Source organism: Patiria miniata, unplaced genomic scaffold (assembly GCF_015706575.1).
Source record: "Patiria miniata isolate m_02_andy unplaced genomic scaffold, ASM1570657v1 HiC_scaffold_25, whole genome shotgun sequence".
Taxonomy (NCBI): domain Eukaryota; kingdom Metazoa; phylum Echinodermata; class Asteroidea; order Valvatida; family Asterinidae; genus Patiria; species Patiria miniata.
The window spans coordinates 8677187-8805643 of record NW_024037064.1 but is presented as its reverse complement, the minus strand read 5'-3'; the positions used below and the strand labels follow the sequence as shown (position 1 = coordinate 8805643).

Below are 128457 nucleotides of genomic sequence, written 5' to 3'. Positions count from 1 at the left end.
ATCGGTTGTGGTTTGCCACGGCGAATTTTCTGAAGCCCTTCTTACGGCCATCGTTCGCTAGCCTCGCGTTGCTGTCATTTTGTCTGGACGAGAAAATAGAGCAGCGACGCGTGACACGGCAACTGACTGGGGCTCTCATTATCGCGGGCGGAGGCGGGATGTTACAGTTGGGGGGGGGGGGATACAGAAAGGTAGACAGGTGGGGTTTTTTTCTCTGGACACCCGGCCTCCGTAAAATCTAAAAGTGAAAGGGGGCGGGGGTTGGACACCATCTTCCTATGTGGGCGCTGTTCAAGCAAAACCGACATCATGGTTAATGTCACACATTACGTGGCACAGTTCGCTTATTTTCAAAAATGAACAATCATACTGCGCAAGCGCAGAGGTTATCCAATCAATGACCTTAATAGGGGCTAGCTGTCCCCCATATTTTATGGGGACGGGGACCAGTCCTATAGACCGGCAACGCGTTGAACGTTCCTCGACTTGTCTGTCATACAGTGGGTGCGTTCGAGTAGGTTACACGTGTACATAAAACTTACACGGGAGCGTTCGATTAGCCATCACGTACGAGATACTCGTGGCTGCCCGGGTGTAACCGGACGGGTTCGTGGCTAGCTACAATCCCGGCCAAAATGGTTGGGACACTTGGAAATAACCTTAGCCTTCCACGGTCACCATTCCCCCGCTCCCCCGGTCAATGTTGTTCTCTCCAGCTGATGGAGCACACCCCGCGCAATGAGAGACAACATTGACAGGGGGCCGGGGGCCCAGTGAGATTTGGCCAGGATTGTAGATTGAAGATGGCGGGAATTAGAACATGAAATGAGTGCAATGGAGAGATTTCGACAGATAACATTCCCACTCATTATACAACGGTGTGCAATGGAATAGACCTAGTTTTGACAATTCAGAAAATATATTCCGATTCCACTGAGATGTTATTTATCTGGTTGCCGTGATAATAACCGTGAATTTTTAACATCCTGTCATTCTGTAACTTTTAATACCCTTTTTTATATGTTCATCAAAAAAAAAACGCTTTAAAATTGTATTACTTTTTGTCGATCGAAAATTTTAGTGTTACATGACTTGTCGAACAATGTAACTAATAGCTGCTTAAAGAACTTTGAGCTGGTAGACACCAATTAAAAAAAGTAATATCACCATTGTGAAGATCCCAGAAAGAGTATATGCCTATTACGACCATCTCATAGGGCATCTTTTGCTACTATGATTCAGTAACATTGTATGCAAAAGGTTCACTCGTGTATATGCAAAACAAAGTCATTGCCCCCTCGAAGATGGCTGCTACGCGAAAGGGCTAGACCTAAAAAAAAAATTTAAAAAAATGCCGTTGTTGAAAGGAAAATATTTAGCAGCTTTGTAAATTACGTGTATTGTTGGGCTCCTTTGTTGTCGCATTATGATTAATGCAGATCATGCATTAGGCATCGTTAGCCTCGGCCATTTATACGCGAAAGGAAAAGCCAAAATGACAACGTGTCAATAAAATATTACTGAAGTCATCCGTCTCCCGCTCAAATGAGGCAGTACAGGCATTGTACTATTTAGAGATAAATTAGTTACTGCAAGTCCAAAGGAACCCGTAATTTTGATGAAATTCTAAGAAAGGTATATGCGCAACTATAGAACATTAACGTATTTCATCTAAATGATTAATTGCCTACAGAATTATTGGCTGGTTATTGCGTAGGCCTAATATGCAGCCTCCAACGATGTGGCTTTTATTGTCATGAATGCCAGAGCATGCTTTTTGTGTTTGAAGTACCAGCTAAGTTGAATAGAAAGCGGCTTTGTTAATGGACAGGTTTTACCTCGAATATGTTAATCCTTTATTAAAAAATTCTATAAAATTTAGTGCATAACCGTCGATCGTACGGATTCTATACAAGAATATGCATTTCAAGACCTTCGCTCGTACCCCCGCCCTGCAAACAGGACGCTGGGATACTCTGATGATTTCACGCTCTGATTGGTTGGATTTTGCGTGACCAGTGACCTGCGCGTCATCAAGGTCATGACTCTGCAAGGTTTTGAAACGGCCGTTAAGACTGATTCATTACTCTGTTATTCCAGTTTAGAGATGTTTTTTTTTCTCGTTGAAAAGCGTAATAATGTAGGAAATTCTGTAAAACTTATTTGTGTTGTAAATTTACAATTGCCGTCACTCGCTCAGGCTCCGTTTCGAATCACGAACGGTCGGATTGCATCATGCGACGCCCAAAATTGTGTCCATATGGCCCGCAATGAAACAGAAATCACATCCGGTATGGAATGTGCGCATTTCTATTGGAAGTTTTCGGATAGCATTTGCGCACATTGTCTAACTGCGGTCTTGAACAGCTGCAGCCAGATGCTTTATACATAGGTCATAGGCCACTTCCTTCACAAGATTCTGTGAAGCTCATCAGAGTATCCCAGCGTCCTGTTTGCAGGGCGGGGGTACGAGCGAATTCAAGACCTGAATCCTTCTCAAACATACGTCACTAGGGCGCACTGATCATCACAGCAAAGTTCGCACCAAATTGTGGATTTTCCCACTTCCGGTTTTCATGTAGCTAATGTGCCTGAGGGATAATGAACAATTCGGACATTTTAGGGGATCGGACAAATACAATGAAGACAATTTCTGTCTGGTCAGATTGATATCAAGTCGCCCCCTGGCCGATTTAGTTAAGATTTATGTTATTTATTTACCTGTGCATTAACAAGTTCCACTAATAACTTTTTCCAACCTGCAAACAATACGAACTTTAAAACTTCACCAAGCTAGCGAGGTATTCTGTAGATATAGGCAATTGACAGTGGATATAGATCTGAGACATGTATTATGCGGAGGAAACCTGAAATGGTATCCTGGGAAAACCTGCAGTATCGTACATGCAGGCAGAGCTAATTACCTCGTCTATACCAGTTCCCAGGGTAGGCCGTAAATAGCATCAATTACCAAGGTAACGTCGCCATGTCGGCTCGTTTGAGTGAACAAAAAACAAAAAAAAAGGATGGGGAAAAGTGAGTGCGTTTAGTTTGTATAATGTATGAGGCGTTCATCGCATTTTACCTTTTAGGCCGACCATGTGTTTTAGTTTTTGGGTTTTTTTTGGGGGGGGGGGGGGTGCGCTGTTTTTGTTTTGTATTGTTTTTGACCCACTATCCGTACCGCATGGTTTTGTATATTATCAGCCGGAGCGCTGTGGTCCAATTGTTACTGCTTGTGTTGTTGGGTAAGACAGTTTCAGTTGTGCATGTAATTGTCTCTCTCCACCCATTGCGGAGCATAAAATGGGTACCTGTCTTTTGCAGGTAGAGACCAGAATTTGCTGAACTCCAGCTGCTGCAAAAACTGGTCTCGTGGCCTGATGAACAGGGGTAGGCTAATAATTGTGCAGCGCATTGAAGCGTTTGGTATAAATTGCCAATAAGCATGCACCGCATTATTGTCAGGTGTTTTACGCTTACTTAGGTTACCTTGGTAACGGGTAAATATTGTTAGACTTGGCCCTGGTTATTGCTATTATCTTAAGAACAAGTAAAATGAATGGCAAATGCCAACTCCAGATCGAAGGTCAACACAAGCATCTCCCATTATGGATAATTACTTTGCGGGTTGATTGCTCATCGGCGCTGTACAGTTGTGAAGACAACGTGCTGTTCATAACAATCATAAGTTAAACATGAAAATAAAATCAAACAAAACATGACGATTTTGACTATATCGGGGTTCCCTCAGCCCACCTGAAATATTTTATCAGGTCTTTAATGCACAATAACAACGGTATTTCATAGACTATATCATTATACAGATCGGACGTAATTTTTTTTTCCAAATATTTTATCAAACTTGTAATGTTTTGTTTCTGGCAATTTATGTGTTGGTTTTTTTTATGCGGAGTCTATTATGCTGATTAAGCTTTATTAAAAGCAGAAAGTATGAGAGCACAATTGCCATGTCGGTATAATAATAATAATAATAATAATAATAAGTAATAATAATAATAATAATAATAATAATAATAATTCAGTATTTCGTCACCGACACCACGAAGTAACACCCATCTACATACCAGTAAAAACTAGCAATCGGAGAAAACGGCAACTAAAGTTGAACGCCTTCTAAAACAACACTTGGCGTCAAAACGACAGAGTATTTTCAGTCGGGTTTCTCGTTGTGGACACTTGATGAATTGAATTTATAAAATCTGCTGTTTTTCACCCGTTTGTGTATTAAATAAACAAGAAATAAGAGATGAGTGTTAGTTCGTGAAACCGAAAAAGCTGCGAAACTGTACATTTTCGTTTTCATGAAGTTACACTCTTCAATGTATTCAACACGAGGAAAGTGCAACTTCAGGTGAGCACGCGCGCGCTCATACAACTTATTATACAAGAGGAGTGTTACTTCGTGAAAACGGTTTTGCTCACTTATGAGCAGAGTGCGCGCCGTGCATTGCAATGGTAAATGGAACTTGAGTGTTACTTCGTGAAAACGAAAATTGTCACTTTTGCGCAAAAGTTGCCATGGATACTTAGCGTAATTACTAAAGTAAAGCTCTTGAAGCTTTGAACTTTGTGTAATGGTAGGCCCTTGATGAATAATGTTTAAAAATCCAAAAAACTAGGAATCGAAAAAAATATGGTTTTACACGGTAGAGTGTTACTCCGTACCGTGGTGTCGGTGACGATTTATAACGCATGGAATCCATTCAAAGGCGCCGGTCTATAGATGATATACCTATTAAAAATTGAAGACCAGGCTTTTTTATGGTCTGGGCGGTGGATGTCGCGTGTTGTCCTCATCGGGTGAAAAATCCATCGATGTCACAAGAAGTCGGATCGGTACACAAAGATAATTTTACTATAAATAGCAACCCAACAAATGAGTATGCATCGACCGGTCACCATGGTTATAGCGTCTATAGTAACGTGCCCGTGCAGCAGCTGCTGCACCACGTTTGTTTGTTAATGCCTTGTTGGTCTTAAAGTTAGGTGGGTTTGGTGTGCTGACAAGTCACATTATTGAAGTAATGTCTGTCAGTTTTATCCGATGGAATTCACTTGAGTTTTACGCTTGTTTCCTATATGTAGGCTACAGTTATACGACTGGATTTAAACGAGACAGTGGAAATACTGGCAACAAAAAAGGTAAGCACAAGTGTTTTTCCCCCCGCACAACCACCAATTTCCTCATTAACACTAAAACGAGCGAGGGGGAATCTGCCCCTGTATATTTTCTCTGTTACCGTCGCAACACATTTTGTTGATCTTGCCGGGCCTTCAGGAGTTTTTCCGCAGATGTCTTGCCGTCATTTTGATACCAATGTTATGAAAACGGGACATACACCATTCTCGCGAAAGGTTTTATTTTTCCGAGCCAGGAATAGCCAAAAATATTATGATCGGTTCCCAAACCCCAAAAATTATATTTCATATTTGTAAATATATGTAGCACCAAAATAATAATGATTGGAAAGCCAATTTCATAAGCCATACTTCTAGATGAAAAAAAATATTGAAATTGCTCAATCCGTTCAAAAAATATCACCATTTAAACACAATGACCCTAAAACTGCTTCCGTCCAAAAATGCGATTTCAAGAATCGTCGTCACAATTGTCTTTAAACATCACAATTAGGCGATAAAACCTCAGTTGAAAAAATTAAACATATTCAAAAAAGCCCTTTTGAAGTCTTTACAAAAACGGTGGATTTTATAAATCATATTGTTTGTCTTTTTTCAACAACTACTAGGATTTTATTCAAGTTACCTACATTTAAAAGATAATGATATTCATCAAGAAATATTATTGTTGAAGATCTCGAGGGAAAAGTTAAAGGCATGAAAGTAAACATAGACCTGAACAGGATAATGCCTAAACACCAAGCAACATTTGAGGGGCTCTTCCAAGATCTTGAGAAAGACTTGTGATGATTAAAGAACAAAGACTATCCCGTAATATTTAAAATTATAGTACATGTACATGTTCCTCGGTATTGGAAGTTGACAAACTAGTTCCCTCGGCTTCGCCTCGGGAACTAGTTTGTCAACTTCCAATACCTCGGGGAGCGAATATCGACTGTCCACCCTCAAACCATGTTATATTTTTATACTATCCGCCCATGGGGAATGGGAAATACTATTGGGATAGGATAGGATCATGCTTGTTCCATGACGCGGTATTTGCGGGCAAAATGCATGCTGGTGTGCGCGTTCAGCGTTGCGCGTAGCGCGTATTGTTCCAAAGAGCCAGCGCTACAGCGTTGGGTTCAAACATTTTCGTGAAGAGGTGGTTTTGAAGAGAGAAATACATTTTTCACCAATTTTGTATTGAAATAAAAGTTCCAATATATCAAATGACAAGGATATCTGTATGTCAGACAGTTATATAAAACAAATATTGAGTGGCTTCGCCTCGTGAAATGGAAAAGTCCAAATTTTACCTTGCGATAATATTCCTCCCATTCCACGCTGATCCACTCAATATTTGTATATTAGCTTGCAGTAGTCACCAATGCATTTTTGGTTGTGAACATGCAATAATAATAATTGAACAAACGGCATTGGCTGTCTGATATAAATGACAAATTCCTGGGAAACACAGTGTGGCGCTCATGATACGGGAATCCCAATATGGCGAAAGACACAATTGATATGTGTACATGCAACCTCGTCTCCATGGTGTCGAGCAGTACGCGCCCATCACTACCTGCTCTCTCACCCTGGTATTGGATCATTTGCATGTGCAAGATTTTTGAACACGTATGCAAATGAGGAATAGTCTGGTGCCTGCATGTGCGTTACATTAGCGCTTGTTTTTGTATGCGGTGTCTGGGGTAAAAACAGAGTCAATTCGTCGCAGCGCGAGCATGGCGTGAGTTACGAAAACACGATTTATTTCATTAAACATTTACGATCTTATCGAAACAACATGCAGTATCACATTTCATATTAATATGAGCCAACTGGGAAAGGAAACGAGTATTTTCGAGAAGGCGTGGACGAATGATCGCGAAAACACGTACTGCACGTTTTGATTAACAGCACCAAGTACACGATAAAAATCCATTTCTAGCCAATTGCGGCATCGAATCAGGATACAGGAAGAAAGTTTCCTATCCAGGGCTTACTATTGGAAACGCGGTTGGAAATAAAGGAAGCACTGGGGACGAGGTTGGTGTACATGTCAATTTTTGCACTCAAAAATTTTGCACGTATGCGCATGGGCATTGCGGCAAAAAGCGAGGCCCGCTTTTTTGTGTGACCTTTTAAAAGAAAAAAGCTGCAAATTCTAGAGAAATTGAGAGAAAGTGACCTGATTGTTTGTAAGCCTTCGGTTCTTGCCGCCAGGCCCATTTAGCGCCTGCGGGGTAATAAACACAATCATAACTCGTTCACCAATGGATAAAGTACTTTGTGATTAGATTGCTCATATCCAACTACTTTAGTGAGCTGTCATTAACCCTTTGGTCACCGTAAATATATAAATGTAAATATATATATTTAAGTATAGCTATTACTCACTGTATATTATAAGTTATCCTGCGAGCGAGAGTGAACTAACAGGGAATAATGTGCACTAGTTCCGTGTTTCACAAACCACGAGGCCGAAGGTCGAGTGGTATGCATATATGGGTATATGCATAGATCCAGAATAAACAGACTTTTTATTCTATATCTATGGGTATGTGGGACACAGACGCACTACATTTTCCGTGTTCCACGAGCGCGAGCGTGAATTTATCTTCAAGCAAACCGTCACCGACACCACGAAGTAACACCCATCTACATACCAGTAAAATCTAGAAATCGGAGAAAACGGCAACTTAAGTTTAACGCCTTCTAAAACAACACTTTGCGTCAAAACGACTGAATATTTTCAGTTGGGTTTCTCGTTGTGGACACTTGATGAATTGAATTGATTAAATCTGCTGTTTTTCACCCGTTTGTGTATTAAATAAACAAGAAATAAGAGAAAAAAGATGAGTGTTAGTTCGTGAAACCGAAAAGGCTGCGAAACTGTAAATTTTCGTTTTCACGAAGTAACACTGAATGTATTCAACACGAGAAAAGTGCAACTTCAAGTCAGCGCGCGCGCGCTCATACAACTTGTTACAAGAAGAGTGTTATTCGTGAAAACGTTTTTGCTCACTTATGAGCAGAGTGCGCGCCATGCATTGCAATGGTAAATGGAACTTGAGTGTTACTTCGTGAAAACGAAAAATTGTCATTTTTGCGCAAAAGTTGCCATGGATACTTAGCGTAATTATTAAAGTAAAGCTCTTGAAGCTTTGAAACTTCGTGCAATGGTAGGCCTAGGCCTTGATGAATAATGTTTAAAAATCCAAAAAACTGAAAATCGAAAAAAATATGGTTTAACACGGTAGAGTGTTACTTCGTGGTGTCGGTGACGAAACTTGACGCGCAGTAAAATTGGACCATCGCTTTACACGAACCTTTTAGCGCTTTAGCGCATGCAGCTGGAATGTCGCTCGCATCTTGGAATAGCGCAATACGCAGGGTGTGATATGGACCGTGCCATACAGCCTCATATCACACTGTTGTTGCCATGGAGCTACCAATCAGGATTGAGGATTCAAGTTTGCTCGAAGATAATGTTTTTTATCCATACATTGTACTGACACGGTAAGCAGAATTCGTTCTCTACTTGAATTGTTTTCGTTTTGCCGAAAGAACGCTTACCTTTTTTTGTGATCCGTGGACATTCAAAGCGGTGTCTGTGTTTGAAATTCCGTAACTTGAAAAGTACCGTACATGAGTGATTTGAATGATTCTTGTACTAAAATAAAGCTTATAAATTGGGCTTTCATATCCTACAAAGTGCTACATGCTTAACTTCACTAAAATGGTCCAGACATGTGGGTTTTGTTTTCTTTGACTCACCCTGTATTGTTAATAAAGCTAATTCACTTCTAGTTCTGGAGAAAAGAGGAAAATGTAACATTTCCGGTATCAAACCCAGCATCCAAAATAGTTGCGGACCATAGCCATCGGAATAACTTAGCAAGCCAGAAAGGTGTTTCGATCTACGCTTGGAATCTAAACTATACAAAGTAATTTCAAATCGCATATATTGTATTTTAATTCAATTAAATGATATGTTTCATTCATGCGCATTAATGTAAATGTAAATGACTTGACTAAAGCGTAGAAGACAACAATAACGGCGGGGATTTATTGTCGTTTAATCGCATTTTCCGTCCATTCCTTGCAGCAGCTTTGATTTTACGGAGGCCAAGTGTCCGGAGAAAAAAAACCTGTGTACATTTTCAGAATATTTCGCTCATGACCCCCCCCCCCCCCCCCTGCGAAAATTCCTGGATCCGCGCTGGTGTCGGCTATTTATTCTAATTTACTAATAATGACTCCCCCCCCCCCCCCGGCTGAGAGATGGTGTAAAAGTAACCCGGCCCTTTTAGGGTTAGACGAATGATAATTACATAATGATTTACAAACTTTAAAATGTTTTCCCCGCAATAATCCCCTCCCAAACTTACATAACCAGTCCATTCAATTTTAACGGATAAAAGGATGTCTTGCGTCAAGAATCACTATAGCCGTATACTGATATGAATTAGAAAAGTGTTTTTAAGCTTGTTAAAGAACTGAACGAATTTTTAAAAGAATTGTTCTTTTAAGTCTCCATTTGTTCTTAAAGCTAAAACGTGTTTTATGGGGGTCATTAGGCAGTGGTGGGTTATGGGGATGGTTGGGATGATTAACCATAATCTTCCGTCTGGTAAATCTGGGTAGAAAATCCCAATGTTAACTAAGATTCGTGAAATAATCATGTTATACAATCTCTAGTCACTGCTTCCGGTCTTTGGTTCTATTCATTACTTGTCCTCCTCTAACCCCCTTAAAATATCCAGGATCCGCCATGCAGGGTGGTTTTTATACATCATAAAAACTGTATGTGTCAGAAAATATGACGTGAGAATTTGCCTATAAGTAGGCCGAAGTATAGGCCTATAGGTTCAACCATTCGGACTCATGCATTTTTTTCTCAAAAATATTGGGTTCATTTAACAAAAATTGTTGAGTTGTTTCGCAATCCTATTGCGTTATTTCTCAATAAGTATTGCGTTATTTCTCAATAAGAATTGCGTTATTTCGCAATACATTTATTGCATTATTTTGCAATACTATTGCGTTATTTCGCAATACTATTGCGTTATTTCGCAATACTATTGCATTATTTCGCAATACTATTGCATTATTTCGCAATACTATTGCGAAATAATGCGTTATTTCGCCATAGTTTTGCGGTATTTCGCAATACAAATATTTTTTCGCTTTTAAAATCTGGCACGAACTGGCTTCCGTAACATTCCTCCCCTTTTAAAATATTGTCCTCTGCGAGCAATGAATAACAAGCATCCAGGTACTCTCTTCATAATTAACATGAGATTTAGAATCGCAATTAACTTTAATTACATTAGCCCCACTTATTACCCGTTGACATCTTTAAGATTATTTTAAATTACTTTGTGGTCCACAGAGACACCCTGTCTCCATTTGTGTGGTCTCACTGGGCTTGGTCGTAGACCTGTAAAACCACATCCTAGATTCCTAGTATTTACTGTCCTTGGTTTAATTCACTTACAGTTACACACACTCCATTATGTTCCATTCCTGTATTTAATGAGCCCCTCTCCCCCTAAGTCCTCGCTTTCCAACTTCCAACACCGCTACTATAGGAGACACATCATTCTATACCTCCATATAACCAAGACTCTAGGACTGGTACACAACCTCCTATGACCCAAATATCATCGTCATCCTGGCTAGAACTTTCTTCATTTCGTCCATCTCTTCATTGTAAGTCAGGTATAAACTGCCTGGTACCCCCTGCAAGTTTTCGTCGGTTGCCTGTCCGATGTCCTCTTCTAGCATCCGTATCTCCACTTTTCCTGCGTCCTTCCAGCCACCTTCTTCAAACTTTTCCAGCTTATAGCCACCTTCGCCCCATCACTCTTCCTGCGTCTGGCTGAAGTGTATCCTGCGTCCTCTGAACTGTGAGTGTTCCTGCTTCACACACCAGTGCACTAGTTCACACAGTCGGATCATGTCTATGGTCTCTGGCCACGTGTCGTAACCATGGGCACGGGATCGAGTGAGTGTCCTGTGTGTATTTTACCCCAAACTGAACTTGAGTAGGGCCAGTCACCTTTCACTATGTTTTATGCGAACTGTTCTTTGACCACTGGTACGTATACATGTTTCATTCATTCCACCTGTCCATCCTACCCCACAACACACAGCGACCGTGACCCCCCCCCCCCCCCTCCGACTGCACTCTCTGGTTCCCTGCCGCTTCCAACCTCAACAGTACCCCCTGCCCAACCACCCCTTCTTCCTGATCCACCCGACTTACCCCTCCCACTGATTCCTCTCCGTCCTTCCCCCAATACTCCATCCCACCGCTGCCACCAATTGTAACACAAGTATTTGTTTCATAGGAGTTTGTTGTGTACCAGTCCTAGAGTCTTTGTTACAGGAGAGATGTACAATGTACATGTATAAAAATGATATGTCTCCTAGTAGCGCGTACACTGTAGCCGGAGCGGACAAAATCATTAAGTTGAAGACGAAGAAGAAACTTTCACTGAAGGAATAAAACTCGTGACAAGGATTATAGGGTCAGGTGTGTTTATTGAGAGCACCGACTAAAATCGCTTGACAGAGAGAGAGAGACAGTGAAAGTGGAAAAGATGAAAAGGGAAAGTGAGGATTGAGGGGGAGAGGGGCTGATTGAATACAGGAATGGAACATAATGGATTGTGTGTAACTGTAAGTGAATTAAACCAAGGACGGTAAATACTAAGAATTTAGGATGTGGTTTTACAGGTCTACGACCGAGCCCAGTGTGACCACACAAATGGAGACAGGGTGTCTCTGTGGACCACAAAGCAATTTGAAATAATCTTAAAGATGTCAACGGGTAATAAGTGGGGATAATGTAATTAAAGTTAATTGCGATTCTAAATCTGGGCTTACAATATCTCCGGTTATCCAACAACAATATCAAACTAGAGGTTGTAGGAACAACCACACGATGTTGGGCCATGGATTACCGCAAACTTTGCCACACACATCAACTCAAAATATGCATGTTTAAATCCATGTTTGACTTTTTCAACATGCCGCCAGAGGGCCCTTTAACATTTGATGACGTCACCTGTAAATTATTTTTTTCAGTACTGCCTAGGCAGACACTCACATAGTTGAAAGCAAGTTCGCATCTTCTGCCAATTTCAATTAATAAGGCATTTCCGGTTTTGACCGGAAGGAAGGGTCACGTGATTTTGCACTTAATACCAAAACTGAAGACCCTGCAGTATTGTATCGATTGCCGTAAAAAACAAAATCAAATCTGTAGTAGTTGATTTTATATTGATTTTCAAAGATTAAATCTAGAAAACTTTGATTGCTTGAAATATGATACTTGATGACGTCATTGTGACGTCATTACCAGAAAGATCAAGAGCTATTTTAATTGTGCCATATGTAGCCAAATCTTGATTATATCTATCACCGTTGATTTTTTAGCAATTTTTGAAGGTTTAAAGGTCTTTTTATTGTAACTTCGGATCCGATGGCGTAATCAATTTTTTTTCGCGCACACGTCTTGTCTGCATTAAGGTCATCATCAGTCCGAGCTCCAGACCCCCCAAAATGAGTTAACCCTACGCAATTTCCTCCCCACAATATTTTTACATTTTTTAATGCAGTAAGACCTGCTGATTCAGAATCTGGACGGTGGATTAAAATTTGACCCGGCGAAAACGCATTTTTAGGTCAAAATCCAATATGGCCGCCATTTCCTCCAAAAACATCAAAAGTGTGATTTTTAAAATAAATTCATCAACAATCGACCAATTGAACCCAAATTTGGCTCAGAATGTGACTCGCGGTAGATAATCATGTGTACAAAATTTTACATCAGGGTTATCTTAGAATTTTAGCAAAATCCAATATGGCGGCCATTTTGGCCTCCCCCCCCCCTTAAAAAAGCGAGCAAAAAGAACACTTGCGGTTATAGTCCAAGACCCAGGGGTCCTTTACGTTTTCGGGAATGACCAAGTGTTTGGTGGGTATGTTGGGAAACACCTTGGATACACCATGGGGAATTCGAATTGGCTTGTCTTATGGTCACCTGGTGGTGGACCTGGTTACCAGGAGCAGATATGTGACGTCACACAAGGAGATACAAAATATGGCCAATGTGCATTACTGAGAAGATTACGTGCCATGTTTGAGATTTAATTCCATTTCAAAGGAGTTCATGTCAATATGAGCATTTAGAATAGATGTCCCAGTAATTTGAATAGGATAGGTCTATTTGACCCCAAAGACCATTTGATCATCATGCTACATGTAGTTTAGGTTTGTGTTGCCTAGCAACCACATCCTCCTTAGCAACGTCCATTTGGTGCCTGTTTAACTTACTAAAAACGAATCTACAATGGGAGTGACAAAGTATTTGGGGTTATTTCTAAAAAAAGTTTCACCTTGGGGTATTCGAATTGGCTAGTCTTACAGTAGTCTGGTGGTGGACCTGGATACCAGGGGCAGATATGCGACCCACGCAAGAATTAGATGAAAATTACGGCTGATGCACAACATTAAGAACGCGAGCTATGTTAAAGATTACTTACTTTTAAATGAATTCAGATCAACGGATTAACATTAAGAAGCAATGTGTAATTTGGATAATTTGGATAGAATATAAGACCCCAAGGATCATTTAATCATATTAGTTTAAATGTTTGTTGCCTAGCAATCGCATCCTCCTTAGCAACAAACCTTTGGAGCCTGATTAACTTACTGAAAATGAATCTACAACGGAAATGACCAAGTAATTGTTGGTATTTCTTGTCCCAAAAGGTAACCTATTGAAATGGGTATGTCTTACGGTTTACCCGGTGGTGGACCTTGATGCCAGAAGTAATTACGTGACGTCACACAAGCAAATGAAAAATATGGCTTAGGCCAAAAAAAAAAAGTCTCCGGTTTCTGGTATGCGCGCGCGTCGCCGTAGCCATGCGCGTCGGCAAAATGAAAAAGTTTTTTTTTCAATGAAAGATGATGTCTCGAAACCGCCAAACTCACTGGTTTGACTGAAATCCTGCTGCTGTACAATTTTAACGTGTTTTTAGATGGGGTTATGATCAAGAATAAGCTTTATGTGGCCTCTCTGGACTCCCATATATTTGCACTTAGTTTAGTCGGGCACCATTTGCAGTCATCAGCCGATATTTGAAGCAAAAAAGTCAGGTAAAAAAAAAAAAAGCCGCGTCGCCGCACCACTTTTTGGGCAAGCCCCATACCAGAAACCGGAGACTTTTTTTTTTGGCCTTATGCGCAGCATTGAGAAAACTGCCCATGTTCAAGAATTATTTCCTTATAGTCCACATAAATAAAAGAACCCCCAAAGAGGAGATCTCTGGGTAATTTCAATAAGGTAGCCTATTTCCAGGACTATGTGATCATAATAATAATGATGTCCGTTGCCTAACAACAAGCTTCATTCCAAACAACAACCTGATTAACTTACTAACAATTAATCTACAACAGAAATCACTGAGTGTAAGTGGATTTTTGGAAAGTTTACACCTTAGGGTATTCGAATTGGCTTTTCGTATGGTTAACTGGATATTTTTCCTTGGCAAATTTGGGGTTTTTTTTTCAGACTTTTAATATTTAAATATTACATTTATCCTTATGAAAATATTCATAAACGTAATGTAACGTTCATGATTATTCGTTTTTTAAATGTGCCAAAAGTGTGACCACAATTGCGGTCAAATTGTATGTTGCACCTGGGGTCATCATACAAATTGAGACCGCAAACGTCACAATTGGAGTCGGAGGCTGGATGTTGGAACTGTTGATTGAGCAACTCCAGACGGAGTAGGTCCAAATGCAATAGCAGAAACGAGCGAGATACCTTCCATCGACAACTTCCCTTCGACAAATAACTCTTTCAATCCGGTTCCACACATGAGCTTTCCAACAACTCAAGCAATTCATGAGATGGAAGCCACCAAGCTGCAATACAGGGTGGGTCTAAAAGAATTGACAGAATTCAAAAAAATATTTTAAAAATATTTTGCCCCATTTTAATTTAAAAAAAATAGAGATAAAGTACATCTTATCAACTTTTAACTGTGAAAAACTTCACGTAATTGCATACTCTATTACCACGTTGTACCTATTTCAATAAAAAGATCACAAAAGTAGGCTGTCCCCCAAATGATCATTTACCGTTCTAGGAACTGATGAATACCCGTTGAGTATTTGAAACATGGACATTTCCCTTTCACACCTCCATGCATGAACGAGGACTTGTAAAGGAAAACATACACAATTCGACTTCAATATTTCGGGGGGAAAAGTTTCCTTGTTCCTCATATTCGAAACTCACATGACGGTAAAAATAAGGTTTGCCTATATGAATGCTTGGTTTTTAATCTTTAATTCTCAATAAGCTCAACAGCTTCCAATGGCATTCCTGGGCGTTAAATTTAACAATTACTGAAAAGTAAACTGGCGAAAACGATTTACGTTAGAATCTGCTGGTAGTCGATTATCATAATGGTTCGTGTGCCCATGATGTCAAAATATTATCAGTTTTGCATTCGCTTCTCGAATGTACGCAGTTGAAGCGACAATATTCTAGTCATAATCCGAAAAATTATTAACCGACATAATTAGTTTCCAAATACCTGCACAACAATTAAACAATCAAACATTTAAACAATTATAATGAGACCAAAACAAAGTATGTGAAGTTATTACATTTTGCATGCTGTCATTCTAAAAAAAAATAATGGGATAAGGATATAAAAGAAAGCATTCAAATAAAAAAAAATCGTTTTGTAATGCCAAGGTGGTCCCACACCAAAGTTTGGATTTTCGTTCATTTCCGCTACATAATTAAAGAGCTACTGATCTCACATGTCAAAAACTTCTCGTAGGTAATGAAATATTCGCGTTTGGTTGGGTCTACGGTGCTCGCTATTTAGTCGTGAAAATTGGAAAACATTAACAGTTATAGAAAAGGCAAGGAAATCCACATCATGTAAAGGTTGTTTTGAATAGGCTGCTTTGGATGAAACGACGGAATAACGATAATTAATTACAGTTTCTTTTGAAAAGTTAACAAATAGTAAGTCCAACAATATCAATATACCAAACAACTGTTTCCCACAAAATTTTGTTAAATGTCATTGCCATATTTTAGTCCTGGAAAATTGTCGAAAACTCATAGAACTTGGTGTTCAGATGTTTGTACAAACCTCCTTGTAGAAGAAATTGCAACTGCAGCTTAATTAATGATGACTCCATAAGATGCAAAAATGCCAGTGTGTATTACACTTGAGAGTTTTTCTAATGTTTCTGGTTTTCCAGATTTTTGATAGCTGTTCCTTAGGATTCCTGATTCCTATTTATGCCTAAGTGTTTTTGCAGTATCACACAATGATTTCAAACGTAAACTTGAACTTCTTACAATTTGCGAGACCTGCGAGGAAAAAGTCGATATAACTATTTTATTCAAGTTGGTTCAACCATAATATAAGCAAGGCCCAACAGCCAACAACCGCCAATGGATATTGTTATTTATGCACTCTTCGTTATTCCATCCCAACATAATTCAAAGATCACAATATTTGAAACAATGCATCGATCCTTCGTTGATTTACCCGATCATAGATCGGGTAAATCATAAATAAATCGTCTCGGAGGCCGAGTTAAACTCTCTCTTATATATAAAGATGGTGTACGGGGAGAATTATGTAAGACTGGGGTGAACAAAGTGAACAAAGATCCTTCTGCTGCTAAAAACTCTTCGGCTTTTAAATTTAAGTCACGACTTTCCCAAAATGTTGATGCTTTATATCTATACAGAGTGACACCGCATAATAAAGAAAGTCTGTATAAAGCGCGCACCTGATAAGAAAAATAGAAAAAAGAAAAGAAATAAGGTTACCATTCACGTAGATCACCATTCACGTAGATCACCATGATGTTAAAACTTGGCCAGGGGTCCCAACCCATTGTGATACAGAATGATGTTACAAAGCAAACCCACTCCAGTTAGTAGAAATAAGATTACTGGATACATCACTTGGGCAAAAAATAATGGACGGAATAAGTAAAAAAAAACCGAAAAAAAACCCCACTATATGCAGAGATTAAAAAAAATTAAGATAACTGTACATTTTGTATAAATGTCAATCACCAAGGAAGAAAAACATGGCCAGGGTTTCCCTTATTGGTGGGTAATCCATTGTGATAAAAGGATGTTAAAAAAACCTTATTGGCAGTGCTAAAATTATATTGAAACTATTACTGAATACATCACCGTGAAAAAAAAATGGCCAGGGTTTTCCTATGGGTGGCTAACCCATATATGTACCAAAAGGAAAAAAAAGACACGCATAGGTTACAAAAGTAGGAATGAGATCATTGTAGAAATCTCCATAAAAAATAGGCCAGGGGTTCTCCTGTCATGCCTATCCTTAACCCATTGATATACACAAAAGCAAAACTACTGCAGGCAAGATGAACAAATAGAAATGATTAAACATTAAATAAGGTTCCCCCTTTGGTGGTGGAGCCAATGTTCAGAATTTAAGACGAGCATTAATAGCGTTCTAACTAAGTAAAAACCTAAATAACAAACAAGAAAATTAAACAGCCGCTGCAGGAGTCTATCTAGTCCCACCCTGTCTTAGTGAGAATTATCATTGATATACAACTCTATTTTAGCACTGAACCAGATTTTCATTCTGAAATATAAATCAGCTTTATTTGCAAAAAGAATGTGCAAAAATACTAACACGATTTATAACCATATCGACCCCCACACGAAAACATTGGATTGTTTGAGCAATGAAAGTAAATAAATAGAATGGCAACAAAAATACATCTCATTTCTCATATTATTTGATAAAAATTACTTTAAGTAAGATTTGAGGCTTTGCATGGTGAAGATACTAAATAATGAAAGGTTTGCGGAAACACCATGTGCGAATAATTTCTCAACTAAGAGAATGGTTCTGAAAGAACCAGAGGTATAAACTCGACGTTCCGGTCAGTATGCTCTGACCGTCTTCAGGAGAGTGCCTAAACTCTAAGAAAGTGAATATTTAAGTAGCAAAAGGTGAAATCAATGGAGTGTGAAGTTGCATCCTGTGAGGATGCCAAGTAGACAGGATCCTAGAGCAAGCTTAGTGCTCACTGAAGTGGAACAGTAGGGTGGCAGTGTCAGTAGAGGGAGGACCTAGGGTATAGGAGACCCATCAGTCTAAGGTAGTAGCTGAGGACCTAGGGTATAGGAGACCCATCAGTCTGGTGAAGTGGGAGCCAGATGTCGTTGAGGTGAAACCCGATGTCTTGCGGAACTGTGTTGTGCTTGCGGATCTCGATGGCTTCCCGTATGCGTCTTGGATGCCAGAACTGGATCGGTGCGATGAGTTCGGCCGCATCCCAATCAACTTTGTGGTCGTTGATGTGGGAATGTTTGACAATGGCCGATTTGTCAAAATCCCCTCGCCGTCCATGTGCTCTGTGTTCCTTGAGCCTAGTGGGAAGGTTCCGACCGGTTTCGCCGATGTAGACTTTGCCGCATTCGCATGGATTGCGGTAGACTCCCGGCTTGGAAGAGGAGTCCTGCTTGTCCTTGTGAGTATGGAGGCTGCCTTGGAGCTTGTTGCCAGATGAGTGGTACACCTTGACGCCGGCTTGTCGGAGGATGCGTTGCAGATGATGAGAAGCTGGACCTATGTAAGGAAGAGTGACTGAGGGAGATACAGTGGGAGGACCTTGGGTAAAGGGGACCCGTTGGTCAGGTTTGCTGATCTTGATGCGGTTGGGTTTGTAGCCGTTCCATTGTAGTGACGTCTGGATGTGCTTGAGTTCACGCTTGAGGTTGTCTTGGTCGCAGACCTCGAAGGCTCTCTGTACTAGGGTGCGGTTGACCGATGACTTGATGCTGGGGTGATGGAACGACCGCTGGTGGAGATAGCGGTCGGTATGGGTGGGTTTCCTGTAGACGCTGTGTCCCAGGGTGCCATCCGGATTCCTGGAGATCTTGACGTCCAGGAAAGGAATGGTGACGTGCTGTTCTTGTTCCATGGTGAAGCTGATGCTGGTGTGTTGCTTGTTGAGGTACTGGAGGAAGTCTTGGAGTGTGTCCGGGCCATGGGGCCACACTACGAAGGTGTCATCAACGTAGCGTAGCCACAGGCTCGGCCGAAGATCCGCTGTGAGTAGGGAGGAAGACTCGAACTCCTCCATGAAGATGTCGGCTAGGACCGGGGATAAAGGAGATCCCATGGAGGTCCCAGCCGTTTGCTCGTAGAACTTGCCTTGCCACTGAAAACAACTGGAAGAAATACATGTTAGTAACAGATCATGAATTTGGTCGGGGGACAGGTCTGTGCGTTCAGCAAGAGTGGTATCATGTTCAAGTCTTTCCTTAGCTAGTTTGCAGGCCTCGCCTGTGGGAACATTGGTGAAGAGTGAGACGACGTCAAAACTGACAAGCAAGTCAGTGGGTTTGACAGTGAGGTTTCTGGTGATGCTGACAAACTGGGGAGAGTTGGACACATGGTGTGGTGTCTGACCCACCAAGGGTCTGAGGATTTTGGCTAAGTGTTGGGCTGAGTGGTAAGTGGGGGAACCTCGAGAGGCAACTATGGGGCGCAGAGGGATCTCAGGTTTGTGAATCTTTGGTTGACCAAAGAACCTGGGACAGATCGAACTGGAGGGTCTGAGTCGTCTGTAGAGGGGGGTGGATACTGCATCTGCTCGATGCAAGAGGAGAAGTTGGCTGGCAACTCGCTTCTCGATGGCGGTGATGGGGTTCTTGGGGAGTGGGCGGTATGAACCAGAAGAAAGTATGTCTTTTACCTTGTTGCTGTAGTCCTCCCTGTCCATGACGACGGTGGCGTTGCCCTTGTCCGCTGCGAGGATGTGGATGGAGTTGTCTCGGCGAAGGTCACTGACAGCGAACCGCTCTGTTTTGGTCAGATTAGGTTTAGCTGGGCGAGCCTTGCGGAGGACTTCATTCATCTTGATACGGACGTCGTTGGCTGCTGTCTTGGTGAGGTGTCTGAGGGCTGGCTCCGTCGACTGGATGATGCTCTCGATGGGTACGGACTTTGGAGGAACAGCAAAGTTCATGCCAAGGGACAGAACTTTCGTTTCTGTACTGTTCAGCTGGCGGTTGCTGAGGTTGACTACAGTGTGCTTGGTGAAGGTGTCTTGACTACGGAGATGAGGTGGATGGCGCCAGGATATAGGAGATCCAGATGGCAGGTTACGCGGGCGAGAAGACTGACGCCAGGATATAGGAGATCCAGTTGGCGGGCTATGTAGGCGAGATGGATGACGCCAGGATATAGGAGATCCAGTTGGCGGACTACGGTTACGGTGGAAAGGAGTCGGAGTATTCCGTTCCTTGCGTTCCAGGCGGTAGAATTTCCTAAGTTGTTTCTGACGAGTGGTGGAGAACACAAACTGGCTAGAAGAAGTAGTGAGAGAACAAATCCTGTCGAAGTGGACTGGTTCCAAGGTGGAGCGGAGATCCTCTTCCGTGTCGGTGATCTGCTGGTCGAGGATGGCGAGTTGTAGTCTGGTGAAGGAGATGCGCTCTCGGATGAGTGCGGAACTGGCTCTCCGGAGGATGTCTTCCGACCGGTTATTGCGTATGGGATCGCGGATACGCAGACCGGCAGGAGTTATCTTAGAGTCGCGGCATCGCTTGAGGAAGGTTAAGTTGTTGATGAGTTTAGAACGCCGAATTGACGTCCGTTCATACAACCTAACCTGGTTGGTTACCAGCTCCCCGTAGAGCGAAGATAAGAGCGAAGATAAAATTACTTTGTATGAAAATATTTCAAGGCTGGCTGGCAACTACATTTCCTTTTTTTCAATTTCCCCCATTTCCCCCATTTTTTGGAAAATAACACTCACCCAAATGGTTGTCACTCCAGTGTTTATATGTAGGCCCTAACAACTCAACTCAATCTAGGCCTACTACTAAACGAACGTATAGCATTGATAAAAATAATGAAAACTAGGCTTATTAGAGTTCAATGAAGATTACTTGAGATTGCAAAAGTAATCTGCTCGGTAGGGGAAGAGACACGTACGGCGCGCACGCCGCGCTGACTATAGCAACGAGGTTGGCCGCATGCATTCACAGAGTCTGGTACCCAAAATAACTTTGTGAGAGGGGTACCGGACCATTTTATTCCTTATCGTTTACGTTGGATTTTCACTACGATTTTGTCCTGAAAAAAAAAAACACTTTCGCCGGGTTAATTTTTCTTCCACCGTCCCGATTCTTAATAAGACACAAATCGTATACAAACAAGAAATTAAGGGGAGGAGATGGTGTAGGGTCAAACTTTTTTAAAGCGATTTGGCATTCTGGAGCCTGGACTACATGTACATTCATTTCGAAGCGAATACCGCAAACTTCGCCACAGACATCAAGTGAAAATGCGTTTTGACGTTTTTTAACCTGCCGCTAGAGGGCGCTCCAACTCTTCATGTCTGACAGCAAGTTCATATCTCTTCCCACTTTTAAATTATTAAGCACTTCCGGTTTCGACCGGAAGGAAGGGTCACGTGATTTTACGCGCACAAGATAATATGAAGAGCATTTATTATAATGTCAATTCCCGCAAAATTCAAGTTCCGGTCTCTAAAGGTTGATTTTATATTGAATTTCAAAGATTAAATTTATTAATTTCTGAAGTGACGTCACATGACCCATGATGACGTCATGATGACGTAATTGCACAAAAACACATTTTCAGTGGGTTGTGCATTCATGTATTGACAATTGAAGTTCATATATGTTTTCATTTTGACAAACAGTTCTGGAAACGAATTTGCTGAGGAGAACTTAAACAAAACAAAAATAGTAAATACTTACAATAACAATAGGATTTGGGCTCAAGGCCCAACACCTAAATAGTAAATTCTTACAATAACAATAGGTTTTGGGCTCAATGCCCAACACCTATCAATCAATGGGGTTTTATTTTAACACTGAACAGTTGATAGTGAAACAATGGCCAGGGTCATGGCGCTCAATAATCTACCAATCTGTTCCCAACAATTCTTTTTATGTTAATTTTCAGTTGAGCTTAATGCTCATGTAAAGCTCGTATTTGTAGAACCACACATACTCACAAAAGAGATTTTTTCACATGGATTTATATATTCACATTTGTTAATTACAAACAGGACAAATTAGTTCAAGGGCGGATCCAATTTGCGAAGGTGGGGTGTCATCAGCAAACCATATCTGAAATGTAGACAGGTGGTTTTTATTTGTCCGGACGTATACACGTGGCCTCGTAAAATCAATAGGTGGGGTTGGGGAAGGGTCCTACCATATTTTCGATGGGGGTGCATATTAGGCGTAGCCGGGAGGGTATTTCCCCCCAAATATTTTGTAAAGACTGCCTTTTTCTATCCAAATGCCCTTTTTTTTTAAACCGGGATTACCCCCCCCCCCAAATAGTTTTGAAAGAGTGCCTGTTTTTAAGAAGTGCCCTTTGTTTTGGAACAAGTGCCCTTTTTGAAAAAGAAAGTGGTGCCCTTTTGTTTTTACATCTGCCGTTTTGGGTATTTTTTTACTGAATTCCGCACACTACGCCCTGAAAAGCTAGACACATGGTACCAGCCCCACCCCCACCCCCCTTTTTGATTTTTTACAGAGGCGAAGTGTCCGGAGAAAAAAACATGTGTACATTTCAACGAGGATGTGCAAGTGTCCTTTTCCAAAATTTTACCCACCCCCCAATAAAAATGACCGTGCTACGCCGCGCCATGAGGTGCTTTCCAAATCTGACGTTTTTAACACTATCCTCTAACCACGCTGAATGTGTGCGTATTCTGTGCTCAGACAGACATAATTACCAGTATCATTGTTTTGGGTGTCAGAGCAGGGGAGGGGCGGGGTGCATGTGTTAACAAAATTCTATGAACAAAACTTTTGGACTAAGCGAGGGGGGGGGGGGGGGGGTGCTTACCCCCAGATCCGCGCCTGCAATAAAATCGAACAACACAGGCATCTTTCCTCGCATGGATAACTACTTTGTGGTAAACACCATGAAAATCCCCCGGACAATTTAAGTGGCCTTGTTTCAGTTCACTTACCTGATATCTCAAGTATATATTCAACAGAAACTTTAGTGGAGTGTTGTGCTTGTTTACTTTTTTTCAGTTACGATGACACAAACAAGGAAGCGGCGATAATGACAAGGTAGGCACAATTCATTCTGAAGTTCGTTATCAACTTTAACAACCTCTTATATCCTCACCAAAGTTTCAAGTGCAGTTAGAAACTGAGAAACTTGAAGAGCACTGTTTATTCATCATCCTGCTTATTTCTTTGTTTTATATTACTGATAATACAATAAACCTGTTATGACATGGTAATTTGTAAAGTCCCAACGACCTAGGTTAAAGGTGTTCGTAGAGTAAGCTATACAGAGTGGCCGCCCAACGTCCCTCGCCCCAGGCCAGTCACGAGACTAAATACCAATACATGGGGATTTCTGTTAAAGCGTTTATCCCCCCCCCCCCCGGCTGTAAGCCAGAGGGGGATATTGCGACAGCGTATTCTTTCAGTTTGTAAGTACACAGTACAATTAACGGCTGAAGATGAACACATTGACGCCAGACACATTCCCGATGCCACAACACTATTGCTTGATGGGGATTTCGAACGACGTTTTTCGCAAAGTACATTTCGTGATAATGTATTTTTAAGTCTGCTTTTGTGGTGTTATTTCATTGTTAATCTTTTATTTTGCTACCTGTTAGCTTGCCAAGAATCCATGTGCTTCCAGCATGTCCAAGCTTACATCTTGAAAAGGTAAGTGACAGTAAACTTTAATCCATTTGAAGATAACATTCAAAATGGCTTTCTCAAAACAGTTGTTCCATTTATGTAATTGTATTAAGTCTTCTTAGAAATGGCTTTTGAAGTGCATCCGACAACTTCGACAAGACTCACGACAGTCTAATTTTCCAAACGGAAATAAGAGAAATTTCCAGCCAAACTTTCCCCAATTCCCAACGAAAAAAAAATGTTGGCTGTCTCACATTATTAGATTTGCTAAATTATAAATGAGCCGGGTCTATATTTTAAAAAGTTCTAATTAACAGTTGCCATTTGCAATGTCAAACTGAAATCCCAATTTTTTTTAGAGTCCATGTGAGCGTCTTCATACAAAATAAGAATGTGTACACGTGCATCGTGTATGTATGTACTAGTAGATGTAGACGTACGTGTACCATCCGTGGCGTGTACCCACAACCACTGAGATCCCTGAAAAAAAATCCACATACAGGGTGTCCCCGCGAGCGCGAGTGGAACATGTAGCAGAATTATGTAGTGCGTCTGCATAGATGCCGTGCTACACATGGAATAATGAAGTGCGTCTGTGTCCCACATACCACGAGGCCAAATTTAAGGCCGAGTGGCTGTCTCCCTAGACTTGACTCAAGTCGGAATTGCTTTAAGTCGGTATCTTAAAAAAAAAGTAGCGAAAATCACTTAGTTTACGCCTTTCCAGATGCCCGACAAGGTACACTTCAGCGTGCGTTCCACTTCAGTGCCGTATAACAATGCGCACACAATAATTTGTGCAGCACGCGTATTACACGTATTTGCATGTATTGCAGAGCATGTGCATACATGCGGTGCAAAAGTTAGCAATTGCAGGGCTATCAGCTTGTTCCCATACGAACTTGTTCCCGCTACCGCCCTCCGCGCGCGCCGCGACACAAATCACTAGTTGCACTATACCGTTAGCCTCAACGACCCTTGCGTGTGCTTTGTGTGCATGTACGTACGCCCCACACACTTCCGCAAACAGCCGTACGTACAGCAAGTCGAGGCGGAAGATAGCCTTGACGCAACCGTGGTGAATTCTTATGTGTTTCTTTATAGTTTCGACCGAAATCGGCCGAAAATTTCTGATGCGCATTTATAACACGATATCCAATCAAAGCCCGTAAACTTTGAACCGCGATATACATATTAATGACCCGCAAATTACTGTATACACAACGTACATGTATGTTCACTCTAAGTCAAACCATGGTGTCCAGGTATTTCAATCCCATTTTAAACCATTATTCCAGTTTTATTACAAACAAATGAAATATGCCGCTATATGAGTGAACGATTGTTCAAAATGATTTTATTTCAAATGTATTGCGAATTGGACAGTTCAAGACCGTGAGTCCGCCGACGTTTTGTCGGTGTGCAACAGCGTACATTATCACGCCGCTACCTGCCCGTGCTATTCTGACAGCGAATGTAGGGAACAGGTCAACTCGGACCCAGGTCAAATCGTACCCATTTAATCGAATGCAGGATAACTCGTATCTATAAGCACCCGTATGAAATAAGTGCAAGAAACGAGCTATTGACTTTGGGATGAAATATACGAAACTGTCAGGTACATGGTTAAAAAAAAACTCTCCCTGAATTCGTACCATGTGCAACATACATCTCATACGTACGACACATGTATTTTAACGCGTACGTATGAATCGTATGTCGTACCTACGACATACGTACGACATGTAAGTCGTAGATGTAAATCGCACGAGATACAAGTCGTTCTCACAAGATATGTTGTATGTACGACATAATCGACAAACAAGTCGAACATACGAGTTACAATTCATATTTTGTACACACGAGATTTAGTCGCAGTTATATATATGACTTTGTCGTATGCGGCATATATCGTACCCTGTCGACTCGACTTATGCACGACATATATGTCGTACCGGCACCAGTCGACATTATGTCATATGTTTGATATGTCATACCCTCAGGCTGTCGACATATATGTCGTACCCTGTCGACATATATGTCGTACCCTGTCGATGATATTAGTCGTACCCTGTCGAAATATGTCGTACCCTGTCGATATATTAGTCATACATACGACATATAACTTATAAGTTGTTCATACAAGTTAAAATCAGTCTTACAGAATAAGTTTGCTGAAGGAGAGATATTTTTTTCCCATATCCCCTTGACAGCTTAGAAGAAATACCCCCCCCCCCCCCAAAAAAAGTCAGCGGTAGATATATACTCAATAGTGTGAGCGTTTTTTTGGCCGCTGAACGTGAAAGCGCAGCGTGTCTCACTGCATGGCGCCAGCCGGGCCGGTGCCTACAGTGGACGGCCCCAACGTGGCCTCTGTGCATGGTGACATCGTTTTTGCCGGTGTGCGGTTTTGTACCGTTTGCCGTTTTTTTGAAGGTCTAATTTTTCATCCTTTTCATTTCATTTTCGACCCAAACTATGTGTAACTTTATAAATATTATTCTACTATTATTTAAGATTTTAAGGGGGTGTTTACAATAATTATTGTAACCACAGGCCGTCTGGTTTATAAACCTTTGGTCGTATTATGCAATTTAATAAATATTCATATTTTTGTCAGCCGTTATCCAATGAGAGAAGACTATTTACCATAGCGCGTACTAATTATCATATTCATCATACACGGTTGCGTCAAGGCTATCGTCTGCGGCCTCGACTTACTGTACGGCTGTTTGCGGAAGTGAGTGTGGGGCGTACGTACATAAAGCACACGCAAGGGTCGTTGGGGCTAACGGTATAGTACAACATTGTGATGCTTCGCGCGCGGTGTGCGGTAGCGGGAACAAGCTCATATGGGAACAAGCTGATAGCCTTGGTCAAGGCTAGTCATGAAGTAAATAGAAACGACTTTTGTACCATCTTTAAACCAATATCGGCCTTATGTGCAGTTTTCAGTAGCTTTCATGACATCTGTACATTACTGTAATACCAACATTTGCCTCGCCGGAAAAAATTACATAAGCGTAGCTAGCTTAGTAACTACGGGCCATGAAGAGAAATAATGTACACGTACATGTACAGGTCAATGTGCACATGCTGGGTGTACCTATGTGTGTAAATAATATGCAAATTAGGATTTTTTCCTGGACATGCTATCTTCAAACAAATTAAGATTGTTGCTTACATCATAAACTAGTATGTGAAAAAACACGAAATTTGAAGCATATTTATTTTCGTACTCTAAGGTCAAGGTAATTTTGCTACGCATTGTCTCTGCGCTTTATGCTACGATATTGGTTTTATTTTATGAAATGGAGGTCATTCAAAGAGCTTTAATGTACATCATGTACAACTTGGTTTTGCAGGTGCTATAGTTTTAGAGATACAAGTATTTAAAATTCATGCTAATTAGTCAAAAGTTCGTTGACCCGTATCTCAAAAACTAAAGAGCAAAACAAATCAGTTCTTGGGGCTTCTCACGTAGGCCATTGGTGCCATAGAGATACCGTTGGTGCCACAGCGATACCCCTTGATTCCACGAAATACCCCTAGGTGTCATATATCCCTTGATGCCACAGAGATGCCAATTGATGCCACAGAGATACCCCTTAATTGGTGTCACAGAGATTCCCCTTGATACCACTGTACATGTGTTTGTTACTCTGTTAATTTACTTGGGCTCGTGAGAAATTTCACAAGAAGATTTCACTGCATCCTACTTTTGCCAAGAACAAACTTACCAAAGAAAGTTTAGTAATAAATTATATCCAATTTCAGGGCAAGCTGAAAAACATGTATATGCTGGAAGTACATTTTCATAATTTTACCTTTTACACAGCATTGCAGATGATATGCGTATTACTTCAATAACATGTAAGCTGTGGGCAGTTTTTTTTATTTAAAGTTTCACAGTCACAACCCTTAAATTCAAACTTTGAAAACTATTCTTGTTGAAAGATGGCACATTTTCATTATAAAAGACACTTTGAACAGACAAATGTGCTTTTTGTGGCAAACGTTGTCACAATGGGGCTTCGTTGTGTTTAAAGACTGCACCATCCCCTTTGTAATAACCCAAACTTAAAGAGGTTGTGGAATGCTCGAAGACATTTCCGTCATTTTTCGGGTATATGTAGCCTAAGGTGTGATGAAATAAAAACCACTATTGTTTCTGTCATGAAATGAGTACAAAGGGTACTTTTGAGAGCTGTTTTTCAGGTCCAGTTTCGACCCGAACGTGCAACTGTGTAAAAGTCGTCGTTGCGGGCAGCAAACAAAACACAGTAAATCGTGACGTAATAAACAGGACTCCCGATGCACAGTAGCATACACGAGAATTTGATAGTTAATTGTAGTAAAATCACAATTTTATCACAGTACCACTGCAGTTTTACTGTAGTAATTGAGAAATTTTCGGCCGAAACACCATGATTTTACTGCAGTAATTACTATAGTTAAATCAAGGTAAAAATGAAGTAGACCTAGGTGAAACTGTGGTTGAATTATATTCATATGATAGTCTTACTGCAGTGTAACTACAATTTAACTGCAGTGTTAACTTCAGTACATCTATGGTGGATTTTTACGAGTGAAACATATCATTTAATTGAATTAAAATACAATGTACGCATGTATGTGATATGAAATTACTCTAATAGTTCAGATTTCCAGCGTTAATCGAAACACCTTTCCGGCTTGCTAAGTTATGACCGTCGAGGCTTGAGATTCTGGAAGCTAAGTTCAGTGGACCACTTGGCCGGGTGATTCTGGAACAAGATGTTAAGAAATATATGAAGTATAGAAACAAGAAATAAATAATCACTCCTTACAACTTGGATGTTTTGTGCATAGGCTTTACAAATTCAACATGTAACTCAGATGAGCCTTACGAGGTTTGCATGGTGGACATGATCAATGAATTAGAAGGTTGCGGTAACACCATGTGAATGATATCTCTTGTGAGTTGTGTGGTTCTGAATTGAACCAGTTGGTTTAACTTGACGTTTCAAACAGTATGCGTTTTCGTCATTATGAGACTACTAGCTGTAATGTAGTGAGCTTGTCACTAGCACATGGATAATAGTTGTTGCTTCGATGCTTGCTTGGCTTATTGTGCTACATTGTTCTAGGGTGCAATCTGATCCAAGTTGGGGCCTTATTCATTATTCATTTAGTAAGTTGGGGTTCATGCATTCCAATGTGGATGAGGTAATGTCTGGGTTTGGGTGTGTGGGTTCAGAGCACGTGGTGCCTATGCATAGCTATCGTGCATGGATACTACACTGACCTTTAGTCAGCACCAGCAGCAGCAGCAGCATCAGTAGCATCACCACCACCAGCATCAGCGCATCGTCATCATCAGCTACAAGAACACACAGATATACTTTTATTATTCTGAGTGGTACATACATCCTCTCAGGAATAGTACACTCAGTAAGGGGAGAATATTTTTGCGGAAACAAGACCAAGGCTAGTCACAGATATAATTTGCATAATTATTGCTAGCTGTCTGTCCCGATAGGTAGGACAATAGAGGGACCAGGAACCAGTCTATTCTCGTGATCGAGCTTGTGGCATAGCGTCACCTGCCGTTTCAATTAATAATATCTATTCTTTCTTATTTGTCTCACGAGGGCGCTGTATAAAAAAAGTCAACAGGCTTTTTGGTTCGAGTGTGAAATTTTCATTCAGTTGATCATTGAATGTGTGTGTGTGTGTGTGTGGGTAGGCATTACATTCATTGTGTGGACTTCCGAACAAAAGAGGTCCACATAAACCAGGTAGAGGAGACGTTGTGTGGACTTGGGCAAGTCCACACAGTGTTTCCCCATTTCTGGAAAACAGGTTTAGAGGCATTCTTGGGTTAGGTTTATCCGTGGCAGAATGAAGAGAAACACTAAAGGGAATCAAAGAAAAAAATATTGGGTTGAAAGAGTTTTCACAGTTTGAGAAAAATGAGTTTTTTCACTGTTTTTGTTTTAACTACACGAAAGCAATGGAATGTCCACACTTGGTATGTAACGTAAACATGCGTGTTTTCGATTTCGAAAGTGAAGTTTCAAAATGCTCTTATTTTAACCAGAATTAATTTCCTTGGCTGAAATTCGGACTTAATATCCCTTTTCTAAAACTCTTCCATTTGCGACAAATCAACCCACCTTGGAAATTCCTAGTTTTTGAGTAAGATCCATATATCTATTTCGTAATCGAAAACCTTGTGGAGACCTATTCATCAATAGAAATTGCCCTGTGGAGACCTTAACAATGTTTTGTTTCCTTTTGTGTGCATGTTTCCACAAGGATACAAATTTGAGCTCACACAATTTACTACACGAGAACAACGAAATGTCTCCACAAGAATACAAATTCGAGTACATGTGCGTGCGTGCGTGCGTGTACAAACACTGCCTTGTGGGGTACCGGAACAATGGGAGGTACCCCACAAGGAATGCCCACCGACTTGCGATAATAGTTGTTGCTTCGATGCTTGCTTGGTTTATTGTGTCTCAGTACATCTCAGTACATCACATGAGGTTCTATGTTTATCAAGGGCTACACTGTTCTAGGGTGCAATCTGATCTAAGTTGGGGCCTTTTTCATTATTCATTTAGTAAGTTGGGTTCATGCATTCCAATGTGGATGAGGTAATGTCTGGGTCTTGGTGTATGGGTTCAGAGCACGTGGTGCCTATGCATAGCTATCGTGCATGGATACTACACTGACCTTTAGTCAGCACCAGCAGCAGCAGCAGCATCAGTAGCATCACCACCACCAGCATCAGCGCATCGTCATCATCAGCTACAAGAACACACAGATATACTTTTATTATACTGAGTGGTACATACATCCTGTCAGGAATAGTACACCCAGTAAGGGGAGAATATTTTGGCGGAAACAAGACCAAGGCTAGTCACAGATATAATTTGCATAATTATTGCTAGCTGCCTGTCCCGATAGGTAGGACAATAGAGGGACCAGGAACCAGTCTATTCTCGTGATCGAGCTTGTGGCATAGCGTCACCTGCCGTTTCAATTAATAATATCTATTCTTTCTTATTTGTCTCACGAGGGCGCTGTATAAAAAAGTCAACAGGCTTTTTGGTTCGAGTGTGAAATTTTCATTCAGTTGATCATTGAATGTGTGTGTGTGTGGGTAGGCATTACATTCATTGTGTGGACTTCCGAACAAAAGAGGTCCACATAAACCAGGTAGAGGAGACGTTGTGTGGACTTTGGCAAGTCCACACAGTGTTTCCCCATTTCTGGAAAACGGGTTTAGAGGCAATTTGGGGTAAGGTTTATGTGTGGTAGAATAAAAAGAAACACTAAAGGGAATCATAGAAAAAATATTGGGTTGAAAGACTTTTTTTCACAGTTTGAGAAAAGAGAGTTTTTTTCACTGTTTTTGTTGTTAACTTCACGACAGCAATGGAATGTCCACACTTGGTATGTAGCATAAACATGCTTTTTTTCGATTTTGAAAGTGAAGTTTCAAAATGCTCTTATTTTAACCAGAATTAATTTCCATGGGTGAAATTCGGACTTAATATCCCTTTTCAAAAACTCTTCCATTGCGACAAATCAACCCACCTTGGAAATTCCTAGTTTTTTTTTAGTAAGATCCATATATCTATTTCGTGATCAAAAACCTTGTGAAGACCTATTTTCATCTATAGAAATTGCCCTGTGGAGACCTTTACAATGTTTTGTTCCTTATTGTGTGCGTGTTTTCACAAGGATACAAATGTGAGATCATACACTTTACTATACGAGAACAAAGAAATGTCTCCACAAGAATACAAATTCAAGTACATGTGCGTGCGTGTACAAATACTGCCTTGTTGGGTACCGGAACAATGGGAGGTACCCCACAAGGAATGCCCACCGACTTGCGATAATAGTTGTTGCTTCGATGCTTGCTTGGTCTATTGTGTCTAAGTACATCTCAATACATCACATGAGGTTCTATGCTTATCAAGGGCCACACTGTTCTAGGGTGCAATCTGATCTAAGTTGGGGCCTTTTTCATTATTCATTTAGTAAGTTGGGGTTTATGCATTCCAATGTGGATGAGGTAATGTCTGGGTTTTGGTGTGTAAGTTCAGAACACCTGGTGCCTATGTATATTATGCAGGGATACTACACTGACCTTTAGTCAGCACCAGCAGCAGCATCATCAGTAGCATCACCACCACCAGCATCAGCGCATCGTCATCATCAGCTACAAGAACACACAGATATACTTTTATTATACTGAGTGGTACATACATCCTGTCAGGAATAGTACACCCAGTAAGGGGAGAATATTTTGGCGGAAACAAGACCAAGGCTAGTCACAGATATAATTTGCATAATTATTGCTAGCTGCCTGTCCCGATAGGTAGGACAATAGAGGGACCAGGAACCAGTCTATTCTCGTGATCGAGCTTGTGGCATAGCGTCACCTGCCGTTTCAATTAATAATATCTATTCTTTCTTATTTGTCTCAAGAGGGCGCTGTATAAAAAAGTCAACAGGCTTTTTGGTTCGAGTGTGAAATTTTCACTCAGTTGATCATTGAATGTGTGTGTGTGTGGGGGTAGACATTACATTAATTGTGTGGACTTCCGAACAAAAAAGGTCCACATAAACCAGGTAGAGGAGACGTTGTGTGGACTTTGGCAAGTCCACACAGTGTTATCCCATTTCTGGAAAACAGGTTTAGAGGCATTTTGGGGTAAGGTTTATCCGTGGCAGAATGAAGTAAAACACTAAAGGGAATCATAGAAAACAAATGTGGGGTTGAAAGAGTTTTCACAGTTTGAGAAAAATGAGGTTTTTTTTCACTGTTTTTTGTTAACTACACGAAAGCAATGGAATGTCCACACTTTTAGGTAACGTAAACATGCGTGTTTTCGATTTTGAAAGTGAAGTTTCAAAATGCTCTTGTTTTAACCAGAATTAATTTCCATGGCTGAAATTCGGACTTAATATTCCTTTTCTAAAACTCTTCCATTTGCGACAAATCAACCCACCTTGGAAATTCGTAGTTTTTGAGTAAAATCCATATATCTATTTCGTGATCGAAAACTTTGTGGAGACCTATTCATCTATAGAAATTGCCTCATGGATTAATTTCATAGGAAGTAATAATTTAACTATACATACGTGCATTCTGTGGTGCATTCTGTGGAACATTCTGTGGAACAGGATCCACTGGAACTGCCATCTGGAAAAATTGAAAGTAAATACTTGAAACATGACACAAAATACAAATCGGAATTACTCATTTTCAATCTGTGATAATGCCGAGTTACATATTAAGAGCAAGCTCACTGTCAAACTGTACAGCCAACTATTAAACGTCAATTAAATTCCACCTCAATGTTTTCCTCTCTTTGGTGTATTCTATGAACAGTTTTACTGTCCTTAAAGGAATGTATCAAATGTGTCTATGTTTTTAAAATTTCGATATATATATGTTCAGTATGTCTCAAAAAGTGTCCCTCTGACTGTTTTTAAAATAACTACAAAAACACGATGTCAATTGTGAAAGTTTTGGTTGTGCAGATACTCCTAGGCCTTGGCCTCAACCCTCATGGGTTTCATTTAATTCTAGTCGTGTATCACTTTACAATTGTTAATTGATCACAACATATTTGGACACTGTAACCAAGTTCTATGCCTTAATCAATTTCAGTATTGTGTTATGTAAGCTGTGAAAAACCCTGCATACTATGACAAAAGGTTGATGTGGTTTGGGATTGAAATCATTTGCCCTTTACATTAAACTGAGGTCTTGCCATGAGGACTGATAGCCAGGAAAATAATTCCAATCCCAACTGCAGCCCTTTTTACAACAAGAAGGTGATCTAATATATGTTACCGGTACAGTCCATGTCGGCCGCATTGGGGCCAGGATTGAAGTAGTGGTCCCAACTATGGTTTGAACTGCACTAGGTGATCATATTCTGATAGATTGGGCAAAATTAGACTGTACTTGAGAGGGATCTAACATGTTACCGGTACAGTCCATGTCAGCTGCAGTTGGGCCAGGATGGAAGGAGTGGTCCCAACTATGGTTTGAACTGCACTAGGTGATCATGTTCTGATAGTTTGGGCAAAATTAGACTGTACTTGAGAGGGATCTAACATGTTACCGGTACAGTCCATGTCAGCTGCAGTTGGGCCAGGATGGAAGGAGTGGTGCCAACTATGGTTTGAACTGCACTAGATGATCATATTCTGATAGTTTGGGCAAAATTAGACTGTACTTGAGAGGGATCTATCATGTTACCGGTACAGTCCATATGTCAGCTGAAGTTTGGCCAGGATGGAAGGAGTGGTCCTAACTATGGTTTGAACTGCACTAGGTGATCATATTCTGATAGTTTGGGCAAAATTAGACTGTACTTGAGAGGGATCTATCATGTTACCGGTACTGTCCATGTAAGCTGCAGTTGGGCCAGGATGGAAGGAGTGGTCCCAACTATGGTTTGAACTGCACTAAGTGATTATACCTCATTCTAATAATTTGGGCCAAATTAAGATGTACTGGAGAGTGATCTACCATGTTACCCTATCTCTCTGCTGCATTTGGGCTTGGATTGAAGTAGTGGTTCCAACTATGGTTTGAACTGCATTAGGTGATCATATTCGTGTAACTTTGGCAAATTTAAACTGTACTGGAGAGTGATCTACCATGTTACCCTATCTCTCTGCTGCATTTGGGCTAGAATTGAAGTAGTGGTCCCAACTATGGTTTGAACTGCATAAGGTGATCATATTCGTGTAACTTTGGCAAAATTAAACTGTACTGGAGAGTGATCTACCATGTTACCTTATCTCTCTGCCGCATTTGGGCCAGGATTGAAGGAGTGGTCCCAACTATGGTTTGAAATGCACTTGGTGATCATAACTCATTGTTATAATTTGGGCAAAATTAAACTGTACTGGAGAGTGATCATATTCTTATAGTTTTTGCAAAATTAGACTGTACTTGAGAGGGATCTAACATGTTACCGGTACAGTCCATGTCAGCTGCAGTTGGGCCAGGATTGAAGGAGTGGTCCTAACCAGGGTTTGAACTGCACTAAGTGATTATAACTCATTTTTATAACTTTGGCCAAATTAAACTGTACTGGAGAGTGATCTGCCATGTTACCTTAACTCTCTGCTGCATTTGGGCCAGGATGGAAGGAGTGGTCCCAACTATGGTTTGAACTGCACTAGGTGATCATATTCTGATAGTTTGGGCAAAATTAGACTGTACTTGAGAGGGATCTAACATGTTACCGGTACAGTCCATGTCAGCTGCAGTTGGGCCAGGATGGAAGGAGTGGTCCCAACTATGGTTTGAACTGCACTAGGTGATCATATTCTGATAGTTTGGGCAAAATTAGACTGTACTTGAGAGGGATCTAACATGTTACCGGTACAGTCCATGTCAGCTGCAGTTGGGCCAGGATTGAAGGAGTGGTCCTAACTATGGTTTGAACTGCACTAGGTGATCATGTTCTGATAGTTTGGGCAAAATTAGACTGTACTTGAGAGGGATCTAACATGTTACCGGTACAGTCCATTTCAGCTGCAGTTGGGCCAGGATGGAAGGAGTGGTCCCAACTATGGTTTGAACTGCACTAGGTGATCATATTCTTATAGTTTGGGCAAAATTAGACTGTACTTGAGAGGGATCTAACATGTTACCGGTACTGTCCATGTAAGCTGCAGTTGGGCCAGGATGGAAGGAGTGGTCCCAACTATGGTTTGAACTGCACTAGGTGATCATATTCTGATAGTTTGGGCAAAATTAGACTGTACTTGAGAGGGATCTATCATGTTACCGGTACAGTCCATATGTCAGCTGCAGTTTGGCCAAGATGGAAGGAGTGGTCCCAACTATGGTTTGAACTGCACTAAGTGATTATAACTCATTCTAATAATTTGGGCCAAATTAAGCTGTACTGGAGAGTGATCTACCATGTTACTCTACCTCTCTGCTGCATTTGGGCTAGGATTGAAGTAGTGGTCCCAACTATGGTTTGAACTGCATAAGGTGATCATATTCGTGTAACTTTGGCAAAATTAAACTGTACTGGAGAGTGATCTACCATGTTACCTTATCTCTCTGCCGCATTTGGGCCAGGATTGAAGTAGTGGTCTCAACTTTGGTTTGAACTGCACTTGGTGATCATAACTCATAGTTATAATTTGGGCACAATTAAACTGTACTGGAGAGTGATCATATTCTTATAGTTTTTGCAGAATTAGACTGTACTTGAGAGGGATCTAACATGTTACCCGTACAATCCATGACGGCTGCAGTTGGGCCAGGATGGAAGGAGTGGTCCCAACTATGGTTTGAACTGCACTAGGTGATCATATTCTTATAGTTTGGGCAAAATTAGACTGTACTTGAGAGGGATCTAACACGTTACCGGTACTGTCCATGTAAGCTGCAGTTGGGCCAGGATGGAAGGAGTGGTCCTAACTATGGTTTGAACTGCACTAGGTGATCATATTCTGATAGTTTGGGCAAAATTAGACTGTACTTGAGAGGGATCTATCATGTTACCGGTACAGTCCATATGTCAGCTGCAGTTTGGCCAAGATGGAAGGAGTGGTCCCAACTATGGTTTGAACTGCACTAAGTGATTATAACTCATTCTAATAATTTGGGCCAAATTTAGCTGTACTGGAGAGTGATCTACCATGTTACTCTACCTCTCTGCTGCATTTGGGCTAGGATTGAAGTAGTGGTCCCAACTATGGTTTGAACTGCATTAGGTGATCATATTCGTGTAACTTTGGCAAAATTAAACTTTACTGGAGAGTGATCTACCATGTTACCTTATCTCTCTGCCGCATTTGGGCCAGGATTGAAGTAGTGGTCTCAACTTTGGTTTGAACTGCACTTGGTGATCATAACTCATAGTTATAATTTGGGCACAATTAAACTGTACTGGAGAGTGATCATATTCTTATAGTTTTTGCAAAATTAGACTGTACTTGAGAGGGATCTAACATGTTACCGGTACAATACATGTCGGCTGCAGTTGGGCCAGGATGGAAGAAGTGGTCCCAACTATGGTTTGAACTGCACTAGGTGATCATAACTCATTCCTATAACTTTGGCAAAATTAAACTGTATTGGAGAGTACGTGATCTAACATGTTACCTGAACTCTCTGCCGCACTTGGGCCAGGATGGAAGGAGTGGTCCCAACTATGGTTTGCACTGCACTATGTGATCATATTCTGATAGTCTGGGCAAAATTAGACTGTACTTGAGAGGGATCTAACATGTTACCGGTACAGTCCATGTTGGCCGCATTTGGGCCAGGATGGAAGGAGTTGTCCCAATCATGGTTTGACCTGCACTATGTGATCATGACTCATTCTCATTCTTGAGGGTCAACGCCTTGGTTGGCCTTAGCCTTGGATGATGTGAGTTTTTTTCTCACTGGTCTTTTCCCAACTATGGTTTGAATTGCACTAGGTGATCATAGCTAGCTCATTTTTATAACTTGGGCAAAAATAATGACGCTATTTTGAAAACAGAATAATATGCAATTATACGTAGAATGGTTGGCATAGGCTTTAACAGGAACATGAACATCAGGTTCAACCTGATGTTGGTCCAGCTGGGTCAGTAAATAGGATCGATTTTTTTCCAAATGCCTAAGGAAGGATGAGTTGTTATCACTCTTATATACTTACAATAACTGTTGAAATAAATCTGCGAAGAAAAACTCAGTGACTTTGCAGACAATGAAATTTTACGGAATATGCTCCCGAACACAGTGACCCGGATGTATAGCCCATTGGCGGTGTTACCACTCGCATTATAATGGAATTCTAAATTATTGAATATATTTTAAATAATACAAATAAATTGGTAACAATAACATTTTGTTTTATTTCAAATTTCATAGGGATAAAAACTGTTTTAGATAATTACTTTATGATTTACTTTTTATTGTAAATGTACGCGGAAGAGGTTATGCTGGTCCACGTAGCATATTCGAATTGGTGTACAGCGCTAATACACGGGAATGACTGTACATGCAGTAGGCTATATCTGATCATAAGGCCACCCCAAAAAAGTCTCTGGTTTCTGGTATGGAGCTTGCCCCAAAAGTGGTGCGGCGACGCGGCTTTTTTTCGACTTGTTTTCCCTTCAAATGTCGGCTGATGACTGCAAATGGCGCCCGACTAAATTTAGTGCAAAATGTATTGGAGCCCAGAGCGGCCACATAAAGCTGATACTCCATCGTAACCCCATCTAAAAAAATAAGTTAAAAGTATGCAGCAGCAGGATTCAAGGCAAACCAGTGAGTCAGTTGGCGGTTTTGAGACATCATCTTACATTTAAAAAAAAAACCTTTTTAATTTTGCTGACGCGCATGTCCACGGAGACGCGACTCCACAACGTTATCACAAAATAGATTTATGGATTTTAATCAAAAACTAGGAGTTTCCGATGTGTGTTGATCGGTCGCAAATAAGGGATATTAAGTCCGATTTTAAACCAAGAAATTAATGTTGGTTAAAATATGAGCATTTTTAAACTATACACTTTCAAACTCTAAAATTCTAGTACACGAGAACAAAGAAATGACTCTGCAAGGATACAAATTCCAGTATAATCGTAGAGAACCATGTATGATTTATTTCAGTTTACATGTTTCTGGTGTTTTTGGACAATAAACCTTTTCCAATAACCACATCATTCAAATGGTATTTCAAAATAAAGAATGGTGCCATGCATCAACAACCTCCATTCCCCTCCCCAGCCGCAGTTTTTGTATGCATCCCTGTGTGGCATTTTCACCCTAAACTTGCAATTTCGTAACGCCAATTGTCAATCAAGAAACACAGTTCAAATAATTATAAGAAGGATTGTTTTGTGTGTGGCTACAGTAGGTCACATGACATACACCGGGATTAAGTCACCAGCTTGTACTACAATTAATTGTGTGCCCTCTTCGAGCACCTTTTTCCAGAACCGAGGGTTGTAAATAATAGACGAAACTGGTATGCAGCATTCAAATATTGCCTCGTATGAAAAACTATAAGTATAGTCTGAAATATAAGTATAATCCACTAAAATAAAGCATTTCACAAAGTAAAATCACTTGTTAGGAAACTGATTGCAATAATTATAGTCGTGTCTAACATTGTAACTTTCATTCACTCCTTGGAATTTAAAATTGTGCTTTGGTGTCAGCTGACCCTGCCTTGAGTAACAGATAAAACCTCTTAGATCTAGAATGTGACCGCCTTTTTTCTGTAAGCTACCTTTTGAAGAGCAGCAGCCTGTGACTGATATCGTCGGCAAAACGATCCTGCAATTGTTTCTTTTCCTTTTTTTCCCCAGAAAACATGTCTGAACAAAATGTTTCCTGACTCAAGGCTGCACAAAGTGATTTGTTCAATTGGAGAGGGTCTAGTAAATGTTCAGTTGTCATACCTGCCTGGCTTTGCATTATTGAATTCATGCCATTTTGCAAACACCCATCAGCATATTGTTACCCTATTTACTAAGAGAGGATCTTTACAGTTTGTCAGTTTTTGTGCACATTGACAGCCCCCCCCCCCCTTATAAATTCACTCTCGTCTCCCATGTTCAAGCTAGTGAAGCTGTACATTTCCCCTCCTGCTTGTGTGGCATGGCCAACTTTTACTTGTGAATTTTCATTGTATATTAATATAGGAGTAGCCCCCTTAGAGAAGAACATCATTTTAGTTGAAATTTAGATATCCCCCCCCCCTTTCCTGCTTGGTAGTGTGTCCCCCTGTTTGTTTACTTTAGCCCACATGTTCCCCATATATAAGTTCCCACATGTTGAAGCCTCATAGAGTTGTAGTTCAGCAGACCAGCAGAGAGACAAGATAACATTTTAGCCTTTTATTTTTCTCCTACCTGGAGAGTGTTTTCCCTGCTTTGGGTTTTCTGCTAGTCTAGTCATTGGTTTTTAGTTCATTTTTGTGCTTTAAGAGACACTTGCCACTAGTGCTTTGTGGGTTTGTGGGTTTACCTTTTTTTCCCCTCGGTTTTTATTCTTTAAACTTAGTTTTTTTTCTGTAATTATCCCCAAATCGTATCCAATTATTTACTTTATATCTTTGGCAAATTCTTTTGAGTTTAATTCGTTGTTTGATCCAGAGTGGGATTTTGGAAGTATTTGAGAAACCTCATTATTTGACGGATATGCATTTTTTTTTTAATCTGTTTGAATTAAATTTTTAAGGAGTCCATTTTGTTTCATTGATTCCTTTTTTTTTTTGGTCCCAGCTTAATAACTAAATCGCGACTAATCATTTGAACCAGGATTTTCTTCAGTGAGCCATTTTTTTCGCCGTAACATGTTTTTTACAAATTGTTTGGTGCCGAAAACCGGGACGATTAATTTTCTTTAGGAATTTAGCCATTCATGGGTTTTTTGTAGCTGGTGCTTATTTTTTTCTCCAAAAGTATTTTTTTAAATCGAAACCCACACAGTGTTTTTGGTTAATGAACTTGAGGAGCGCAGGATAGCGGAGGTCCTAACTATCCTTCAGCTATGTGGGTTTGATCCAGTGTGGGTTTGATCCAGTGCCCACCAGCCCTGTCCAACAAGCCCACCAAGTCCCTGTAGCTGAGCCACAGCTGCAGATTCTTCAGCTGCTGCAACACCAAACCCAGATGTAGCATGTGATACTCCAGCAATTTCATCAGGTTAATACACTGAAGGCTGTCATTTCTCGGATCATCAAAGCAAGCGGGCGCAACCGGGGGGGGGGGGGGTTTAGTCCTACGATTTTACCGTGGTGATATGTACGTGGCCTATTTTCGAGTAGTATAATAGGGGTGTAAATGGCGCCACCAACGTCAAAATAGTCCGTCCCCGAAATGCTTTAAAAAAAAAACAATTTTTTTTCTGCGGCCAACAATTGTGTGGTAACATTTTTAAAAAAATTCAAATTTCCAAAAAAAGAAAAAATTAGAAAAACAATTTGTGAGCCCCCCCCCCCCCCAAGCCAAATCCTGGCTGGCCCCTAGTGAACAGGAGCATCAGAGAATGCACATTAATAGAAGTCTACATAGTGTTCATCCCCAGAGGACCACACAGCCCCAGCAGGTCCATGTTTCACCCGTGTCCATCAACGAACCAGATCCCAGTCCAAAAGAAGCCCCTCGTGTCCCCCCTCGAAGACAAGTCCCCACCGTTGCCCCAACCAGTGGCCAGTCAAGCCAGGGTATTGGAGGCATCTGATGTAGCCACAGTCACAATCTGCGTCAGGGACAGCAACAAGATCCTGCCATATCAGGAGAGTGGTGGAACTTAAGCTGTCAAATCCTATGAGGACGAGCCGGAGTACAAATTGGCACGTCGAGCAAAATCGGTACAGCGACTATTGAATGTCTGGGATCACCTGGAAGAGAGAAGGGCTTGCTTCTCTACAGGAGAGGAGAAGGCAAGGGCAAGTCTCAACTGGTACCAGTACTACCCCAAAGTTTAAGGGAGAGAGTACCTCATAGTTTGCATGACAGTATGGAGACAGGAGGATACGGCCATGTCCTGAAACAAGTGAGGGGGCCGGGCGAAACTTTTGGCCCAGCCTGCACAACGACACCATGCAGTACATGAGGCAGCACCTGAAGAAAGTGAAGCTGCAGGAGAAGATGACAACCAAAGCTCCCCCTTCCCATGAGTCCCAAGATGTGCCTCCTCCAGCCTCTCCTCCACCTCAATACGCAGATGTATTTCCAGACGATCACCACCAGCAACGAGAACAGACTTCAGACTCCAATTCCGTTGATGAAGACTGTCTCTCTAGCTCCTATACGAATCCGTGGAAATCTTCACCAGACCTAGGCATGTAATCAGATCATCAGTCCAATCCCGAAGTAAATAATTGTGTATATATAGCAGTATTTTTGTGTGTATGTTTTTTGTGTTGTCAGGAGCGCGAGCCAACATTTTAAAGATGGCATGAGTGTGGCAGGGCCAACTTTTACTTGTGAATTTTCATTGTGTATTAATATAGCAGTAGCCCCCCTTAGATAAGAAATTTCTGTGAGAAAGTTTTCCGTTCAGATAGCATTTGCGCGCATTGGCTAACTGCGTGGTCTTAAACAGCTGCAGCCAGATGCTTTATTATATACATATAGGTCTTGATAAATTACCCAGGATGCCATCCTCACTTCCTTCACAAGATTCTGTGAAGCTCATCAGCCCTTTCCATCCCAGCAGTCATACACAAATGCGTCAACAAGCGTCAACTGGCGTCAATTGGGCAGCGGCAGCGGTCATCAAGGTTTTTTTGAACATCAGAAGTAGCTTTATATGGTAGAATTAAATAGCGAAAAGGAACATCTTCATCAGCATACGCTTGTTGACACTAGCTTGTTGACCCATTTTAGTAGGACCCCTTCCCAGCGCCCTGTTTGCAGAGCGCGGGAGGTATATACAAGCGAATTGCTTAATTTGAGTAAATAATTTTTTTTTTCAAGATCAGCATCCAAAATTTTTCGAGATATTTTTTCAAGCCTATATATATGCAAAATAAATCATTACACAACCTTGTGTAACCCAATGTAAACCTAAAGAAACACAAATGTGCTATATTTTTTGGGTAGGACCACCCATTTTACACAATTCTGCTCGAAATCTGCTAAAATTTTCTTTCTGCTAGATGTTCTACTAATTCCTTTTTTCCCAAAAACAATCTGTCAGATCTAGCCGCGAATCGGCCAAAACGGTCAACGGAGAAAATAAATTTAAAATAACAATCACACAACCGTAAAAAAGTCCATTATATTGGAAAAAGATTTAAAATTCTACATTTGGCTTTTTCAGATTCCCCCCCCCCCCCAATTTTTCAAGATAGGTCTCAATTTTGCAAGATCTCTTGAAAATTGTTTCAAGTAGTGGCAACCATTAATATTTCGCTCGTACCCCCCGATGAGCTTCACAGAATCTTGTGAATTAAGGAAGTAGAGATTGACCTTCGCATACAGCTAGCGCTCGCTACGCAGGATGAGCACCGGTGTAGCATGAATTTAGGTTTTATGAAATACGGACTCTTTGGTGGTATTGCGCATGCTCATGCATAGATTAAAAGGACGTACGTCACGTGCCATTGTTTAACCAATAAAAGGGAAAAAGAGTCCGATTTTCATACTAGTCCGATTTTCATGTGACACCGGAAGCTAGTTTGTGTGACGCATTCTACGTCACAGGTCACGCAAATCTATCCAATGAGAGCTAAAATGACGTCAGCCCTGTCCTGTTTGCAGGGCCAGGGCGGGGGTACGAGCGAATTATTATAATGTCTATGGTGGCAATGTTGTGCCCATTCTTGAAAATCACGCATTCTCGAGAATGGGCATGCACATTCTTGAGAATGTGCAACTGGATCCTTGCTCAATCTTGGCAAAAAATAACTCTTCCGTATTGAGCGCACATTCTTGAGAATGCGCGACAAGATAACGGTCTTGTCGATGCCGAGCACCGGCTGCGCTTGGCAAGTCTAGCTGAATCCTCGTTCACTGATTCTCAATAATTATACTGTTGCAACGCAAAGCGCTGAAAAGTACATGTAGAGTGGATATGATAAGTAAAGGCGTATTGATATGGGGGGGGGGGGGGGGGGGAGGACCGGGAAAATATAAGAGACATAATAATACTAGTGCAAAGAATTCTGATTTTTGGGATAATAAAAGCGGGGGGGGGGACGTAAGAATGAAAAATGTGAAGAATGAGAATGAATACTGCGACATCCCATAGTGCTTATGCTATTTCCCATTTAAATTGCCACCAATTTATTGTTCACATCCCACCATAACGTCGCAGAGCTGGATTCTATCTAGCCAAAAGAGCAATTTTGGCAGCTTCTGGACATCGTTTTTTTTCGTGGCACGCATATGATACATGCAGGGACTTGTAACTTGTCTAGCCTAAACAAAGCACTTCCCAGACTAGTTCCCAGTCCTCCGTTATTACAAAACTTCCCATAGTGGGCAGAAAAAAGCAATAATAACAGGTTTAATTTGATTCAAATTATCGTAGTTATACGAGTACAGAAGCATAGCACATTTTCTTTCCTCTTTATATGAATTATTTCCCTTTTAACCGCTATACAATTCATTTAACATAATTATGTCGTGCAATGTTTGTTAAGATTGGGCAAAATTCATAAATTGTGCACGTGATATTCCCACCCAATCTTAAGAATGAGCGCTCATTCTTAAGAATGCGCGCCCATTCTCGAGAATGTGCATGCCCATTCTCGAGAATGCGTGATTTTCAAGAATGGGCTCAACAGTAACACTGCCTCTTGACGGCGCTTGTACATGTATGCTGCTTGTGAACAATAGAGGTCGTTGCTATTTACCTAGCTTAAAGTTCATCAATCATGTCAATGGCATGGTGCGGTATCTTCAACTTGTTCAAGGCGAGTTTTAATTTTTTGTACTATTTGGTTTCTTGTTATTATAGTTGTACTTTTTTAAAATTAACTTAACAATAAAGGAAAGAATGTTGCATCCGGACCCCACTTTTGGGCGATCGTGTAGTGTAGGGCCCGGTTCCTAGTAAGCCTGTAATAAGGGACCAACTAGACCCGTGAACGTGGCTATATACATAGCCACGCTTCAGTCTATAGTAAACACACTCTATTGTGATCCGCTGTTACTAAAATGGAGTGACCGTTCTAGCCGAATTTCGGCTACATTTGACAGAATATTTGCATACAAATATGAGTTGTACAGAAAATCAGCAGAAATTTTTTTCTGCAGAATTATGAAGATGAAGGAAAATAAAAAGATTGGAAAGAAATATGGCACATTTGGTTTGAAAAACCTTCTTTTTTTGAAAAATCCTTAAAACAAACCCTTGCACAATGGAACAGCAATATAAACTGGGTGATTTGGCAGACTTTCGAAGTGGATTTAGCAGAATTTTACATGGTATTACGGTCATCCTGCCATGTAAGACGGTTAGTCGGGTACCCACTGGTGATGCTTCTTCTGTTTTGCGCATGCGGAACTCGGGGTACCAGAGTGTCATGCCTGGCCTTGATTTCCTGATCATTTTGAAAACATTCGTTGTGACAAAGTTGTGCCGTACTTTACATCAAATTTCTTGGCAATGACAGATCCAACACTCGCGGAAATTCACAGGAGGCCCAACAAGTAAGTGATTCACATATTGGCGAAATTATACATGGTTATATGTAGCGGATCAAAAGATAGAATGCTGTCGCTAGCATTTACCCGACGGAAGCGCGTGGCGTTGTATACAACGCCACTTTCACGGGTCTAGGGTAGGGACCAACAAAATGCACAGTTTAGACCGACCCAAACTATAACCAACCCAGTGCTAGCATGGCTAGGCCTAGTTGGAATGTCGGTCACTTCGGCACCTAGCCAACTCGGCACCTGCCAACTCGGCACCTTGCCAACTCGGCACCTTGCCAACTCGGCACCTAGTCGGCACCTAGCCAACTCGGCACCTGGCCAACTTGGCACCCGAATTTTGCCTCTTTCTCATAACTTCCAACTCGGCACCTGACTAACTCGGCACCTGACCAACTCGGCACCTGTCATCCTGAAAGCTAAATGCTGTTTTGCCATTATTTCACAAAGCATACGTACCCCATCTCGATTATAGACTGATTTATTTATTCTTTTTTTTTTTTTTTTTTGGAGGGGGGGGGGGGGGGGGGGGCTGGAACCGGTCATGCCGGTGGCGCTGTGCGGCCAGGCATGGCACTTGTCACCGGCCGTGGACCGTGGCGATCAGGCGTGGTTCTAGAGCCAATATTTTTTGGGGCTAGCAAGGTGAACCGCCAGAATTTTTTTCCAGGGAGGCGTGCTTAAATGCCAACCGGTTATTTTCTCCAGACACTTAGGCCTCTGAAAATCAATACGTTTGGCGGGGGGTGGGGGGGGGGGGCGGCTTGTATCATATTTTCAAGGGGGAGCACTGATAAAATCCCACAATCGGGCACACTATATTAACTAAAAGTGTACAAATGCACCCTTCTCAGTTAGGGGGAGATTGTTCCCATGTACGTCAAATTCTTACATTTTGCTAGTGCATTTTTTTGTGAAAGATTTCCATATACGAAGTTCACTCAACACCCCGTGTACAAACCCTATGAGATTGGACTGAAAAATTATAAGTGTTTTCTAAGAAAATGCTTGTATTTTCTCACTTCTCAACATGACTTTGATGACATGCAATTGCTATCTGGGGGCTTAGTCAATACAGAGGAAAATGAGTGAACTTCGTATACATGGAAATTTTTCCTTTTTTTTATGGATTTTTTAATGTTGCTCAAAATACTGGACTAGCTTCCTCCATACTATTGTGAGCCACACGTACAGTCACAGTGGCTGTAGGCTACGCTAAATGTGGGGATTAAATACATTTTTTAGGAAATCAAAATTAGGACTTTTTTGCCTAAGTTTCACTATTGAAGATACATGTAGGGGCCTACTTACCAGATCCTGGTTAAAACCCGGAAAGAATCAAATGTCAAGTGTGTTATGACCTGTGACCCAGAGAAATATTAGGGCTATCTTTTTTGACAAAATCACTTAAATTTTGCCTGAAGAGTAGTACTAACTTAACACCTACATGTACAAAAACATAATTCGATTTATCCTGGCTATTAACCAGGTACATTTAAGTATCTTCCATGGTGAATGTCAAGTGAAAAATAAAAATGTGCAGGACGCCTAGCCATGTACATCAGGTCCATTGGCTTTCTGTTCAACTGATTTTTGCTTGCACCTGAAAGTTTGTGTTTATTTTAACAAAAGTGTTATGTCAGCAAGTTAGGGCTGTCCATTTTTTGATAATTTAGTATTTGATTACAATACGTGAAACTGTGCTTGACCGAATATATTCGGATATTGAAAAATTCAAAACTGCAAGCTGCGTGCAGCGCTGGTCAAAAGTTGCATGCAGAGTGCGCCAGTTGAATTATGCATGCGGCGATCGATTTGGAGTGTTACGCAGCAAGTATTTTATGCTTTGATCTGTCAGAAGGATAGAAACAATGAACAGCCGTCAACAAAAATGTAACCGTCGACAAAAACATTGGCACCTGATAATAAAACTCAAGAACCTTCAACGAAAAAGAAACTCAAAGAAACGTCACAGTTGTGTGTATGTCAAGTCAAGTCAAGTAGTTAATCATTTTTTTTTTTAAGTCAACTCAAACCTCAAGTAATTTTTTTTCTAAGTCAAGTCAAATCTGAAGTAAAAAAAAGGGCAAGAGGAGTCAGACTCAAGTCCGAGTTGGCGACTCTAGTCAACAACACTGGTTGGTGGAGTCACACTGTGTGATTGTCAGCGGATGCTACTTTACACAAGCACTATTGATACGGTAGTCCTGACTACCAATGCTTTGGCGACCAGTCGCACTAGTCGTACACATCTTTTGTAGCACAGGTCCACAGGAGGCAAACAGAGAGTGATATATGGAACCCGAAGTGTTAAAAATGGCATATGACAAGAAACACAATAAATGGGGCCACTTATCTACTGTCACGTTAGCAGTTTTTTCAATGGTTGTGATTTTTTTTGTTAAATACCTGAAACAACAAAAGAAGAATTTCAACAAATGAATGTAAATGGACATGCAGCCTTTCGCTAAAGATCATTTGAGTTGATTATTTATATTACTTTTTGACATTATCCTCAAATTTTCATCAACTGTATCGTTTTCCGGCCATATTTGATGGAATTTTGAGGGTGATTTAAAAAGAAAAAAGAAAAAAAAAGAAATGATTCAACACATATTACAATGTACATGTATGATAAGCATGATAAGCCTTCATGTACACATGTCCCTTAACATTTCAAAAACTTTTTTTGGTTTTTCAGGTACTGTAAAACAAAATTGCAACCATTGGAAAAACTGCTAACGTGACGGATGCAAAGTGGCCCCCTTTATTGTGTTTCTTGTCAAATACCATATTAGGCCTACAGCAGACAAAAATTGTATGTTATATTGTGGTGTGAAAAGCGTATTTGATGCGCAACTCAATGTACATTAGGTAAATCATATGTAACACACTTTTATAGACTGGACACATGACCGGGTAGACCAGTGAAATTACACGTATCAAAGACACGATATAACAAGTACAGTTGATTTGAAAACTTACTCTCCAATCTTTGATATATGTCTTCTTCTTTTTTATTGTAATAGGTAAATATTTCAGAACAACCAACATAGCAGTGGAGTCCTCTGTGGGAATGGATCAAGACACGGCCAGGAAGCTTTTCGAGGAAGGAGCAACACTTCTCTTTCTCAACGTCCCCCCTGGCACAGAATTCGGCATCGACTACAACACATGGAACACCGCGGAGAACTTCAAGGGAGTCAAGATGATCCCACCGGGAGTGCACTTTGTGTACTACAGCGCTGTGAACGTCAGGGAGCGCAGTACCGCCCCTCGCATGGGGTTCTTTCACTGCTTCAAGCGGCAGGAGGTGATGGTACTGAGCTGGAGCAAACGAGACGAGGATGCAGTGGAGCACTTCTTGGAAGACGGCGAGGAGGCAGAGTATCGGGGACGTCTTAGAGAGTTTGATCCATTCTTAGGATCCTACCCTTACGAAAGCTTGAAGAAGTGGGTGTCGCTAACTAGCCACATCACGGAAGCCTTGGTCAAAGACTTGATGCCATCGTGTGGGAAGATCTTTTCAGCTCCGCAGTTGATTGCAGATGACAAAACCCGGACATCAGCCCAGAGAGCTGAGTTAGCAGAAAGCCGGCGTCTGGAACACCCTGAGGGTGCAAATACCAGTGCCGAGGATCTGCTACCCAGGATGCACAATGAGCCAGGGACAGAGATCCGGTTCAGTCCCATCCCGGATAGGAACTATCCAGTGGGAGCTTCTGCCGCTGAGATCACCAAGTACTCCATGGACCTCAGTTACACCCTGGAGAGCATGCTGAGGACACATTACCCAGACCACCCCAGCGGTATCCTTGGGGAGATCCAGTTTGCCTTTGTCTGTTTCCTCGTTGGACAGGTCTACGACGGCTTTGAGCAATGGAAGCGACTGGTCCACATCCTATGTGCCTCTGAAGAGTCCCTCATGGCTCACCAGGAGCTCTATGCTAGCTTCATCACTGCACTCCACTTCCAGCTCAAGGAGGTCCCTGCTGACTTCTTCATCGACATCGTCTCCAAGGACAACTTCCTGACCACCACCCTGCGGGAATTTTTCACCAACCTGGAAGAGGCGGAGGTCAGTCAGCCGATAAAGGTCAAAGGTCGGCGATTCAAGGACAGCCTGACTAAGAGATTCAGGTGGGACTTTGATGCTATGCCAGACGACGATGCTCCAGTTGTCGTGCAACTCTGAACTCTTGCCCTCTTGACTTTCAAGTTTTGTGGATTTCCTGTTACTTGCAGACCATCTGTTCACAGTGTCTGCAATGCGGTACGTGTTTTTGTGATGAAGTCTTTTTTTGGGTGCAAATTTAACACTACCCATTATAAAGCAGTTGAGGAATTTTGTACAATCTGGACTCCGTTCACATGCAAGTACCCCCTCAAGCGGTTACAAAAGGAGACTTTAAATGAATTGCTGTCGAAGCCTGATGCTCACGTGACAACACAAATGCGGAAAAAAAATATGAGAATGTAAAACTATTGAATTATAGTCATGTATGAACTTACATGTGTACAACAACCTGAGCACTTTATGGTTTCATTGATTCTTCAATAAGTAAACAGCAGTACGTAATTTTTCCTCGGATCCACTGATTTCCTCGGTTTTTACCTCTCATAAATGCCATTACAAATTGAAAAATACTGTACAAAATCTGGTGTGTATTTTGGAGCTTCTTTGTTTTTTTTCTTCTAAAATCCCAGTTGCATGCCTGAAGTAGACAAACACAATGTCATACAATGTACATTAAGTAAAGGTGCTAATGAGTTAATGTATGTACCCCTAAATGGTGTCATCATAGCGCACTCATTCTGTCACGCATATGGTCTACGGACTCAATGCGCGAACAAGAGAGGGCACTTTTTTAGCGCTTTCAAGATACACAGGTGCGCGCACTGGTTGGCTCATGTATAGCGCAAAGTACGCATTATTTTGAATGTGCCAAAAGCTGTAGTACGGTATCTTTGCCTGAGTGTGGGCATTATAAGCGATGCGTATGAATACAGCCGAACACCTTTATAACAAGGTCCTTAGGACTTTACAAATTGCATTGTTATAACAGACCAGTACCTTGTATTATCAGTATTGGAAAACAAAGGAAAACAAAGGAAAACAAAGACTTGGGACCTAAACTTTTGTTTGTTGTAAGCAGGACGTTGTATTAACAGTGCTCTTCTTATCAGGGTTTGACCGTACATTCATCTCCAACAGTGGTCCTCGACTCTCCCTTTATTAACGTTGAGGGGGTAGTTCAAGTGCATGGTACCATTTTCAATAGTGATTCATCCTTTTAATCTAAACCTCACAAAAATAGTGTGGTGGACGTTGATCAAGTGACATCGCTCACATTGTTTAACACTTTGAATACAAAAATCTATGCAGATATTCCGTTGATGATTGAATATTTGGTATATTTTGCACAGGCTGTATAGGAGCAAGTTGGGGACAAGAGCCACCATGAGATCTGTGCATGAACAAGAGAGGGCGCTTTTGAACCACGTTTGAGGACCCATGGGCGGGACACAATGCATGTGCCTGGTTCGCAGGTACACTGATTTTATTCCGAATGTGCACAAAGCCATACATGTACATGTACTATCTTTGAGTGAGCATTACTCGGCAATGCGTTTGAATGTCTCTCCATGTGGTCTTCCCGAACTCTCTTTTTCTTAGGCCAAAAAAAAAAGTCTCTGGTTTCTGGTATGCGCGCGCGTCGCTGTAGCCATGCGCGTCGGCAAAATGAAACAGTTTTTTTTTTCAATGAAATATGATGTCTCAAACCGCCAAATTCACTGGTTTGACTGGAATCCTGCTGCTGCACAATTTTAACGTGTTTTAAGATGGGGTTATGATCGAGAATAAGCTTGATGTGGCCTCCCTGGACTCCCGTGTATTTGCACGAAGTTAAGTCGGGCACCATTTGCAGTCATCAGCCGACATTTGAAGCAAAAAAAACAGGTAAAAAAAAAAAAGCCGCGTCGACGCACCACTTTTTGGGCAAGCTCCATACCAGAAACCGGAGACTTTTTTTATTTGGCCTTATCTTTGATGGGGTTAGGGGTAGACAATGTACTTGTGCACATAGTTCATTAGAAGTTACAAAAGCATGATGCCATTGTCACTGAGGTTTAATATCAGTATTCTTTGATACAATGTAATACTTTGATGACAGTACGAGCAGTGAAGTGCAATCTGAAATGACCATCAGTATAAATGTAGGGACCAAATCTCAAAAGTCAAGCTAATTCTACCTGAAAGTTAGTACAGCGAAAATCTAGCAATAATTGAAAGCCAAAGGTTGTTTAGTTAGACACGATGGATGGCGTGGCAAAGGAAGAGCCTGGGAAAATTTGGCCCACCCACAAATTCCCAGTGCCCCCACAAGCCCCCCACCCCACAATTAAAACACCTGTAATTTGCTTTGAATTTTTAAAGTACTTGTTTTGATGAATGAAACAGAATACATGTAGTAGTAGAGTTGGCTTCTGATAATCAATTGTATCCCCTTAACTCCTTTTACCCTTAAGCTCAATGAAATGTGAATGAATTTCTGAGAGAAAGAGCACCCTCTTGCGTCCAAAAAGTCCAACCCTTGCCTTGCCAAACTAGAAGTGTTTTTTTAAAGTACCTGTTTTGTGAAACGGAATAGTAGTGAAGTTTACTTTTGTTAAATAAATTTTATCCCCTTAATTACCCTTAACCTATAGCCTTATGAAATGTGAATGAATGTCTGAGAAAAAGAGCGCCCTCTTACATCAAAAGAGGCCCATCCCTTGCCTTGCCAAACTAGAAGTGTCTTTTTAAATACCTGTTTTGATTAATGAAAAAGAACAGGAGAGAGGTTGACTCATTTTAAATCAATTTCGTACCCTTCATTCCCATTACCCATGACTTTAAGAAATGTGAATAAATTTCTGAGAAAAAGAGCGCCCTCTTGCGTCAAAAAAGTCCACCCCCTTACCTTTTCAAACTTGAAGTGTCTTTTTAAAGTACCTGTTTTATGAAACGGAATAGTAGTGAAGTTTACTCTTGTGTACAATAAATTTATCCCCATAAGGCCTTAACCAATGGCTTTATGAAATGTGAATGAATTTCTAAGAAAAAGAGCGCCCTCTTGTATCAAAAGAGGCCCATTCCTTGCATTGCCAAACTAGAAGTACCTTTTTAAAGTACCTGTTTTGATTAATGAAACCGAGTACCTGTTTTATGAAACGGAGTAGTGGTAAATTTACTCTTTTTAAAAATAAATTGTAGCCAGTTAATTCCCTTTAACCTAAGGCTTTATAAAATGTGAATGAATTTCTGAGAAAAAGAGCGCCCTCTTGCGTAAAAATTGACGACATAAGCTGTTTTATGTTGGTACAATAAGGCCCCCTCAAAAATAAGTCGGTCTCTGGTCAGCGCGCGCGTTGATTTTAATCATGCGCGTCAATTTTTTTTTTCCCCAAAATGTTCCACGGTAGCTCAAACAGCGCCCTCTATTGCCGCACCTCCTCAATTTGTTTTACCAAAGAACACCAAGGAATGGGAAAATTGCACCACGGCAAATGATGGAGAGCCCCAAGGCAAATTATGAAGGACGTCAATGTACATGAGGACACCAAAAAAGCAAAATAATACCCCACCTTGTCTGTACAATCCAAGCTTAAAGAAAAAAAAAAAGCAAAAAAAAAAAAAAAAAAGCCGCGTCGCCGCGTCAATTCCGGAATTTTGGTCTGACCATTTTTTTGTTTGGCCTAACATGCAAAAGATGTTTAAATGTTTGGGTTGCCTGGCGGTTGCGTACATCGGTTGCCTCCCAATTCTATTTTTCAAAGGGGGACGCCAATGGAGTTGTCGTGCATCAATGGACTGATCCAGTAAGCACCGCCCCATGGTATTCGGACCAATCACAGCCGTGATTTATGTCTGACATGCGTGCACAAAAGTCCGACACGCGTACACGCGCGTATGATGCACGCGGCAGGAAAATGCAGTGTGGGTATTGGAGAGGAGCACGTGTTTATTTGCCTACGTGCGCAGTGGGAGGGGCTAACTTGATGTTCCATTAGTCCACTGCGATAAGTTTTTAACCTAATTACATTTACCTAAACTTGCAGTGTATTTCTTCCAAACCCCTAATGAAATGTAGGAATAGATTTTGATATATCGACGGCAATTATGTAATTCCGAACCTGCTTGTTTTTTGATGTCATTTCATGTCATGGTTTTGGTAGTTTCAGCTTTTAAAAAAAATAATTTTTTAAAAGTTTCCATCACCATATTATCACCCTGATCTCTGAAGTTGCCTTAAAAAAAACATTTTAGAACCTTAAGTCGACGCAAAAGATGACCAAACATTTTATTCCACGATTTGTTTAATAAAAAAAGTTACACAAATATCGATTAATCTGAACTAAAAATCGAACAAATAATAACAAGGAAATTAATTGTGTAATAATAATAATAATAATAATAATAATAATAATAGTGTATTGACTTCTATCTCATATTGCCAGAACAAATTACATAATGATCCTTTTTCCAGGGCGCACTTTGGTTTTACTCAGACCCTTTGCATTTTACTGTGCGCCTCCCTTCGCCCTGAAAATCACCCAAGATTAAGCACTGTTCACCATGCCTAATCCTCTTTGTCAGATGGCCGAGTGGTCTAAGGCACAGAGCGGGATTCGATCTCGCGTCGGGGCGCTGCAACGGCTTCGCCGTTGCAGCGCCCCGACGCGAGATCGAATCCCGCCAAGGTTTTGCTAAAAAATATTTTAACTTCATTTTTTTTTCTTTTTTACCATTAAACGGCATAAAATATTTATATAACTCGTGAGAAACTGTCAAATAAATATAAATATAATGTAGAAATAATGTAATAGGTTTTAAAGAAAATATACGATGGTGAAATATTTTAAACTTAGGTTTGACTCTTATTTCTCCCGGTAATTTGAATGAAACATTTATATAACTCATGCGAAACAGTCAAATAAACACAAATGAAAGTAAGGAATAATGTTAAAAGTCAAAAAGACGCATAAATAAAAGATGGTGACATATTTTACACTTTATGGTTGACTTTTATCTATCCCCGATAATTGACATGTCAATGTTTTTTTTTACTCGTGAGAAACAGTCAAATAAAACTTTAAAAGATATGTGGGAATAATGTATTAAGAATTAAAATATTATGGTATACGATGGTTAAATATTTCAAACTGTAGTTGGAGTTTCATCACCACCCCCTGGTAATTGGCATGCATGAAATATTTATATTACCCACGAGGAACGGTGAAATAATATAATCAAATAAAATGGAGGAATAAAGTAAGAAGTTCAAAAGACACGTAAATATACGATGGTAAAGTATGTTATACTGACCACTTTAATGTGTAACCCACCCTCTTTTAAAAGAAAACTGTAGTTTGGTTGAAACCGGCTTACTTAATAGCAAACCATATTATTTGATTACATGTTTACCTGTTAGTAATGGCTGATTCTCTCGATATTCAATGCACTTGTGTTATTATGACTAACCAACAACCGGTAGTTCTTAACTTAATGCGCAATGATTGTGTGTGTTTTTTGGGCAATTATAAGACAGACTTCCATTCAGATTGTATTTTCCCGCTTAAGACACTCACATGTGCTGGTTAGGCCGATGTTTCTCGTCCGGAGTTTTTGAAAAAAGGGGAAACCGGGGCTTTTTATTTTTTTTAATTTAATTTTTTTTCTCGATGGCCGCCATTTTAAAAATTCCTGCAACCGTTGGTGTTCCACTGTTCAAAGACACTTTTAAAAATAAAAGACAAGAACTGAACGTATTTACAGTGTCATTTAGAGTTGTATTGGTATTGGTATTTATTTTCCGATGAATTTGTGGACTTTTTCGGTGCTTTTTTACTACATTTTTCAAAAATAAAAAAGAGTTTAGCAAATCCAGGCGGCCTCCAAAAAGGAAACGGGCGGGGACGAGAAACATGTTTGGTTTTCTTTTTTACTTCACCTTATATTGACTTTGTTGTTTGACAATTCCTCTTAAAATTTAACAGGCGTCATAAAAATGCCAAGAACAATCAGATGAAATTTCAATTTAATATAACAGATAATTCTTGAGTTTTTGTCCGGAAAACGAGTCTGCTGTTATTGTTGTATATTAACTTCAATTAGTATTATTCTAAATGATCATTTACATTTCTTATTCCTTTGGCTACGATCAGAACATATCGTGCTATTTACCTGGTTGAAATTTTAAACGTATTGAATGTCAGGTTTTGGTGTGCATGTAAACACGACTTTTTTAAATAAAAAAAATGTTATAAATGACAACAGAATTATGTCCAAAAACTGATTTATTTCAAGTGTTTCCCCATCAGTTGTCATTGCACGCTATCAAAACTATGAAATGCCTGTGCAGTTCTCCTTTATTCATGTACATTAACGACACCTTTTTATTACCCCAAATTATATCAGAAATCGAGAAACAAATTTTTCTTTAATTCACAATTTCCACTTTAAGCAATCCTATCATCAGATATTCTTGTAATCTGAAGTAGGAAATCCCTACTTGCAACGTAACGCTGCGTAAACGAGCGAGAAGGCGGTTCAACCAGGTTGCACCAAGACCCTGACACTAAGAGTCCTTATCAAACACAGGTCAGCATCCCAGCAGCAGTCTGCCGGGACAGATTCTAGTTTATATGTGTTGGTTTACGGTGGAATTGAGTTTCAAGCCCCATTACAGCCATGCTCTATGGATTCTCTCCCTAAAATAAAAACCAGCAAAAAGAATATTTGCAAGATAACTTCACCTACCTTCTCCTCAACGTTCCAAGTCCCAGAAGTTCCAACGGTGATGGCTCTTATTCCCATTCCTAGCGAAAAAAATCACCCATCCCAAAAAAAACCCAAGTCCTCAGCCAAAAGTCAATTTCCCTCTCAGCAGTTTTCCCAACTGCCCAGAGTCCCGAAGCCTACCCCTAGCTCAAATTCCATCCTAGCCTCAGACCCTCTGATCTTAAATAAAATTCAAGGGGCACCCCTTGCGATCTTAAATTCTGGCCAGAGCTGAAAAAATTTCCAAGTCCAACAACCTAAGGGACTTAATTACGAAAACCGGATAATTTTTCAAGACCCATCAATTCCAAGTCTTAATAAAGTCCAGCCAAATAATCACCAACCCCCAAAATTTCAAAGTCCTCAGCTAGAAGTCCATTTCCCTCTCAGCAATTTGCCCAACAGCCCAGAGTCCCCAATTTCTAGCGCAAAAATTACCCACTCCAAAAAAACCCAAATCCTCAGCCAGAAGTCCATGTCCCTCTCGGCAGTTTGCCCAACAGCCCAGAGTCCCAAAGCCTACCCCTCCAACTCAAATTCCATCCCAGCCTCAGACCCTCAGATCTGGAAAAATTTCAAGGGGTACCCCTTGCGATCTGAAATTTTGGCCAGAGCTGAAAAATTTTCTAAGTCCAACAACCTAAGGGTTTTAATTACGAAAACCCGAGAGTTTTTCAAGAAAGTGCCATGGCAGAGCGGAAAAGAGTAGAGCTGGCATGCAGAAGGTACACGGTTCAACCCTGCTCCATGCTACTATTTTATTTAATTATATTTTAAATTCACCATTACAAGTGAGCAAAATTTATTTTTCCTCCCGGGCCCCGGCTGGGCTCGAACCGGGACCCCAGGCCTGGCGGTCAGCGAGCTGGACCGCCAGGCCATCAGCTACTTCGAAAATTTTTTTTCGGAACTTATATTTAAAGGTTAGATTGCGCAATATAAAAAAAAGAAAAAAAATGGCCGCCTGGCCTCATTTGAATAAATGAATAATAAAAAGCAGAAAACTGAATATTCAGAAGGAAACCACCTCACAGGTCCAAAATTCTGGTTGGATTGCGCAATCAAAAAAGTATAAAAACAATAATGCACCTAGATAATTTGAATATAATTTGCATACAATTTAAATATATTTAAATAACAAAAGCAGGCAACGAATAAAAGGACATTGCTAGGTTCCCAGTGTGTTTTCACACCAAATGTATGATTTAATTGTCTCCTTTCAGTTATATGCATATTAAAACGCAAATAATGACAATTGTACAGCATAATTCAGCAAAATTATATACATGTACATTTGTTTTGGGTAATACTTTTAATAAGACACCAATACACGTGTTATATCATTTAAAAATATGTGGATAGGACAAATTAACATTCTTATTTGTCACTAAATCTTAATTGTACATAGTTGAAGGGGAATCCTGCATGGACTTGGAGCTAACAATTCCTTATGGAAAGATAGGCAATATATATCGAACCATACTTCTGGGAAATAGTCTGCAAATATAGTGTGGGGGTGAATTAAGATAAGTAATCTTAATATAAAACTTGGTTATAGTCTATCTGAATGTCATGGTATGCTCACAGAAAGTGGTTTAAATTAAAACAATTCAATATGACTTTTAAATTGTTTTCATTTCAATTGTTTTGATATTTTAGATTTTCACGAGATACATTTCCATACTATACTACATACAGTTACTTCAGTATCTGTAAAATTTCACCAAAATCTTAACACGACACACTTTTAGGTATTTCTTAGTGATTTTACCAAACTTTATGTTACTTGACAGACATAATACTAATTGGAGAACTTTTTTCAAGATATAAAACATAATTATTTGAGTGTATCTATACTTGTTATTATGGCTTGTTTCAGACCCCTAAAAATAATTCATATATTTAAATAATATATGGGTTTCCGAGTGAAATCAAGTCCGTCTTTAAACAAATTTTATTAGAAAGTATCAATGGACTTTAATATATAGGAAGTAAATTAATTTGTGTATAAAAAAATGTTGAACAAAACTGTTGAATTAGTTTATTCATTTTGACCTACATGACAATATTTATTTGAACTTACAGAAATATTTGAAACCATTAAAAGGAAGTTAATATAGGAAGTCAATAATTATGCGTTAACAATGTTGTAGGTCAACAGAAGTGATAAGCCAATTTTATTCGTTTGACTTAAGTATTACATCATTTATTAAAACTTTCAAAGAAATCCTCAATTTTTTCAACCCTGGTGTTTAAAGTACATGTAAGCATTTGGACCCATTACATAGACTGGTTTGTCTGTCCTACACGCTGTGCGCATTGCAGTGAATTTGCCGAGTACATTTGAGATACAAGCACTTGTTTATTTTGCACTTTTCGATTTGAACTTGTTACGATAATATAAATAGAAACATCACAAAACACCTCCAAAATGAGAACAAATGGAAAACCAATCAACAGTGTTACTAAGCACATCATTTTATTATCCACTACTTCGCACAGATTCTGAAAAGTGCCAGTTTTATTTTACAAAAACAACTCGAGCATTTGACAAACATATAAATTAATATATAACTGGTATATGGCCTTCCCAGATGAGCACTATAAGCATGTATTACTTCTACACCAGGCAAGATATATATAATTAATTAAGTAACAACGTGAACGATGACAATCAAATTTTGGTATAAAGTGTAAGACAATTTTCTCATAATTGTACATGTGTAATCCTGACATTTTGCAGTCTGGTAATTTGGCTGTTGGTCGAGCAATATGTTCTTTCTTTTCCATTTCTTTTCTTCATCTCGGTTATACCAAAATGGCATACAAATCAACTCGATTTTCTTTAAAACATTTATAAAAGAAAACCTTTTCTTAAGGTAAAGTACAGTGAAAGTAGGCATTTATTTCTCCTAATCCCTCAATTAGAATCTTGGAAATTGAAAGCAGCCTTAGGTAAAGTCAAATGCATTTTATTAATAGTTCATCATAATTTTGATGTATCACAAACTGGTGCCCTTCAGTGGATTCTCGGCATGCATAGAAAGGACCATCAACTGCTAAGTTAGCCCGGGAACATCTGCAAAATATAATATTCCACAATTATTTATTTCAATACACAATAACAGTTCAGAACAGAAGATAAATTTTATAGTGAGAAGGCAAGACTAAAACATTTTCCTGTTTTTGACAGTTCATTTCCGACTTTTTCATTTGAATATATATCTACAGAAAAACAAACAGTAGCAGACAAAAAGTCAATAAATCATAAGAAAAACAAGAGCATCCAAAAATCTGAGCACAAAAATATGATTTGCAGAAAAGCAAAAAAAAATAAAAATTATTAAATATTTTCATCTAATTGACAGTAAATCAGTTTTTGAAAACGGTTTGATTTTTTGGAGAATACACATACAAGTATTAAAGTAAGTAGGCCTAATTGATGAAAACAATGAAAAACAGAAGTGATTTTTCTTGAGTAGGTTCAATATGAAGATAACTAATGAAGGAAAATGGGTAAAACATCAACTAAATACATCAACATGCAAATATGTACTATATTTAAGACTATAAGCTGATAAAAGAAAATCATGGATTTTCCCATCAATGTGTTCAATACGAAGATATATAAAAATGGAACAGGGGTGAAACATTAAGCCTCAACATGCGAATCTGTATTATATTTAAGCCTATATAAACTGATTAAGGAAAAATCATTGATGTTTCCCTATTAAATGTGTTCAATATGAAGATAAATAAAAATGGAAAAGCAACATGCAAATGTGTACTATATTTAAGCCTATGTAAGTTGATAAAAAAATGAAAAATAATGGATGTTTCCCCCAATGTGCTCAATATGAAGATAAATAAGTATGGAAAGGGGTGGAACTTCAAATAAAACCTCAACATGAAAATATGTCCTACATTTAAGCCTATAAATGTTGTATGAAATAGAAAATATCATTGAAGTTTCCCTTAATGTGTTCAATATGAAGGTAACTACATGTATAAGGAAGGGAAAGGGGTGAAACATCAGTTAAATAAATCAGTGATGAATCCCTGTGAAATGTGTTCAATTTGAAGATAAATTAAGGATGGAAAGGGAATGAAACATCCACTAAAACCTTGACAAATCTAACATGGAATGTTAAATTGATACTTTTAAGCCTGCGCATAAAAAAAACAAGATTAGGTCTGTGCTCTCTCGAACTTGGAAATGAACACATAATTATCAAAATATGAAAATAAAGTCAGTTTATAACATAATATCCCGCCATCCCTCCAAGATCCAAACCAAATCTCTCCATGTATATCAAACGAAATAGTTACACATATAAATTTGTAATAATCTGAAGTTCAATGATTTTATATTCACAAAAACGTACATGCTGTGTAGGTCTATTAGTATTACTCTTTCTGTTGCCTTGACAATTGATGCGACATCAAAGACTTGCAATGAACTGGAGTCCTTTTTCCAGAAATGGCTGTCAGAAACGCTTAGTGAAGCAGACAGAGTTATTTATGTTAATTTTTATGTTTTCCTAAAATTTGCATTCGTTGCCTATCACCGCGCCGGCATTTGGGTTACCAATCCAGTCAATGTAATGGAGACCAATGCAAAGATCTTAAAAATATTATCCATTGTAACATTTGTTTGGGATTAATACTTTGTGTACTAAGCTGTCACAATGTTGTTAAAACCATAACTAAGTTAATTGAATAAGATCATTTATGTACATGTATAATGTACAGCAAATGTTTACAATATTTCATCATATTCATGGAACTCGATCAGATTTGATACGTAAAAACAACCTGTTGCATGCAGCCTCGGTAGGTGTCCATGCAGTGAAAGGAAGACGGTACTTCGGTTTTCTTGAGTTTCTGCCATGAAGCACTCCAACACCAGGAAAGCTGAAATTGATGCAGAAACACAGAGGAGAACAGAAAACTGACATTAGTTCATAATGTCTTTATTAAACTCTAATGTACCAGTACATGTAGCAATTCTATTCTCAGGCAATTCCGTTAATTCGGACATCTGTGTCAGTCTCTTAAATAAGCTGCTGTTGGAAAAGTGAATGTGATACATCACTCATAATATGCGACATCTAACAAGTAGAAAATAATTACAGACTGAACTAATTCGGTACAACCAATGAACAACCTAGTTGTATAGATACATCATGTGGTCAGACTATGGATTTCACAGAATTGCCCCTAAACATACATGCAGTCTTAGACCAAATTCAATGATTTTTTACCATGATATTTGAAGACTAGCACCCTCTTGCGACCTATGTGAGTCCAGCTGTCCAGTGGGAGGAAGCTGCATCCTTGAGTCTCTGCCTTGGAGGATGTTGAAACAAGGGAAGCTAAAATACTGCAAAAGTGAGTCAAAAACACAGAACAGGGGAAAACATTGTTGAACTGAAATAACTTCACAATGTTTCCACATAACTAAAGTTACTAATGTTAATCACATGCCAAGATATCTGTGACCAAGTTCAATGATTTACCATTATATTTTAAGACAAACGCCATCTAAAAAGTGATCTGAGAATGTTAAGCTGGCTAATGAAACAAGGCTGCAGTGTATAGTATTCTGGAAATCTTCTTTGAAGGAGAACCTCAACACCAGGGAAACTAAAAATTGATACCAGTTCAAAATATATTTTATCTGTAACCAAATCTGATAATTTACCATTATATTTGAAGACACGTCACCTCTATGATCTCAGAATGTTAAGCTTGCCGGCGAAACAAGGCTGTAGTGAAGTGTTCTTGAAATCTTCTTTGAAGGAGAACTAGGGAAACTAAAAATGATGGAAAGACATAAACAGAACAAGGGAAAACAGGAGACATTAAATAACTTCACAATGTTTTGCCATACCTAATTAGGAACCAATGTGATACAGTAATTACATGTCAATAAATACATTTACAAAACATATGTTATCTGTGACCAAATTCAATAACTTACCATTATATTTGAGGACATATGACCTACATGTATATGAGCTCAGAATGTGACATTGGCCAGTGAAACAAGGCTGAAGTGTAGTATTCTTGAAATCTTCTTTAGAGCTGAGAACTTCAACACTTGGGAAAGTAAATGATGCAAAGACATAAACAGAACAAGGGGAAACAGTAAGACTTAACCCTAACTCCATAGGGGGCATGCAAAATTGTATTGAAATCGGAGGATTCGGGACTGTTAGGGATAGCCCTAACAGTCCTGGATCCTCCGATTTCAATACGATTTTGCACAATAACTAATCATAGGAACCAATAGGCATTTACAAAATACAAAATGTATATGTTTATCTGTGACCAAATTAAAAAAAAAGAAACAGGGGTAAAAAAAACAAAGCTTAAACTACCTGATGTCTTTGCCATACGAACCAATACATTCCAAGATATATATTTACAAAATATATGTTGATCTGTGATCAAATCCAATGACTTACCGTTATATTTGAAGACAAAAACACGCTCTCTAGCTGTGATCTCAGAATGTCAAGATGGCCAGTGAAACAAGGTTGTTGTGCAGTACTCCTGAAATCTTCTTTGAAGGACAACTTTTAGACCAGGGAAACTAAAATGGTGCAAATTGAGAAATAAATAGAACAAGGGAAAAACAAGAAACTTGAACTACTTTACACCTTTTTTGCTATAACTATAATTATAGGAACTATATTCGTTTACATAATGTTATCTGTGACCAGACTTAATGACTTACCGTTATATTTGAGGGCAAATAAACACCTTTCAGTGATCTCACAGTGTCAGCATGGCCAGTGAAACAAGGTTGTAGTGTAGTATTCTTAAAATCTTAAAATCAATACCAGGGAAACTAAAAATGATGCAAATACATCAAAAAAGAACACGGGAACACGTGGAAACTTAAAACTACTTCACAATGTTTTTGCCATATCTAATTATGAAGCAATTTATAAAGTAATTGCATGCCAATATATAAATCTACACAATATATGATATCTGTGACCCATAATTTACCATTATATTTGCAGACACATCACCTTTACTGTATGTTCTCAGAATGTTAAGCTGGCCAGTGAACCAAGGCTGTCACAGTGGTAAAGTATTCTTGAAATCTTCTTTGAAGGAAAACTTTAACACCAGGGAAACTAAAATGATACAAAGACAAATAGAACAGGGGAAAGCAAGAAAACTTAAATTACTTCACAATATTTTTGCAGTAATTATAGGAACCAAAATAGTACGGTAGTTACATTCCACTACAAAATACATGTTGATCTGTGACCAAATTCAATGACTTACCGTTATATTTGAAGACAAACAAACGCACTCCAGTAATATCATAATGTCAAGATGTCAAGATATAAGAATGTCAAGTGTATTTCTGAAATCTTTTTGAAGGAGAACTTGAACATCAGGGAAATTAAAAAGAATGCAAAGAGAAGAGGAAAACATAGAAATTGAATTTGATTCAGGCAGCATCACAAACAATCAAGTAAATTATTGAATTAAGTGTTATAGGTAAATTGAGGTGAATATATACTAGCCGATTTTCAGAAATGATTTGAAGGTTCAATTAGAGTGAAGTAAAAAAAGTGCAATGGGAGGCGCACCTACATTTTACTTCTGGACTAGACAAAACAATCTCACCTTTTATACCAGACTGTAAGCTTCTTTGTCAAAGACCATCCTCCAAGGAACAGTGCAGGGAAGGAGCTAGGAGACGGGGCAGACAGAGGAAAAAAGTGAACAGACAACAGGTCCAGTGGGTTGCTGGACCAGTACGCAGTAGTCTTCTCTTACCTATCAAGCACAGGGAGGAGTTTCATGTACATGTATTTTCAACATTTTTGAAATGACTGACCTTTATTGAGATGATATATGAAGAACAAAAGTGGCGTCAGGTTGCAGCATTTCCACCTGGTTTGTCATCCATGCGACAAAGACTGCAACGAGAAAAAAAGATAAACTTTGAGACACAACTGTCACACGATCTTGTCATGATATGCACGTTCAACATTTTTAGCAATTTTAATACTTACCCAACTTGAAGAAACTGCTAAGCTTGGTGAACGGCCATCTTTACTAAAAATCCAAAATGGTTTCGCCATGGCTGCTATATTGTGGTCATGCACGTTCCAAACGGGCTCGATTCTGGATGTTTCCAAGGGATGCAAAAACATCATTCATACGCCGTTGCAGACAAATTCAGCGATAAAATATTTCTTGGAGTGTTGAAAACCAAAATTAGCTGGTCTTTAGAACAGGATGCCTCGGTTAAAAGGAGATATTTTAAGATTGAAAACACTTCGTATTACCCCTAAAAATTGCCGCGGTGACCAGTAAACATGCAAAGGAAGTACGCATGCGCGCGAAAATTGAAAACGTAGCCCAAGCATGCGCGCCGTGACGTGCGCCTGTGGTTGTTCCATTCTTAATTTTAGGGGCACAAAAAAATCACAGCGACAATAATGTTCTTATGACTCCGACAAGAAACAATCTCACAATTCGTTTACACAGAAATATTCTCTGTGGGGTTTGTTTCGATTTTTCTTTTTTTGCTGGTCATTGTATTCGGGCGAAGTACTAACAATACACCGAATTAAAATTGTCAGACCTTAATTCCCCCTCCCCACACACTTGTTGGTGGATTTTCTTCAGAAAAAAAATACATGACTCGAACTTTGATGGAATTTTGTACAAATACGTGACCCTGAACCCATAATACGATGCAATGAGAACGCCATGCAGTATTGAAATACATGTACAAGTTATTTCAGGGAAGAAATAGATATCCAGAGTCATTCATTTAGAACTGATTAATCAATAATATTTTTCTTTTGCGGTTTGATAAACAAAAGCTTGAAGAATATTTTTGTCCTGGCAGAGTTGACGGAAAGACAAAATTGAGTGAATTTTACATGCAAACAGAACACTCGCAAAGGAACAAATCCATGCAATTTCTTCCAAACGTTTCAAGGGACGAACATGTTTTTCGGTAAACATTTCAGAGGGACAAGACAAAAGCATTTTTTTTTAAATTACAATTTTTAATCATAATTGAGTTGAAAATTTTCTGCATAATTGTTACCCTTATTTTCAAAGATAATGCTTGGCATCAAATATACAGATCCCAGGCTTTGTATTATAATTAAAACTTTCACAAATGTACAAAAAGGAAGTTTTTTTCCACGAGTGTCAATCAAATTGTAAAGAAATCTGTAAAGATAAAAAATAGAGCATGTTTGTAAAATATTCCAGTATTCCACTAATGACCTTTGAAGTAGAATGTGTTTCTGTGTTCTTAGCACCGAATACATGGCGCAAGACTTACTGGATTTTAATACATTTATTTAGTTATCAAAGGTACAATTAAAATTTGACTCGAATACAAACATGCATTTTTTCATACATGATTTTCAGCCAGGCAACATAGCAAAGACAGACTGATAAATATCTTTAAGTACACTTTTAAGATTACTGTCAGTCGTTTTTTTTTTTGGTGGAATCACAATACTAAGGTAGTTTTAATACACTATTTCCGCTACATGTCTAAAGAGGTGTGTGGCATTCATCACAGTCTGCAAAAGAAATGAATGAATAATTAGGGGACTTGTGAATAATTGATCTTTAACCCTCCTATGCAGACAAACCTTCTTTGCAAAGTTGTCCTTTCTGTCAAAATCAATTTAGTGACTGTTTTTTTTAACAGTTAAGAGCTCCCATAAAGCAGGATTGACTGCCTGTGACTGTTTATGTAACTTGATACAGCTATGCTTTGACTGTAGTTGATTGATATGCCAGCTGTGCATACCACTTGCCTGCTTTTGTCTGTTGACTGAATTTGACTAGTCACAGTGCTTGCTTGAAATATGTGCCTGTTGGTGACTAGCCTGTGTTAAAGGCATGGCAGGGAAGAGGATTAATTTTTTTGACTGTCTGTGACTGTTCAGAAAGCAGGAGGGTTAATAAAATGTGTACTTGTCAACCCATAACTTTAACTGGTTAACCAAAGGTATATGGTGTCTGATCAATCAGAATCTTTAACTGCTTAGCCAATTATGTCCTTGATAAACTTGCACTGGTTTAGAAGTCAGTGGTACTTTACCAAACTTGCCCCGATTAACCAATGATCATTGATTTAACTTATACTCGTTGACCACTCGGTCCATGATTCAACTTGTCTGGTAAACCAACCATAACTGATTGCACTGGTTCGATCACCAACTGGCCTTGTTTATTGCCCCCATTAGTGGTCCTCGATCAAACCTACACATGTAAGCCAATGGGCATTGATCAATCTCAAACTGGTTAATCAATTAACTTGCACCTGTTGACCAATATTTAACCAAACTTGCATTTGCCAATTGTAGTTGATCAAACGTGCATTGGTTAACCAATTAACTTGGTTGATGAAAAGAGCACTGGTTATCCAATGGTGCATTGGATATTGATCAATCTTGCAGTGGTTAATCAATTAACTTGCAAACGTTAACCAATATTGCTTGACCAAACTTTCTTTGGTTAACTAAAGTCCTTTATCAAAGTAGCCCTGGTAAACAAGTGATCCTTGATATTACTAATACTGGTTAAACCGACTTGTATTTGATCAAACTTGAACTCGTTAACCAATTGTACTTGATCAAACTTGCATTGGTCAACCAATTAACTTGGTTGATGACAAGTGCACATGGTTGTCCAATGGTGGAGCATGATTAAAACTTAACCGATGATCCTGATAATCTACCTCGCATTGGTTAATCAAACTGATACTGATTAACCAATGGTCCTTAAACTTGTACTGGTTATTAACCAAGTTAATCCAGGTTTTGGTCATTTCCACTGGTTGCCTTGTCACCTGCCTCTGTAACTTCAACCTCTTGCCACTTCTCCTCAGAGTTGTTTGGCGGATGGGCGGGGTCATCATGAGGAGGTGGGGTGGTTGAGATATGGGGATGGTTAGTGGCTGCTACTGATTCCTGCTTTGGAATGACGTGGCAAAAGACGAAACCTTCCTCTTGAAATGCTGCCTTTAAAAATGGCTGAAAGGGACAGAGATATTGAAGATGTAATTGATGGCCAGAATTCTTAACTGGTGCACAATTCCTGCTTTATGAGAGGAAGTGTAATGTCTGTAACTGGGCTAACAGACCATATCTAATTAATTATTCAGTAAAATGATCCAAAACCTCCAGTCTGTAATCTCCTCCATCTTGCATTCCTGTTTTCCGAATGGTCTATATGCTGTTGTATTGTTTTAAAAGAAAGATGGAAACAATTTTAAGTTTTACTTCGTTGAGCTCTTAAAGGTAGAATACATGTACTTACCTTACTTTTTTACATTATTTGTCATTTGTGCATATTTTTTTTTTTTTTAAGCAACAAAAGTGTTCAAAATCTAAAAAAAAGGGTGCTTAACAACTAAACTGATGAAGTAGCACAGTGATTGCTGTATATTCCCAGAAAACAATATTTCAGGATCTTGATTTCAATCCAAAACTTTCCGAGTCATGTGTTAAATTGCACTCGAAATCAGCGTCTGGGACATTTTCTCATTCAGCCGATTGCAACTACGTGATGTTGCGCACTGAACCAACAACCATGTTCGTTATTAGTCAATAAATGCTCACATGCACCAGTTCACGGCTTTGCCTAATTAAAAACGTACTAAAGAAAATTTTTCTCAAAAATGTGTCTTCAGACACATCTTTGGAAATTACCTTCTTTTAATGTTTTCCTCCAAAGCCAGGTTGCCAGAAAGAATAATTTCATCACAGGGAGTATAGTGCCATTACGGCATTTAAACCAAGTACTTTTCAACAATAATTTCGTCAGTTACTGTTAGATGGCTGCAAATGATGTACATGTACTCAACCTTTAAAGGCTCTGTCATGGACATTACATAGTGCAGGAATTGCACAGTTAATATATGGCATTTCACATAATATTTACCAGTTGTTCTGGATCCCGACAAATGCCAATCACAGCTCCCCCGCTGCCAGGGAACTTAGAAGATGAACCGAACTTCAAGAAACAAAATAGGCAACAAATTAAAAACAAGCAATAATACGTCTAAATGGTGGAGTCTGTATGTGCAAGCACATTAAGAAGCAGAAGATGGAATTTTAGTCAAATATTCACAATTTATAAATTGTGGCTCTGTTAACAACAAAATCTTGCAAATACAACCAATATTAAAGAAGCACTCGCTGAAAAGTTTTACTAGCTATTCACATAAAATCCTTAAAGGTAAAGATGCGTGCCCTATGCTCTTCATAAAAATATTTTGTTTTCTCCAGATATGTTTAAAGTGTATATTTGTTTTAACCCTCTTGCTATTTAAACAGTCACACAGACAGTCAAGATTTACATTTACTTCCCCTGCTATACTTTTAACACAGGCTAGTCACCAGCAGTCAGCTCATATGTCAACCAAGCACTGTGACAAGTCATAACTCAGTCAACAGACCATGAACAGACAAAGCAGGCAAGTTTTTGGCACAGCTGGCTTATTAATTACCCAAAGCCTAAGCAAAGCTGTATTGAGTTACATAAACAGTCACGCCAGTCAATCTTGCTGTCGGCAGGGAACTGTTGGAAGCAGTTATTTGATTGATTTTGACAGAAAGGACTACTTGGCACAGAACGTATGTTTGCAAAGGAGGGTTAACAAAGGGCTACTTTTTTCAAAATTTTGGGCATCTGCAACCCTCTGAAAAAGGTGATCATTTTGTGCACAAATACATCCACCTTGCACCAGACAATTATTGTCAGGCTGCAAACAATTCAAATGTTTTTAAAGAAATATTCAATAACTAAACATTGATTCATTTTTTTTAGTGTTCAACATCTCATTTAAAAGTGAATAACTCTTTTGCTGGGCAAATAGCAATTGTAAAAACAAATCTATTTTTCGGGGGAAACTGGAAGTACACTGTAGCAGGGAGAATGTATCTCTAGAGCTGCCAACATGCATCTTGCAATCAGGGAGATTTTGTACAACAATCAGGGACATCTTTAGAATTACATTCAACATAATAGGGAAAACGTTTCCATAATCAGGGACATTTTCAAATGTGTTCATCAGAACATGGAAACATTGGTTCATTTTCAGGGAACTTTCTGCAGAATTATGGAGAGTTGGTAGCTCTGCTATAGGTCGATTCGTACTTGACGCAAGCGAACTTGATGTCCAGAAACATTCGCTGCAGACTTCCCTGTAGTTGATTATGCATTCAACTTCAGAGCATTCGCAGTGCGAATATTTGCCATGACGTCGCAAATTGGTGTTGGCATTCACTTTCATGCCAATATATGATCCTGTCTAATGGGAGTATATGACAAGAAACACAATATAGGGGACCACTTTGCACCCGTCATGTTAGCAGTTTTTCCAATGGTTGCAATTTTTTTTACAGTATCTGAAACCACCCAAAGGTTTTTGAAATGTGAATGGACATGTACGCTTATAATATGTAATATGTGTTAATCATTTCTGTCATTCTTTTATAATTTTTAAAATCACCCTCAAATTTCCATCAAAAATGGACGGAAAAAGTTACCTGTCCACTTTTTGATGGAAATTTGAGGATAATGTCAAAAAGCAATATAAATTATCAACTCAAATCATCTTAAGCGAAAGGCTGCATGTCCATTCGGTGACTGCTCTATGTTCCGACACCCCTATGTTCCGACAACCTAGATTGTGTTACTCCCGGTTAGGGTTAGGATTAGGGTTAGGGTTAGGGTTAGAAATAGGAATATGTGCAGTCGGAACATAGGGGTGTCGGAACATAGAGGTGTAACCGTCCATTCATGTGTTGAAATTCTTCTTTGGTGGTTCAGGTATTTAATAAAAAAATCACAACCATTGGAAAACCTGCTGACGTGACGGTAGATAAGTGGCCTCATTTATTGTCTTTCTTGTCCTTTGCATTATCACAAGGCAGAAGTGTCAGTTTGCTTTCATGTGGGCAGAAATTCTGTCAGCAGATCAGCAGAAATGTGAAACAAGGGCCAGCTGGGCCAATCTAAAGTCTTGACTCTGCCTTTTACTCATACCTGTCTAGCCAGTTCCACCATCCTCAGATTCAACTCTCCGATCACATCATCACCGTAGAGACTCCGCCTGAGGTCAAAGTTCTCATTCATGAGGTCACAGAGTCTTGGTACATCACCTGCTTCCAATGCTTCTCTGTTAATACAGCCAAGATAAAAAAAAATGGAAGTTCGGTTTACTAAATTTAATTTTGTCATCTCCAGCTTATCAAATGTGTCATGATACTGTAACGGACAGTCTATGCACATTTTTGTTGTCATTGCTTTCTAGCACTAGTGCTCCGGCGGAGGGGCTCCGGCGGCGCGCACCTGACCTGGTTTTGGGTCTGGCTAGCGCGCGCTCCGGAAATAGGCTCTGGAAATAGGTTGCTTAAGTGGGTTTCTTTTGTTGGGGGACGCGGGAAAGGTTTGGCAAGATGCCGGGGTCGTTGCAAGTTGTTACAATTGTATACATTTGTTCAGACTGTGTGTATTTCTATGCTGGGAATCAGCAGTCGTGGTACTGGTAGCAGTGTGGCAGGTTGACCACAGAGTTGTTGTGCTGAATAAATAAGAGTTTCTTCAGAAGTTGGAAATCCTGTGTGTTTGTCCCCTTTTCTTGCGTTTCGCCGGACTCGGAGGACAAGAACCCAAAAAGGTCACGTTACAATACAATGTATATACATATCATGCATTATCCAATGAAATTGTCTTCTATCACAATTCACAGTGCTCGATGCATCTCTGTAGAGCTATAATCGTGCAATAAATTCAGAATATGAGCTAATCAAACTTTGACTTATTTCTCTTCTGGGCAGACTGATTTGTACCATAAGGCACTCATGTCAGCAAACTGACAAAATATAAAATACAAGTAGCATCTTATCTAACTTCAATAACGTAACTTTTAAATGATTTTGATTCCCTGACTAGTTAATTCAGGAAAATTTACCTTTCGGTTTTGGGAAAACAAACATTTTCACCAGGCAGCTTGCCAATGGGTAATAAGTCAAAGCGTCTAAAGACGCATCATTGGAAATTTCCGTTAGTAGTTTTACTTTTTTATTCGGCGAAGAGCGCACAAGCGTTGACACAACGCACATGGGCACACAGTTGCTATAATTCGACGGTTCAGTGGGCGACATCGCAAAGCTGCAATCGGCTCAGTGAGAACGTATCTCAGACGCTGAATTCAGGCCCAATTCAAAACATCAGCAACTTTTGATTTGAAATCTGATCCTAGCACATGGTTTTCTCGGAATATACAGCATTCACTGAGTTGAAACTTCTTCAGGTTAGTTGTTAGCACCCTTCTTTAGATTTTGAGCACTTTTGTTGAACATAATGCACAAATTACAAATAATGGACAGTACCTTTAACATGAGCTGTTAGAAAACCAATCCATTGTTCCCCCAGTGGCAAGTTTTAATCCTGCTTCAGTTGAGTACCTAATTTGTTTAAGCAGAAAATAAACACAACTTACTTGGCTTGATCTGTGAGCTCAGCTAATTTCTTCATCCCACCTACAACTTCTGGATCACCTTTCATAGAAGAAAATATGAAATCATTACATCATCCTTCCTGTCTTGGGAAAAATATATTTTCTCACAAAATCTATGACAGACTTGTCCATGGAGCTATTGCTTATGTTTTGGAGACAAGAAATTTAAAAAAATGATGATAAAATAATAAACAGTGGGCCTAAAATGACTGCCCCATCCTTTTTAACCTAACCCTACCAGATGCAACACAGTGCATCAGGTGGAAAAGAACTGGTGCACTTGATGCATTCAGCTACCAACACCAGTGCATGGACGGCCAGCTCTGAAACAATGAGAGCTAAGTCCCATTGAGCAATGCCACAGTTGTATCCTGCTGCGTGCGGTGACCACAGACTCTGAGGCAGTGTGGCCTTGAGACTTTTTCCCTGATGGATCTTGCTACATTGAGCAGGCTTGTCACTTAGTCAAGTGTTGCATGTTGCTAGTTTGGCAGGGTTCTAGCAAACATAGCCTGGAGGGTTAGGGTTAAGTTCCCATGGCTTTAACATCCGTTTCGAGCTTGGAATCCAGACCTGAAAACCGAAAAAGCAAGACCCACTTGTTACAGATTGGTGATCCGTATCGGTCTGCGTGGAAAACAAATCAAGTCGCAAGAGTAGAAAAATTTCAACTTCTGCGCCGTGACAGAACGTGTTCCCTACAGGTGGGGATCAATCACAGTCGACTTGTGTGAAGTTAAGACCTAGTGCGCAACCAGATCAAAAATGGCTAAAATGGCCCCATGAACAGACGTGGATATATGGAATATTATTTAACTGTTATCAACATGCGCCCATTTTGAAGACGTCACATGATCATGGCTATACCGAGGAATCGTCATCGCGTAATGGGTGACGTGAGCACAATTGCGATTTTTTGGTGTGGAGATGCTGCTTGTTCCACGATAATCACAAGTTTCTCAGTTTTGTGTCCTGATGAGTATTTTCTGCTTGATGCCGATGGTTCTGTCGTGACACATGCAAGACTCTCAAAAGCCAGTCTGAATCAGGTGTTTGGATTTTTTTTTCAACAGTGATTTACAATTTCTCAATGCACCACTGCACAACAGTCGTGCCTGCAGAAACGCGGCTGACCTCCATCACCTGATCACCATTACCTTTTAACCTTTTGGAATAACTTTCTTGCTACGCTACTACACTGTGCAACTCACCACTGTCAAATCGCTGTCTGGCGTTGCTGTGAATCTTGCCGGAGTCGCTGGGATTGCGAACAAATGCAAGCCACAGCGGTGGAACAAGGCCGATCTCCATCGGCTGATATTCACCGTGACCTTTTGACCTCATGACCTCCCGTGAGAAATCCATGTAGACAAGACCTTGGTAGATCTACCCCAATATCAAAATTGTTAGACATAATATTGACATGGAAAGTTACTAACTGATTCAGAGCAAAAAGTGGGATCAAGGAATGATTCAAGTAGCCAGCTGGTAAAATTACCTCACCTGCCTAAAACTTTCTCAAGGTACAATTTAAAGCTTAGCAACCCTGGGGCTGTGCCGAATAAAGTAAATATCCCAAAACATATTATTGGATCAGGTGCATACCTATGTTCCCAAATACCGATGTTCCCCAAAATCCCTACCCTATAATCCTAACCCTAACCCTCATCCTAGCACTAATCCTAAGGATTTCGGGGAACACAGGTAGTGGGGAACACCGGTAGTGGGGAACATCGGTATTGGGGAACATCAAGTAGACCCCACTGGATCATCCACTAAGTACCCAAATACAATTTTATTAAGTAGAATTGGGATTTATCTTTGTATAAATAAGCCATATATACATGCTTGGTTTGAGAGCTTTCATGAGGATTATTAGCCCTAATTCTAATCTTTTAAATCTGTCACATATCAACTAGTCAGCAACCAGTCAGCAACCTGGAATATAAATATCAATACATATATGATATTCAAGACTCTTTTTAACCTTAATGTCAATGTACGAATACTTGACTTATTTCAAGCCAAGTAATGACATTCTTTGCACAGCGCTAAGTAAGTCTAGTCCTTTCATAATTCCTTGCATTAGCTCATTATGGATAAAAAATGCAAAATATCTATATATTATCCCTAAAAGATTTGTGATTATTATAATAATTCAAATTAGGTTTTGCCCTTCACCGACGTTTTTTAAACACTGTATACTCAGTGTGTTACCTCCCCGAGCGAAAGTTGGAAAAAATCACTCGGGTGGGACTTGAACCCATGACCTCCTGCTTTCTAGTGCAGATGTCTTACCACTCGACCACCGAGCTAACGGGATCGGTTGGCCGGTTCGAATCTGATGTACATATAGCAGCGGGTACCGCATAAACTATTATAAGATGGAATTTTGCGTCGGGGTGATATAAATCAAATTAGGTCCCACCCGAGCGATTTTTTTCCAACTTTCACTCGGGAGGTAACACACTTGAGTATACAGTGTTTAAAAAAAAAAAATGTCGGTGAAAGGCAAAACCTAATTTGATTTATATCACCCCGACGCAAAATTCCATCTTAAAATATTATATTAATTATTTGTATATACATGTACATGTAAGACGGAGCAAAATATACAAATATTTGATCAAAAACTAAAATGTAGATTTCAATATAAAACGCAGTTATAAACAATAACAAAGAACATATACCAACCTTTTTAAAACAAATTTTGAATTTTGGACCGGTATTCTTCTGTTTGCGGTACTATTAATTAATTCACTGCTTCGTTAAGTGAAAAGGTATTTAAATGATTTTAACTTGCAGTTTAGTTGACCTAAGAAATTATCCTGCCAGTGTCAAGAAATATTTGAACATTTGATCGAAAAATATGATTTAAACATAACTGACACATAACTTTAACCCTAACCCTTAAAGGGCTGTTTGGGGGTCAAGTACCAAATACCACAGAATACTACATGTGCTGTGCACACTTGTATGGAAAGAAATTCATACTACAGGTTACTCCTCAGTAGTATTTTGTAGCATTGGGGGCAGTTAGGGTTAAGCCTTTGGCAACATTGACAAAAGTAAATATTTAAATATTGAATTATTCAAACTGACTCAGCCCTACTGATATTGTTTCAACAACATGTACAATTCACATATGTCACATATATCCTAAATATTGAATAATTTAAGACAATACCTGTATAACTCTGTCTTGCAGTCCAGCATTGATGAAAAGTTCATCCACCTCAACGTTCAGGATGAACTGTGGCTGCATTGGCTGTGGAATATCCTGTGCGGGGAAAAAAAAAAAATATCAGGAAGAAAAACTATGACATGAGTAACTTGTTTCTAGTAGTGGTCAAAAGGAGTTCAGTATATCCCAATGATTAATTAGTTTTAAGGGGATCAAAGCGTTATCTGCACCATCAGCCAACATTTGAGGGGAAAAAAGTAGGGGGGGGGGGACGCATTGCCGCACCTAGTCAGAGTTTGGTACCGAGGCATTTACATGAAAAGTGAATGTAGTATAAGCCTTCAATGTGGACTGAAGAGACTATTGCACTCTGTTGTCTCAGGAGATGGTATGAAAATTTTCCCAGTTAGAGGTACAGGTAACTTCAAGAGTTTAATTTTAAAAAGGAATATGCAACAATTAAGCAACTGAATTGCACTTACACTATTTGTGAGATCAAAGAAGTGCATGAGACATTTCAGTGTTGCCGTGACGATGGCACTGCTTCCAGCAAGACCCTGCAAAATAATAATAATAATCCTATATAGCACCAACTTGAAATCCATAAAACTGACACTCAAGGTGCTTACAATAATTACTAAATTAACTAAAATCTTTAAAAAATTTCTTTTACAATAATAATAATAATAATAATACAAGCATATTTCATTAAACAGTAAGGTTGAAACAATTGAAATATATCTCTGCAATATAGGAATCCAGCAAATAGTTTCAAAAATGTGTAACTTCCATGAATTATTGTTTATTTGCCATAAAAACAAACAAACAAACAAACAAACAATAAAAACAAATCACAAAATACAAAAAAAACGAAAGCCAGATGGGCAATTCCACAGTTACTCACATTACATTTTTGATTTCCTTGGGCTGTAATTACCTTACTGAAAAGGTTTAATAACTGTTATCCCCATGGTAGATAGAGTAGACCTAGACCTACCTAAGCACCAAAGATGACATCCAGAAAAATATGTTATGTATAATAAACAAGACGCACAAAATCGGTTACTCACGTTACGAAAATGTAATGTGAGTTACCGATTTTGCGCGTCTTGTTTATGCTCTGTTCGTCATCAGGAGATATCATTCACATTATTGTTACCACAAACCTCTCATTCATTGATCATGTCCACCATGCAAACCTTAAGTCCCATCTGAACATGTAACTTCAATATAAACTCACCACCTGTCTTGGTATATTGGTGTCGTATTTCAGTGTAAAATTTCTCTTCGGCAAAGCAATCCTAAAACAAAGTTATAATTGAAAACGGTAAAGTATTAATATAATCTGTTGCACTGCAGACTCAGACAGCACTTCGGTTATACATGTGGCTTTAATTATTTATTGAAGTGTGAGAATGCCAGAGTTGTAATGACTCAAGTCAATGACTCGACTCGAGTCCGACTCGACTCGACTCGAGTCCCTAAGGGTAAATGACTCGACTTGAGTCACTGCGAGCAACTGACTCGACTGGACTCGAGTCCCTCATTAGAAGACTTGACTCGACGCGAGCTAAGGCTAATAAGACTCGAGTCCCAAAAAATAAAAGCACAACTTTGCGAAAAGTATTTGCAATGACTTACGGTGCAAAGTTATGCTCACTTCGCTTTGCGAATAGCAGTCATGTATAAATATACAACATGTCACAGACTCCCACCTCATGGTTCTAGAAGACACAAAATAATATCCAGGAACCAGATTGTTAAACACATTTTCTTATTCACTGTTCATCATTGGCTTTGGGTGATTTCTTATAAAGCTCTTGGATTCGAACGCTGGCTAAACTTATGGCCTCCTTTTATTAATTTTGGTATATAGTGTTCAAATATTCGAGACTCGAATTGACTCGAGCTAAATATTTGACTTGACTCGACTCGACTCGACCTTTTGACCTAATGACTCGACTCGACTCGAGTCATTTCTTGAAAATGACTCGACTCGACTCGAGTCACTTCTTTAAAATGACTCGACTCGACTTCAGTCACAAAAATCAGTGACTCGTTACAACTCTGGAGAATGCAGACTACAAGGTGAGTCAAAAAGAAAGTGACCCGAATTCATACAAAAAATCTTTAAAAAGTAATAACATCTGAAACACCAATTAAGTATTTCTTATTAAACGAGCATGTTTTTCCACTCATCTTAAAAAAAAAGAAATACTGAAATTTATCCATGCTATCAGGGGTTATGCCTGTTTTACTAAAAGAACCCATTTTTATAGCTGTCCATGGAATGCCATTGGAAGCTAATAAGCTGAGTGGGAATGACAGATTACACACAGGCATTCCAATACAATGAGATTTTAATCATTTAAATCAAGACTGAAACAGTATGTTACAGTCAGATTTTGTGTTTTAATAGGGGTCTACCCATTACCGATGTTCCCCATTACCTATGTTCCCCAATACTGATGTTCCTCGAAATCCTTAGGATTAGGGTTAGGGGTTAGGGTAAGGGTTAGTGTAAGGATTTTGGGGGAACATCGGTATTCAGGAACATAGATATTGGGGAACATAGGAAGTGATAGGTATGCACCTTCTTTGAATATGAGAAACAAGTAATCAATTTTTTTTCCTGAAATATAATGGCAAGTTTGGTATATTTTCCTTTGCAAGATCTCCTCCATTCATAGAGGTGGGAAAACGCCCATGTTTCATTTTATTTAATGGTTCATCATTTCACAGAACGGTACATGATCAATGGTGGACAGCTGAATTTTGTGCTCTTTCACTGTGAGGTACTATAAAAACATGTAATTTATGCCTATATTTTTTGGAATATTTTGTCTAATTCGGTCAATTTCTTTTTGACTCACCCTGTTTATATATATGTAAATCCACTTACCCCTGAGTGTACAGTGTTTAAAGTCATGAAGGGCAAAACTTAGTATTATTACTATTATTATTATAAGAATATTAAAAATCACAGTATGTGTTGATCAAGCAGATAATGGATCTACATTGTACATGCAGAAGATCATTGGATCCTATAATTGAGGGGCCTAAAAAATCTCTTTAAGTTTAAACACAGATGAACCTTAAAGCCTGGTTCATACTTCACGCGAAAGTTAAGCGAAATTTGTGACGTCAACAATACATTCGAAGCGCGTCCACCATTGTTGACGACATAAATTTCTCTTCGCACATGCTTTCGCGTGAAGTATGAACCGGGCTTAAGTATGGAAACTGCCGGAAAGGGGAGGGGGGATAGATTAAAGTTGGATATCAAACATTTGCTAATGACCATTTCAAACATTTGTCTGAACAAATTGTGTACTGCAAGTGCGTTCAAAGTTTATGTGATACAGCACCGAAACAGCTACATGAAGTGCCACGCCATTTTTGTTGGAGCTTTGATCTGTCAAATTGTATCCTTTGTAACGCCACATATATGAGTTTGAGCACAGTCATGGTTGCTGATGATTTTTGAAAGGGACAGCATCAGCACGAAGACAAATACAGAAAATCATGTGCGAAAAGTTCTCCAATTCTGTACCGCAACACGAAGCGACCCACAGTTTCAGACGTTAGAAATCTATTACCGTGGTATAACAAAGCAAATGTTGCTTGCTGTGACGGGGTCCATGGGCTTTAATTTGCCTCCAGTGCTATTTGATCCCTCGGGTGTATACAAAAAACCATGGACCCTGCCACAGGCAACAATTGTATAGTGTTCAGAGTTAAATACATGTACACTAGCTACCCATTGGTGATTGTCAAAAAATAGGAAGAGACATTTGATATTACGTACCCTTGCTCTGAGCAGTACTGATAGAACTTCTTGCAGGTAGCCTGAAGAAGCCTCAATCCTCCAAAGTAGCCTTCCTTTCTACTGATACCATGGAGGTCTCCCAGGCTACCAAACTCTGTAGGGTCATTCAACGGATGCGGAACCAATATCTACAAGACAGAAGTAGTAATTAGGGCCTGTCTCAATTCATATCCGAGACAAGTTCCTGACACGTTTCGGGGCATTGTTTTGGGTATAAGTTGCAGGATTCTTAGCGACTTCCCCGCAATTTTCCCACAATGAAGGTATCAGTTTATGGTGAGTCAAGCTGTTGCTAAGGCCAAAAAAAAAAGGCGCCGGATTCTGGTATGGAGCTTGCCCAAAAAGAGGTGCGGCGACGCGGCTTTTTTTTTTTTACCTGTTTTTTTTTGCTTCAAATGTCGGTTGATGACTGCAAAGTCCAGAGAGGCCACATATAGCTTATTCTTGATCATAACCCATCTAAAAACATGTTAAAATTGTGCAGCAGCGGGATTCCAGTCAAACCAGTGAGTTTTGAGACATCATCTTACATTGAAAAAAAAACTTTTTCATTTTGCCGACGCGCATGGCTACGGCGACGTGCACATACCAGAAACCGGGGAACTTTTCTTTTTTGGCCTAATGAAAATTTCCACAGAAAATATGAAGAAAAAGAGTGACGTCAGGTTGCAACATTTTTCCCGGAGTTATTACCACGTGGTGTTACCGCAAACCGAAAAGATTCTAACTCACCAGTCGCTCGCTTTCCTTGATGGTGACTTCCGCCCAGAAGTTGGCGATGGAGAGAGATATGGTTTTGCCATGGAAACCATCCGAGGGGTTACCCATTAAACCCAATCTAGGAAACAAACGAAAAAGCCAATTCCAAGCATATTTTCAAAACAATGCAATGCTTTTTATTCATCTAACTGGAAATGGGGTCCGCTCATAAGTCCGACGCCTCATTGGTCCGACGCCTCATAAGTCCGACAAAATCGTATCCCCTAACCAAATAAAGGCCCATAAGTCCGACGCCTCATAGCTCCGTCGCCTCATAGCTCCGATGCCTCGTTTTTCCGTTGTCGGACTTATGAGGCGTCGGACTAATGAGGCGTCGGACCTATGAGGCGGAATAAATAAATTTTATGCCTCGTAAGTCCGACGCCTCATAAGTCCGAAATTTCGGACTTATGAGGCGTCGGACCTATGAGGCGTCGGACTTATGACACGGCCCCCTGGAAATCGTGAATTGAATTGATTGATGATGGAATCTGAGATTTTTATTCAGGGTTGTACAAGTTTATCCGGCAGAAGACCAAGTTCAGGAAAACAGTTCTGTAAGAGTGGGGAGATTAAAATGATACATATTTTCAATGTACAGCTCTTTGCTTTGGAGAATGATGTGCCTTCTTTTCTAAGCGTAGGGTTTTCAATTTTGTTAGTTTAGTCGGGGGAAACACCACCCTTTAGTAAGACTGTGAGACTGCTTCAACTGCTTTTTCCCAGATTTGCAGCATAGCCCAAAAAATTGCAGGTTGGAAATGTGCATAAAATTCAGTGGGTAGAGCACTTGTATTGCATTTCAGAGGTTGCTGGTTTGAAGTCATGACAAACCTTGCATATGCCGTGGCAGTGAAGGCTTCTTTAACCCCTTGCTGGAGTTGTTTGTCCGAGAAGTATTCCAGCCACTTTTTGTATTCGTGTAGACCAACTTGGCCGATGAGTTGAAAGCCAGTGGGGAGCTTCATGCCATAGACCTCGATGCCAGACTTGTTGACAAGCCACTCCTGTTAATAGACACAAATTGTGAATTTTGACCAAGCCGGGTTCGAACCTGTAACATTCAATTACTGTACTTGTGCTTTACCATAAAACTCAATGCTGGACTTGAAATCAAGAGGCAAACCTTAATGTCAGATTTCCTTACAAGCCACTCTTGTTTATGGACAGATACAGAGTGTGAATTTTGACCAAGTGGAGTTCGAACCTGTAACCACTCATATTACGGCACTAGCGCTTTACCATCAAACCCGATACTAGACTTGAAATCAAGATGTTGACCTCAATGCATGATTTGTTTACACTTAAGCCACTCCTGTTTATGGACAGAAATTGTGAATTTTGACCAAGTCGGGTTCGAACCTGTAACCTTAAATTACTGCACTAGTGCTTTACCATTATGATACTAGACTTGAAATCAAGAGGCAGACCTCAATGACAGACTCGCTGACAAGCCACTCTTGTTTATGGACAGAATTGTGAATTTTGACCAAGTGGGGTTGAACCTGTAACCACTCATATTACTGCACTAACGCTTTACCATCAAACCCGATACTAGACTTGAAATCAAGATGTTGACCTCAATGCATGATTTGTTTACACTTTAAAGCCACTCCTGTTTATGGACAGAAATTGTGAATTTTGACCAAGTGGGGTTCGAACCTGTAACATTCAATTGCTGTACTAGTGCTTTTACCATTAAACCCGATACTAGACTTGAAATCAAGAGGCAGACCCAAATGACAGACTCGCTGACAAGCCACTCTTGTTTATGGACAGAATTGTGAATTTTGACCAAGTGGGGTTGAACCTGTAACCACTCATATTACTGCACTAGCGCTTTACCATCAAACCCGATACTAGACTTGAAATCAAGAGGCAGACCTCAATGACAGACCTGCTGACAAGCCACTCTTGTTTATGGACAGAATTGTGAATTTTGACCAGTGGGGTTTGAACCTGTAACCACTCATATTACGGCACTAGCACTTTGCCATCAAACCTGATGCTAGACTTGAAATCAAGATGTCGACCTCAATGCATGATTTGTTTACACTTTCAAGCCACTCCTGTTTATGGACAGAAATTGTGAATTTTGACCAAGTGGGGTTCGAACCTGTAACATTCAATTGCTGTACTAGTGCTTTTACCATTAAACCCGATACTAGACTTTAAATCAAGAGGAAAACCTTAATGTCAGACTTCCTTACAAGCCACTCCTGTTAATGGACACAAATTGTGAATTTTGACCAAGTGGGGTTCGAACCTGTAACCACTGATATTCTTGCACTAGCACTTTGCCATCAAATATGATGCTAGACTTGAAATCAAGAAGTGTACCTAAATGCATGATTTGTTAACATGCCATTCCAGTTTATGGACAAAAACTGCAAATTAATGGACCAAGCGGGGGTTGAACATGTAACTTTTACTGACTAGTGCTTTACCATTATTACACTTGAAATATAGACACAGACCATAATGCATATTTCATTGACAAGACACACCCGTCTACGAACAAAAATTGTTCATTTTGACCAAGTGGGTTTCGAACCTGTAACCTTCAATTACAGCACTTGTGCTTTACAATTATAAAGCCTGATGCTATAGACTTGAAATCAAGATGTCGACCTCAATGAATAATCTGTTTACAATTAAGCCACTCCCGTTTAAATGAATTTTGACCAAGCAGGGTTCAAACCTGTAACCATTCAAATTGTATTATACCATGTACATTCCAAAGTTTCTCTCGACGACATTAGGATGATCGTTGAGGTAGGATGTGATCGTCGGCAGGGTCTGCTTTCGGAAGCAGTAGAAGACGACGCTTGCCAAACGCGACATTGCCTCATCATGGTTCGGCTTCTCCGTGAAATGAGTAATCCTGTGTTGTCAAACAGAGAAAATTGGGGTTGTAACGAGCATTGCGAGTAACCTTCACTAGAAACAATAAGCCATTTGCGTGTAACCTATACCCTTTGGGATTTACATTTGAAAAACGTCTGGTACAATGACTTGCTCAGAATGCTTGGCACATTTTAACTGTGAATTCTCCAGACCAAAGACACTGTTGCTAATCACATGATTCGGGGCAAGCTCTTGCATAGTTACGTAAGAGACGCTCAGCACCAATACATCGTTCACAATGGGTGAGAATGGCACAAAGACACCAGACCATGCCGGAGCTGGGGGTTGCTAGCATAAGGCGTGCCCCGAATCACGTGACATAGTAACAGTCTCTTTGGTCGGGAGAATGCTAGGTTAAAACGTGCAAAGCATTGTATTAAGTCAGCGTTCCAGATTTTATTCAAATTTAACACGCAAATGGCTTATTCTGAGAGAAAACAGTCAATCTAACTGTAAACTGGCCAGCCCTCTAATCTATCTTAATCCTTTGTCCAAACAGTGGCTTTATAATCCCTAACACCTAGTGTAATAAAGCCACATGTGCTGTCACACAGCTGATATTGACAAGTGCAGGGGATTAGCAGCAGTATTGGATAACAGGGGCCAGTTTGTTGACAGAGGGATTAACAAGATTAGAGTGTACCGTTAAAAGTACTGTATTCTTTCCGAGTTTTCAGGCCCTAACTTGGAATGCTGCTAGAAGCACGTACACCTGATGACGCCTGACGATCGCGCAAAGGCGTATGGCTTTGTGCTCATTCAGAATAAAAGAGTCGTTTGTACTTCGCACTCTAACGCGCCATAAACCAGTGCAAGCATGCAGCGTGTCCTTCCATGGTAAGGAAAGTTTTAATATGATAATGATGACACCAAAATTAATAGACGTGAACATTTTAATCATAACCTTGCAAGCCATTAGAAAGATTAACTCACGCCGCGACGAATTGGTTTAATTTTTACCCCAGACACCGCATACAAAAAACGCTAACGTAAAGCATAGGCAGGCAGCAGGCCATTCCTAATTTGCATACGTATCCAAAAATTTTGAACATGCAAATGATGCAATACCAGGGTGAGAGACCAGGTAATGGTGGGAGTGTACTGCTTGACACCTTGGGAGCAAGGTTGGGCACAAATGGCCAATGTACACATACACGTACGCGATTTTGTCGCAACGACTTTTTTTACTCAAATTGTTTCATATGCATACATGTGTTAACAAATACGCAATATTTCGCACGATTCTTTCCACCATATCTTTTACAACCGACAAGCTCATTGTTAGTCATGGGTTTTCATAGACGTTTACTAAGGAGCATGACTATTTATGATGTAGGTCTAAGAAAAGTATTACAATATTTTTAAGATTTATAAGATGTTTAACAATCTTGTAAGATTTTAAAAATCTTAAAAAGATTTTTATAAGATTCTGTGACTTTTCTTATAAGATTGTTATAGGATTCTTATCAGATTCTTATCAGAGTATTTTGTAGGCCTTGCTGGGATTCTTATAAGAATCTTATATGACCTTACTAATTTGCATATAAAATACTACAAAATACTCTTATAAGAATCTTATAAGAATCATATAGGAATCTTATAAGATCTTACTAATTTTCATATAAAATACTTGTAAGAATCTTATAAGATTCTTTATCAGACTCTTATAATATTCTTATAAGAAGGTTCTCAGATGCTTATAAGATTCTTACAACATTCTTATAAGATTCTTATAAGAGTGTTTCGTAGGGGATACACAGGTTCCAGATGGAAAACGCATGCAGCGAATTTGATTTAAAAAGAAACTGTGCGCAAACTCAGTGTAAACATGCTCATTGTTTTGAGCTAATATTTACAAAAACGTACGACACTGTCGCACAAGAAAGTCGCATATATGTGCGTACAAAAATAGGCCCCAACACACGGGAACGGTTTTGCATCCTCGATGGACTTCAATAACTAACTTGAAAAATTTGTTCTCAGTTTTGTACCCAACCCATTGGACTTGCTACCAGATTTGGACGTGGAAGTCTGATTGGTTTAGAATCAAATGTGAATATTTATGTGGTGGAACAGAACATGGAGCATTGTCAGGTAGAAAACATACTCTTCTGCAGTTTAGTCCTTCGTTTTATTATTGTTTCTTTTCGAAAGACAGTTTTCGACATATGACTTTACTTATTATTTTATTATTATACCCTCTAGTTTAACATTGTAAGGGAATCAATAGGGAAAAAAACGCATAAAACAAAATTTACACTGATCTAGAAAAAGATATCCCTCTCTAAGGCCAAAAAAAAAATAAGTCGGTCTCTGGTCAGCACGCGCGTCGATTTTAATCATGCGCGTCAATCTTTTTTTTCTCCCAAAATGTTCCGCGGTAGCTCCAACATCGCCCTCTATTGCCGCACCTCCTGTATTTTTTTTTACCAAAGAGCACTGAGGAATGGGAAATTGCACCAAGGCAAATGATCGAGAGCACCAAGGCAAATTATGGAGGACACCAATGTACATGAGGACACCAAAAAAGCAAAATAGTACCCCACCTTGTCTGTACAACCAAGCTTGAAAAAAAAAAAAAAAGCCCCCCCCCAAAAAAAAAAGCCGCGTCCCCGCGTCAATTCCGGAACTTTGGTCTGACCAGAGACCAAATATTTATTTTTTTTTGGCCTAATAATGAATGCTCCCACAGTGGAGCAGGTGAGCTTTCATTGGTCTTCTCTCTGGGAATGGAATGGACATAATTCATGCTGGGCGCGTAAATGAATATCCGTTCCCTCGCTCACAGTTCCACGCCACTAGATAATGGGCCGAATTCATAAAAACTAGTAATTGCTAATAAGCAGAGGCACCATGCAAAAGCAAAAGTTCATCAAGCAGAAGCTGAAGCAAAAGCTATTGCTTAAAAACGTATAAATAACCTTTTGCTTTGACTAATTGCTTTTTCTCAAGCTAGCCCAGCAATTGCTTGTAGGTTCTATAAAGTGCTATTCATGTGCGATGAGGCATGCGTAAATGTGAAGCTTTTTTCATAGAAGCAGGTTTGCTTTTCCCACACAATTTCCAAAATTGGTGTATAGAGTGATGATCAAACTAAATGTGATCAACAAGTGAGTGCAGTTTTGGTCAAAATCATCCAAAAACACCCTGTGCTATAAGCAGGCATGCAACTGGGAAGTCACAAAAAAGAGGAAATTCACATCTTTCCAAGACTTTGTACAGTGTTTTTCTGTTTTCAATGGCACACATGGGAAATGAATAAAGAGGAAATCAGCTGATCCGAGGAAAAGTTGCATGCCTGTATAAGACAAATTTCAACCACCAAGTAGCAAGGAAAATAAATAGAGGGCACTTCATGCCCAAGCAACAATGGCTGCAAACACCAGGGAAAACATGGATGACAAACAAGTACTGAAAAAGGTTGCCAACATGAATGCAGTACAGGTCAAGAAGAAAATGAACGCAAATGAAACAGGTAAACTGGCCAGATGACGCTTGCCAAGCGAGACATTGCTTGCCTCATCATGGTTTGGTTTCTCTGTGAAACAAGTTATCCTGTGCCATGAAATGGAGAGGACAGAGTGTCGTGATGTGCTGTGATATAAAGTTAATAACAAAGTCAAGCTGATTGCGCTATTTCAAATGTTATACCGGTAAAAACGATTTTACACCTTCCATCCAACCCTCTTTTGACTCCATACAAGGGCGGATCCAGAACACAATTTTGGGGGGGGGGGGCCAAAAAAAAATTTGGTCCCCCAAAAAAGTGGGTCCAAAAAAATACGACATGGGGTTCAGGGCCCGCTTAAGGGCCCCGAAAAAAATTTTGGATTTTAGATGCTCTGTGGTGCGATCTGAGGCAATTTCTGACCACTTTAACCAATGTTTTTTTGAGGAAAAGACTGTGGTGTACTCATTGCCTGCCTTTATTGCGATGTCACATAAAAACAAAAAAATTGATTTCATTTTTGGGGGGCCATGGCCCCCTTTGGCCCCCCCCCCCTGGATCCGCCCTTGACTCCATATAGGTTTAACATGGAGTGTCATGGCCTATAGCGGTTACCGTGAGGTAGTATAGTCCATCATTTGAAATTTGTGCATTTTGTTCTTTTGAAGCAGCAAAAGTGCTGAAAATCTAAAGAAGGGTGCCGAACAATTAACCTGATGAAATTTCAGCTCAGCTTTAGCTGTATATTTCAAGAAAAACATTCTAGGATCTCGATTTCAATTCGAAAGTTGCTGAATCCCGTTTTGAATTGGGCCTGAAATCAGCACCCCAGACGCGTTCTTACTGAGCTGACTGCATCTAAGGGATGTCAAGCACTGATCTGACAATTATAGCAACCACGTGCACGTCATGTCAACGCTACACACGATTCGTCGAATAAAAAATAAAGCACTACTAACAGAAATTCCTAATAGTGCTCTTAAGAAGTACCATTGGAAAGGCCATCTTTCGTTGATTTTTCCAAAATGACAGCTTGCCAGAAAGAATATTTTCACAGGGAGTTTAGTCCCCTTACTATCTTTCAACCAAGTATGTTTTTCAACAATAATTACACCAGTTACTTTTTGGATAGCTACAAATGATGGACTCTGGCTTTAAGAGCACCGGACTCTGGTGTTTCAGAGACAACAGTGGCGTGGGTTTGAGGCCGCCGGGTGGACACCTGTGCCCTTAAGCAAGGCACTTAACCATTATTGCTTAATCCTTCGGAAAAACAGTGCGCAGATATACCATTTATGAGGCGATCTGGCAAAACAGAATTCGACACAGGCAAGGTGGAAAAGAATTTAAAAAATAGAAAAAAAAAACCGAATTGGGTGATTTGTTTTTCTTTTTGAATTGGCCGGATATTTTAAGGAAATATATAAATTGGGGAATAAAAGTATTAAGAAAAAGTAATTGGCATCTTTCATTTCACAACTACAAAACTCAAAACATTTCAACAAAATCTAAAGTATTTGATAAATGGAATATTTGTTTGAAGTGCAACACAGTATCGAATGGAGAATTGTATTCTCTTTCCCAACACCCGCCAACCCTCATTTTGACCTCTGTCAAGTTATGTTACAATTGTGAGGAAAATGTTTCAATTAAGGACTACCTGTTTGTCACAGGACACACATCCACGATGCCACGACTGCGTGAGAGTTCTGTTGGTTCCATCTCATAACAAATGGCAAGCTCCCCTTGCTAAAATGATAAAGCAAAATACAATCACGGCGTCAGTGCAACAAGGTCGTAACTCCATTCTGCAACAAAGTCGCATCTCGCGTGAATATGCTCCGTGCAACAAGGTCGTATCTTGTTGGTCCATTGACTTTGCGTGTACATCCGGGTTATTTTAAGCGAGATACGACCTTTTGACATTCTAAACCTCGCGTTTTGCATCATTCATGCCATTTTAGGAGATACGACCTTGTTGCACTGACGCGACGAAAAAAAGGCAGCTGAGCAAGTTCCTCAGGCACTACCCTGCTAAAACCAGCAGAGTCCAACCACTGCGCCTTATTTTCAGTTGTCTGCTAAGTCCAACGGAGTCCAACATGGCCAGTTGTAGCCACGGGGGGCGTGGGGGGGGGGGCACCAGCCCCCCCCCCATGAAACCTTGTCACCCCCCAGTCGCCCCCCCCCCCCCCACTGAGATTTTGAGTTTCTAAAAAAATTATTATTGATCTACATAACGCCCCCCCCCCCTCCCCCATGAAATGTTACAGCTCCCCAGCGGCCCCCCCACTGAAAAAATTCCTTGCTACGCCACTGAACATGGCTAATATAATGCGGTTCAGTTTCCTGCTGAATCCAACATTTTGCATCAAGAATGTACACTAGGGGGTTTACTGCTCAATCCAACAGGCTCCATTGGGAATATGCAATAGTTGGATCCTGTTGGATTCAGCAGGGTAGGGGTTAATTACATTTGGTCTGGTCAGTGAAATTCTCCCCTGAAATTAAAGGGAATGTACATTATTGGCTTTTGCTGTAATTTTCAGAAATGAACTATTTGAGGGGTTAGTATAATAGATCAAATATTGTTACACTTACATGCTTGAAGTTTTGTGTTTGAAAATACTTGAAAAACCAATAAAAACAAAAATTGTTGAAGTAGTCTGGTTCCCTGACTCCACTAAAGATAAAATGGATCAATTTATAGATGTCGGAAAATTGTAAGGTAAGGGAACCAGCCTAGCTGGCCTGCACCCGTTCATGAACATGTGTAACCAATAGCAAACAAAATTTGGACTAAAAAAAGGATAAATTTGGAGCAGTAGTTGAAAAATAGTTAGGTTTTTCCAATGGTGGTCGGCCGACCACCGTTGGAAAAGTATACAAAAATACAATTTTCTTGAAAATGACTTCACACCAGGTGCCAAAATTTTACAAAATGCTTTAGACTGTCATTTATCAACATCCTAATAAGGAATTTCGTAAAAACTTGGTAGTTTTATTTTTCGATGTTTGCAAATGTTGTTTATTCCCTTTAAAACAGGTGGTATAAACTCTAGGTTCACTGGGTTTTATGGGATACCTCTGGGTTCAAACTCAAGCTACTGCTCATTATTAAAAAGGCAAAAACGATCATTTGCTTTTCATCAGTTCATGCATTTTGTTTGTTTTCAATAACAAACACCACCCAAAATTTAAAGAACAATGTTCACAACCTACGGTAGCCTGTTGAAGTTTCAGCTCAGTGAATAGTACAATTTTCCAGAAAACACTGAAAACCATTAACAACTTTTTGATCGAGAAACAAATTTTTTTCTATAACATGTAACTCTCCTGCTGCATAAATAGGCATTAACAAACATCAATTTTCTCCCTTGCCACACCTTATACACAGGCTAGACACCATCAGATTATATTTCAAGTGGTATAGGCACAGCTGGCATATCAATCGCCTACAGTCAAAGCACAGCTGTTTCAAGTAACATTAACAGTCAGGGCCAGTCAATCCTATTTTCATGTAGGCCGGGAGCTCTGAACTGTTAACAACAGTCACTTGATTTGTTTTGATTGAAACAACAACTTTGCACAGAATGTATGCTAGTAAATACATAGGAGGGTTAATTTTCCAAAAATCAGTCAATTGACTGGTCATTAGAAATCACATGCAGTTTTTAAATTTCTTCAAAATGACAGCAAGCCAGATGGAAAAACAAAAACAAAATGTATTCATACCTTTCGCTTGAAGTAGTCCACCACTTGGGTAATGTCAAAGTTGTGATCTTGAAAAAGCATGTCCCCGGCAACCTGAAGAACAAATACCAACATTTTATTCTTAGTTTTAACAATTACATAAAATCTTCCTGGCTTCTCATCCATCCAAAGAAAGGTTGCAACAGATTGTTTGCAATTTCAGATGATATTGCTATGGGCTCCGTGCGCCGACAAAAGAGGGCGCCCTTTTACCTAGCAACGACGTCCTGTGGGCGGGACATTTCAGTTGACGCGCACTGTGCCTTTTGTGTGACACACGTACACCAGGGGATTTGTACTATGTACACACAGTGGTACGGCCGCGCGTGGCGGCAAAATTGCAGTCAGGCAAGATGGCGTCAGTCGGTCGCCTCCAACTGTACTTTCTTTGCCGGTGAGGGGGTACTCATGATAGCCGCATTCCTGCTGCACAGCCGCATTCATTCATAGACAATGGCTGAACGCCTGTGCGTCAGGCGCGGTTCTAGAACCAATATTTGGGGGGGGGGGGGGGCTAGCACGGTGGATCCAGAATTTTTTTCAGGGAGGCGTGCTGAAATTTTTTCCAGACACTTAGGCCTCCGAAAATCAATAGGTGGGGGGAGACCGTTCGCATGTACATCACAATCCTTCTTTTTGCTAATGCAATTTTTTTTGTACGGAATTTATTTTGGGGGGCTAGACAAAATTTGGGGGGGGGGGGGGCTACAGCCCCCTCCTAGCCCCCCCCCCCCCCCCCCCCCCCCCCCCCCCCCCCCCCCCCGTAGAACCGCGCCTGCTGTGCGTACACATTCCACTCACAGTGCAACTGTCCATGGGCCAATTCAAGGCACTGCTAAGCACAAAAATTTGCTTAGCACAAAAAAGTCTGGCTTGTAAAAGCAGGTTACCAGCCACAAACTCCATGTGATGTATAATGCTCGTGACTAGTGTTCAGCTGTTTTTTGCTTAGCAAAAAAACCAAAATAGAGATTTGGCTGGTAGCAGCTTTTATAAGCCAGACTTTTTGTGCTAAGCAAATTTGTGTGCTTAGCAGCGCCGTGAAATTGGGTTCATGGCAGAGCAATACCGGCGTTAGGGGGTTAATTGTTTTTAATTGTCATTGATGCCCCCCCCCAAAAAAAAAAATAAAAAATTGAAATTTGACACCTACCACCATCACACTGTCATTGATTTTCTTGTTCCTGAGCACCAGATCAAAATCGCCCACAGAACCCAGTCTGAAAGAATCAAATCAGAAGAGGTGATCAATGGTTAATGTGTTCGACTCGTGTTCCGTGATACACGGGTTCGAATCCTGACGGGGAACATTGTCCTTGTGCTCTTCAGCAAGGTACTTTACCATTATTGCTTGGTCCTTCGGATGGGACGTAAAGCCGTAGTTCCCATGTGGTGTGAAATGCACGTTAAAGAACCAGTAACAATATCGCTAATTGCCCCGGTGTTTCTGGCAGTGGCTACAATATGCCTTGCAGCACCTTGTATACCCTTTATAAAGGTGCTACGTATAATGGGTCCCATATTTCTCTTAAAATTCATTTCCCTTTCTTTAAAAATATGACTGTGAGTTGGTTGGGAACTTCCAGTGAAATCAGATAACCGTTATTCAGTTAAAAAAAAAAAAATAGGATAACCAGATTTTGAAATGTCTGATTTCGCCCACCACTAGTATTGGCATTGGGTAGCTGGGTCACCAAAATAATTGACTAATACCGTAGGTTGTTAAGAAATGTACCTGTTTTCGTAAGTGGTGGAGCCATCATTGACAATGTTATCGACTGGGAAGTCATTCGCTGTTGCCCAGCGCTCATAGTACTTGTACCTAGTTTGCAATGCATGAAATAAAACAACCATCATTCCCAGAAACTAAACCCTGTATGTAATATACACATATATACTGGGGATGAGGTCACTTGTCTTGTAGGCATCTATCCACCCAAGGGGCTGTGACAGCACTAGTGGAAGGGGGGGGGGGCATAGACACCCACTAGTAACTCTCTGGGCATTTTTGCTAGGATGCAACCTCATCCTGGAATATCCTCCAAAACCGACATATTCCACATCACAAGAGTCAACGATATGTCCAAAAAGTAAAACAGACAAAGAATTTTAACTCCCTATGAACCCTAACTCCCTAGCATGATTTACTGGGAACCACACCTAGTACGGCATATTCCAACATTAGAGAGGTTTCGCATGCAAACGGATACGTTTAATGGGGGGGGGGGGGGGGGGGGGGGGGGGGGGGGGGGGGGGGGGGGGGGGGCATTTGCCCCCCCAGATTTTCCCAAGTGCCCCTTTTGTGGCCATAAATGTGCCCCCCTCGAGCATAAAAGTGCCCCCTTGAGATAAAAGAAAAATTCCTTTAAAGTAGCTTACTATTTCTTCGGACTACCCATTTCCCAATAATGGTAAAGATAGTTTTGATATAAACGAGGTATATGAAAACCAAGCCCCAAAACCCATACATTGAATACGCCCTGAAAATGGGCACATAATGCATAGTTAGCATATAATCATCGGTTTTGAAGAGCGCCCCCTATGTTGGCAGATGGAACTACGCAGGCCCCCCCCCCCCCCCCCCCCCCCCCCCCCGTTGAAAAACATGTGTCGACCTTTCAGCACGGATGTGCAAAAAAAAAAAAATGTTGAGCAAGTGCCCCTTTTGGGTGATGCCCCCCCCCCCAGTTTCAAACCCGTTCCGCCGCTTCTGTTTCATGTATTTCTTACCATTACAACCATTTATCATTTGAACTTATTGGTACGATATAACAAAACAATTGTTGACTGCTGTGATGTGGGATATGCACTTTTTAACCCCTTGGGACTCATACTAGCAGCCCTTTCGTGTTACAACAACATATCCCACATAAGATCAGTCAACAATTGTTACATATACCACAGTTAATTGTGTCATAGATCCTTTGCACACAGCAGCCTTCCTGGATGTGCTTTTTGTTATTTAAATTCAGTAACAATTGAAATGTACAAGAGGTCTCTTCATGTAACCTTGTGGATCAAAAGCAATGCACCACCAAGATGGCGGCCATGCAAAGGGTCTATACGGCAGTCTCAGAAAGTCTCAAAGAGAATGAGGTATGCTGCACCAAAATTCTTGGCTAAGGCTTCCTATGGACTACCAAAGTGTGACGTCATTTAGGGGGCCGTATCATAAGTCCGACGCCTCATAGGTCCGACGCCTCACAAGTCCGAAATTTCGGACTTAAGAGGTGTTGGACTTATGAGGCATAAAATTTATTTATTCCGCCTCATAGGTCCGATGCCTCATAAGTCCAACGCCTCATAAGTCCGACAACGGAAAAACGAGGCGTTTAATTTGTCGGACTTATGAGGCGTCGGAGCTATGAGGCGTCGGATCTATGAAGCGTCGGACTCATGAGGCGTCGGACCTATAAGGCGTCGGACTTATGGGCCTTTATTTGGTTAGTGGATGCGATTTTGTCGGACTTATGAGGCGTCGGACCTATGAGGCGTCGGACTTATGAGCGGACCCCTCATTTAGAACCAGAAAGTATAGTGCAAACGAATGGAGTACGCATGTGTGTTGGTTCACGGGCTAAATCACCCGCTAATGTCTTTTAACACACGTTTTGTGCGCATGACGTATTCACTTTGGTACTCCAATGATGTTTGTGTTATGGTATCCGCCACGAAAAAGTAATTTGGGCACAGTCTTACTTACTTGTCAGCATTGGTGACAAGGTAAACGTCACTGAACACCTGTCGCCTGTTGATAATGAAAAGGAAAGAAAAGCCGTTGAAATGTAATGCAATATCATGTTTTATTCATCAAAGATAAAATTATTATACTCAGTGATGATACTTGTTGACATTAGCATCAATTGTGGTCTACTCAGTGACTGGATACAAGTCTACGATTACAGTGATAGTTATGATTAGGACAAAAAAATACTTCTGCTTGCCATTACATTGCATTCGAAAATAGGGCAGGCAGGGAATTTGTTGGTTTTTTTTGCAAATTCTTTTTTGTGTACGATCATATAGAGGTGTCTGCATGTAGCCAAGGGTAAAAAGTAGTAATTGATATTTTTGGGTGTTTGTTTTCCGCATTTCCCCCCAAAAGAATTGGGTACGGGCTGTCAGAATAGGGTAGCTAGGGAAACCGGAAGCAGACGTTTTGGGTTTTTTTTGGCCTTATTCGACTAAAAATAGATAGTACGAAAATTTCTAGAAAGCACTTGGCATTACAGTATAAGGCAATCCTTTGTTATGCAGATAAGATGCAAAGCAATAGTAGGCTCTCCTCTAATCAGGTTTGAATGCATGTGGAAGGGGTTGAGATGGGGTTGGGGTACTAGTGGGTGGATCGGGGGGTGGGGAGGTAATAAGCAGCTCCAGGTTGGGATCGAGATAGGTGTTGGTGGGTGTAGGGGGTTGGAGGGGTACATAGATAGAGGGAGTTGTGGTTGGGGGTAGAGGTAGAGGGGTTTGAGGTTGGCGGTTCGGGGGTAGGTTTGGAAGGTGTATTCTGTATTCACCACTGGAATAAAGGCTTATTTTCGGGGGGGGGGGATACATCACACACCAGATACAGTTTTTAACATTCTAACAATTTCCCACAACTTGCACTTCCCACCAGTTTTGGTTCTTTCGTTTGTCTACTCACGTGTTGATGGCCTCCCACCAGAAATCCAGAATTCTTTTCCCACCTACGCCCGGAAGTAAGGACTTGGGCACGCCTTCCAAGTTGGAGTAACACCCTGAGGCATCGTTCTGTAAGACATTAAAAATAAAACAAACAGGTATAAGCCACTACATGTAGGTGCATGCATTTATGATAAAGTTAACAGAAAGTGACTGCTTTCAAGCTCCACGCTGGCTTTTTTTTTTTAATTATTATTTTTTTTAAATAGGCTTATCTTTTACATTTTGTCAATTTTGTTTTTTCAATATTACATTTTTAAAAGCACTTTTTGAAAACATGGCAGACTGGGTACCAGTGCCCCAAACGTGTCTTTAACCCTAACCCTGCTGAATCCAACAGGATCCAAATATTTCAAATACCCGATGGAGCCTGTTGGATTGAGCAGTAAACACCTTGTGTACATGAATTCCTGATGCAAAATGTTGGATTCAGCAGGCAACCGAACCGCATTATAATGCCATGTTGGACTCCGTTGGATTCAGCAAACAAATGAAAATAAGGCACAGTGGATTGAGCAGGAAACTCCGGTTGGACTTTGTTGGACTGAGAAAGTCCTGAGGAACTACTAGGGGTTAGGTTTAAAATACAATGTATCTTCAATTTGATCAGGCTGCTCATACTGCCCAAAAATTAGCTGGGTGGCTACAATTACTTCACATATTAGTGCCTTAACCCTTACTCTCTGAGGGTAGTTTACTGCATGTCAGTTGGTTATGCCAATGCCCTCCAGCTGCAGTTATTTGGCAGATAACAAGCCTTAACAGTGAAGGCTCCAATTGGCAGGAGTTGGAGGCCCTGGAGGGTGCCTGATACTGACCAGCTGGGGGCACTCACTTTGTTATCAGAGGACTCTCATTGTTCTCTGTGGCATGTATTGGAGTGCCTGTCCAGTTACCCTTGAAATGACATGGCAGATATTGGAGGGCCATGCAAAAAACATAGGAGATTTTCTTGAGGCACAATTGGCATGCATTGGAGGGTCAAGTAGGGTAAGGGTTAATTGTGATGCACCTCGATAAAATTAAAGCGTCATCCAGAAAAATATCTCAAATATTGAACAAGGCGCAGATCCAGGGGGAGGGGGTCCAAGAAAAACCCAGCTCTGTCAAAAATTTGTGTTTTTTTTTTCATAGAAATTCATGCAAAATACTGCTCCCCCCCCCCCCCCCCCAGCTGCTCTGACACCCCCAAAAATATACTGGTATGAATATAATTATGCCTGTGCACAAAATTAGGACAGAGCCTGCTGTTATTTGTACACTATTGTGTAATATAGTGTTAATAAACGTCAGATTTAGCGCACCCACTGAACGTTATGGTACGAGGTGGTAATGCCAAGTTGGTAAGGTGCCGAGTTAGTGGGTGTCGGGTATAATTGGCAAGATGCCGAGTTGGGGTGGCTACTGAGTTGGCAAGGTGCCGAATGCACTAGGCTACCATGCATGCAGAATACGTTTTGTTGTCATGTTTGTAGAACATTTGAATGTCAGACAACTCAACCGTTCAGACAACTCGACTCGGGACAGCTCGACCATTGATCTCCTATGTTCGCCCATCCCATTTGACAATGAATGGGATAGAGCCATAATTTCCCTAAACTAAAAAAGCCAATCCCATCCAGCAACCCCAGCAACCCCGATCCGACCGAGCCAAGCAGGCTACCCCCGACCCAAGCGCAAGAAGGCCACCCCAAAACCGTACCCCTCCAACTGCGGCTGGACACGACAACAATTCCATCCCAATGGCAAAACAAAAAACTTGGCATCTCCCAATCCCCGTCCTAGTAATAATATTCCCTACTCCCTCGAAAAATGGCGAGTCGACTTGTCTCAACGGGTGACTTGTCTCAATGGACGACTTGTCTTAATGCACATACACTGTACAGTCAAGTTGTCTGGACAGTCGAGTTGTCTGAACGGTTGAGTTGTCTGAACGGTTGAGTTGTCTGAACGGTCGAGTTGTCTGAACAATCGAGTTGTCTGAACGGTTGAGTTGTCTGAACGGTCGAGTTGTCTGATGAACGGTCGAGTTGTCTGAACGGTTCAGTTGTCTGAACGGTCGAGTTGTCTGAACAGTCGAGTTGTCTGAACAATCGAGTTATCTGAACGGTTGAGTTGTCTGAACGGTCGAGTTGTCTGAACGGTCGAGTTGTCTGATGAACGGTCGAGTTGTCTGAACGGTTCAGTTGTCTGAACGGTCCAGTTGTCTGAACGGTCGAGTTGTCTGAACAGTCGAGTTGTCTGAACGGTTGAATTGTCTGAACAGTCGAGTTGTCTCAACTGTCAACTTGTCTGAATGGTCGACTTAATTGTCTGAACGGTCCAGTTGTCTGAACGGTTGAGTTGTCTCAACAGTGAAGTTGTCTCAACAGTCGAGTTTTCTCAACAGTCGAGTTGTCTAAACAGTTACAGTCGAAGTCGCGTTGTCTTAATTAATGTTGAGTTGTCTCAATGGTTGAGTTGTCTTAACGATCGAGTTGTCTCAACAGTCGAGCTGTCCGGAGTCAAGTTGTCTCAACGGTCGAGTTGTCTCAACAGTCGAGCTGTCCCGAGTTGAGTTGTCTCAACGGTCGAGTTGTCTAATATTCAAAAATTTAATTAGTTGTTTACTCTTGTAGTCTTATCCTGCACAAACCTTGATTTCATCTTCCAAAACGCGTCCATGTCCAGCTACCAAAATGACACAAATCATCTTTCCGCAAGTTCCTTCTCCTTCATCAGTCCATTAAAATGATTTTAAACTAGATGTTACGAGATATACACACAGACACACAGTCATGACAGTCAGGAATATTCACAGTCAGTCAGTAGACCTGTTTGGTAATCCCGGAAGTATATCTCGTGCGTATTTACACGTATTTTGGTTCACTGCAAATTTATCCGTCGCAACATAGAGCAAGGAACAGAAAACCGGCCTCAACGCCACGACAACCACTGATAACGTTTTGGTGCAGCATGGAGGGGTGTAGTTTGTGAGGGACCTTTTGGTATGGCATGTCAGTGTTGAATTGTCCAAACTCCAAACTCAATCAGCACGTAAACTTCACGGAGTTGTTTGTATTTGGAGGTCACTAGTCCCACCACGCCTGTCGAACTGTATGTATGTACATGTACATGTGTATACATGTACATGTATTGTCAGTGCCCAGGGTAGCTACCGCACTGTATACAATTTGTATACAGCGCCGTGCGGCCAGCTGCGTGAAATGAAAACCGCAGTTTTGTTGTGCAGAGAAAATATAGCGGGACCCCAGACATCGCACGTGTACACGCGCGTCCGTGTGGCCACGTGGTAGTAGGTCAAGGACATAGGCCCCTATACACTCTGCAGCAGCACATTCAATATCGTAGTACGCATTTATAAATAAGTGTGTTGTGCTGATGATGATCATGATGGAGCCCGTAAATGAAGATCAACAGTAAGCTAAAGTTGAAATTGATGTCGTAAAAAATAGAACTTATGCTATGGGCTGGAGTAGAGCAAGGAACGTTAATTGGGAGAGAATGTAGCCTCCGCATTCCACTATAGTCTAGACGCCACGTGGTTGTCAAACTATGTACACTATCATGGAGGCATGCTCGGAGCATGGGGTCGGCGAAATTGGAAATCTTATAGCTGTAGGCTCATTTCTTTTTCAAGATGTTTGCAATGAGTGACCTAGCTTCGTTGAGTTAATAATGAAAAAAGTGGGGTCCTTATGAGCTAGTTTTCCAGTAGTTATATTTCCTAGTTTGATTTTGTGTGAACTATAGGCCTATATAGCTAGGCCTGGGCGAGTAGTGGATTTTTCTACTCGAGTACGGAACTTTCAAAGTAAGTCGCAAGTATAAATAACCGTATTTCCAAAAAGGGTGGAATCAAATTTAAAGTCAAATTGAACAGTGTTCATGCTTTCAGTTTGTGTATTGAATAAGTTCATACTAGGAGAATTAAAAACAGCTATATAGTCATTATCATTTTCCTCTTGAATAATTGTAACTGTTGAAAATAAACACACCAGTTGAAAAGTAAGAGTAAGTGTAACTAACTGATTTAATGTGAATGGATTATTATTGAATTTTGCATTTTTTTTCCGATTAGAGTTGATGAAATCTTAACTCGATTTTGGGAAGATGGCATGAGGGCATATGGAACTTCAGAGCGAGCGAGAGTTCAAAAAGCAAGTAAAGAGACCGGTGTGTCTGTGACCTATGTGAAGGTAAATACACTGCATACGTGTGTGCAGCATGTGCTTTTTTTATTACATTGTATGTAAATAAAAATGTACATTTTAGTTGCCAAACCGAAAAATCGACATCTTTTCAAGTTTTAATGATTGAAAGAAGTCTACCATTTCACTAAATTACCCAATTTGGATAATCCAGTTCTTGCTGATGAACTTGTTATTGCTCAGAAAGGGCAGTCAGGTTGGCGTAGCGATACTTTCCTCGCCTTCCACCGCTGTGACCCGTTCGAACCCTGCCTGGGCCAACATGTGGATTGGGTTTTTAGTCCCTACCTAATTCCGTGGGTCTTCCCCAGAATATCCTGTAGAGAAAGAAATTCAATCGGTAAATGAAACACTGCTTTAGCATTTTCCCATTGTAACCTAATTTTTTTGTTCACAAATAATTACCGTTCACACAATCCCTGTGACTATGATCTGGTGCACGGTACCCTGTGGAGACATGTACATGATAGGGAACAAAAGATTGTATTATACGTCTCCGAGATCCACAGGGCAATTTAGATGAATACGTCTCCACAGGGTTATCACGCAATAGATGTGTGGATTTTACTCAAAAACTAAGAATTTCCAATGTGTGTTGATCTGTATGTTGCAAATTAAAGTTTTTATGTAAGGGAGATTGAGTCGGAATGTCAGCCAATTAAATTAATTGCGGTCAAAATAGGAGCATTTTGTAACTACTCTTTCAAACTCTAAACTTTTAGTTCACGAGAACAAAGAATTGACTCCACAAAGATACAAATTTCAGTGTGTGTGTAGTATGTATGTGCAGCTTAATTTATTCCGTAATTAACTTCTCAAGAGGTAACATAATAGATCCTTGCTAGTATATGCAACAGACAACAATGTGACCTTTTTTATTGCAGAGATAATAGGCGCTGAAGACATTTCGATCTTGAGAGAACAGGTGCAGTCGATATTTAACGCCAAATATAGTAAGTTTTATTACATTTTAAAATAACGAGGAAGTTTTATTTTGGCTTAGGTTCACAGTTGGCATGGCATCATGCAATAAATCTTTCAATAAAGGAACCAGGCAGTGCACTGTTTGTCTTCTGTCTGCGTCCGAATATGTATTGTGTTAAGGTATGCTATTTTTGTATGTACTAAGGGCCCTACCACGTATGACTATTCAATATTGTTCATTGTTACATCCCTTCTCTCGGTTTGGGCTCAATGAACATGCCTGTCTGGGGCCCATGCTTAAAAGCTTTGCTTCTTAACTGGCTCATCTGCAGTGTCTTTAAGATATCACTTTCTATGGTATATGTATCTGTAGATTGTTGTAAATGAATGAATCTTGAACCTATGAATGTGTGTGCAAACCTATGTGACTGATGAGTGCCAGTTGTTACTTTCATTAGATTCCTCCTCGTTATAAATTTTATAACATGTATTTTATGCTAATATTTTAACACATTGAATCCATTTGTGTTTTGTGGTAGAGAAGCAACAGGGCAAAAGAAAATGACATACAAACGCCTGTCGGAAATTAACGTTGTGGGTCTGCCGGAAGATATGGTGTTAAAGCGGCCTTCTGCTTATGGGAAAAAGAGCCTCAAGAGGATCATTCAAGCGAAAGATAAGATTCAGTTCTTTCATCCTGAACATGCAGAACGGTGAGAGAGGAAACAGTTACAAAACCAATAGACTTGGTGAAACGTAAATAGTACGTCTTAGTCAAATGTGTCGTGATACCTGCTTGAATACGATTTTGTTTATAAGCTTATGATCTTTCGCCTAAAGATTGGTTTGTGTACCGCTGATCTCATTTACACACACAAAAATGGATAGCATACGGAGAATGCAGATAGAAGAACGGAATTTGAAGCTATTCTATACATGTATTGGGGAGACTGGAAGGTGTTTTATACAGGATAAGTTGCAGTCTTAGGCAGTTGTGATTCACGGTACATTGTGGTTCACTTTTACCTTTTGGCCAGCTTCACCACTAGCCTGGCCACAAGTCACAATTTTTCAAAGGTCATGGTTCACTTTAGAACGCTGTAGTTCACTTTCTGCGGCGTTTGGGAATATAATTGCGACATAAACTTGTCCTTTATAGAACATCAAAATAATACGAGTACGTTGTAGCCGTGTCCTTTGCAATAATTCGGCTGCTCAGATGCGAGTGATTTTAGCCTCCCAAGTTATTATTATTGTATGTACCTGTACTCAAGGGGCTGGTAATTACGTCTATTTTTAAAGACAGGTAATATAAATGAAGTTTGTGGGAAATATGAGACGTGTAACAGCTGCGTAAACGGTATACAAGGTGCTGCGGCGCATATTGCAGCCACTGCCAGAAACACCATGCAAACCCCGTCTCTTAGCTATAAGTCTTGCCTGTGTTTTTTGTGGTTTTTTTTTCATTCATATTTGGTTTGTGCAGCTTTAAAGGTACAAACCATCATTTGTAATTGGTGCATTTTGTTCGTTTGAAGCAACACAAGTGCTCAAAATCTAAAGGAAGTGTGCTGAACAACTATTAAACCTGATGAAGTTTGAGCTCGTCTATTGTGTTTTTTTTTTCATTCATAGCCACTTTCCAGCAGTATTTATAGACCCACTAGCTCCTGTAGCCCCTGTGGCCCCTGTGGATGTTGTCGTCAAACAAGAAGTGCCACATCCTGGAATGCCAAGAATCAGTGAGGCTTACTTAGATTCAAGTTCTTCTTGGCCCACAGTTGTCAGATAATGGGTCAAATACTTTGACTTTGACTTTGACCATGCAAACCCCGTCTCTTAGCTATAAGTCTTACTGGGTTCTTTAAAACCCTCCGACGCAGAAAGCCCATTTAGTAACACACTTACAGTAAGGGGTCCCCTGGGGACCCAAATATTTAGCGCCACGGTTTGAGGCTACACAACACTGTATCCACATGAACACAATCTTGCCATATCTGTAGACTAAGGAGGTGTATTTGTATACATAGTCTGTGGTCAAGCCGTGCACTGTCTACTCGCAAGTGAACTTGTTTGTGCACGTGTATATGGTGGGTCCCCGGGTGGGCAGAAATTGCGTCGGAGTTGTTTTGTGCGCGTGTATATGGTGGGTCCCCGGATGGGCAGAAATTGCGTCGGTCCTTAGCCCAGGTTGTCATGCTCAGATATGCCTGACCCGGGGTCACACACTAAAGGTGACTGCATATATCCGTAGAGGGTGCCTCTTGCTAGGATTAGATGGAAGATCACCAGAATTGGTTTGAATTTTTTTTTGTAATTAAGGTAATTAACCAAATTGGGTCCCCAAAAGGGCTAGATTCTGCGCCGGAGGGTTAAGCATACCACAACACACGGGACCTATGGCTTTACGTCCCATCGGAAGGACGAAGCAATAATGGTAAAGTGCCTTGCTCAAGAGCACAAGCACCATGTTCTCCATCAGGATTCGAACCCATGTACCACGGCACACGAGTCAAACACCGTATTATTACCATTGGACCACAGCCCTCACAAAGTTAACACCTATATGTATTGTATGGGAAGTTTACTTATTTGTTTTTGGTTTGTGCAGCTTCAAAGGTACAAACCATCATTTGTAATTGGTGCATTTTGTTCGTTTGAAGCAACACAAGTGCTCAAAATCTAAAGGAAGTGTGCTGAACAACTATTAAACCTGATGAAGTTTGAGATCGTCTATTGTGTTTTTTTTTTCATTCATAGCCACTTTCCAGCAGTATTTATAGACCCACTAGCTCCTGTAGCCCCTGTGGCCCCTGTGGATGTTGTCGTCAAACAAGAAGTGCCACATCCTGGAATGCCAAGAATCAGTGAGGCTTACTTAGATTCAAGTTCTTCTTGGCCCACAGTTGTCAGATAATGGGTCAAATACTTTGACTTGTTGTCAATTAACAGTGGTCCATTAACAACAGTTATTCCCTAACCAGGTCATTATCACACAGTGAAGACTGGGTCTGCTACTCCCTACTTAGTAAATGAAATGTACACTATATCTACACTATAGGTGCTGATGGAACGAAGGATGGTAAAACTTTGCACTCCTTTTTATCTTCTCCAGAAAACTCTGCAAGGGATCTTGATCAGTCTCAAAATACTGGGCAGGATTTTGCCGTGGAAACGACACACAAAGACCAAAAGCCAGGTAAGACTCAATTCCCCATTGCATTATCGAAATTTTGTGGACAATGCTGTACATTTTTGCATTCATGTCATGCATGCCAAAGGAGAAAAACTACGGACCAAAATCAAAGGTGACAGCCGTTTGAATCTGGGTAAAGTCATTGACTGTATTCATGCATGAAATATATCACACGAACAAATAAATTTGTCACCTAAATCTGTGTACAATGCTTATCTGTTTATGAGGCCACAAAAAAAATGGAACAGACGAAATAAACTTCTGTTGAGAGACTCTGAGGATTGTTCAGTCATTCCGTCGCAGAGCTGACAAACCGACGAATAAGCAAAAACCTTGTTTGGAGTAATTCGCGTTTGAAGTTGGACACTTCTCCGGGCGCCGTATTTTACCCTTAATGTTTCGATAAAAATACTGTTAGTATATATTCTGAATAAAATATGAAACTAAGTATCCACCAGGTCACTTATTTAATCAGAGAAGTTGTGCGATATGATTTTATTTGATCGTAAACGCATTCGTCAGTTTGTCAAATTACATTAATCTGCAATATCCGGTTGTTCTTCACACTGTTTGTATGCTATTCGTCAGTTTGTCGGATCGCGCGTGCACGCACGCGCAATCCGACAAACTGACGAATAACATTCGTTGGTACTTTGAACGCACACCTTACATAAGTTGGTTACCAGCGAAATGTTTGTATGCTATTCGTCAGTTCGTCGGATCGCGCGTGCACGCACGCGCAATCCAACAAACTGACGAATAACATTCGTTGGTACTTGGAACGCACACCTTACATAAGCTGGTTACCAGCGAAATTTCGTATTCGTCACTATGTCAAATTATGGATTTGTTTTTGTGAGTGATTCGCCACAAGGGGGCTCTGAATCTCAAAATCCAGACAAATATTAAGAATTTTGGCATAAATACTTGAAAGAGCAACCTTCATAAAGCCTAAAAATAACAAAAAATCGAAATCGCCAAAATGGTCGATTCGCCGGTTTGTCAGCTCTGCGACGATTCATCCTGTGACCATATAGTCATTAACGTGACGAGACAGTCGATTGGCCACATCAGGTGTAAGTGCTTCTAGCAGCTTTCCGAGTTTCACTTTTATCTTGTTAATCCTTTTGTCAACAAACTGGCCCCTGTTATCAGATACTGCTGCTAATCCCCTGCACTTGTCAATATCAGCTGTGTGACAGCACATGTGGCTTTATTACACTAGGTATTAGGGATTATAAAGCTACTGTTTGGACAAAGGATTAAGATAGATTAGAGGGCTGGCCAGTTTACAGTTAGATCGACTGTTTTCTCTCAGAAGTTTCTAGTGGAGGTTACTCGCAATGTGAGTCAGGGATCTCCGTAGCTTTGTGCCCTCAGTCATGCAGGGTAAAGGGGCATGATATAGTCCACGCCTTCTTTTTTTTTGTCGGCCTCTGTGACATCTGCCCACCACTGCTCCCTGTAGGCTGTTCTTGGACAAGGACCAAGTCCTAGTGCAACACATGTCTGAACTAAGCGACCTTGCAGCAAATGGACAACTGGAATATAGTTGTCTCGATGACTTCTATCCCTTCACATTTTAATAGCTCTACTAGAACATTATCCTATTCACATGTGATCCCCAGTATCACATTCCCATATTCTCTGTGGTAGTATTGTCCAGTATACTGGTGTCTGGTCGAAGCTCATAATTGCACAGTTCTTTAACTGCACCCTCTTCTGTGAGGATGGAGCAGTTCTTATCCTCTGTAACTGTAGCCTAGGCTGCTGTGATCTTGTTACTGCATGTCTTCAGTGTGTCAGGGGGTGGGCGTGTACAACTAATGCGACTAGGCAAGAGTCGCCAATACTTCAAGAAGCACTTGTGTAAAAAGCAGCATGCTCTGATGATCTATGCCCCGTTGTACATGTAATACTGGGGCAGGTGCTGGATAATGTGGTTACTCACTAAAATAGTTCTTACCCGCACAGAACTTAAAATGCAAATCAAATTTCTCAGGAAAAAGCGACAAATCCTTGAGAAATTTATAGAAAATGTCAAGAAAGTTTATACCCCTGTACATGATAAATGGACCGCTTTTGCTTCTTTTAACAGGCCCATTTATGTGCACGTAAACGTATATTTGAATTTATTAGTAAAAAGTCCATTAGCCAAAAGGTATTACTGGATAAATAATAATGTGCTATTGGTCACGACTTTATATCTCAACAAGTCGTGATTATTGAAATTCACTTGTCGCCAACGCCTAGAAGGGCCACCTTTTCTTGCTGTTACCTTCTTTCATTCTTGCTTCATATGTTGTCGCATTAGTCAGACATCCATCATCACCTCCTTCATTTCCTGCCTGATGTTCCTGTTTGGGATCCACTTTTTGGGGTCTTTTGTGGTCTTTATGGGTTCCTTCTCATGTCAGATAGTTCTAGGAGGTTGCTTGATATTGTTACTGCCATGCAACTCTACATCTGAATCATGAAGTGCCTGCGTGATATGATATGAGCTCTGTCTGTGCTGACTTTTACATAGCAACAACGTCCAATGGCCGGGACATTTCGTCGGTTGACGGGCACCATTCCCTATGTGTGACGCACGTACACCAGGGTAGTTGTGCTATGTACAGGCAGTGGCCGCGCTTCACGGCAAATTAATTGCAGTCGGGCAAGATGGCGTCAGTCGGTACGTCACCCCCAACTGTACTCTCTTTTCCAGTGTCGGGGTACTTGTGAACGGAGCGGATAGGTGAGGGACTTGATGCTGAACAGGCTGGGTGCAGTAAACCTTCCACCTTCATTCGCCTGTCGCTGCAATCCCAGGGTATTTCCTGGTTGAATCTTGTTTATAATCCTGCAATTATGGGCGCAGTGGGTCTATCGCAGCTATTGCTCTGAACAATCAGATATCCACTAACTCGGACCATTATTTCTAAAGACTCTGCTTTCTGTACTGTGTACATTTCAAAGTCTATCAGAAACGATTTTTATTTTTTCTTTGTGTGAATTTCTCAGAATTCCCACGACGTCTACTAGTCACAGAGCTTGTTTGAAGAGCTGGGGAATAACAGCGCTCTAGTAAAGGTGTAGAAAATGAGTGTTGTTGGTAATCAGCCGCAACAAGTCTCCAAGAAAAGATGATGGTTATGATGTCGCAGCTCAGAAGAAAATATTTTCATAGTAGGAAGCTGCTTGGGGAGATATATGAATGATGAAGAGGATGACAAAGTCCAGTGGAGGCTGTGACTACCCGAAAATTCACCAGTGTAAATTGAGAGTTCACTAGTGAAAGACTAGCTCTCCATGACAAAATCCCACATCATGCAGAGCTCAGGGAGTAAAGAAGCTCCATCAGTCTCAGGAAGGACAGGAAAAGGTCTACATGTGTAGCTTCGGTGACTAAGTCAGAAAACGTCAAGTGTCTAATCACTGAGCATGACTTGATAGGCTTATTAAGCACACATGCGGGCGAGAGACCATTTTCTTGCAACTGTGCCAAAGCATTCCCTGTTATTGCGACTTTAAGAAAGCACCAGAGGTTTCATTGCATACAAAGGGTTCAAACTGATTCGATGCTACTAATTCTCAATAGATTTGATAAAGATTATTTCCACAAGGTCACTCATTGTTGTGTAAAGCCCAGTAGTATGAACGGGCACTAATGTGCCCCTTTATAGCGCTGATGATGGTGGAGTATGTGTGTGTTTGTGTTGGAGGTGGGGTTTTCTGGAAAAGTACAGTTTGATGTACGCGTTCACCTCTTCCGGACATTACCCCATAATTGAAATACATCACAGCGGTTTGAGCTATACCCATGTTCAGGTCACAAGTGCTTTATGGTTGCGGCCTGGTAACTGCGTGCTATCGCCTTTACGCTTTCAAAATCAGAGTCCTCTTTCTCAAGTGTGAGTTTATGGCAACTGACGCCCTGACTCTTTCTCCTGAGGTTAGAAACCCTCATAAGCTTGCATTTTATCAAAACAAATACATGTATAAAGAAATTGGACCGGAAGTCACTCTCCTTGTCATCAGATTCAAGATCCTCATATTGGGAATGTAATCTTTCAAAAGATGATCATCTTTGTGAAGAAAAAATAATCCAAAAGTCGAGGGATGGCCAAAAAGTTAACAAAAGCTTCAAAAACGAACAAAAACCAGTTATATTTTGATGCCTATTTTGAACACCTTGGAGACTTGTTTCTTTTTATCATTGTCTGCGACAAATTATGGTATAGACTATGGCGTCCTCTCTAATATTGTTAAATAATTGTATAACACGTTAATATTGAAACAATGCAGTTCTGCTTTTGACATATCGTGGATAGTTTGTACAGTGTGTAGTAAGGTTGATACTGGTATCCGTCGGGCCTCGAGTGTCGACAGAGGTGTTGAGGTGACATGTAACCAGGAAACTCATATCTGCTCATTTGTGATTTCTGATCGTACATTTCTAGATCTGATCATACATATTAGCACCCTCAACATTTCACACGGTAATACATGTATGAACTAATAGCAGACATGCCATTATTTATTATGGTCTCTCAATTTATTAAATTCCAGGATTAATATCAATGCAAGAATGCATATGCTTGGTTAATTTCAAATTCCTTATTCTACAAGATCTTCAAAAATACTTCAAACAAGAGGTATCAGTACATTTACAATTAGGGATCTTAAAAGAGTGTTATTAACATTAATCAAAGATTAACAATATAAAAATGATCTCATGTCTGTCATTTCTGTTGCAACAAAATGGGCGTGTACAGGTGTGTTAATACAAAAGAAGTATCGCCACATTTTCAATTAAGGAACTTAAAAGAGCGTTAATAAAATTAATCAAAGGTAAACAATATAAACATGATCCAATTTCAGTTATTTATGTTAAGAAGATCGTGTTCAGAGGTGCGTTTAACAAAAGCAAAATTGTATGTGTCTCAAAACTATAGCTAATTGCTAGTTTTACTGTGTCAAGATATTGGTATCATTAACTTCATTAATTAGTACTTCATTAATTGATACTTAAAACTTTCCATTTGTATTAAAATCGTCAATGTACATGTTTATTGGTGTCTTTACACCCGCATTTGGTGTTCGTCTTTGTTAAGATAGATTCGCTCCTGAACATTTCTGACAATTTTAAATAGTTGTAACAACTTCATAGTTCGATCTCTGAATGCTGCAATTTGGCAAAATGCAGCTTAGACGAATTCGATCGGTAATGACGAATATTCTCGACCCAGTGACTAAAGAGTATGACCAAACTTTGAAATTGAACGGTAAATGACTAAATTGGTTTTCTCAGTTAAAAGCGTGTGACATTTTTCGTGGACGAAATTGAATGATATAGTTGGTGAATTTCAAAGAAAAGTCTTTCAAAATGGCCACGAAAACCTAATATTAAACGTTAAGTCGCTTTTAAAGAACCTCATTTCCTCACGTCGATATACAATTTTGATTTTAAGTTTTCAAATGTGGGATTATCTTGCACATTGATGATTTGTTTGTTACATTTTCAAACTACATGTATTTTGTTCCTCTATTAATCACTCCAAATGAGCCTGGTGTTCCAATGAAATTGTACAAAAAGCGAAAATGACTTGTGATTTATAGATCATTATAAATAATGACTTATTAGAGTTAATACATCGTATATTTGAATTTAACGTTAATTATAACATAATGTTTTTAATGTTTATTGCTAGCAGTCACCCCCCCCCCTCCTTTTTAGATCCGATCTTACACACCATTGAGCTAAATTGCTCATAGTTTCGTGCAATTTTGTTTCAGACTTTACGATATATCCTGATTGAGTTCTGGTCAGCCACTGCCATCTGCCCATCTGCAGTGAAAGCGATTCTAGTTGGGTCATACAGACCCTGATCCACGCAATCAAGAAACCTGCCATCGAGGTCATAGTGGTGAATATGACCAGTTTTCATGCTTGCATGCCAACGCCACTGTGATACACCAACATAGATCCCAGAGCTATCACTCACTACACCTAAGCACCCTAATCCTGATTGTCCGTCTATTCTGGGTGTTATGGTGAATAATGTAACGCCATTTCCATCAGTAACTTCCACGCTCCCGTGCGACCCACAACTGATGAAAACTCGACCTTTGCTGTCGGCAGCAAGACGATGAGGGTTAATATTTGTCGGTATGGTGCGTAGGAGCTTACCATCACTGGGTCTGTGTTCATTATACAGATAAGGTGTGAAGAAACTCACCAGGATAGTTCCATCCTTCTTGATCGCTACAGTTCCGGCGGAAGGAGGAGAGTGGACCCCAATTGGCACCGCCGTGAACTGGTATGCCAGTGTGTTGTCGCTGTTGAATACTTTCACTTCGGGAGCTGGCTCACAGTGGCAATTCAATACAACCAAACGATTGTGAATGTCATCAAATGCAATTTGTATACGGGGACCTGAAAGTAAAGACACAATAGTTCTGTTATTAAATGTGGGCCGACTAGACATTAGATATCACGCGTGACGGGGTAATTCTCCCAATTATATAGCTAGCAGTAGGCCTATCAGATTTCATAGTCTTTCAGGTGCCTTATACGTTGTGAAGTATATACAGTGTTGATCTTTTTGGAGTCAAAATGTTGTGACGTCATCAAACCCGAATTGTATGTCAAATATGTCCAATATGAGGTTACATGCTCAAAAACGACGACCTTTATTCTTTTTGACCTTTTTAAAAAAATAAAAAATCAGCTAAAACTGATAATTGCTCACTGGATCAGCCTTTAAACAAGAAGTACAACAGGCCTTTGACAAGGCCATTCGTGCAGAACCAAGCGGCAAAGTATATGATAAGCGGCTTGAAGGAAGACTACGCGAGTAGGCCAATGAGCTGTCCTCCTTTGATGTGGCTGGGTCGCTTTTGAATGATTCGAAATCGTTACACTTAAAGCGTTTGTTTTAAAGTACTCAAACAAGTCTTGGTTGTATTATTTGCAAGCCTACTCACCAAGATAACGGCTGAATTTCATTGGGCTTTCCTGTTTATCATCGGGGTTGAACATTTCAATTCCTTTTTTGTAACGGCGAAGCACCAGAATGTCATTGTGACGGATAGCGACGTCCGAGTGCGCAAGAGTCTTTGGCTTTTTAATCTCCCGAGCCAGCTCCCAATGACCTCCTTGACTGCTGACCTGTAATGCAAGCCAATGACAAAGCAATGTCGTTGAAAGGACCGAGGGTTGTGCCAAATATACCAATTGTGATGGGATCAAGCTAAATGAGTCGTTTGTCGGGAATTTTCATTTGGAGATACAGGCCAAAATAGGGCCACTTCATCACATCACTTCATCACATCTCTTGGTGTTCCGACTTCCATAATCAGTGAACTAAAGATGGCATCAGCACGCGGTTTTCACATCAGTAATGCTGAGATCGTGTCTTTTCAAATCTCTAAAAAAAACCGAAATGACCGGGGTTGACTATAAGGACTCATGTAGCTTGATCGCATAACAATTAGTCGTACATGTATATCTGACTGGATATACCGAAGCGCATACTCATTCGCATAATACGTTGTCAATTTGAGAAACGCCCTTGTTTGTTGAGGGATTCATGGGAGCAGGTGTTCTTTCTCACCTGTTGTCCGATTTTAGATCCTCCACGCTTGCCACGCCTAGAGCTTGGCTTGCTAGGACCCGGTGCACTTGACTCCTCTGTGATCGTCTCTTGAGCTGAAGGCTCTGCCATTTCCTCCTGAAACAAAATACCCACTGACTTCATGAAAACATAATCATTAACAGTGTGACACGGTGCTATCTAATTCGAAGCGTTGCTGTTGATGTTCTTCGCTAATATCAAGAAAATGATTGTATTTCAAATTAGATGAAGCAGTACAGTGACCGTTGTTTAATTATTAATTCGAGTTCAAATATTATATTCTTAATTAAGATTCTAGATTGTCTCTGACAGATATGTAACTACATTTTCTTGAAAACAAAATCCTGTAAAAGATCTGTCCAATCCAGGGTAATTCTCTTCCGGTGACTTACTTGTTGGCTGATTCCCTCACCCTTGCAACGTCTTGGTCTCTTGGGACGCATGGTGGGACCCGGTCTTGGTTCGTCTTCCAACGACTTTACAGTTGAACTCTTCGCTTTTCTAGTTGTCATTTTTTCCTTAAGAAAATGATAGTATTTCAAATTAAATCAAGCAGTGACTGGTGTTTAATTAATTTGAGTTCTTACAGTATATTCTTTACTAACATTTTAGGTATTTTTATATTGAAAAACAGCTCTCAAAAGTACCTTTTGTACCCATTTCATGACAGACACAATAGTCGTTTTTATTTCATCACACCTTAGGCTACATATACCCGAAAAATGACGGAAATGTCTTCGAGCATTCCACAACCTCTTTAAGGAGACACGTTATAGTAATTTCTTTGCACGATGGGAGACATCGGTCATTAGGGAGACATTTTCATGACTCCCTAATGTCACTGCTCCCATTTAGAGGCACAATTTTAGCATCGCAAATTGATTACATTTGTTGCTCGTGGTCTAATTAGTAAACATACCGAAATTCGTGGGAAAATAGACATGAGAATATTGGGTTAGGGCACATTTAAGTTTGAAAAATTTTGCGCACAAGTCTATGGGGATGTCTCCCAAATGTCCAATCCAGGGTAATTCTCTACCGGTGACTTACTTGTTGGCTGATTCCCTCACCCTTGCAACGTCTTGGTCTCTTGGGACGCATGGTGGGACCCGGTGTTGGTTCATCTTCCAACGACTTTACAGTTGAACTCTTCGCTTTTCGAGTTGTCCTTTTTTCCTGAAGAAAATGATAGTATTTCAAATTGAATCAAGCAGTGACTGGTGTTAAATTAGTTCGAATTCTTAGAGTTTATTCTTAATAACATTTAGGTATTTTTCTTGTCTCCGAGAGATATATTGCTACATTTTCCTGGGACCATTTCATTCTGTAAAAGATGGTAGGAATCTTCATTGTGCTGTTTAAAACAAAACGATATCTATAGGTGTTTCTCTCTGTATCTTACTCGTGGTCTGATTCCTCCACGCTTGGCACGTCTCTTGCCAGGCATGCTTGGTTCGACTTGGTGTTCTTTTATCTCCAAATCGTATGAATTAAGGCAATTCTGCAGGTAAAGGACAGACACTTATTCATCAGTTATGAAATGAAATAGCGGTTTTAGTGCGATTGTGGCGCTATAATGAGAGTTTAGCCAGAACTTGTACCAATTGGAAGCATCAGAAATGCCGGAATGTAAAACCAGTGTAAACACTTTGGCTTATAACATGCATCAAGAGCGAGATCTTCGAAATAGAATTCGTGAATTAGAGATCAACATTTCTTATTTGTACATCATTTTCCAAGAGACACTCTGATCTGAAATTAGCTGTAATGTAGTCTGAGAAAAAAGCTAGCCATGAAAAAATGTGTTATAAAATTCTGCTATCAAAATTGAACAGCCTCATGCATTCAGTATTCAGAATTGCCACATTATTATCTGGCAATATAAATTCAGTGTATCATGACTTCAGTTCATAATTGCCGCATATTATTGATGTTCTTGCAATAGGCTCTTCCCTTTTTCAAACCCCTTTTCTAAGCGCTGATTGCTCCTTTCACTGTTTGCAAACGACATCAGGGAATTTACGGCATATGAGGGGACCTGGGGTCAATTTCACGGCGCTGCTTAGCAGAAACAAAATATGTTTCGCACAAAAAGTATGATTTATAAAGGCACGTTACCAGCCAAAACTCCATGTGATTTTCATGCCAAGCAGGTAGTAGCTGAATATCAATCACAAGCAATACACATGTAGTTCACATGGAGTTTTGGCGGGAAACCTGCCTTAATTAGTATGGGTCCGCTCATAAGTCCGACGCTTCATAAAATCCGACAAAATCGCATCCCCCATCCGAATAAAGGCCCATAAGTCCGACTCCTCATAAGTCCGACGCCTCATAGCTCCGACGCCTCGGAGGTACGACACCTTGAACGCTTCGTTTTTCCGACGTCGGACTTATGAGGCGTTGGACCAATAAGGCGGAATAAATAAATGTTATGCCTGATAAGTCCGACGCCTCATAATGCCGAAATTTTGGACTTATGATGCGTCGGACGTATGAGGCGTCGGACTTTTGGTACGGCCCCTTTAGTAAAGCCATACTGTTTTGTGCTAAGCAACTTTGTGTGCTTATTAGCAGCTCCATGAAATTGACCCCTGCTAAGTACATGTCGTTAGCGCGGAAGCTAAATTACAGCTAGGTAATAATTTTAATTTACCCTATTAAAGGTGTTTTTGTAGGCTTACCTGTATGGTTTGTTGGCCAGCCACAAAAAGAATTTCTCCTCTCGATCTATTCAACAGCAGTTGAATTTAACTTCGTGCAGTGTGCGGGTACCAGGCAAAATGGCGCTTGGCATACAACGTATCGTCGTATGATCTGATGGCGCGTCCATAGTTAAAAATTAAACCCATTGAACTTTGTATATCAATAAGAACCTGTGAACTGCATTCACAGCACGCAGGCAACGAATTGTACCTTATCTTTGACCTTAACCTTTTCAAAGTTTGTTATTTAAAGCTCACAAGATATGCATCTATGTGCATGCAGTTGCAGCTCATATATATACCCGTGTGAAATTGCATGTACGTCGTGAGAGAGTACAATGAGGCCTTTACCGCTAGGTTTTGAAGTTATCACTAGCAAGCGTCCCTTGAGCTGAGCTTTCTCAGAAATTATGATGAAATTCAACAAAAAATCGCTCTCATTTTCTTTAATCAAAATGGTTGTGAGCTTCATATCGGGACTGCATTTGAAAGGCCACAATGTGTGTGATGAACCTATAGCTCAGGGGCAAGGGTTGCCCAAAATTGAAGAACAAAATGATGAATGAACAAAAGCGAGCATTATTGAGATCTGCTTTGAACACTTTGTATATTTTGTCATCATCGTCACTGACATTTTATAAAGTGTGGTAGGTATATGCGTCTTCTCTTTTTCGACGCACTAAATATCATTCTTTGCCCAAAACAAATTAGTGCTGCTTTTGACATATCGTGGGTCCCACGGCCAATCGGTAATAGGTGCTTGTAGTTTGTATTGAGGTTGCTTCGCTGGTATCCGTCCGGTCTCGTGTGTCGACAGCAGAACGTTAAGATTACATTTAACAAGTGACCTCCGATTTTCTCGTCTGCAATTTCTGATCACAAATTCATGTATTATCACACTTAATATGCAATGAACTAATAGCAATCATATCTATGATGGTTTCTAAATTGATGTGAATTCCATGATCATTAAAAATATAGAATTTCTGTCCCTGTATGGTGAATGAGATCAAGTTACTCATTTCACATAACTAAAATAACGAATTATCAGTGGATGATGTACATACCGCAGTGTCAATGAAAAAAAGATCGACAATATAGAATAATCACATTTCTTGCATTTGAGTTGTAAGGATAATCGTGTTTACAAGTATGTAAAAGTACAACTAAAATTTGTGTGTCGCTTCAAACTATAAACTTCTAGAACGTGAGCTGTATGTATGTGTTTTGCTTACTGTGACACATGATGGTGTTGACATCAGTAACTTCGCGTAGCAAATTGAGGCAGTCTCTATCAAGATAACTTATTTGAAGCCAAGCAAATCCACTAACAACAACATGACTATAGTGATTGATGACAAACATGGAATGGCCATATTTTTGACACAACAATTTGCTTAATCACAGTTGTATTTAATTGAGCAACATACCAACTATAAGCTGCATTCAAATCATTCACACAGCTTTAACGAATAATGTGGCTGTATGCAGTAAATAATCAAACTCATTGTTTTTAAAGAAAGACGACTGTTTTTCCGAACTTGTCTTTTCAAAATGTCAAAGAACCAGAGGGAATTCACAAAGCTGTATCAATGTAAACCGCACATTGTACTGATATTATACTATCAAACATTGTTTCTGTACATTGACTAAGTTTTTGGTTGTTTTCTAAATGACTTGTATTGTATTGTAATTATACAGCACAGTTAGATATTTTCTTTAAAGGATCACCAATATAGTAGTCACATTTAAGTTGCATGGCAAATTGTTAATTACAGGCGTGTAAAACTACAACTGAAATTGCATGTCGCTCAAAACTTAACTACATTTAGCTTCAACTGTATACTTTGCCACGGTATTTTGCATCACTAACTTAATGCAGCCGGACTACTTTATTCCATGAGCGCATCTGAAACTCACATATGACCTCTTTAGATGGCATGTAAATTTATCGAATCACACCTTCCGATACAGCTGGATGGAGTTGCCGGCGGCCACTGCCATCTGCCCATCGGACGTGAATGTGATTCCCGTAGGGCAAGGCAGACGCTGAGCCAGGCAACAAAGAAACCTTCCATCTAGATCATAGTGGTGAATATGACCACTGAAAAAGTTTTTAAGCCTCGCTGGAACATACAAACCGGAGCTATCACCGTAAACGCTCCCGCATTCCCTTGCTGACTGACTGCATATGGTGGGTTCCAGGGTGAATAGTATAATGCCATTACCATCAGTAACATCCACTCCTTCTTTACCGCTGATTATGACTCGGTCCTTGCTGTCAACAGCCAGATGCACGGGAGTACGTTTTACTGGTATGGTACGTAGAAGCTTACCATCAGTAGGTCTGTGTTCAGTGTACACATTCCTTTTCTGATCAGCCACCAAGATGGTACCCTCCTTCTTGACCGCTACTCCTCCTGGCACATGTTGCGGCTTGTCGAGCTTATCGGCTTCCTGACGCTGCTCGAACTCACTCTGAGGCGTCGTCTCGAACTCGTATGCCAGGGTGTTGTCGCTGTTTAACACCTTCACGTTGGGATCGAAACACTCAGCAACCACCAAGCGATTGTGAATGTGCTGGACTGCAATGTATCTTGGACCTATTAATTATTGAGAGTACAGATGCAATTTATCAATTTCCGTGCTGTTGTATGTTGTGAGAAAAAGGTGATGATTTGCCCTTGAGTATTAAACTGAGGGCTTACCGCATGATGACCAATAGCCAGGCAAATTATTACAAACCTCAACCATAGCTCCTTTTCACAGCATGATTTTACGGAGCTTGCATAACAAAGAACTTAAATATATCAATGAAAGGGACTTGGTCACAGTATCAAACAATGTTAATTGTTGCGATCAATTGCCCATTCTGCAGTGGCAATGAAATAACACTCATCAGGGTGTAGGCCAAGGATTAGGAATACTTCTGCAATTTATGACAAGAGACGTGTTATAATTAAATAACAAATGGTGTGATGCCAGGTGTCAAGTTAAATATCATTAGATATAATAATTGTTTGTTCGAAAGTCTACTTTATGTATTTGCCTTTTCAAAATCTTTGGAAATTAAGAAAGGGCATTTGCCAATCATCACGATAGTGTTTTCCTTTTTGGCATGTTACAATTATAAGATGTTCAATGCTACTTCAGATCAAATGAATGAAACGAATATAAATTGTAGCTAACTCAACATATTGGCAGCGTATATCATTCTGCCAACTCACCTTTGGGAAATGGTATTGAACTTTTCTTTTTGCCATCGTTGCTGCAGATCACAACTTGGTTGTTGCGGAAGCGAACCACTGCAATCTCATCTTGACGGGCAGCGATGGCTTGACAATCACTCCAATCTTTCGCTGCAGGCTTCAGACGTATCTCACTAACGAGCTCCCAATTGTCTTTTTGACTGCTTACCTGTAATGCAAGTCAAGCCAAAACAATGTTGTTATTTATTTATTTATTTTATTTATTTATTTTATTTCTTTCTGGTAATGAAACCAAGGATCCCTCAAAAGTGCCCTTTGCACTGTAGTCCGGAAGCCTGAAGAAACCTGTAGAGAGAAGACAATGAGAAGAAATTACAGTTTTAGAGGTGGGAGGAAAAGCCCAGAGAAATATGCTGAGGAAACCCACGGAATCAGGTAGGGACTGTAAACCCAATCCACATATTGGCCCGGGCGGGATTCGAACCCGGGTCACAGCGGTGGAAGGCGAGGAAAGTACCGCTACGCCAACATGACTCCCCTGTTGAAAGCACTGAGGGCTGTGCCAAATGTACTAATTCTTCGAATATTTGATGGAATCTTTTACTATTCGCATATTCAGAAACGTTGAAACGACCCGTGTATTTCTTACCCGTTATCTTACCCGTTAACTGTATGTTTCCTCCACTCTTGCTTAGAACTCACCTTGCTAGGGCCTGGTGTCGGTTCCTCTCTGGTCGTCCCTTGAGCTGAACTCTCTGCTTCTCCAGTCGTGCTTTCTGCCTGAAACAAAATAGTCACTTACTTTTATGGAAACATAATTCGCAGTGTCACTGGTGCTAATTCAATTTAAAGTTCCAGGTACTTCAAGCTTATGTGGTTTTATTTTTGGTAGACGTTTTTTGCTTCATTTGATTTACTCAAGGAATTAAAGTATTTAATATTCCTCGATCCACGCTTGCCACGCCTAGAACTCACCTTGCTAGGATCCAGTGTTACTTCGTCTCTGGTTGTCTCTTGAGTCTCTGTTTTTCCAGTCGCCATTTCCACCTAAACAGAGAGATGCCCACATGCTCCATAAATACTTAAACATCATTGAATCGTTTCGTGGGATATGCACAGATAATTTAATTCGAGGCTTTACTATTATAATATCAAGCTTATCGATTCATGGAGGCTTGCTGCATTTAAATTACTCAATGACTTAAATATATTTAATACAATTGAATAGTAATATTATAGTAATATAATATAAAGATATCTGGCCAAAACAAATCACTGATCCATGCAAAAGAATTATCGAGAATTCTGATATGTTTTGTTCCGAAAGCTATAGGACATTTACCTAACTGACCACTTTAATGGCACATTGAACGTCAAGTTCTATGTAGGAGTTTATATTATAGTCAATGAACGGGTACACATTGAATCCAGTCCGCGGGTACAAAAAGTTGCATTAAAGTCAGAGACAGGCATAGGGCCTAAGTATATGTAATTCTCTACCGCGACTTACTTGTTGGCTGATTCCTTGACCTTTGTAATGTCTAGGTCTCTTGGGAGACATGGTGGGACCCAGTGTTGGTTCGTCTTCGTTCAACTTTACAGTTGAACTCTTTGCTTCAGTTGTCATTTTTCCCTAAGAGAAAATGATTGTATTTCAAATTAGATAAAGCAGTGACCGTTGTTCAGTTATCAATTCAAGTTCAAAGAGTTTATTCTTAGCTAAGATTTTGGATTGTCTGTGAGAGATACATTTCCTTGAACATTTTAATCTGTAAAAGATGGTAGGAATCTTCATTGTGCTGTTTAAATGTTTCTCTCTGTATCTTACCAAGGGCGGATCCAGGGGGGGCAAAGGGGGCCATGCCCCCCCCCCAAAAAAAACCGAAACCAATTTTTGTTTTTTTTATGTGACATCGCAATAAAGGCAGGCAATGAGTACACCACCATCTTTTCCTGAAAAAAACATTGGTTAAAGGTCAGAAATTGCCTCAGATCGCACCACAGAGCATCTAGAATCCAAATTTTGTTTGGCCCCCCAAAAAAGTGTGTTCTGGATCCGCCCTTGTATCTTACCCGTGGTCTGATGATTCCTCCACGCTTGGCACGTCTCTTGCCAGGCATGCTTAGCTCTACTTGGTGTTATTTTAACTTCAATCCGTGTGAATTCTGGCAAGTCTGCAGGTAAATGACAGTCACTGAATCATCAGTTATGAAATGAATGATAGCGGTTTTAATGCATTATTGTCGCGCTGTAATGAGAGTTTAGCCAGAACTTGTACCAATTGGAAGCATCGGAAATGCCGGAATGTAAAATCAGTGTAAACACTTTGGCTTATAACATGCATCAAGAGCGAGATCTCCAGTACACAGCTGTGAAGAAGAATAGTCGATGAGAGACCAGTATTTTTTCCAGATATACTCTGATCTGAAATTAATTAGTGGGACCTGTAGTCTGAGAAAAATAACTAAACATAAAAATGAATTCTTTAATATAACTCTGCCACATGGCCACTCGATCGAACAGCTTCATGAATTCAGTGTTCAAATGTGGTCGCAATATACTCTTCCCCTTTTCAAACCCTTTTCTATATGCTGATTGCTCGTGTCACTGTTTGCAGTCGACTCAACAGCAAAAAAAGTAGGGCCTATATATATGGTGGGACCTGCTACGTCCCACCTGCAGTACGTACGTGTGGTTTGAAATTGCATCTAGTTATTGCAGAATAAACACACCTTCCTCAAAAGCCAAGTTGCAGCTTCATAATGAGTCTCATTTACCGTATTACCAGTAATTGTCTTCTTGTAGGCTTACCTGTCGCTTTGGCTTGCTGGAAACGAATTTCTTGGCTCGATCTGTTCGACAGGCAGTCGATTTACACTTCTGGCAGCGGGCGGATACCCATAACATGACGATTACCGTACATCGTATATGATGCTTGCAACCATGGATAGTTAAATATTAATCCCATTGAACTTCGTGTCAATAAGAACTCGTTGTCTGCATTCATCACGGTGTAGCATGAATTTAGGCTTTATGAAATACGGACTCATTGGTGGTATTGCGCATGCTCATGCATAGATAATTAGGAGAGGGGGCCGGTCACGTGAGAGGGTTTAATCAATAAAAGGGAAAAGAGTCCGATTTTCATACGAGTCCGATTTTCATATGACAACGGCACACATATAATGAATCGTACCTTATATTCTACCATGACCTTTTCAGACTTTGAATGTTAACTTCATGATATGCAACTACGCTGGCAGCTATAAGTGACTGAGTCCAATTGCCTACGCTATAAAATCATATTCTTTCCCAAGTCAGAGGGTTAATGGAAACCAAGGGCGGATCCAGGGGGGGGGGGGGCCCAAAAAAAAGAAACCAATTTTTTTTGTTTTATGTGACATCGCAATAAAGGCAGGCAATGAGTACACCACCATCTTTTCCTCAAAAAACATTGGTTATAAGTGGTCAAAAATTGCCTCAGATCGCACCACAAAGCATCAAGAATCCAAAAAAAAATCGGGGCCCTTCAGCGGGCCCCGAACCCCACGCCGTAATTTTTTGGACCCACTTTTTTTGGGGGACCAAATTTTTTTTTGGCCCCCCCCCCAAAAAAAATTGTGTTCTGGATCCGCCCTTGATGGAAACTGAGGCACTTCCATTTTAGGTTTTAAGTCTTAACCCTTGGAAGCGTCCCTAGAGCTTACATTTTTTTCAGAAAGTATGACGAAATTTTACCTCAAGTCCCTCTAATAAATTCCAATTCAATTGGCCGAGGGCCTCATATCGGGACTAGGTATACCTTAAAAAAAAGTGATCATCGTTGCAAAGAAAAATAAAGTAGGCATATAGGTCAAGTGATTGCCGAAAATGGAAAAAGGGGAACAAATCAAGGTTTATTGTCTTCCATTAAATGTTAATGAGGCATTTTGACGGCCTCTCTTTTTGTCTCATTACATGTACATCATTTTTTTTTCGTAACAAAGCAGTGTCTGGAAGAGTCTGCAAGAGTTTGGTTATATCCACCTCGGCTGCGGCCGGCCAATGATGATGATGATGTACGATAAACTTCCCTTGTGTCTATGTCTCGAGAGTCGACGATAGATGCGTTATTAAAAATGACAATTCACAGGGAACTCAATTCATCAGATCTTTGCATGATTTCTGGTCGTATAAGACGGGGTAATAATGAATGATAGCAACCACGTGTATTTCTGTATACATTAATATTTTGCTTGAATACCATGATCACTATATAGAACTTCTCTGCAGTAATGAGTTATAACTCACCATATTCACTTCACATAATAATAAATTATCAATGGATTTGTTATGTTGATGAAAAAATAGATTTACAAAATAGATTTATTACATGTCGTGCTTTGTAGTTGCAAGAAAAATCATGTTTACAGGCCGTGTAGTAAAAAACGACAAATTCAAAATGTATAATAATATGTCTCTCATCACTATAAAGAGTACTTCGCTTACCGTGAATTGGCATCATTAACTTCACTAAGCCTTGTTGATATGATAATTGTTACAATTCTGCCAATCGAGTCTTGCTCCGTTAAGATAACTTATTTGAAGCCAATTACATGTATAGCAACTAACATGATTAGGCCTTTAGTTTAGTGAACGAATACAAACACTGACCACATCATAACATACTGCAAATTTATCAACATTGCTAAGTAGTTTTTGTTCAGATAAGAACAGTCCTGCTGTAAGTTCTAAACGAACTTGTCTTTTAGAAGACAAGTTCGTTTAGAACTTACAGCAGGGCTGTTCTTATCAGAACAAAAACTACTTAGCAAAGTTGATAATAAGCAGGACAAGTTCTTTTCAGAACTAATATCTTCTAAGCAGTCACCACATGGTGTTACCGCATACCGAAACGATACCGATACCCCACCATGCAAAGCCTCAAATATTATACTGCAAATTGCTTAATCACATTGTGTTCACTTGAGCAGCATTTTGAACACCAGCTGCATACCTTACCGTACACCAAGTCTGTATTGACTAAATAATTGATTGATTTTTAAAGAATTTGTCAGTCAATGGAATGAATGAAAAATGTTCTCGCCCCTCCTCCCGGCCGGGCCCATGTGACCCCTCGGAAGAAATTAATTTCAGTCAAGCCACAAGACTTGCAGTTACGAAACCTCGGCTTCAAAACACGTTTGGCTTCAGGGAACTCTGAGGTAGAGCAACAAACTACTGTGATAGAAACACCATACTCTATCATGTCACACAAGACCGTAATTACGTCCAGGATTAGAAGTGGTAATGGGGATTGAGGAAAATTGGAAAGTGAACTTCTGCCCGAAGAAAATTCAGGCAGCTGACGTGCGTGATGACATGCTGGCCTTGTACGTGTAGCCGGAAGGCTGCGTGTTTCCGCCACTTCGCAACAGTGCTTTTTGTGGACGGAACCGTGGGACGGTAACCAGTATCAGTGTATAAAATACAATGAGAACTCTTACATGTGAATCAAAACAGGGGATGGGGACCCGACTACCCATCAGAAAGCAAGATGGCGGCTTTGAGAATTCTTCGGACCCGAGGTTAGTGACAAAAATCTCTCTTTTTTAATTCTTTATTTACACGTTACTTGTGTATCTTTGTTACCGTTCCGATTCCTATGTTTAGAATTTAAAAATAAATTGTAAAATTAAGAATCGTTTTGGGGAAATTATGCTGTAAACATGGTAAAGCACATCTCGAAAAAGTCGGCAAAGTTGTCTGGCCTACGTGCATGACGTGCGTGCGGTTGCGTGCAATAGGCTACATCATACATGTACATTCTATAGCAATGTGTGTAACGTTACATCATAAGATGTTGCCCAAATTTCGGACACTTGACAAACTTAAAAAAAAATGTTGATGCCACGTTTTTTCTTCATACATGTCATAGGCAACTCAATAAAGGTAAGTCATTGCAAAACTGTTGAAAAGACATGAATCAGGGACTGACAATGACTGAGCAAACTCGGCATGAACAATTAACATGATCATGATGATGAACAGAAACATTAATTCCAATTTTGTTAGGAAAAAATTGGGCCTATATAGATTTTTTTTCAAGAAATAGATATGATACATGTAACCTCAAGCAATGGCAATAATTGCAAATGCAATACACTTGATAAATTCGCAATGACCTCTTAATGATTTTGCAATGCCGTAACGATGGCAGTTGAAAATCGTGTTACACCTACCGCAATGATCCATGTAGCTATGATAAATATACATGTAAGACGCCAAAATAATGAACAAATAAGCCCACTCATGTTCCTCACGAAAGAGATGTATATATGTACATGTATTTTTCTATGGTGAACCCGCAAGCTAATGTCACTAGATTTCACTGGGTTTTTTTTATGGAAGATTGTAATGAAGTTACGATCATTTGTGCACAGCTTTGCTGGTCAGCCCTCAGCTTGTGACCCGCTCGTTTCTGAAGACCGATAATGCTAGGACACCTTACGCTCCCACAGCTGTACACACAACTCCACAGAATCAGAATGCTGGTAAGTTGAAATATCGTCACTGACACCACGAAGTAACACCCAAGTCCACTTCAGTGTAACTTTGTCAGCCGACCAGCTTGGAGAAAACTGGCTTTTTTCAAAAACTGCTCCGCATTTTCTTTGCAGTTGATTACACACCTGTGAAGGGGTACAAGCCAGCTAGACCGATTCACTGAACTTACAATTCCCCAAAGTCTATAAATTGCTCTGTTTCATCTTAAGTGGAGTCAGGGAACTAGACTACAAGAACATGATTGGTTTTCTAGGTTTTTCCAGCATCTACAACCCTAAACATGAAACAATTCAGTTCAACAATATTTGCTAAAACATACTTATCCTCCAAATCCATTTATTTCTTAAAATTGCAGCAAAAGCAAATGTTGTACATTCCCTTTAAGCATTTAAAATGTTTTACGGGAATATAATTAATACCTATTCATTTAGGATTACAGAAAATTTTAATTAATAAAGAGCCTTCAAACTGGTGAAACAAAAATGACCGGCCTAAACCGCGACTTTCACGGGCATCATCTGTCGAGTTTTTAAATGCATGTACCTGACGGTTTTTTTTTTTCAGGATCAGGTACATGTACCCGGGCCCAACCTTTCAGACCGTGAAAAAAGAAAAGTTCAGAACGTCATTTATGGGAAATGTTCCAAATAAAAGCCCCGCTACATGGAAACCGATAACAAATTTCACATTTACATGTAGGTGCATTTTAACATGTGACATCCTGATGAGGGATCGCGAAAGTTGCAGTTTACTCTGTCAAGCTATAAAACCTTTCAGACGACTTGAATTTTAGGGTTGGGTTTCTTTTAAGGGTAACTGGATACCCATGTTTTACCTCAACAGGGTACCAGGATAACCAGTCCTTCTGATTTGAGTTGTGCGATCGCACCCCCACGCCATCGCACACCTAAAATCTTCCCGAGAAGTGTGAATAATCGCACGCCTGAATCCCTCTGTAACGCACACCTCGTCATACATGTACGCAAAATTATACTTTTGTGAAAAAATGTGCGTCGGTGAAGAGAAAAAAAAACCAAGATGAATATTATAAAAAAAAAGTACCAGATTATTCAGTCCCAGCTTCGGCCACAGAATCACACGCCTAGAAAATTCACACGCCTAGAAAATTCACACACCTAGAAAAATCCACACACCTAGAAAAATCACACACCTAGAAAATTCACACACCTAGAAAAATCCACACACCTAGAAAAATCACACGCCTAGAAAATTCACACACCTAGAAAAATCCACACACCTAGAAAAATCACACGCCTAGAAAATTCACACACCTAGAAAAATCACACGCCTAAAAAATTCACACACCTAGAAAAATCCACACACCTAGAAAAATCCAAGTGTGCTTTTTCCACACGCCTGTGAATTTCAAATCAGAAGGACTGGATAACAGTGTTTTACTTCAATATGGTACCAGGTTCCCGGTCTACCCGTAAATGCACACCACTACGGAGTTCGTATTCTGTATTTCCAGGTCAGTCTGGTATGATGGCGTCGACGCGCTGGAAATTTGAGCACATGGTCACTCTGGCAATGACGGCAGCCGTTCCGACTGCTTTCATTACACAGCATCCTTTGCTGGACTACGTGCTGGCCGGATGTCTGACTTTACATGGCCACTGGTAAGTTTATTAACCCTAACCATCCCAAATCTTCCAAAATCCTTTTTGCAAATTGCCTTTGGAGGAATTTGCAGGATTGAGGTTACATGGCAAAAGAGCGTTTGTGATTTCGGAGGATGCACTATGTGTCAAGGTCTTGGGCCGGAAAACTTGTGTTGTTTATGCTCAGCCTAGCATAAATTTAGTCCTTGATTATACTTAAAATCCTCTGCACTGCCTCTGCGTCAACCTATTGACAGTCATAGCTGGAGGATTTTGCAGGATTCAGGCAGTGGTCACCTCTCCATGGACCATATTCAAGAAATAATGGAGGTTCACAGGATTGAGGCTATGCTATTTTTCCATGAGGCCAATTAGAAGATTTTGCAGGATTGAGGCTACATCCCAGCAAAAAGGCCTAGGGAGTTAGGGTTAATTTGCATTCTCCCCTTAGTATACTATTGCCTTTGTAACCTTTCACCTCTGCGGTCCCGGTTCAATTCCCACCTAGGGCTATATCTGGATCGAGTTTTCATCCCTACATGTACCTGATTCCGGGCTTTCCCATGGAACAGGCTTCCGGGCTTGTCTTCTCACATCTGCTAAGTTTTTACAATTCTACGCTACCGTTGCTTAGCATCTTTGAGGGGTTTGAGGGGTCGCAGGTTCGAATCACACCACAGTAGAATTAATCAGTACATTTGTGTTATTCCTTTGAAAAGGGGTATGGAGTCGATCTTCTTGGACTACATGCCCGGCAAGACCTTACCCAAGGTGGCCAACTCCTGTCTGTTCGGCGTCTCGGTGTTGACGTTTGCTGGGCTCTGCTACTTCAACTACAACGATGTCGGGATCACCAAGGCCATCATGATGCTGTGGTCATAAACCAGCCCAGATCCTCATGAAATACATCAAAGAAATGATATCTAAATCTCTCTATCATGACTACGAATAGACCTTATGCGTGGCAGGCACCTTAGAGGGCAATGCCTTTGTTAAGATGGCCACTATACATAGAGTCTATCCAAGCTTTTCAGGGTTGTACCAGAGTCAGTCACGAGTCAAGTGGGTCCAAAATTCCGTGCAACCCTTTTTCAGAAAAAAATTTACCCATTTCCCCCGTCCCCCTCCCCGACCCAATACATGTACTGGATTATGCTCTAATGGGTTTGGAGTCCGGTGTGGTGTGTAATTTGGACTCCCATGATATACATCCCCATGGACTATAGCATCCATGACTCAGCGAATAGAAAGGGAACTCGCTGATGCATATGATGCTGATGCATGTCTATATAGGTAAAGGGACCAGATTTCACAGGAGTCCAAATTTCACGTGACACTGAATTTTACTTGGCTAAAATTTGGCTGACAACGAATGTGAGTTTTACATAGCTTTTTGGATGATTGAACCCACTGTTGCAGAAACACAAATCATATTGGTATTGGTCAGGGCCCGCCTAGTCATATCTGGGACGAGTTTCGGACAGGTTGTGGCTATATTCATTCATTGTGTCCCAATTAAGCTCTGCATCATATTTATCCAGGACATGTTCCGTGAGACTCTTCATCAGCAACTGCTTTTCGCACCGATATTGATCACTTCATTGTGGGAAGATTGGTGGAAAGATTGCTTGGAACTTGTTCAGAATACTGCAACTATACAGCGTGTGTCAATAAAAACGCAGGATTAGAAACAAAAATATTAAGAATATAAACCACCCCTATTCATCATAATGTTAACCCTCTTTTCAAAGTACCTTTCCTTCTCTTCACTATGCTTTTTATCCCATCTCATTTGGACAATCCTGTCCAGAGATAGAGTACATTGAAGAAGGGTTATAAATTCCAAGCTGGTCTGATGTGAAATCACACATACCTAATGAAAGGTTTGAGTTCAGTACAGGTGAAAGTATTTGTGGATCACAAAGAAGGACATGTGTGGCAGGATTAGGCTTACATAATCCTTTAGTCCACAATCAATGTTATTAGTCAATAATTCATGATGCTTTGAAACAATGATAGTCCAGTTATTAAATTTAAGTGATACTTATCATCAGTTGTTTCAAAGAAAGTTTTTTCTGGTTTAATTGTCTTCAATGCATACCTACATTGTACATAACTGGTCGTTGTGTTAAGGTCATTGAATCAGACCAACCCGCTTCAGAAGGGCTTCACAAAACTTGTCATAACTTTTGAACCAAAAGTCCAAATTCCACCAAACAAAAATCTTGTCAAAGATGAAATTATGGACAATCAAATCCTTATCAATTTAGGCACACCAGTAGCATAATTTTCTCAGAAAAAAAATCGCTTTGAATCCTGCGTTTTTATTGACACACGCTGTACATGTATACCTGATGGTACAAAGCCCAGAACATGTCCCAGTATGAACTGAGACAGGCCCTGAGCAGTTACCGTAAGGCAGAGGAATAAGTTGTGCTGAGTGAGAAGTTCAGGCTGACATACTTGTTTTGTTAACAGTAGAAATAATATTGCATTTGATTTGAAGCTGTGTAGTTTACGTACAGGATTTTAACATTAATGTGTGCAAGAATGGTCTGTTATCCGTACAGTACCCCCAAATGTGAATTTGTTGTAAAATAGTCAGGTGACTAGATCAGGGGGATGTGAGTTTTATGAGCAGATGTCCATAATCATAACCACTCTTCCACAAATAACTAATCCGAGTCCATCACAAGTCCAGGCGGAAACTTGTCTGGTCACAAGTAAGTCCCCCAAAGAAGTCTCTGGTTTCTGGTATGCGTGCGGATCACAGTAGCTGTGCGCATCGGCAAAATTTAAAAAAAAAATTCCAATGCTTTTTAATTAGCGCAATATGTAATGGAGCAGACTAATAACCAGCCTGGCAGCACACGCATGAGCAGCACACGCATGAGCAGTACAATGTTAATGTCGCTGGAGTGTTTGGTAGTGTATCTGATTTTCGTCTTGACTATCAAAATGTCCCGAAGAGTTTTCATGTCTGTCGAGATCGTAAGTGGGTGCAGAATTCTCAAGCCTTATGGCCTTACTGACATCACCTCAAGTTCCACCCTGAAGGATATTTTTGAGAGTTTTTAGGGGATCGAAGCGTCATCTGTAAGCCAACATTTGAAGAAAAGTAGGAGGGGGAAAAAAAACCTGCGTTGCTTCACCTCTTTTGGGGCAAGCTCCATACCAGAAACCGGAGATTTTTTTTTTGCCTAACAAAAAATGAACAGTAACAATAACAGGGATGCCTTTGTCGCACTTCGTTTGAAGAGCTTGTGATCATGACTTGACTTGGGAAAGGACGACTCATTATTGGCGTTTGATAAACTTGTGAAGACTTGTAATGGACTAGATATACCATACAGTTAAAATAGTCCAACTTTTTCGACAAGCTTTGGCTAAAGGTGTAATTATGTACGCTAATAATAGCCTACCTCTTGCGTTACAGACTTATTATTATTATCAAAATATTGGCATTGGATAAACGCCATGGTTCTTGATGAAAGCTCTAACAGGCTATGTCTCAATCTGGGTTGAGTTTTAAGCTGCGGCAATATCAGAGCTTTAAACTCAAAGCCGGACGTCAATGTCATAACCCACTATTTGGCTCCAAAATTGTGCTTTAGCGGCAAGTCAAAGTTTGTATAAAGACACATAGTTCATTTCTGAAACCGTGGTGTTGGTTTTTTGTAGATTGGGCTTCCTCTCGGGATTCAAAATGAATAAGCCTTGCATGTTCTAGCCCAACTAAAGACTCATAATTTCCTCAAATTTCCTGTTGCATACAATGGACCAACGTTGAACTAGAGTCTACAGTGTATGGCCTGAAATCATGTAGATGAGCTCGGAACCATAGCTGGGGCACACCCGTGGTTTTAGAAATGCCAGAAGGCTGTGATTGGGACTGTGAATATGAAGGCCTTTCTAATACTTGATAGGCTGGATCTACCCCATTCATGTCGTCGGCTTAAAAACATTAATGTGTAATGCAAGGTTTACAATTGCTTTAGTATAGTATTGCTACCCGATGTTAACTTCCTAGTGCATGTTTCATATTATAACTTTGTGATTTGAGCTGGTATCTGCTTAGGTTATGGAATATCCCCTTGCACAGCTAGGGTCTATGATATGCAAGCAGATTCGGCCATCAAGTAGGCAAAAACAAAACTGCATCTTGATCTCATGATTCTGATAATTTAGTGGGCATCTTCTTATCGGTTACACCTCTATGTTCCGACACCCCTATGTTCCGACTGCACATATTCCTATTCCTAACCCTAACCCTAACCCTAACCGTAACACAATCTAGGTTGTCGGAACATAGGGGTGTCGGAACACAGAGCAGTCACCTTCTTATCAGGTCTTCGGTAACCGTTTTATTCCAAAACATGGTAGCCAAATTGACCAATCAAC

At 40.2% G+C, this 128457-nt stretch overlaps 6 protein-coding genes and 2 long non-coding RNA genes across 14 annotated transcripts; 3 read left to right on the top strand and 5 right to left on the bottom strand.

The window, feature by feature from the left end:
- Positions 1 to 15518: 15518 nt before the first annotated feature.
- On the bottom strand, positions 15519 to 33134 carry LOC119732994. The gene is made up of 6 exons (XM_038206576.1): positions 33074 to 33134; positions 32076 to 32147; positions 30650 to 30724; positions 29214 to 29288; positions 18651 to 20933; positions 15519 to 15556 (listed from the first exon to the last, which is right to left on the bottom strand). Exons 1-6 carry the CDS (start codon positions 33132 to 33134, stop codon positions 15519 to 15521), a joined length of 2604 nt encoding a protein of 867 aa, XP_038062504.1.
- An 11123-nt stretch (positions 33135 to 44257) lies between these two features.
- LOC119733201 (protein AAR2 homolog) lies at positions 44258 to 50852 on the top strand. The gene is made up of 3 exons (XM_038206790.1): positions 44258 to 44346; positions 48118 to 49361; positions 50516 to 50852. Exons 1-2 carry the CDS (start codon positions 44319 to 44321, stop codon positions 49281 to 49283), a joined length of 1194 nt encoding a protein of 397 aa, XP_038062718.1. The 5' UTR covers positions 44258 to 44318; the 3' UTR covers positions 49284 to 49361; positions 50516 to 50852.
- Positions 50853 to 56854: 6002 nt separating this feature from the next.
- LOC119733308 lies at positions 56855 to 64463 on the bottom strand. 6 transcript variants are annotated; one of them, XR_005271767.1, is made up of 8 exons: positions 63959 to 64463; positions 63781 to 63862; positions 63567 to 63632; positions 63219 to 63307; positions 61897 to 62015; positions 61618 to 61729; positions 61178 to 61296; positions 56855 to 60827 (listed from the first exon to the last, which is right to left on the bottom strand). It is a non-coding gene; the product is annotated as an uncharacterized LOC119733308 (long non-coding RNA). The 6 variants fall into 6 exon arrangements; XR_005271763.1 differs by having other exon boundaries at positions 63219 to 63322; positions 63959 to 64462; XR_005271765.1 differs by having other exon boundaries at positions 61897 to 62007; positions 63219 to 63322; positions 63959 to 64462.
- Positions 64464 to 65791: 1328 nt separating this feature from the next.
- LOC119732956 lies at positions 65792 to 97207 on the bottom strand. Its single transcript, XM_038206539.1, has 19 exons — positions 96656 to 97207; positions 93983 to 94089; positions 93038 to 93082; positions 91070 to 91156; positions 90488 to 90554; positions 89317 to 89388; positions 87242 to 87330; positions 81954 to 82110; positions 80061 to 80233; positions 79200 to 79305; positions 78447 to 78595; positions 75879 to 75939; positions 75121 to 75195; positions 74642 to 74734; positions 72666 to 72840; positions 71437 to 71494; positions 69978 to 70110; positions 67869 to 67940; positions 65792 to 66958 (listed from the first exon to the last, which is right to left on the bottom strand). The coding sequence occupies exons 1-19, from the start codon at positions 96710 to 96712 to the stop codon at positions 66734 to 66736; spliced, it is 2001 nt and encodes a 666-aa protein (XP_038062467.1). The 5' UTR covers positions 96713 to 97207; the 3' UTR covers positions 65792 to 66733.
- A 30-nt stretch (positions 97208 to 97237) lies between these two features.
- Positions 97238 to 116035, top strand: LOC119732960. Its single transcript, XR_005271661.1, has 8 exons — positions 97238 to 97439; positions 98102 to 98219; positions 99116 to 99184; positions 99695 to 99868; positions 100791 to 100897; positions 101916 to 102022; positions 102271 to 102354; positions 115953 to 116035. It is a non-coding gene; the product is annotated as an uncharacterized LOC119732960 (long non-coding RNA).
- On the bottom strand, positions 107664 to 112795 carry LOC119732957. Of its 2 annotated transcripts, XM_038206541.1 has the most exons (7): positions 112658 to 112795; positions 111376 to 111474; positions 111024 to 111149; positions 110366 to 110491; positions 109953 to 110069; positions 109324 to 109507; positions 107664 to 108772 (listed from the first exon to the last, which is right to left on the bottom strand). In XM_038206541.1, the coding sequence occupies exons 2-7, from the start codon at positions 111418 to 111420 to the stop codon at positions 108129 to 108131; spliced, it is 1242 nt and encodes a 413-aa protein (XP_038062469.1). In that variant the 5' UTR covers positions 111421 to 111474; positions 112658 to 112795; the 3' UTR covers positions 107664 to 108128. The 2 variants fall into 2 exon arrangements, with proteins under 2 accessions (XP_038062469.1, XP_038062470.1); XM_038206542.1 differs by lacking the exon at positions 111024 to 111149.
- LOC119732958 lies at positions 114252 to 117629 on the bottom strand. Its single transcript, XM_038206543.1, has 5 exons — positions 117398 to 117629; positions 116863 to 116934; positions 116590 to 116667; positions 115906 to 116095; positions 114252 to 115281 (listed from the first exon to the last, which is right to left on the bottom strand). Exons 1-5 carry the CDS (start codon positions 117512 to 117514, stop codon positions 114635 to 114637), a joined length of 1104 nt encoding a protein of 367 aa, XP_038062471.1. The 5' UTR covers positions 117515 to 117629; the 3' UTR covers positions 114252 to 114634.
- Positions 117630 to 121382: 3753 nt separating this feature from the next.
- LOC119732959 (succinate dehydrogenase [ubiquinone] cytochrome b small subunit B, mitochondrial-like) lies at positions 121383 to 124949 on the top strand. Its single transcript, XM_038206544.1, has 4 exons — positions 121383 to 121455; positions 122311 to 122421; positions 123927 to 124074; positions 124776 to 124949. The coding sequence occupies exons 1-4, from the start codon at positions 121425 to 121427 to the stop codon at positions 124936 to 124938; spliced, it is 453 nt and encodes a 150-aa protein (XP_038062472.1). The 5' UTR covers positions 121383 to 121424; the 3' UTR covers positions 124939 to 124949.
- Positions 124950 to 128457: the final 3508 nt, after the last annotated feature.

Bases quoted from the DNA above. Each gene is read 5' to 3' on its own strand.
- LOC119732994 (XM_038206576.1), bottom strand. From the start codon at position 33,134: ATGGCAGTTCCAGTGGATCCTGTTCCACAGAATGTTCCACAGAATGCA. The intron at 32,148-33,073 runs GTATGTATAGTT...GTGTTCTTGTAG, and splicing joins GAATGCACCACAGAATGCAC to CTGATGATGACGATGCGCTG. The intron at 29,289-30,649 runs GTCAGTGTAGTA...GTGTTCTTGTAG, and splicing joins GCTGCTGGTGCTGACTAAAG to CTGATGATGACGATGCGCTG.
- LOC119733201 (XM_038206790.1), top strand. From the start codon at position 44,319: ATGGTGCGGTATCTTCAACTTGTTCAAG. The intron at 44,347-48,117 runs GCGAGTTTTAAT...TTATTGTAATAG, and splicing joins GTATCTTCAACTTGTTCAAG to GTAAATATTTCAGAACAACC.
- LOC119732956 (XM_038206539.1), bottom strand. From the start codon at position 96,712: ATGATTTGTGTCATTTTGGTAGCTGGACATGGACGCGTTTTGGAAGAT. The intron at 87,331-89,316 runs GTATGAATACAT...TTATCATTTTAG, and splicing joins TGGACTACTTCAAGCGAAAG to CAAGGGGAGCTTGCCATTTG. The intron at 74,735-75,120 runs GTAAGTGCAATT...TTCCCCGCACAG, and splicing joins TCTTTGATCTCACAAATAGT to GATATTCCACAGCCAATGCA.
- LOC119732957 (XM_038206541.1), bottom strand. From the start codon at position 111,420: ATGCCTGGCAAGAGACGTGCCAAGCGTGGAGGAATCAGACCACGA. The intron at 110,070-110,365 runs GTAAGTCACCGG...ATTTTGTTTCAG, and splicing joins GTGAGGGAATCAGCCAACAA to GAGGAAATGGCAGAGCCTTC. The intron at 109,508-109,952 runs GTGAGAAAGAAC...CTTGCATTACAG, and splicing joins GATCTAAAATCGGACAACAG to GTCAGCAGTCAAGGAGGTCA.
- LOC119732958 (XM_038206543.1), bottom strand. From the start codon at position 117,514: ATGACAACTGAAGCAAAGAGTTCAACTGTAAAGTTGAACGAAGACGAA. The intron at 116,935-117,397 runs GTAAGTCGCGGT...CTCTCTGTTTAG, and splicing joins GTCAAGGAATCAGCCAACAA to GTGGAAATGGCGACTGGAAA. The intron at 115,282-115,905 runs GTGAGTTGGCAG...AATAATTAATAG, and splicing joins TTCAATACCATTTCCCAAAG to GTCCAAGATACATTGCAGTC.
- LOC119732959 (XM_038206544.1), top strand. From the start codon at position 121,425: ATGGCGGCTTTGAGAATTCTTCGGACCCGAG. The intron at 122,422-123,926 runs GTAAGTTGAAAT...CTGTATTTCCAG, and splicing joins TCCACAGAATCAGAATGCTG to GTCAGTCTGGTATGATGGCG. The intron at 124,075-124,775 runs GTAAGTTTATTA...TCCTTTGAAAAG, and splicing joins CTGACTTTACATGGCCACTG to GGGTATGGAGTCGATCTTCT.